Source organism: Chenopodium album, chromosome 8, assembly GCF_948465745.1.
Source record: "Chenopodium album chromosome 8, dcCheAlbu1.1, whole genome shotgun sequence".
Taxonomy (NCBI): Eukaryota; Viridiplantae; Streptophyta; class Magnoliopsida; order Caryophyllales; family Amaranthaceae; genus Chenopodium; species Chenopodium album.
Window position 1 is genome coordinate 32908644 of NC_137841.1, and position 144179 is coordinate 33052822.

A 144179-nucleotide genomic window follows, 5' to 3' on the forward strand; every position below is an offset into this window, starting at 1 on the left:
TGGTATTTTTGCTTGATATTTAGTGAATTCTTGAGTTATTTTTGAGTGTCGGCCGCACTTTTTGCTTCACTTAGGAATTATCACCAAATTTAAAATTTTTACCCCGCCTTAACCCTTAGCCTTACGTTACAACCAATAAAAAGACCCTTAGACTCTAGTGGGTTAGGTCAAAAGAACGGTGGAGGGAGATAGACTTCAAACCTATGGAAAGAGTATGCATAGTTGAGACGTCGGGATTACCTTCTCAAAGTTTTTCATTTCTTTATCTTTTTCCGGTTCCTTCGTGGAATCTTGAGAAGCTAGCTTAAGGGTTGATTTGAAGCTAGTGGAGAGAACGTGGCCCGTTTGGTTGGGGCTAGGGTGGATTGAGTCCTAAGTAGTTCTCTATGCTTAGCATGTGTTATGTTTCAATCAACCACTGACATCTTGGAACGTGCATACATTTGTCCATTTAGAAAGGTTTGCATTCATTAGTACTTGTCCTTATCTCTTGTCCATATATGAGCTTGTGTTTTGTTTTTTTCTCTTTATGTTTCTTTTCCTTTTCCTTTTGTTGCCTTGCCTTGGTTTTTCTCAAGAGTTGTGGTGTAAGCTCTTAGGAAACCCTCACGAGACCTCACTCGTCCTCATAGGCGACTTTGGGGTTTTAAGGGCTTGTTGTAGCTAAAAACAACCGTGATTCCTACGACAGTGAGTTAGTGTACATTCTTTCTCCTTGTTTCTATTTTGTTTCTTTTGCTTTCCATAATTTCCTCTTGTTCTCTTTTGCCTTAGCTTTGCTCGAGGACGAGCAAAGGTTTAGCTTGGGGGAATTTGATGAGTGACATTTATGTCACTCCTAGGATAATGTTTATGCCTTGTTTTAGCTTGTCTTAGGGTGTTTTGTAGTTGTTTTGTTCAAATAATGCGTGCATACATGTCTCGATGTATTTTTAATGAAATCGCGTATATTGTTGAATGCTTGCCTTCATTGCGTGTTTGCACCGTTCCCTATACCTTATTGCTTCCCTTAGTGTTTGTGCTTAGGTATTTGAAGTCTTGGATTGCAAAGAAGAAGCCAAGGAAGCATGAGAGAAGAATCGAAGAAAGCAAGGTGCAAGGGCGCAAATAATGTGCGGGCGCGCATCCCTGTGAGAACCCGCGCAAAATTGGCGAAATTGCAGAATCGAGGCAGAAAGTTTTGCGCGGCCTGTGCGCGACATGTGCGCGGGCGCACACCCACACCACGCGGGCGCGCACACCCAAGCACAAGCCGCACAACCCACAAATGCGCGGGCGCGCAGCTACTTTGCGCGGGCGCGCGGGCTGCTGCGAGGGAGCGCAGGCCGCTGCGAGGGCGCACAGACCGCTGCGAGGGCGCACGCGCGGGCGCACAGCTACCATGCGCGGGCGCACAGATCCTTGCGCGGGCGCACAGCGGGTCCTGTTCAGCGTTTTTGCGCGATTCTTTATATATTGCGAGTCTTGTTTTGTAGAAAGGGGGAACTTCATTCTTTTAGATCTTTTTCCCTAGTTTTAGGAGAGCTTCTCTCTCTAGGTTTAGCTTAGGATTAGAGTAGTTTAGAGAGAGAAAGTGAGGGTTTCACCATTGTTGAGCTTGGATTTTGAAGAAGAAGATTGATCATCTTGTTTGTAGACTTTCATCTTCAATCAATGAGAATCTCTAACTCTCTCTCCTCTATTTTTATTGTTTTATTTTGATTATTATTTTTGTTGTTGGTATTGCTTGTTGATCATGTTGATTCTTGATTATTTGTTGATTAATCTTGTTATTATCATGATTAGTGAGTAATTTCCCCATTAAGGGGATGGTTGTGGTGTAGTTGGATCTTGAGAATGTTCAAGGGTTTGGAATTGATTTATTGTGATTAAAGTCTTTATATGCTTGATGTTCTTCAATCTACTTGCAAAATGCATGTTGTTAGTTGATTGGGAGTGAATCTTTGCTAACATGAAACGGAAGTTGACTTAGCTAAGTTCATTTATATCGATTGTTATTTGATAGTACCTCCTAGTATATGGTTCTAATGTGGAAACATAGAGGCTATGTTAGGAGAAGCCGATTAGCCCCGGAAGGCGGTTAGATTGGACCTTACTTCGATATTCGAGCATGTTTAGTTCATAATTAATTCAACTCCTATGCCTTTGTTTATGTTCAAGTGAATGCTACTCCTAGACCATTTCCCTTAATGTTTTATTTCTTGTTTTAGCATATTTAGACTTTAGTTATTTTTCTCCTATTCCGGACTAGCTTAATTGTCGATAACATTTGGTGGTGTTTATCCGTTCTCTGTGGTTCGACCCCTATGCTTGCCTTATACTCGTATTAGGTTTGTTTAGGTTGTATAAATTGTATTTGATCTAGGGATAGTTGTTTGACGACGCGATTATTCCCTCATCACCTGTCCTCCAAAGAGGGCAGGTTGCATGTAAGGTAAAACCGGCGCCTGGTACAATGGTTGTGCCATGTACTGGGCCGACTGGATCATATGAGGACCAGACTGAACCCGTGGGATGCTTGCTGGAGTCTCATGTATAGACTGGGAACACCTCACAGAGGTATTTCGAAAGCTATCATGATAAGTCGACGTTGAAGCCGACTCTGATAGCTAGGTCCTCTTCAGCTCAATGTATTGCCGAGCGTCAGAGAATGTTTTCTTGCTATCATCCGGTTGTATGTGTCGGATGGCTTTTCTTGTGCCCGTTTCTGGGAAACGGAGCCGAGTAAGGTCAAATTGGGGCCGGGCCTTCTCCGTAGGGGCAGGATGAGGACTCGGCTGACGGTCCCTGACCGACTTCTGTTTGCCTGCTTAGGCTGGCTTCTTGACCGACTGCTCCTTTCTAGGAGTATGCGACTTCTTTGAGGCGAGTTGTTTGATTTCACCCCTGAGGCTGCTTAGGAGTGTCATTAGTTCATCTCGAGTGACGGGAGTTGATCCTGCTTCCTGGGAAGGATCAACCGACCGCCCCGAGGGCTTCTTTGGCTGACCAGCAGTTTTGGTTGGCCCTGCCTGGTCATGGTGACGCTCCCGCCTCTCCTAACTGTGGATGCGTTTAGAGATGAGGGATCCATTTGGATCCACATAGGTTTCGTCGTCACCTGAGTCATGGTCCGTTTGGACCACTATGTCTTCTGGAGGCCGATTGGCCTCTAGGTTCGGTACAGGTACTTGTGAAGCCATTTCAGAGGTACTCTCCCCACAGACGGCGCCAAATGTTTCGGGGGATTTTGTCCCTTGGGAGAGTTACAACACTGAGACTGGATTAAGCAAAAAACGTCTGTACCTGCAAAGCAAACGGACCGCCGGATGGTCGATGGTCCGCCTCCGAAGATTAAGTTAGTAAGCGTTCGGTAATAAAACGTGCGGAAATAAAGTTTATCTGCTCGAATTCCAAGCTCAGGTAAAGTGTTGTCTGTTCTTGAAAATGACAACTCTGTAGTAAGTGACGTATTGTCTCGTATTGCGTGTATTCTCTCTCTTGTCATAAATGTAAGAATGTCCCTATTTATAGGGTCCTTTTGGAAAGTGTGCCCTCCCTAGGATCTGGTGACCTAGGAATTAGGTCACGCCGCAAAACGCCGCCTCAGGATTTGGGCCGTTGAAGGCCGCCATTACAGAGGCAATGCTTGAGTGACGCGTGTCACTGAGCCCAAAAGGCCTTTGGGCATCTTTTGGGTGACACGTGTCGTCGTCTGAATGGTCCATGCTGGATCATCAGTCTGTTTAGGACAGAGGAATGTCCGCCCTCCACGTGTCATCATCTCATAGGTCCAAATGGCACCTTTACTGAGGACACGTGGTGTTTTCTGATTTGGCCACCTGGCCGGGTAAAAATACCCAAATCAGTTTGGTTCCGTTTCAATTTCCTAGACTTACAAAAGAGAATTGTGAGAATTGGGCAATTAGAGCGTTGCTAGGATCACAAGATCCTTGGGAGATAGTTGAGAAAGGTTATGTAAAGCCAGAAGATGAAACTTCTTTGCCCACTCAGAGGGATACCTTGCAAAAGGCTAGGAAGAAGGGCTTTAGTTAGGCGGCGAATCTTCATTGAACCTTTGTTCTTCCACTCCGTACCAGGTAGTTGCAAGACTAAGGGATGATAGAGATTGTGTGTCGTATTATAGAAGAGTTGTGTGTAGCTATCTTTGTCTTCCTTCACTAACTTTAATTGGGATAATGCCTGTAAGCTTCTTCTTTGATAGCTAGATATGACTCCTGTAGTTTCTCTACTGAAATCCTTGAGTCAGGTTGTTCATGTGGGGTTAATTACCCTTTTGAGTTAGAGCTGCCAGGCAGAAGCTCTTTATACCAAATTCTGCCTGCTCATAGTAGCATAAAGTATCTCGTCCTCTATTGTAGAGGTAGGAGCATTCTATATGTAGGATAGGGAATCAATTTCCAGCTAATTTAGCTAACTTCCCTGCGATGCATGACTCCGGTAGTCATATTCATGCTGGTGATTTACTCATTGGTATTAAAAAGCATCTTCTATCCGATGATTATCAATTTTCGGGTGTTTGTATCTCCCATAATTTTTTTTATTTTAGAATTAAAGATCCTGATGCTCTTTCAACTAATATGTCGGAGTGTGAAATATGTGTTGATAAAAAAGACGTGTTGATTATTTATTCATTGGTTCAAATGATAATTATTCAAATTCAGAGACAATATCAATTACATAGTTGTAGATATGAGTTGTATTGTATGAGTGATATAGAATCAATAAATAGTTTCCATCATTATATTTCGGAATGGTGGGAGTTGGAAGGTCTCCTTCTTATTGATTGCTCTAATTCTTATGAATCTATACAAATCTGTGGAGTATTAGATAAAATGAAAAGAATCTTTAATAATAACGATAATCTCTATCGACTTTTTGCGTCATTAATTAAGATTCCTATCCGTTGTGAAGGGGGTAGAAGTAGCTCCAATATTGATAGTATTTCGAAACTTCCGTACCTGAGCTATATACTATTTGATATTTATATGGATAATATCGATCGGTTTATAAAAGATTGCTATCTTGTTTTTAAATATGCGCGCTTTCGAAGTTATATGGCTATAGGTTTCAATTCAATAGATGAAAAAAAAACATTTATGTACGAAAAGGAATCAATATTTTAAAAGTACTTGTTACCAAAACCATTTACGACGCTTCTTTTAAGGGATTCGTTTCCTGTTCCTTTTATGAAAGAATGGTATACATACGTTAAAAGTAACGGAGGGTGTGAAATAAGGCATCGATTGAATGATCCAATGATTCACATTCAGAAGTCGTCATATAAACCAATTCGAACTAAAAAAAGAGTCCCTTATTCGTTGGAGTCTAAAGATAAAAAAGAATAAGGGCTAGCAGTATGGCAGAGAGTTGGAATTCATTCAAATGATAAGATCTCAAACAATAAGGAACGAGGAAGATCAATGCCTTTGAATTGTTCAAGGGAATATCTGTCGTTTAACAGTATCGGGTATTCTGATATGTGATAGCTGTTTAACATTGGTTTAAACGCTCTCTAGGAGAGCAATATCCTTTAATTGTTCGGAGAGAAAGACGGTTTTTAGCAGGTTTAAGGTAGTTCGATACTCGATCGTTTCTTACCTTAGGGTTAAACCTTCTTATTTTCATTGAACCGGATAAAGGAGATCCTTGATCGACTCTAGCAAACCCCAATTAACGATATGCTTGACTGGAGTAAGGGATCCCTTGAAAGGGGCACGTACGTGTTTAGTATAAAGAAAGTAAGGAACAACTATCTTCTTAGTGTATGCTAGTGTCGTTAAATACAGATTTTAACAAACTAATGAAACAAAACCAGCTATCTCCCGTTACTATTCCTAAATCCGACCTCGATCAAACTCCTATTACCGAAGCTAACGATTGGAACGAGCATAAGGATAAGGTTTACCAGTATGGCAGAGTTTCGTAGCCAAGTTAAAGATGTGCCAAAAAGTACTACTTCTGAGAATGTAAATTTTTTGTAAGCAGTGAGTAAATTAATGAGAATTCAGACATTGTTTGCAGATTTGTTTTGTTGTTTTTTTATTATCCGCCTGGGTAATACTCAGACGGATTCTTCATTTAACTGACTAAGTTTAAACTTGTAGAGGTTACAATTGCTTGACCGCCTGGGTAATACTCAGACGGATCCTTTGTTTATTTAACTAAGTTTGATACTTGGTATAATTTAATAATTGCCTGTTCGCCTGGGTAATACCCAGGAAGACTTCTGTTTAACTAACTAAGTTTGATACTTAGTGTAATTCAATAATTGCTTAAACTATGCAAAAAAACGCTTAGTGGCTATACAACCGGTCCCAAACAAGACCAAAGGCTAAAATGGCCGGATGGTTGCTTATTTTATAAAACCGCTTGTCCCAACATGGACAAAGGCGTCCGGCGACACCCCTCCGGGTGCAATCGTCGCAGAGAACAGACTATTCATTGGTTCTACATACCTATGCAGATGGCAAAAATTGAACGATCGAATTGGTCAACTCATAGCCGCATGACCATAATGATCTATGAAGAACGATCAAGTTACCAAATGCCGGATGTCCTGGGGCATCAGTCGGCCACCGGCTGAAGTTCTCACTTGGTTATTTATTCCAAAGTTGCACTTTCTATCCCAATTGGGGTAAAAGAGTTGTGCAATGGCTATGTAATCTCTACCAAGACGTACAAACACCGTCTGGATAGTGACTGGAACGCCTGTTGGTGTACGGCTGTGCACTTGGTTTGGGGCAATCACTACTGTGATTGATTGACTTACAAACGTATCATGCTCTTTGCAGCATCAGACGTTCCCAAGTCAATCAACCAACTCCATTTTAAACCAACCACACATCCGTCTAGGGGCAAAGACAGTCGGCTTTTGATAAGTTTGGCAAAAAATCGCCGCATGCTTTTAATAAGTTAGGCAAAACTCAGGCATATACGCACAAATGCAAAAATTGAAATCCAAACACAAATGCAAAATGATCAAAACCGACCCAGTCAGTGCATTCATTGAAAGTCCACCCAACCAAACGGTTGTAGTAGATCAAATGTTAACCGGACCTCGTCCGGGAGAGGAGAGAAATTGTTGATTAACCCGGCTCCTCAGCCGGTAAATACAAGGTTACTCTGCACGCAGGCTGGAAAAGTAAGTTTTTGGCGTACTGCCGCAGATTAAAGAAAAAAAAAAAAAAAAGAGTTGCCATACTGCCGCTGAAATCACTTCTAGCCCACAAGCGGCTCCTCCTGGTCCTCCTTCTCTTCCTCATCATCTGAGGGAATCTCATGCGCTTCACCAGGACCGGGTAGCTCAGGCGCGGGAAGCTCAGTGTTGGCGTTTGCCCAGGCGTTGAAGGACTCAGGCTCTGGCTCACCTTTCTCTCTCAAGTACACCACGTCCTCGGCGTACATGTGAGCCAGTGCCCAGACGCCATAATCCTTGTCTGGGTACATGGCAGCCCAGGCGATCTTCATTCTAGCATCGTTGTTAGCATCGCTTTCAGCAACCAGGCGGTTTTTCTCTACCTCTAGAGTTGCTGCAAAGTTTATCTGAGCCTGGGCAGCCTCCTTCTCCAGCTTCTCAACCTTGGCTTTCAAGTTGGTGTTCTCTTCAGAAACACCTTAGAGCGTGCCAAGGTCCGCCTGGGCCTTCTTAAGTGCCTCGTCAGCCTTCTTGAGGCCCTCTTCCGCCTTTTTCTGAGCCTCCTCCGCCTTCTTCTGAGTCGTCTCTGCGTCGCTCACCCGCTGGTTGGCCGTCTTCATATCCGCCTCCAGCTACTGGATTTTCGACGCCTGTGTCATGGTGATTGCTTTAGTTTCAAGTTCATTTACGATAGTGGAGTCTAAAGCAACATTATCAGCGTCTGTTGCGGACTTCTTGGCCCTTTTTACCTCTTCCCGTTAGCGGGTATAAGGACGCTTGAGCCCGTCTACCCGCAGCAGAGCCTGCAAAAGCAAATCAAGTTAGTATTGCAGGCGGAGTAAAGCACTTAGAAAAATTTGTTAAGTATCTTACCTTAGCCAGAAGGGACAGGATTCGTTCCAGATTGAACGTCTCTATCCCAGGGATAGCGTTCTTGTCCTTCCTGCTCACCGCCTCCAACATGGCCTTAGCATGCTTCTGGACGTCTAGCCAGCGGGGAGATTGATCTGCACCATAATCAACAGGTTATGAGTGCGAAATTAAGGTAGCACTTATCTGTTGCCAACCATCTGAGGATGACGTCTGTTTGGAGTGGGATTTCACTCGCAAAGGCCACCCCAGCTCAGGCGGGGATTCAAATGGGTTCTTACCTTCAGAACTAGCCAAGCAGGAGCCGCTTGCAGGCGTGCTAAACCCCCCGGTTGCTGATATGGGGTTGACGAGGTCGAGGCCTAGACTGCCGCCTATCCTCTCATTTCGCCCCCCTATCCGCATCTGATTATTCCCGGCTGAGGCGCCAGGAGTTATGGCAGAGCTGGATTTTTTTGTCTTGTTGGGGGTGGAGGCGGATTCCTCCCTTGCCCGTTTGAGATCTTTCTCAAACGTCTTCCCTACCTCTCCTCCTTGTGAAAATAACCAAGTTAAAGTTAGCATCCGGAGAAAGTAAACTTTGAGGCCAACCTAAGAAAGAGTCAAGCGTTTTTTACCTTGGCCTTGACTGCGACCGCCAGTTTTTCCGCAAGCTCCTTGCGGATGGTTGTAGAGGACCGCTTGGGTGTCTTCTCAGTTTGCAACATGCGTAAAGCTTCTTCTGCAAAAAGAAAAAAGTTGATCAATATATCATCAAGCAATTCTGATACAAAAGTACTACAGGTGGATGTGAACTTAGGCGCATACATTTGGTAAACATGTTTCCTAGTCCGCAGGTGGCTAAGAAACACTCGTCCCTGAACCAGGCGCTCTTAGGGATCTAGTTCTTGGGGACTTTTATTGTCTCCCCGGTTGACAAGGTTGCGTTTGTGAGGCCGAAAAAGTATGCCTCAATTATTTTGTCGAAGTCCTCATCTGGGATCCGGGGAAGACAGCACTTCCGGCCCATCAGTTCGGGCTTCTTATTATATTGGCGGAACTCATAGTTCTCCCGCCTGCTGGGAGCCGTCAACAGGTAGAACCTGTGCTTCCAGCCGTCAAATTTAGAGACCTTGTCTAAGGTCATCATGTATTGGGGATACGGGGTTAAAGTGTACCACGCCCTCCAGCCGCCTAGGCTTCGGCTAAGACAATGCATCTTAGCAAAAGCCTCCCAGCCGGGATGGAGCCCTTGGAGTTCGCAGGCGGCAACATACCCCAAGATGTTTGCCCAAGAATTGGGGGTAAGTTGCCAGACTCCGAGGCCGTAGCCTCTCAAGATTGCCTTCACCGCCTGGTGAAGGGGAAAGCGAAGACCGGCCTTGAACGTCGCCTCATAACAGCCGAAGTAGCTGTTGGCGTTTTGTTGATCATCTTCCCAGGCGATGGTACCTTCCTCAGACGGCACCCTGATTTTGTACCCGTCTCCTAAAGGGTGCATTTGTTTAAATCTCTCTAAGTTGTCCTCCATGTGACCCCTGTCCTTGGCTGAGACATGGATTTTCAAGGTGTTTAGGGTAATTTTACCCTGCCACGTGGTCCAATCAGAGGATGACACGTGTCAGCCTCAGGATGGCCCAAAGTGGACCAATCCCCGCTTGACACGTGTCACTCCAGAAATTAAGGAAAAAAGGCGGCCTTCAGGCCCAAATCCCGAGAAAGCCGCAAAGCAGCGCGGCCCACCAATGATTAGGGTTCAGTGACCTAATTAGGGGCACAATTCCCAAGGACCCTATAAATAGGGAGATGTCCCTCTTTTTGAGGGCACGTTTTACCTTTTATTACACTTGCATTCTCTCACATCAGAGAAACATCTGAGCTTGGAATCCGAGCAGATACCTACCTAGATTTCCGTTCTCTTTATTCCGTTTCAAGTTACTAACTTGACCGTCGGAGGCGGAGCTCCAACCACCCGGAGTCTCCGTTATTTTGCAGGTACAGCTCAGCCGGATCAGACTTCGTGACGTAACTCTCCCGAGGGACAAAAACACCCAAAACATTTGGCGCCGTCTGTGGGGAGAGTACCTCGAAGATGGTTCTAGAGTTTGTACCACCTCCTAACCGTCTGGGCGAAGACCTAGAAGTCTTTACAGACCAGGAGGATGAGGATCCTCAGCTCGAAACCTTTACAGCCGAGGATGGCTCGCTTAGAATCAAGAGCATCCGGCCTAGAGATATACAGAGCAAGGCCAAATTTTTCAACCATGGGATACCGGAGTTCAGCATTTTTAAGAATATGGCTAATGAAGTAAACCGGGAGCTGCACGCCGTCTCGCTCGGCAAGGAGAACGGCACTGAGGGTATGATCTGAGACGGCTAAGTACATGTACAACGTCTCCCTAGGTAAAGGACTGACCAACCTAGGTAGAGAATGTAAATGCTCTTTCAACCTCGGGAATGCCGCCTCATCATCCTCCCCCCATTCAAATCTGGTCTTCTTCCTGATTGCTTGGAAGAAGTAGAGGCACTTGTCGCGTGACCGACTGAGGAACCTCCCCAAGGCAGCCAGACAGCCGGTGAGCCTCTACACTTCCTTGACAGAACGGGGTGACTTCATGTCTATCACCGCCTGTATCTTTTTGGGGTTAGCCTCTATCCCCCTTTGATCAATCAGGAATCCGAGAAACTTCCCAGACTCAACACCAAAGACGCATTTCTTAGGATTTAACATAACCCTATGCCGCCTGAGGGTGGTGAATGTTTCTCGGAGATCAGCAAGGTGATCCGTCTGTAGCTTGGATTTGACTATCATGTCATCAATGTACGCCTCCACATTCCTCCCAATCTGATTAATGAAGACCGTATTAATCATCCGTTGGAAAGTGGCAGGCGCATTTTTCAAGCCAAACGGCATCACATTATAACAGAATAACCCCTGATCAGTGACAAAGGCCGTCTTCTCTTGATCATTCTTCCACAGGGGTATCTTATGGAAGCCGGAGTAGGCATCCATAAAGCTCATCAAGGCGTGACCGGCTGAAGAGTCGACCAGACTGTCGATCTTTGGTAGCGGGTAACTGTCCTTTGGACACGCCTTGTTGAGGTCTGTGTAATCAACACACATGCGCCAGGTCCCATTCGGTTTCTTAACAAGGACCACATTGGCTACCCAGTCGGGAAAATTACAGGGCCGGAGGAACCTGGCGTCTAGCAGCTTTTTGACTTCGGCAGCTGCCGCCTGACTTCTTTCCTCGCCGTAGTTTCTTTTCTTTTGCCGGATGGGCTTCTTTTTGGGGTCCACGGCGAGTTTGTGGACAGCGAGATCCGGGCTGACGCCTGGCATCTCTTCCACTTCAAAGGCAAAAACGTCTTTGAATTCCTTCAGCAGAAGGTGCAAGCTTGCACCCAAAGTAGCATGAGCAACCGTCCCAACCTTCATAGTACGTTCTGGGCGGCTTTCATCCAGAACGAGATCAATACTTTCACCATCCGGTTGAAGGCGGAGCTCATCTGACCGTTCACCTGTCAGTGATTGCTATTTTTTCTCTTTCTTCACCTCCACCACCAGAGGTGCCTTTCTTTTCTTTCCAGCTACTGGTGGGACAGGCGCAGGGTCGGCATCCTTGACATTGTCAAGGTCTATTGGTTCCTGGCTGTCTGGGGCCACAGTGTTTCTGACGACTGAGAGATAACACTCTCGGGCCGTCTTCTGATCCCCATTCAGGGAACCCACAGTGCCGTCATCCATCTCATACTTGATGAGCATGAGAGATGGGATGATTACTGCCTTGGCTACGTTGAGGGTCGGCCGACAAGGGATAATGTTGTAGGCAGTCAACTCCTTAACGACCAAGAATCTGACGACAATATGTCGTCCTTGGCCCTTCTCTCCCAGCCGGATGGGTAAGTCAATTCTTCCGGCTGGGTAGACCATCCCACCCCCGAAACCAACCAAGGGGTGGGTGACCGGATGCATGCTGCTGACGTTATATTTCAGCTTTTACAAGCACCGGAGGCTGATGATGTCTGATGAGCTGCCGGTGTCAATAAGTATTCTTCCAACCAGTTGGTTGGCAACCTTACATTCAATGATAACCTGGTCATCATGCGGACGGCGGACGCTGCCCCTATCCTTCTCAGTAATCAAGACGTCTGGGAAGGATGTGCTTGCAGACGCCTGCTCGTCATCATCCTTGTCCATCTTTCGAAGATGGCTCTTGGTGCCCCGGATGGTAGGGCCACCAAAGGAGAACCCGTCTGCTATTGTGTAGACCAGCTCCTTATCGGTATCCGAGCTACTAGCAGGCTGGGGGGTAGTCTTGGAGGACTGACCCTTGTTTTTCTTTTTTGCCCCGGATGGGGACTTAGAAATGTAGGACTTCAACAGCCCTTTGTCAGCCGGACGGTCCAACGCCCGCTGAAGACTGAAGCAGTCGTTGGTGTTATGGCCGACCTCCTCATGGAATGACAGAATTTATTTTTGTTCCGTGACTGGACAGAACTCTTCATAGGATTCGGCTTCTCAATGGACAGCCGGTCCTTTACCTCCATGAGGATGGAGTTGCAGTCTTTATTAAACTCGTACTTGGGGACGTACGGTTTAAACTCTTTCTTTTTCTTCTGGGACGGCTGGTCAGAGTCAGTAACCGCCCAGACTTCTTTTCTTTTCTTGCTCTCTTCTTTGTTTTTGGCCGGTTGAGCAGACCGGTTGTCTTTCTATTTGTCGGACTTCTTGGAGTCCGACTGCTTACCAGGCGAGCAGAGGTCGGTAGCTTGGATATAGCTTTCCGCCTCCCTCAGGGCCGCATGTAAGGTGAAAGCCCCTTTTCTGACTAGGTCGAACTTAAAGGTCGACCCGTCTCTCAGACCTTTGAAAAAGTCTGTAAAAGCTACCTCGTCAGACAGTCCTTGAATCTGAATTCTTATCAGATTGAACCGCCTCATATAGGAGCGCAACCCTTCTCTCTCCCCCTGCTTAATGGTGCTCAAGTCCAGGCTTGTTTTCTTAGCAGGGATGTTCATTGAGAAGTTGGAAGAAAATAGGGAGGCATGCTTCGTGAAACTATCAGTGGACCCGGCTAGCAAATTGCCAAACCATTGTTGGGCAATACCCTTCAACGTAGCCGGGAAACATCGACACCAAGTGGCATCAACCAACCCCTGTAAGCATCTCTAGGCCGGATGCTCTTGATTCCGAGCGAGCCATCCTCGGCTGTAAAGGTTTCGAGCTGAGGATCCTCATCCTCCTGGTCTGTAAAGACTTCTAGGTCTTCGCCCAGACGGTTAGGAGGTGGTACAAACTCTTGAACCATCTTCGAGGTACTCTCCCCACAGACGGCGCCAAATGTTTTGGGTGTTTTTGTCCCTCCGGGTGGTTGGAGCTCCGCCTCCGACGGTCAAGTTAGTAACTTGAAACGGAATAAAGAGAACGGAAATCTAGGTGGGTATCTGCTCGGATTCCAAGCTCAGATGTTTCTCTGATGTGAGAGAATGCAAGTGTAATAAAAGGTAAAACGTGCCCTCAAAAAGAGGGACATCTCCCTATTTATAGGGTCCTTGGGAATTGTGCCCCTTATTAGGTCACTGAACCCTAATCATTGGTGGGCCGCGCCGCTTTGCGGCTTTCTCGGGATTTGGGCCTGAAGGCCGCCTTTTTTCCTTAATTTCTGGAGTGACACGTGTCAAGCGGGGATTGGTCCACTTTGGGCCATCCTGAGGCTGACAGGTGTCATCCTCTGATTGGACCACGTGGCGAGGTAAAATTACCCTAAACACAGCCGGTCTCTACCTAGACAAGAGGCCAATTGCCGGATGGCTGTTTGTTTTATAAAATCGCCTATCCCAACATGGACAAAGGCGTCCGGCAACACCCCTCCGGGTGCGATCGTCGCAGAGGGCTTCCTACCTGTTTGCTCTACGTCCTTATGCAGACGGCAAAGATTGATCGACTAAATTGGTCAACTCATAGCCGTCTGGCCAGAAAAAGTGAAAAAAGGTTAAGTTTTCGAAATACCGGATGTCCTCAGACATCAGCCGGTGACTGACCGAAGTTCCTAACCTTTTCATTCCGAAGTTGCACCAACCCCCCCCCCCCCCCACCGGGGCGACCGGATACCCCATCAAGACTTCTTTTACGAACGAGGCCTTTCTCTTCGCTTGTGGGCTTAGCCCTATGTTCAAGCGGGGTAGACTTATAACACACTCGGCAATTTATCGTCTGTATTAATACCTTATTTGTTTTTTTTTCATCTTTTGACCAACTGTTGCTTTTGTTTTTGCAGACGAAAAGAAGAACATGGTGCCTCCAGAGATGACGCTTGTTAAATCAGCTGCTCTTCTGGAGAAGAAGGCTGCCTTGGACGCCAAGGAAGCGAAGAAGGGAGGGGTAAGCCGCCTGCCAAACTCAAACTTTAGGTTGTACCCCCTTCATTCAACTTATAAATTTCCGATTGTAATTCCGTTTGTATCTTCTATTTGTGTGCTTGTAGGGCGGAAGCAAGTCAATCCCCCGCTTAATTTCTAAGCTATTTAAGTGGCCGGGGGATGAGCTGACCAAAACTCCATCTAAGACGGGAAGAAAGAACCCTTCTACCTCTTCTTCAGCCAACCTAGATCGTCCTACAACCAGGGGCAAGAACCTTGTTGTGTTGAAGGCTCTAAGCGAAATTTCGGGGTGATCTTCTGGGAAACAGCTGAATGCTTCAACGGCATCAAAGGGTGGTAAGCCAGTCACTATTGCAGACGACTTTGTAGTGGCTAAAGGGGAAACTCCTCAGCCGCGTATCAAAGGTAAGCCACGAGTCGAAATCCCTTGACCGGTTGACTATATGCGAGTCAAGACTCGGGTCAATCCGCCTGAAGGTTCTATGAGCAGCCCGCATGAGTCGGGTGCCGCCTGTGCTGCTTTCTCACTAAGTACTTCTTTTGGTGCAGATACTCCCTCAGCTCCGCCTGACATGCAGGTGTTTGCTAAGATGATGGTGAGGACTCTTACCCGGACAGAGAAACACTATATGCTGGATATGCAGGTCGTGGATTTCGGCCGGATCCAGGACTAGCTGGTTGAGGTAATCTTCTACTTATGTCTTCACTTTTTAAGATTTTTAGCTAACTTTGCTTACCGTTTATCCCCACCTTTTCAGCTGATGCTGAGGGTAGACAGGCTTAGGGTCCCCTTCAGATGGAAGGGAGAAGAGGTAAATGGTGCTAAATAGAGGGTCGTTCAAGCTCTCAACTCTACTAAAATTAAATCATCTGAGGTAAGGTTAAAACAGGAAGAGCTGATAAGGAATTTGACGGCTGCCGCAAATGAACGGGTGGTTAAGCTTGAAGGGGAGCTGAAGACTGCTCAGTCAAACCTCAAGGCCTTAGAGGGAGCTGATATAGAAAACACCCAGCTTAGGGTAGACGTCAGCCTCCTGGGGGTCGAACTCGTCCAACTAAGGAATAAACACAAGGATAAGATTGCCCAAGAGCAGAAGCGGCTGGTTGCTGAGGATGAGCGGGACACAAAGGCCCGGCTGCGCATTGCTTAGGGTATGCTCCATCCCAAGGTTGAGTTTGATGTGCTGAAACTTCGATACGATTACGCCACTAAGGTGTATCATGCACAGCAACTCAACGAGCAAGCCCCGCCTCCCTTCAAGGCATGGATCATAAGCAAAGCTACGAGGTTTCTGATGGCGAGGAGGAGCCGGCTGTAGACTAGGATAATCAAGTTCAGACTGATGAAGTTTAAGATGATCAAGTCCAGGATGGCCGGGTTCCCGACGCTCATACTAAAGCAAGCCTCCCAATCGGTCAGAACTAGCCGGAATAGACCTAGCAGCTACAGTGATTCAGCTTTCTCCCCCTTTTTTTATTTCAGCGGAAGTATGCCAACCTTTGTTTCTTTCCAGCCTGTGTGCTGAGTATTTTTGTAATTTTACCGACTAAGGGTCGGATAACAATCATACTTTCAATTTTCCCGGATGTCTATCTGGTTAACGATATTTTCCATTTTTAACCAGTTTTAAATGAAATTTGCCTACTTAGTCGGCTTGATGAATGTGTAATTTTATTACATTTTTGCATTTAAGTTTTGCAATTTCTATTTTTCAATTTTCCCTAACTTTTTAAAGCATGCGGAATTTCAAATGGTATACCGGCTACTCTTGCCCCTAGCGGCTGTGTGATTGGTTTCATTACTTCTTTGATTGATTGACTTTAAAATGTTTGACACTTTAAAGATTATGGAATGTTCCTAAGTCAATCAATCACAGTAGTGATTGCCCCAAACCAAGTACACAACCGTCAACAACAACCGTTGCACCCAACCGGGTATTTGCATATAATTTCTTTGTGAGCCAGACGGGTAACTGCCGCCTGGCAGTCAATGAAACAAGGGACATATTGTCTGCCTGTCTGATAGATCCCAGACAACTTAAAGGTCGTCTAGGATACCTTCAATCCATTGCACCTGGTTCGTTTGCCCCATTGGGGTGACTGGTACAATTTCGTTAAATAGTCTAATAGAGAACTTCAGTAATTTACCGACTGATGTCACTTGACATCCGGTTTTAGGCTTAATCATTCATCTGGACAATTTGGGTCAGACAACTATGAGTTAGCCAATTTGGTCATTCAATCTTTGTCGTTTGCATATGCTGATAGAGAAAACGATAGAAAGCCCTATGCAACGATAACACCTAGAGGGGCGTACCGGACGCCATACTCAAATAGGAGCAGACGAATTTATAAAAATAATTTTGCATCCGGCCATTGGCCTTGCTTTGAATATCATTTTAGCCACTAAGTCTTTTAACTTTGCTTAGTTTTATTCATTATTGGGGTCGGTTGTGCATTGTACATATGAAGTTCCACCAATTTAAATATCAAGTTAGCCGCTAAGTTTTTAACCCAACTTATTTATTTGATAGACCGTTTATGTAGTCAACAGGCGGTAGTATATTATTACAAATGTATATATATGCAAAGCAATTAACTTAAATTGGAAACAAAAAGCAATTTTTTCATTCATAAGCTTTTTATTTATAAAAATTTACTAGTCTCAGAAGTAGTAATTTTTCAAGGTGTCTACGTTCCAAGATCAAGGCATCCGCCTGCCGTCTCGAGTTTCCAGCCAGTAGGTGACATATCTCACTTCTTCATTGATCCAGTTTCGGGGTTTTTTGTGTCCCTTGGGAAAGTTACAACTAAAAGACTTGGTTCACCAAGGTCTCCTGTACCTACAAAACAAACAGAGCTCTGAATGGTCGGGGGTCCACCTCTAAAGATTACGTTAGTTCGGAATCGAAGTGACAACGTGCGAAAAGTAAGATATCTGCTCAGATTCCAAGCTCAGGTGTTATCTGTTTTAAAGAACAAATGCCTTAATGATTAAGATGTAAAGTTCGAGGTGTCCAAAGACTGTCCCAATAATTGGGGGAATCTCCCTATTTATAGGATCCTAGGAAAACGTCCCCTACCCTAGGGTTTGATGACTTAGGGATTAGGGCAGCATCGCTTTGCGGCGCCCTTTGATTTTGGGCCTTGAAGGCCGCCATTTCCAAGGGGGAATATCTGAGTGACACTTGTCACGCATTTGGAGAGTCCATTTGGATGCCTCCTAGAGGGAGATGTGGTCGCTCTCTCATTGGTCCGTTTGGGGGTATTAAATACCCTAAATCATTTGCCCCTAATAGGAGTGACGTGGCATGCCATGTGACGCCTGTGATAAATGTCAGCTTTTGATTGGCCGAGAAGTAACTTTTTACTGTTCACTTGAATTTAGGGTTTTACCCCAAGTCTTTTACCCCTTCTATAAATAGGAGGGTTGACTTCCCTTGGTTTCAAAGACTTTCAAAGACTTTGACATCTACATTCTCCGACACTCGGCCAGCTCGTCCGCCTTTTCAGACCAAGCGCCTCTAGTACCTTCATCTAAGGTAACCACCTGATCTTTTCATTAATTAATTTTTTGCATTTTTCTTTTTCCAAAATGGTTTCCCAAACGCACCTGGCACGGCCTAGATTAGCGATGAGCCGGTCACCGGTGACGGCTCAGCAAAGAGTGTCGAAGAGTGGCAAGCCACTCAATACTACTGACGGCTTAGCAGACGGCAGCGATGCCACAAGAGTGGAGGAAGGTAATACATCCGGCCATGCTCTTTATTGATAAAATTGCAACTATCTTTTCAAAGTTCTCACTTAGTTTATTTTACTTATCTTGACAGATGCTTCAACAAAGCCGATTGTCCTTTAGATGGCCAAGCAGATGCTCCGGACGCTTGATCCTGAGGACAAGGCGTTTGTCATAGGAGTCAGAACTCTTGACCTTGACGCCATACTGGCGCTTCTCTACGAGGTAAGACTTGTGTCTTTCGACTTGATTGAGGATTAAGTCGAATGTTTTCTGATGTATTCTTTTTGTTTTGGCCGACTACAGGCTAAGCTGCGCGTGAGTGGTCTTAAAATGCCACTCAACGATAAGACCAAAGAGGTAAAGGCAGCACACACTCGGGCCGCCTCTTCCTTGGACAAACTTGAGTTAGAGATTTCCCAAAATGAAGTTCTAACACTTGATATGTTGTCTTCCCAAGCATCGGCAAATCTGCAAGTCCAGCAGAACTTGGACGCAGCGAGGAGGCGGGTCAAAGAGCTCAAAGATGAGGTCAAGGGCCTCAAGGAGAAGCTGAAGCCCCACTAGGAGGCGTAGAAGAAGGCTGAGGACCTCGAGGGGACGGTCAAAATACTCATAGAGCGGCTGCAGAACCAAGAGGATGAAGGAGCCTCGTCATAGAAACCACTCCTCTCCTCTGATTCCTCTTGTTTCCCATTCGGAACAACCTCATCCGCGGGCACTTCCCTAGTGCGCCGGCTTCTAGGCTTAATAGCCGTTTGTTTAACTCTGGCCAATATGTCCGTCACAGACACAGAGAGGGAGGAATTCGGGGATGAGCACAGTAGTTCCGACAGTCTAGAAAAGGCACCCGCTTTTCTAGATTCAGCCGTACCAGGAGATCGGCTGAATGTCTTAGGCAATGCCGAGTGTGTGCATTGAGAGCTCATTTTTAGTTCTAAAGACTATGTATACAGATGGAAAAAGGAATGTATACAAACTGAAATGAAGGAAAAGCTGAAAGAGGGTACAGGCGATTACCTTACTTTAGCTCTGAAAAAATCTGAAAATTGCTACAGACGGGTGACTGGGTGTTGTCAAAGTGAGCACACGGAAATCTTGAGAATTTGACGGAGAAAGGACCAGAGTATCTCTCTCTAAGAATCTCTCTTTCTCTCTCTAGAAAGTCAAAATAAAGAAAACAGTGAGAGAAGAGAAGGAGGGGTAAACCCTTATTTATAGAGGGGTGAAATGGGGGCATCCCCGTCATACCCAAGATTTAATAGTCGTTTTCACTGTTCATCTCTCACAGATGAACACGTGTCACAAGCGTCATGTGACCCGCCACGTGACCCCTATGAGGGGCAAATGTTTAGGGTAAAAGTACCCTAAACATGTGGACCAATGAGACAGGGCCATGTGTCAAGCCCAGGATGGTCCAAGTGGACCAATAGCCATCTGACACGTGCCCCCTTCATATATCTCATGAAATTGCGGCCTTCAAGGGCCCAATTTCAAAGAGCGCCGTAAAACGGCGCAGCCCACCAAATCTAGGTCAAGTGACCTAGATAGGGGCACACTCTCCAACGACCCTATAAATAGGGAGATATTCCCTAAATTGTGGGACATGTTTCGGGGTATTTTTACCCCCTTTTTATAGACAAATGAGAGGCCAACAAGTGGCCCGATTATAAGCCGACACGTGGCATCCTGCTCAGCTAAATAAAGGCCAATAAGAGCATTACACGTGGCCTAAAGAGAGATATCAGAAAAAGAAGGGCTCAAAGCCCATTAAGGAAACATGCCTAGCATGAAGGAAACACTAATACACGTGTCAACCACGTATAGGGCAGCCAATCTTCCTAGGTTATGAAACCCTAGGAGCATGATCTCCCACTTCCCTATAAATACGCCATCATTTCATTATGGAAGGGGACAACACAAAATTCCCAAAGGCACAATGCCCAAAATATGCTCTCACTTCTCTCTACTTTCTCTCTCTAAAATTCCGTTTTCCGGTCACTAACTTGATAGTCGGAGGCGGATCTCCGGCACACCGGAGATCCGTTGTTTTGCAGGTGTTCAGGCCGTACGAGTGTTGCATCCCGGATCTGTCTCCCGCGGGAATCCATACCCCCTTTTCGGGTTATCCAAAAAATGCCCGAAACATTTGGCGCCGTCTGTGGGGAGATACATCTGCAATGGCACTTAGCCATATCCGAACACCAAATCATGAAGTAGAACTCTTCGTTACAAATGTAACCCATTGTAAGGGCAAAGTTGTAATTCTTTTAGATTGTCGTCATTCTTAAGAGAATGAGACGAACTCTTGTATGAAGATAAGATGGGGCGGCACTAAAACCCAAAGTCATGATCATTATTATGATTATAAAAAAAAAATCAAATAAAATTTTTGTCAGCTTACATTGTTTGATGTGAACCCGCGAGATAGTCAAATGACTTATCAAATGGATGAGGAAAATCAAGAAACTCGTGGACACGAGCATAATTACTCGTACTGGGTAGCCAAGCAGCCTGTACAAGCCAAATTGAAAAGCTTGCTTACACGAGCATAGCTACTCGTACAGGGAAGTCAAGCAGCCTGTAGGAGCCAAATTGAGAAGCTCGTGGACACGGTCATAACTACTCGTACAGGGCAGCCAAGCAGCATGTACGAGCCAAATTGAAAAGCTTGCTTACACGAGTATAGCTACTCGTACAGGGCACCCAAGCAGCCTGTACGAGCCAATTTGAGAAGCTCATGGACACGAGCATAGCTACTCGTACAGGGCAGCCAAACAGCCTGTACGAGCCAAATTGAGAAGCTCGTGGACACGAGCATAGCTACTCGTACAGGGCAGCCAAGCAGCCTATACGAGCCAAATTGAAAAGCCTGCTGTCACAAGCATAGCTACTCATACAGGTCGAGTAGAATGTCAAGCAGGGGAACCCCTTAGCTATATTACTCGGCCATGAAGACCACACGGTCGATTCATCCATCCGTCCTTATAATGGACGGACGGATAAACATCAGACTTCCTAAAAATCGCCCAAGATATATTTTACCTAAATAGGGCAAGGACACTCCTAAGCGTACAAGCCCTTAGAAATTTGCAAGTTGTAAATATACTTGAAATTTCATGAGTACGTCCGAGAGATAGCGTCAAAGGACGACTCAATAAATATATATATATATATATATATATATATATATATATATATATATATATATATATATATATATATATATATATATATATATATATATATAAGCCGAATGGCCAAGAATATTGAACGAGAAAAGATAGTTGTATTATTGTAATAATACAAAATTAATATATATATAAAAAAAAAAAAAAAGAAAAGAAAAGAAAAGAGAAAAAAAGGAAAGAAAGTAAATGCCGCCCAACTAATTTTGGGAGCTGCATACTTAATAGCACTATATATATATATATATATACACACATTTATGTATAATAGTATATGTTTATACATTTATGTATTATAGACTAATAGTATATTATATTACAATGTGCATGGCAACGCAACCCAGCTGTACATGCTAATCTCGTGAGGGGTATTCATCAAGTACTATATTACTAAAATACTATGGCCTGGCTACCTAGTTACATCAATTTTACTGAAGCTCTTTGGTCGAGAACAATTTCAGCGGCCCCCTAAAGAGCCGAGTGGGCATGAAAGCTTTGAAGCCGTCTCGCACCTAGCCATACGTACTAAGGTTGCCCAACCAGTTAAGTAAGAAATTGCTTAGCATTATTCATGGATGAGCCAGTCATGTTTGCAATAATGACTTAATAAAAATGCCGGAAGAAGTGTAAATGTTGGTGGCTTAGAGAATAGCAACTCGGCACCACCGTTACTAGACCAGCAATAGTGAGCAAATTAGCTCATTGTTCAAGCTCAATTAAGTCCAAGATAAGCGGCTTATGAGTTATGATGATCGTACATGCCAAAATAATGCCGGATGAAAATGCAAAGCTTGATGCTCAGAGCATAGCAATTCGACATAATCAACTCACAAGCTTGAATGTCGATCATGGCTGCTACAAGCTCAGAGTATGGCTGCCCTCATGCCGAGTAAAAAGTCGAACCTCACCGTCATTAGGATTGCAGCTCGGCACATGTGATTTCAAACTCACCTTCAAGCATTTACTTGGCATAATGATGGCCGAGTGATGTATATGGGATTTTCTTATAGGCGGCATTAAGGCCGTGAGAAATCGCGAAGCTTCGTCCTTGCCATGCGGTTGGCCGAGCAGCCATGTGAGCAGCTAGGCTAGCTGAGTTGCCCTTACGTGAAGGCGTGAAGCTCAGCTCCATGTTCCAAATTCTATATGGCCAAGGTAAGTTGGCCGAGCAAAAAGTAAAGCTTGCCCATAAAAGCATAGCTGGTTGGCAGCAGCTAGCATGGCCGATCGAGAAGACACCTTGACTGAGTTGCACCTCTAGGAAGTATCATGAGTATGCTTTTGAACAGCCAACATCTCTGCCGAGCGTAATGGGAAAGCATGTCTTTCCAAGCATACCTAGTCGACCCTTTTAATTTTGTTGGGTGTCCGACCTGCCTTAGAGCAAGGAACCCCCTTTGCTATTTTGTGCGGCCAACAGCTTGTCTAAGTTGCCAAGAGGACGAGCTGCCATATAATGAAGGTTCATTGTCGTGATTATAGGCGGCATTAAATGATATACGAGTAGCAAGCTGGCCGAGCAGCTCCCATGTGAAGCCCCATGTTATTAGTTCTATACGGCCTAGAGAGCTGACCGAATGAAATCCTAAAGCACGCTTTCACGAGCATAGATGGTCGGCCACATCGGCGTCCGACCTACCTTTGAGTGAAGAACCACCTATGCACTTCTAGGCGGCAAGGTGGTAGAGCTAGGCATCTGGCCGAATGAAGCATTGAGAGCAATCATGATTTGATCTACTTCTTTTTAGCATGAGCATGATTAATATGCTTGTCTGATATTATGATAATAATATTATTAAATATATAATATTATTATTATTTTTAAAGATATACGATTATCAGTTTATATAAACTTTGGACGGCATTAACAGAAGGCTGAGTTGCTCTTACGCAAAGCATCATGTTCTCTTTCCACACGGTCATTAACCTGGCCGAGCAAAAATAAATAGCTCGCTAACACGAGCATAGGTGCTCGGCCAAGAGCGGCATGGTCGAGCTTGTTGTAGCATGGCCGAGTTGCACATTAGCGAAGCACCACCTTTCCCCTTTTGTGCGGCTAACATTTTTGCCGAGTAAAATGCGAGAGCTTGTCATCACAAACATAGCTGGTCGGCCGCAGCTGGGTGTCCGAGTAGCCCATCGACTAATCATCATATTTTTACTTTTAGGCGGCCAACAACCCATCCGAGTTAAATGGGTAAGCTCACCCTCAACAGCATAGCAACTCGGCAAGAATGCATGAAAGCAACTATGTCCGAGCTCCCTAAGAGTGTAGACTCTCCTTCCTAATTTCATACGGCCTCTAGAGGGCCAAGCTTGGTGGCCGAGTTGCACATGAGCAAAGGCCCACCTCTATATTTGTAGGCGGCCGAGTGGCCGTATGAAATTGCAAAGCTCCTCCTTAGGAGTCTAGCTGGGCGGCAAGCAGCAGAGTAAAATTATCATGATTATAACCTTATCATGATAATATGGGTCAACTGAAAATTGAATACTTTTTAATCAAAGGATTATTAATATTAATATTAAAGGAAAGGTGAATGGCACATGAAGCCAGCCATCATCACATGAACGCATGTGTCAAATCGCCATGCAAGCTGCCCAAGCATAATAATGCCAAATATATAAGTGGGCATGCAATTCCAAAAAGCTACCATGATGATAATTTATCATAATTAATTAATAGTCATTTTTACATGTCTGATGTGAAGAGGCAGAATAAAGAAAAATGCTAAATTTTGCTACAAGTTTGGCGGCGGCAAACAAATGAGTTGGGTGGCCGAGTTGTCCCCTCATGTAAACCCCCCTTGTTCTTAAATATATACGGTCAGGTAGGATGGACAAGTTGCCTGGCCGAGTAAAATCAAGAGCCCGCTTTTGCGAGCATAGGTGGTCGGCCACAACGGCGAAGCAGCCTGGCCGAGCTGCCCCTTACTGAAGCATCATGTTATCATTTTTGTGCGTCCACCCATGGCCGAGTCAAAAAGCAAAGAAAGCCCTCTAAAAGACAGCAGCTCGGCATGGCTACGATGCAAAAATGCCGAGTATAATGTGAGGAAGGCGGCCATCATTGCTCTTCTAACATCAAGGTTCTACCACAAGTCAGGCTATGCGGCAATTGATGGATTATTATAAATGCCGAGCAAGTGCAAGAAATCATTCGGACATTTTAAATCATACTACAAAGATAAAGATATCTTTATGATGGTTTTATGATTTTGATGATAAATAGAATATATAATAATTTCAAATCAAAAGAATTATTATTATATATAAAGCATTCACCTAGCAATGAGATGCACGCATGTATATATAAATATCAAAGATGTGTACGCAGCAAGGGTGTCATTTACACGTGTATCCTCTACACTCGGCCAAGTGGAGAAAAAGGGAGCAAACCTCCAGATATAATGTCAATCTTGAGGTGCGGGGCTATAAATAAATTGAGAAGCTTATTTGTGTTCAAGCATTGATATGACATGATTTTCAAGTATAACAAATACCTTTAGGCGGCAAGGAAAGCTGGCCGAGCTGCTATACAGCAATGGTCCATGCTCCTACTTTCAGGCGGCCAACAATCTGACCGAGCGTATCGGCCAAGTGAAATGAAGAGCTCACCCTTGGAAGCATAGATGGCCGGCCAACACTAGGTGTCCGACCACCCTTCGAGCAAAGAGTCACCTAATGACTTTTAGGAAGACAAGAGCCTAGTCAAGCCACTAATGAGGCCGAGTAAAATAAGGAAAAATCGCCTGTGGATCAATAGGATTTTTTAGCCGCCCAGGTTCATTTAAGGCCCAAAAAAAAAAAAAAAAAAAAAAAAACCGTTCGAGCTTCCTGGCCGAGTGAATAGTTGGTCGGGCATAGATAGGTGTCTGAGCTGCTATTGAGCAAGGGACCTGCTAACCAATTTCAGGCGAACAAGTTCTAAGTCGGCCATAGATAGGTGTCCGAGTTTCTATTGAGCAAGGGACCTCCTAACCAATTCCAGGCGGACAGGTACTAAGTCGGCCATGGCTAGGTGTCCGAGCTGCTATGTAGCAAAGGACATCCTAACCGCTTTGAGGCGGCGTATATGGAAGGAATTGGCTAATGAGCCAAATGAAGTTAGATGGTGGCTAAGCTACTATTGAGCAAAGGACCACCATCTCATTCTTAGGCGGACGTTATCTTGCCAAGATAGGTGGCTGAGCTACTACTTAGCGAAAGACCACCTTCTCATTTTTGTGCGGCTAACAGCCTGGCCGAGCTAGGTGGCCGAGCTGCTATTAAGCAAAGGAACCTCCTTCTCATTTCTAGGCGGCCTTTGCAAAAGAAGTTAATTGGCACATACAATTCGACACCAAAGTAGAACAACTAGCTACTGGTTACCTCGCCAAATATGGATATGATGCCGAGCTGGCCATAAAAATGAAGCTAGCTTTGAGAAAATAGGCGGCAAGAATAATGTTGACAAGTGGGCAAGAGCTAAGACCGACCAACATCTTGTCTAAGCAAACGTTGCGTGTCATCCCTTAATGATGGGCATGCAAGACAACTCTAAGCCAAGACCATTTCTAGCTTCCCTTTAGTAAGATGGTCGAGCTTCCCTTTAGTGAAGCCTACCTATCTCCCATTCAAAAAGCAATATCGCTAAGTGACGTGCACATTGCTAGTGGACGACCCTCTTCAATAGACTAAGCGGCCGACAACTAACCAAGTTGTAGGCAGCCGATTGTTGGAGAATGAGCAGGGGCTAGGCGGCACGCATGCCGAGCTTCCAAATGTGGAGTCCTGAGACTTATACAAAGGGCATCGAAAGAGTCACCCAAACTTAGTAAGCTCCAGCCGAATGGCATCGGTGACGAGTATCTAGCAACATAGATCAAGGGCAAGGCATTTAGGTCCTAGCCAAATCATGGAGCCTGCCGTATGACGTCATGCAACATCTGAAGTGGGGCCTCTAGAGATTCGTCCAACAACAAAGTGAAACCGAGCACCAAGATCAGGCCTGTCCGAAAATAATCAAACGGACATGAGGCTAACCAACATAAAGTCCTAATGGATAGGGGCTAGTACGCAAATGATAGAAAAATAACTGATCAAGCTGGCCGATGCATGAGCCGAAAGGCCTAGCTTGAGAAAATAATCTTCCTTTTGGAAGATAAATTGGAAGAGTATAAGTGTTGACCAGCTAATGAGAAAACAACCTTTGTTTAGAAGGATACGACACTTGTGAAGAGCCAAGTGCACGAGGACCATTATGCCCCGACTTATTACTAGAGACCGCAAGTGGCAACAAATTTCTAAAGCCTAATGCAATCAGGCCGAGTAGGCCCTCCATAAATTCAAGATGCCTACTTAGTGTCCGACCATCTATGCAAGCACTCATTTCTTACAAGATAGCTTCAAGGTCGGGTATCGTTACAATATAATCAAGTTGAACGACCTAATTAATGTACCAAATACTAAGTCGTCGTTTTTTTTTTCAAGTTTTTGAAAGACAAGCCACCCCATTGGGGCAATAAGGAAATACTAAGGTTCAAATGTTCCTTATTGAGTAGCCACTTCATGAATTAAGGACAAAGGTCTCTTATTATAAGGCCTCGGCCAATAAACGTATTAATACCTTCGGATAAGCCTCCCTTAATAAGGCAATGTACATATCTTTATATGATCCAAGTGTACATTGAATGGCTCCTTCATCCAAACAAGTACAGAAACTCTAGAAGAGGTTGAGATGTTCATACATCACCCCCCAACTATGAGTAAGACTTACCATACAAAAGAGCAAAATGGCACATATGCCGAGCTCCTATGCAAGGAGAAAGCCAAAATGGAAGATACATACGGTAACATTGCCAAGTATAAATTCCAATACGATGGTAAAACACCGAGTATAATCCCGAAGATTTAATCAGAAAAACACATTGTATAGCTTAAACCTCCAAAGTACAAAGATTCTAGGCGGCAGAAATGTCGAATAGAAATCTCAAAGGTACTCCAAAATGCAAGAATTTTAAGCCCATGCGCCAAAAAGAATTTTGAAAACAAGGGCAAGAAGTGACAGATGGTCAACTTTCGCCCAACTGAGTCCGAGCCCAATTGAGTCATAAGTGACAAGGGCATAGGACGAAACTTCTTGTTAATAAGAACTTGAAGTTATTGAGAGGGCCAAAAAGATAATGTCAATTTACCTCTCAAAGGTTATTCCAAACAACTAAAGAGTCGTTGGCCGCCTAGAAAAGATAAAGGAAGATCCATCCCACGTGGCATAAAGACGAGACTAAGAATCTTGGCAAATGCTATATCTAATTCGGCACAGGCACGAGGCAAAGCCCCTCGGCAAGTGTTAAATGTTTCTCGGCATTATCCTAGTTTAAGTTAATTGAAACCTTCAAGACTAAATGCCGAATGAATGCAAAAAAAAAAGCATCTAAGCCTAATTGGCCATTAAAGAAAAAATTTCTAAATGACAATATCTTTTAACAAGCCTAGGTCCAAAATAATCCTTAGAAGGGTAGACCAAATAGGGCAAACCTCATTAATAAGAGGAATTGAAAAATCTTAATAGCTAATCAAACCCACAAAGAAAGGTACTGTAAGTAACCCATCAGTCGCAAGACAATCAAAGTAGGGCTTAAAAAGCATAATGATCGACATCTGTCTAGTTCAAGGGCAATCATTATTATGATTGATTAACTTAGAAAATATCATACCGGCCAAGGTATAAAAATTTTCCAAGTTAATCAAACCTTTTTAATTGAACTAGACAAGATGTCGAATTCAAAGAAGTTATAAATTCATTTTCGAGAGGTATAATCCCTCTTGAAAAGAGAAATCACCCCTCTCGAGGGGCTTATGTTTCGGGGTATTTTTACCCCCTTTTGATAGACAAATGAGAGGCCAACAAGTGGCCCGATTATAAGCCGACACGTGGCATCCTGCTCAGCTAAATAAAGGCCAATAAGAGCATGACACGTGGCCTAAAGAAAGATATCAGAAAATGAAGGGCTCAAAGCCCATTAAGGAAACATGCCTAGCATGAAGGAAACCCTAATACACGTGTCAACCACGTATAGGGCAGCCAATCTTCCTAGGTTATGAAACCCTAGGAGCATGATCTCCCACTTCCCTGTAAATACCCAATCATTTCATGATGGAAGGGGACAACACACAATTCCCAAAGGCACAATGCCCAAAATATGCTCTCACTTCTCTCTACTTTCTCTCTCTAAAATTCCGTTTTCCGGTCACTAACTTGATCGTCGGAGGCGGATCTCCGGCACACCGGAGATCCGTTGTTTTGCAGGTGTTCAGGCCGTACGAGTGTTGCATCCCGGATCTGTCTCCCGCGGGAATCCATACCCCCCTTTCGGGTTATCAAAAAAATGCCCGAAACAGGACACATTCAATCATTTATTACACCTACATTCTCTCACATCAGAGAAACACCTGATCTCGGAATCCGAGAAGATCTCATTTAATTTTCCGTCCTTTTATCGCTTTTCAAGTTACTAACTTGATCTACGGAAGCGGAGCTCCAACCACCCGGAGTCTCCGTTGCTTTTGCAGGTACAACTCAGCCAGACCAATCTTTGTGACGTAACTCTCCCGAGGGATAAAAATACCCAAAACAACTTTTCAAGTTACTAACTTGATCTTCTATAAAATCCGGCATGTCCTAGAAAAGATCTCACTCACTTTACATTCACTGGAGGTGGAAGCTTTTCAATTTCCTCAATTTTCGCTTTATCCACCTCTATCCCCTTGTGAGAAATCTGATGGCCTAGAACTATGCCTTCCTCCGCCATAAAATGACATTTCTCCCAATTTAAAACCAAGTTTTCACCTTCTTACACTTTGCAAGACATTTCTCAAGGTTTTCAAAGCATGCCTCAAATGAAACACCTCCTACGGAGAAGTCATCCATAAACACTGCACCTCCATCTCCTCTTCCAACATATCTCCAAATATACTCATCATGCATCTTTGAAATGTTGCAGGAGCATTGTAAAGGCGAACAACATTCTCCTATAGGCAAATGTACCATATGGACAAGTGAAGGTTGTTTTCTCTTGGTCATCCGGGTGGATAGAGATTTGGTAAAATCCCGAATAACCATCAAGAAAAAAATAGAACTTGTGCCTTGTTAGCCTCTCAAGCATTTGATCAATAAAAGGAAGGGGGAAATGATCTTTATTTGTAAATGTGTTTAGACGTCTGTAGTCTATACACATCCTCCATCCCATGACCGTCCTCGTTGGAATGAGCTCACCTTTCTCATTCTCAACGACGGTCATACCTCCCTTCTTTGGGACAACATGAACAGGAGAGACCCACCTAGAACTAGAGACGGGGAATATGATTCCCGCATCAAAAAGTTTGGTGATCTCCTTCTTCACTACCTCTCCCATTTGGGGATGTAGCTTTCATTGCCTTTCAATAGAAGGTAAAGCACTCTCCTCAAGAGTTATGTGATGTGTACATAAAGCGGGGCTTATACCTTTGAGATCGTCAATGGTATAACCCAAAGCACCTTGATGCTTTCTCAAAACATCACACAAGTTTTGAGCTTGGAACTCACTCAAAGAAGAGCTAACAATCACTCGAAAAGTGGAGTTGGGTCCCAAGAATTCATACCTAAGGTGTGATGGGAGGGGTTTGAGCTCAACTATTGGAATACCTTTACCTTCCTTCAATGTTGCCACTTGCAACGCTTCTTGGCTAAAAATGCTTATACAAATTTGCTCTTCTACATCCTCAATGCCTCTGTTGAGCACATCTTCATACCAAGCCATTTCCTTGCTAGGAACACCTATCTTTTCCTTGTTCAACAAAATATTCTCAAGAGAATTGTTAGAAGTAAGCAAGTGCTCATGCATGGAAGACACAACATGATCAAGAGAGTCAATCATCATGCGTTTTTCTGAAGAAGAACATGGATACTTCATGCTTTCATTCAAGTCATATTCAATTATCTCATCTCTTACCTTAAGTGAAATTTTTAAACTCTTAACATCAATCATGACACCCGAGGTAGCAAGAAAAGGTCTACCAAAAATAATAGGAATGGTAGCATCTTCATCCATTTCAAGAACTACAAAATCCACCGAAATCACAAACTTCCCTACTCTCAAAGGAACATCCTCCACCTTACCCTTAGGAATCTTAATTGACCTATCGGCCAATTGCAAGGTAATGTTGGAAGGAAAAAGTTCCCCTAGCTCAAGTCTTTGATAGACTAAATATGGCATTAGGCTAACATTAGCTCCTAAGTAACATAAGGCATTATCAATTGGTATCTTGTTAATGGCACAAGGGATAGAGAAGTTTCTAGGATCTTTGAGCTTAGGTGGCATCTTCTTCATTATAATTGCACTAAAATTCTCGGTCAAGTTCACCGTCTCTACAACATCACAAGTCCTCCTACCTCTCAAAATGTCTTTGAGGAATTTTGCATAGTTGGGCATTTGTGTGACAACTTCGGTAAATGGAAGAGAAAGGTGAAGTTGCTTGAGCATGTTAATAAATCTTCCAAATTGTTCATCTAAGTTGTGTCTCAATGAATTTTTGTCGATAAGGAAGCTTGAGTTTCACAATTACTTTCTCTACTCTCACCTCACTAGGTGTCTCAATCACAACCTCACTTAAAGATGCACCATCTCTCTCATCCTCTACCAAAACCTCCTTGGGGACTTCCTTAGTCCCACTCTTCCTAGGCAAACTCTCCTCAAGAACCTTACCACTCCTTGTAACAATAGTATTGTCGGGTCTCTTGGGATCTAGGCCTTGGGAAGGTAAAGAGGAAGGAATAGCATGGTCTTTAAAAGCATTGGCAAGTTGAGAAATTTGGTTTTCAATTCAAGCATCTTAGTATGAGTCATCATTTCATTTAATTTTTTGTCACTTACATCCATGTAAGTGTTCAACAACTTTGTTTGATTTTCAATGATTTCTTCCAAATTAGTCCTAGAAGAGGAAGAATAGGATTGTGAATAGAAATTATCACCTTGAGTCTTTGGAACAAATCTGGGTGGGGTGGGGGGGGGGGCTCTCTGAGCATTGTTTAGAAAATTTCCCCTACCTTGATTGTTCCAATTACCCCTATTTTGATTTTGACCATAACTTTGATTATGGTTACCACTACCTTGATTATGATTCCCATAACTTTGGTTTTGATTACCATAATTTTGGTTTTAATTTTGCCCACTATAACCTTGGATTTTGTTATATTTACCTCAGGAATTTTGGTTCCCATAGTTCCTATTACCACCACCTCGGTTATAGTTGTCAAAATTGCCATGATTGTTGTAATTCCTATTCCATTGGCCTATTCGATTCTCAAACCTAGAATAATTATTGTTTGACGCATAGTTCACATGTTCATTCACATTTCCATCTTAATCATCACAAATATCCATGCATGAATGAGGGCAATTAGAAGCATCATGATCATTTGATCCACAAACATCACAAAACAAGCATCCACTAGGCATGGTACTAGAAGAGGGAGAAGGTTGAGGATTAGAAGACATACCTCTTCCCTTAGATTGGGAGGGAAGACACGAGACTTGTGAGGTAGCACTTTCCAACTTCGCCTTGATAGCGGACATTTCCTTCCCCAAGTTTGTCATTTGTGAGGAGAGATTGTTGATTGCATTTTGATGATCAACCGAGTACACCGAAGATTTAAGCTTGCTAGTCGACTCTCTCTCTCCATCTTGCCAATCTCTATAGTATCTCACTAAGTCTTCAATTATGTCCACCACTTCCTTTTCCGTTTAATTCATGATGGGACCTCCGGCTCCTCCATCTAAACATGATTTCCCTTGAGGACTAAGGCCATAGAATATTTGAATAATTTGGTAAGTAGGAATTCCATGGTGAGGACATTCTCTTTGATACTCTTTGTATCTCTCTCATAGGGGCTCTCACTTGGCTTTTATTTGAAACCTTAAATCAAAGCTCTAGCCTCCGCCGTTTTCTTTTGTTGATAGAAACGGGATAGAAATTCCTTAGTAACTTCGTCCCATGTCCTTGGAGATTTCGGCTTGACCTCCTTGTCTAGCCATTCCAAGGCACGCTCTATGAGGGAAAAGGGAAAGAGCTTGAGGCGGATGAATTCTTGGGAAATTCCGCTCACCTTGATAGTATTGCAATATTTGTCAAATTCCTTGAGATGGTTAAGTGGGCTTTCATGCTTGGCCCCACTAAATTGTTGTCTTTCTATCAAAGTGATCATTGCCAGCCTTATTTCAAAATCATTCACATGTGTTGTAGGTGGAGCAATCCCACTCTCAAATCTATATGCACTGGGAATCCCCAATTCTTTCAACGCCACCCTTGGATTTTCTCCCATTCTTGCTTGTTCTTCTTATTGTGGTTCTTCACTTGAGGTGCTAGAACTCAAAGATCCTCTAGCAACCCTTAATCTTGCAATAGTCCTCTCAATCTTCGGATCAAATGGCACTAGTTAATGACCACGTGCTCTATGCATACAATTACAAAAGAAATGATTAGTAGCACGGCTTCATGTGTAGCCTAAAAGAGAAAAATCTTTTTTTTTTCAATTAAGAATGAAATAGACTCAATAACTATAACAAAGCACCAATATCACTCCTTGGCAACGGTGCCATTTTGACAAGAGGAAAATGTAGGTCGTTTTCTACCATTTCCTAGAGCCAAACTAAATTTGTAAACACTTGACCAACCTAATACGAGTATATGTTAAGTAAAGGGTCGAACCCAAAGGAATGAGTAGGTGCAAGCTATAGCCTATATCAAGCTCGTTCGAAGAATGTGGATGGTTATGGTTGGTTACTAAGGTATCAAGAAACTAGATAAATCAAGAAATTCAATATGCTAAACACTAGGGATATAGGTTCTACATGCAAGCTCAATGATTATGCTAATTGATAGATCGCTCAATCAATTCAAACATTACAAAGGACAAACAATAGTTGCAATTAAAGGAATCCAAAAGCTATCTCCTATAAGCCAAGCTAGGGTTCACTATGAATGGTTAACAAGGAAAATCACAATCAAATTCAATGAATTAAAGCAATTCTCAAATCAAGGGTTCATGTCATTGAAATTTGCAATGCAATCTAGATTAGTCTTATAGGTTGATCACCCCTAGTCTAATTAATCACATGCACAACTATGTCAACCAATTTAATTGCAACAATTCAATATATTTAGGATCATCAACTAGCAAAAATCATTAATCAAGCATGCTTCCCCTTCTCCTTAGCAATTAATCTACTCAATAATCATGGTGAAATTGAGAAACAAAACAAATTCTATCACAATCATATTCATTTCAAGCTTAATCAAAAAGAAAATCAATCAACCAACAAATTCTAGAGCAAAGAATGTAATTCAAATCAAAATTCAAGAAACTAAAAGAAATTGCAATAAAAGTAAATCAAACAATAGAATTCTAACAAATTTTCATTGATTTGAAGAAGTAATTCTAAGATCCAATTGAAATTTAAGACCAAATTAAAGTACAAATCAAGTAAATCTTAAGCTTCTCCCTCTACTTTCTTTATCTACTATTTCTGCAAAATTAATCCTCAAGCACAAAAATAAGTCGTCCCAAAAAAAGAAAGTCAAAAGCTATAAATAGGAAAAACGAGCGAAGGGGGCTGGAAGGGGTTGTGTGTGCGCACCACCCAAGCCGTGCGCTTGCACAGTTGGGTCTGCGCGCACACACCCCCTATGCTGCGCGCGCGCACCCTTGCTTGGTGCTCGTGGCCTAGGCTCTTTCGCTTGCTCAATCAAATTCTGCACTCCCAAGCATCCCTATCTTTGGTGCACTCGAGGCGATGCTTATGAGAAGGGCATCTCCTTTATCTTCCAAGCACTTGAACGCCTCAAGCTAAAGCATTGAGTCCAAGTATCTCGAGCTTGCGGAGCTAGCTTGAATTGCATACTTGAAATCCCGGACATAGCTCTTTCAACCCACTTGAATGCGCTCGAGATTTCTCCTTGGTGATCAAACCTCGGGAAATTCAACACACCTACAAAACAAGTCAAGGAAACGAAAGAAATAGTCGAGAAATGAACAAAGTGACAAGAAAACAAAAAAAAAGCATACATTTCCCTAGACTAAGAGTGTCATTAATGAGACTCATTAATGACACTCATCTATACCATGAGAAATGGGGTTTCTCTAGTTCTCGCTTTGTAGTTGTTCGGATCGCTCATAGGACATGAATTAATTCTTCTTCCCATAAAACTTCGGCTCTTTCAATTTTCTTTTTAATGCCGTCTGAGATGAGTTTGTTTAACGCTTCAACTTGGTCGTTTGCTTGGGGTCGGCCGACTGATGCAAAATAATTTGAGATCCATTAATCTCCCAACCAACTTTTAATCTGAGGCGTCTCAAACTGAGGGCCGTTATTAAACACCATAGACATAGGTAACCCAAACCGGGTGATAATGTTCTTCCATATGAAAGAATTGACATCCTTTGTCTTGATGTTTTTTACCGCCTCCGCCTCCACCCACTTTGTGAAGTAATCCACAGCCACTAAGATATAGCGCTTTCCACCTGGAGCAGGCGTGTAAGGATCTAGAATGTCCATGCCCTATTTAGCAAACGGGACTGGGTTGTTGATTGCTGTCAGGTCAGTAGCCAAACGATGGATTAGCTTGCCAAACTTTTGACACTTATCACATTTTTTAACCATCTCCATGGCGTCTGACTCCATAGTAGGCAAAAGTAATGTCGCCTGGCTCTAACGGCTAAGGATCTGCCGCCTACATGAGAGGCGCAGTATCCAGCATGCAAATCTTCGAGAACTTCCCTCCCTTTCTCAAGGGCAACACACTTCACTAGAGGCTTCAAGAAACCAGCTTTGAAGATATCTCCGTTTCTCATATCAAAGTTTGCAGCTCGCTTCTTCATGACGGCTAGGGGTGGGCAAAAATGGACCTTGACTGGAAAGCGGACCAGGATCAAACTGTAATTGGACCGGAATAACCCGGACTTGGGAATTCCGGTCCGGTCCTTGGCCTTAAGACATAACAGATTCCGGGTTTTTGATTCGGTACGGGTTAAACCCCTATTTTTCCGGTCTAGATCGGAAACCCTGTCTAGCAACATTTTTCCCGAAAATATTTGTAATATCACTGATGTGTCAACCCTAAATTCCTTGTTGCACTACGCCACTATCCTTAATCCCTCAATTACTGTAATACTCTCAAATTCTAATCTCCCTCCTACACTTTCAACCTCCCTCACACAATCACACACCTCACTAACTAGCAGCAGGCCAATGTTGGCCACCCCACTAGTCGCCATCCACCGAACGAGTAACAAGCAAAATTACTAGTTCGCGCGACTAAAGCAGTCCTCAATGGCCCTCTCTCGACACTCTCTGCCTTCAATCAGACCACGAATCTCCTGTAATTCCATTCGATGCTAGCCAAAAATCGATCCTCTTCTATCAGTTTTTCCCCCAAAGATACACCCAATTCTACTATAATATCAAATGTGATACTAAAATTATACAGTTGACACCACATACTGATTGTTCTCAAATACAACCTGAATCTTGCACCTCAATTTTGCCTAAATTTACCCCACCATCCACCAATAACTTGATCATACTCCCTCCGCCCCAAATTACTCGCAACGTTTTGACTTTTTAGACTATTTACACATCTCACTTTGACCATCTTTTGTAGCTATTATATGAAAGACAATGTAATCATGTAATATGTTATTGGGTCTATTTTAATGTATAGTTTCTTAACATAAACTTTTTATTGCTTATATAAGTATAGACTAAAATATATTAACAGTCAAACATGTGCATCGACAAGCATGTCCAGTCAAAATGTTGTAAGTAACCTGGGACAGAGGGAGTAATAAATTATTGAATTTTGATTTTAATGTTTAATTTACATTAGTTTTGAAAGTAATCTATGACTGCTCTTAATTTTCGAATAGTTCCAATTATTTTTTTCAAACACAAAAAAAAAACAAGTCCAATATTTCGGTCCAACTGGTTAAAAATCGGACCAGACCGTAAAAAGCAAGTCCATCCCGGAACCCGGACCGATTGATTACGATTCGGTCTCCGATCCTGATAATTTCAAGATTCCGGTTCAGGTGTATTATGGTCTCGGTCCGGTTTTGGACCGGTGCACAGCCCTAATGACGGCTGCCTCCTGTGGTGAATCAGGATGCGTACTGTCTGTCACATATGCCCGGATGCCATCTATCTAGGTGGAGCTTTGGTCAAGAACTCCAATCGGCTCCTCATGTGTACTTCTTTTTTAAAGAACTTCCCAAAAGACTAACCGAAGCATATCACAGCAGGAGGATGCCAGTTTGGACAGCGCATCCGCCTGATTGTTCTCAGATCTGGGCACCTGATGTATGTGGAATTCTTCAAGTTTTCCAGTCTCTTCTATTACCACCTGAAGTTATTTGATCATAGCCGGAAGGGTGGCTTCATACTCACCTTGGTACCGGCTAACGGCCAATTGCGAATTACAGTAGGTGTCAATTTTGGTTGCCCCTGCCGCCTTGCACATGCGGATGCCGACTAGTAGAGCTTCATATTCCGCCTCATTGTTTGAGGCTTGGAACTTGAACCTTAAAGCATACTCAAAATTTTCCCCCACACTTATAAATAATTCCTGCACCACAACCGTTCATAGTGGAGCTCCCATCCACGTACACTTTTCAAACCTGATCAAGATTATCCGGTGGAACCGGTCTTGTCATTTCGACAATGAAGTGGGCAAATGCTTGACCCTTCACTACCTTTCTTGGTTCATAAGTGATCTCAAGACTTTGAATTTCGATAGCCCATTTAAGCATCCTACTGGATGACTCTAAAGATGACATAGGCCGCTTGAGGGGTTGATCTATGTATATCACAACCGAATGCGCCAAGAAGTATGGTTTTAGCTTCTTGACTGCCATGTAAAGGGCGAGGCCAAAATTTTCAACCATGGGGTCCCGGAGTTCAACATTTCTAAGTACATGGCTAAAGAAATAGACCAGGAGCTGAATGCTGTCTCTTTCAGCAAGGAGAACAACACTGAGGGCATGGGCTGAGATGACTAAGTACACGTATAACGTCTATGTGGGAAGAGGTTTAACTAGCCTTGACAAAGAGTGCAAGTGTTCTTTTAATTATTAGAAGGCCACCTCAGCATCATCCCCCCCATTCAAATCTAGTCTTCTTCCTAATTGCTTGGAAGAAGTAAAGGCATTTGTCACATGACCGACTGAGGAATCTTCCCAATGCTGCCAGGAAACCAGTTAGTTTCTAAACTTCCTTGACAGTGTGGGGCGACTTCATGTTAGTTACCGCCTATATGTTCTTGGGGTTAGCCTTTATCCCCCTTTGATCAATCAGGAATCCGAGAAACTTCCCAGACTCAACACCGAAAACACATTTTTGGGATTTAACATGACCTTATGTCACCTGAGTATGATGAAGGTTTCTCGGAGATCAGCAAGGTGATCCGTCTGTAGCTTGGATTTGACTATCATGTCATCAGTGTACGCCTCTAGATTCCTCCCAATCTGATTATTGAAGATTGTATTAATCATTCGTTTGAAAGTAGCCGGCGCATTCTTCAAGCCAAACGACATCACCTTGTAGAAGTATAACCCCTGATCAGTGACGAAGGCTGTCTTCTCTTTATCTTTTTTCCACAGGGGTATCTAATGGAAGTCGGAGTATGCATCCATGAAACTCATCAAGGCGTGCCCGGCTGTACAGTCGACAAGACTATCGATCTTTGGGAGTGGATAACTATCCTTTGGACATGCCTTGTTGAGATGTGTGTAATCAACACACATACGCCAGGTTTCATTCGGCTTCTTTACAAGCACAACATTCGCCACCCAATCAGGGAAGTTAAATGGTCGAATGAACCCAGCGTCTAACAGCTTTTTAACTTCGGTAGCTGCTGTCTAACTTCTTTCCTTGCCGTGATTTCTCCTCTTTTACTGGATGGGCTTCTTTGTTGGGTCCACGGCGAGTTTGTGGACAGCGAGATCCGGGCTGATGCCTAGCATCTATTCCAATTCTAAGGCAAAGATTTCTTTGAATTCTTTCAGCAAGAAGTGCAAGTCTTCACCAAGCCTTTCAAAGGCAGCCGTCCCCACCTTAATAGTTCGCTCTGGACGGCTGTTGTCTAGAGGAATATCAACATGCTCACCAGCCGGTTGGGGACTGAGATCATCTGATCGTTCCCCGGTCAGTGATTGCTATTTATTCTCTTTCTTCACCTCCACCAGCTGTTCAGTTTTTCTTTTCTTTGCGGATGGAAGGGGCGAATTAGGGTCTTTGACATCGTAAAGGTCTATTGGCTCCTTCGGCTGATCGGCTGCAGCATCAGTCGGTTTGACGTATGAGAGGTAACACTCCCTTGCCGTCTTCTAATCCCCGTTGAGGGAGCCAACAGAGCTATCATCCTTTTCATACTTGAGAAGCATGAGAGATGAGATGATGACAGCCTTGCACTCGTTCAGAGTGGGTCAGCCAAGAATAATGTTGTAGGGGGTCAGCTCTTCAACCACCAGGAATCGGACGACCATGTGTCGCCCTTTTCCCTTCTCCCCCGGCCAGGTGGGTATATCAATTTTTCCGACTGGGTGCACGACTCCTCCGCCAAAGCCAACTAATAGATGGGAGACGTCGCGTAGATCGTCTAGCTTGTAATTAAGCCTGGATAGACACTTATAGCTTATGAGATCAGAGAAGCTACCCGTGTCTATTAGGATCTGGCTAACCAGCTGGTTGGCGACCTTGCATTCAATGACGGCTGGGTCATCATGCGATCGGCAAACTTTGCCCTAATCCTTCTTAGTGATGAGGACGTTTGGGAATGTTCCACTGGAGGACGCTTGTCCTTCATCAAATGAAATAATCATCCTCGAAAGATGATCCTTGGTGCCCTAAATGGTCGGGACACCGCATGCAAATCCGCCTGCTATAGTGTAGACCGGATCCTTGTCGGTATCCGAGCTACTAGTAGGCTGGACAGTTTTTGACGAATGCCCCGGATTCGTCTTATTAGAAGTCGCTTTAGACTTCAAGACATAGGACTTCAGCAAGCCCTTGTCAGCCAAACGATCTAACATCCGCTTGAGACTATAGCAGTCTTTGGTGTCATAGCCTACTTTATAATGGAAGTGGTAGAATTTATTCTTGTTCCGCGACTGAACGGAACTCTTCATAGGATTCGGCTTCTCAATGGTTAGTCGATCCTTCACCTTTGTAAATATGGTGTAACAGTCTTTATTGAATTCATACCTTGAGACATACGATTTGAATTCTTTCTTTTACTTCTTGGACGGCAGGTGAGGTTCCTCAACCGCCCATTCTTCTTCCCTTTTTGTTCTCTTCAGCTTTTTGAGCCGACTGAGCAGACCGACTCTCTTTTTGCTTGTTGGACTTCTTAGAGTCCGACTGATGGCTAGACGAGGAGAGGTCGGTGGCTTGGATAAAGCTCTCCGCCTCTATCATCGCCATTTGAAGCGTGAAAACCCTTTTTGGGCAAGGTCGAACTTAAAGGTCGACCCGTCCTTCAGACCCTTGAAGAATTCTGTATAGGAAACCTCGTTAAATAGCCCGTGGATTAAAATTCTCACCAGGTTGAACCGCCTGACATAGGAGCAAAGTTCTTCTTTATCTCCCTACCGGATGGTGCTCAAGTCAAGACTTGTTTTCTTGGCAGGGATGTCCAGTGAGAAGTTTGAGGCAAACAGGAAGGCAAGCTTCCTAAAATTTACCGAACCATTATTGGGCGATGCCCTTCAATGTAGTTGGAAAGCATTGATACCACATAGCATCCTCCAACCCTGCATGTGCATGAGGTTGTAGTAGGCCATGAGGTGGTCCTCCGGGTTGGTGGTACCATCATAAGCACCCACCAACACATTGTATGCCGTGGAATTTTGGTCACCAAGTTTGAGCAGACGGAGCTGACAGTTCAAAGGTTGGACATTGTATGCCGCCTGACCCCCAAAGAGGGCCGACTACATGAAGTGGGGAGAATACGGACCATAGACCATGGGGGGTACGTACGGTGCATTCCCGTTCATTGGAGGGCCATCATGGACGGTATTACCACCTGTATGGCTCTTATTTTCGGTGTTTTGTCCCTCGGGAGAGTTTCAACTCTAGGATTGATCCAACTACGCCTGTACCTGTAAAACAACAGAGACTCCAGGTGTTTGGAGCTCCGCCTCCAACGATCATGTTAGTACTTGAATGTTAGTAGGAGAAGGTGCAGAAAATGAAATGAGATCTTCTCGGATTCCGAGATCAAGTGTTTCTTTGTGTTGAGAGAATGTAGGGTAGGTGTAATAAATAATTGAATGTGTCCCAAATTTTGGGAAATATCTCCCTATTTATAGGGTCATTGGAGGACGTGCCTTTTCTAGGTCATTTGACCTAGACTTGGTGGGCTGTGCCGTTTTACGGCGTTCTTGGGAATTAGGCCACAAATGCAGGAAGCATCTAAGGTTGACACGTGTCAGCTGGCAATTGGACCAAATGGATTTACCTAGGCTTGACATGTGGCCCTCTCTAATTGGTCCACGTGGACAAGGTATTACCTAAAACATTTGCCCCTCACAGGTGGCACGTGGCTGGCCACATGGCGCCTGTGACATGCGGCATTCAGTAAATGGTGAATAATAACTCTATTCACGTTCTAGGGTTTTACAAGGATGCCCTTGCTTTTACCCTTCTATAAATAGAAGGTTTTACCTTCTCTCTCTCTCCCCATTTCACACATGTGTATTTGACATTTTAGAGAGACAAAGAGAGCATTTTAGAGAGAGAGACTCTACATTCATCTGCTTAATTTTGCGTTTTTCTAGCTGCATTTCGAGGAACACATCCGGTCACCGCGTATAGCAGTTTTCAGATTTCCAAAGATAAGTTAAAGGTAACCGCCTATACACTCTTCAAGATTTTTTTATACTTTTTCGCATGTGTAGTTAGGCTTCAAAAATAAAACGGACTCTCCATCGACCTACACGGCACCGCCTAGGTCATTCAGCAGGTCTCCTGGTACGGCTGAATCTAGAACTGGGGTTGCCTTTTATGGACACTCTGACACACTTTTCTCATCCCCAACACCTCCGTCTCTATGTCTATGTAGGGTACCATGGCTAGAGTCAAACAAACGGCTATCAAGCTAAGCAAGCAGCACGCTAGAAGAGTGCTCATTGATGATGTTATTCCTGATGTGGAATATGAGGATTCGGAAGAGGAGAAAGAGCAGGCGGGCTCTTCTCCGGGGGGCACCTCTTCAACCCCCCCCCCCAGTGACACTATATTTGATGGGGCAGACGGCGAGTACAATGCATCGTCCTTAAGGTCTGATGAACAGGGGTCAGGCGGTGAGGAAGCCGCCAAGAGATCCGGCTTAGTTTCATCTGTCTCTAACCAAGAAGATATTGCGGCTGAGTACCAGCAGCCGGCTAAAGGGCAAGTTCAGCCAAATCCCTTAACAAATAAAATGCTTCCCAGGGACTTAGCTGTTATGCAAAGCAGCTTTAGGGCTTTTGCAGATGCACACCCGGTAGGATAGAGGTGGAGAATGAAGGTTCCCCCGCCTAAGACAATAATTGTCTAAGAGGACGACATTCTAGGTCCTTACACTCACTTGGCAAACGCATACTGCCGCTGAGGGGTCACTTCTGGCCTGCAGACGGAGCTTCCTGGTTCTCCTCCTTCTCCTCACCATCTGAGGGAATTTGGTGCACTTCACCCGATCCAGGAAGCTCAGGCGCGGTCGGCTCATTGTTGTTGAGCCAGGCTTCGAAGGAGGCAGGCTCTGGCTCGCCTTGCTCTCTCAAGTACACCACGTACTCGGCATAGCTGTGTGCCATTGTCCAGATGCTATAATCAGCGTCTGGATACAAGGCAGCCCAAGCAATCTTCATACGGGCGTCGTTGTCAGCATCACTCTCAGCAACAAGGCGGTTTTGCTCCGCCTCCAGGGTTGCTGCAAAGTTTTTCTAAGCTTGAGCAGCGTCCTTCTCCAGCCTCTCTACCTTGGATTTCAGTTTGCCATGTTCCGCCTGGGCCTTCTTGAGCGCCTCATCACCCTGTTTGGCGCTCTCGTCTGCTTTCTTCTAGGCCTCCTCCGCCCCCTTCTTGGCCGTCTCAGCATCCGCTACCCGCTGGTCGGCCGACTTCAGATCTAGCTCCAGCTGCTGGATTTTAGACGCCTGTGTCATAATTATTGCTTTGGTTTAAGTTATTTTATTTTTACATACTTATAATCTCATATTCTATGTTAGCTTTGTTATTTAATTTTTTTTTTTTTATATGAAAGATGGTTCAAGCTTTGATTTGCTCTCAAGATTGGCTTAAACCAAAGGGAATGATGGAAGTTGATGTTGAAGAAAAAGTAAAAGATTTAGAGGAGATTGAGAAAGGTATTTCTTACACTATTACTTGCATTTTTAATTTTTTTGAAATTTTAAATATTTATTTTTTCATTTGATTAGAGGTGGAAGTTGATGATGGAGATCATGAGGTCATTTTTGTGGACTATTTTGCATGATTTAAGATTTGGAGGTAATGTTTCCAACTTTTATTTTCATTTAAAGTATCTTTACAGTTTTAATCTCTAACGTTGATGTTTTTTTTTTTTTTTTTTTTTGCTAGAGCGGTGATGGAGAATTGATAGACAAATGGAGAGGAGAAATTATCAAAGATTGAAGAACTTAGCTCTTTTTCATTAAACTTGTATTAATTTGGTGTTGTATTTAACTTGGGACTTGTTTTGGTTTGTATTCGGACAAATCGGATGTATTGAGTGTCTATGATGTTTGGCTTTTTTTTTTTAATTATTTTTTTTTATTTTGTGATTTATATATTTTTGGGGAAAAAGTACACAGGTTAAAAAAACAGGTTTAAAAAAATAACAGGGAAGATTAGCAGTCTGTAATTCTGCATGCTGTTAAAATGCAGGGAAAAAAAAAAGAAGAAGGTCAAGTCGGTCCCAACCGGTCCAAAACCGGAATGGACCGTATTAAACAAGTCCAGACCGGGACCGGACCGGCAGATTACGGTCCGGTTTTCGGTCCTTAAAAATTGCTTATTCCGGGTTCCGGTCCATTCCGGTCCGGTTTTGGACCGGTGCACAGCCCTAGTTACCACTACCTTGATTATGATTCCCATAACTTTGGTTTTGATTACCATAATTTTGGTTTTGATTTTGGCCACTATAACCTTGGATTTTGTTATATTTACCTCAGGAATTTTGGTTCCCATAGTTCTTATTACCACCACCTTGGTTATAGTTGTCAAAATTGCCATGATTGTTGTAATTCCTATTCCATTGGCCTATTTGATTCTCAAACCTAGAATAATTATTGTTTGACACATAGTTCACATGTTCATTCATATTTCCATCTCAATCATCACAAATATCCATGCATGAATGAGGGCAATTAGAAGCATCATGATCATATGATCCACAAACATCACAAAACAAGCATCCACTAGGCTTGGTACTAGAAGAGGGAGAAGGTTGAGCATTAAAAGACATACCTCTTCCATTAGATTGGGAGGGAAGACACGAGACTTGGGAGGTAGCACTTTCCAACTTCGCCTTGATAGCGGACATTTCCTTCCCCAAGTTTGTCATTTGTGAGGAAAGATTGTTGATTGCATTTTGATGATCAACCGAGTACACCGAAGATTTACGCTTGTTAGTCGACTCTCACTCTCCATCTTGCCAATCTCTATAGTATCTCACTAAGTCTTCAATTATGTCCACCACTTCCTTTTCCGTTTAATTCATGATGGGACCTCTGGCTCCTCCATCTAAACACGATTTCCCTTGAGGACTAAGGCCATAGAATATTTGAATAATTTGGTAAGTAGGAATTCATTGTGAGGACATTATCTTTGATACTCTTTGTATCTCTCTCATAGGGGCTCTCACTTGGCTTTTATTTGAAACCTTAAATCAAAGCTCTAGCCTTCGCCGTTTTCTTTTGTGGATAGAAACGGGATAGAAATTCCTTAGTAACTTCGTTCCATGTCTTTAGAGAATTTGGCTTGACCTCCTTGTCTAGCCATTCCAAGGCACGCTCTATGAGGGAAAAGGGAAAGAGCTTGAGGCGGATGAATTCTTGGGAAATTCCGCTCACCTTGATAGTATTGCAATATTTTTCAAATTCCTTGAGATGGTTTAGTGGGCTTTCGTGCTTGGCCCCACTAAATTGTCGCCTTTCTATAAAAGTGATCATTGCCAGACTTATTTCCAAATCATTCACCTATGTTTTAGGTGGAGCAATCCCACTCTCAAATCTATATGCACTGGGAATCCCCAATTATTTCAACGCCACCCTTGGATTTTCTCCCATTCTTGCTTGTTCTTCTTGTTGTGGTTCTTCACTTGAGGTGCTAGAACTCAAAGATTGTCTAGCAACCCTTAATCTTGCAATAGTCCTCTCAATCTCCGGATCACATGGCACTAGTTAATGACCACGTGCTCCATGCATACAATCTCAAAAGAAATGATTAGTAGCACGGCTACATGTGTAGCCTAAAAGAGAAAAATTTTTTTTGTTTTTTTTTCAATTAAGAATGAAATAGACTCAACAACTATAACAAAGCACCAATATCACTCCCCGGAAAAGGCGCCATTTTGACAAGAGGAAAATGTAGGTCGTTTTCTACCCTTTCCTATAGCCAAACTAAATTTGTAAACACTAAACCAACCTAATACGAGTATATGGTAAGTCAAGGGTCGAACCCAAAGGAATGAGTAGGTGCAAGCAATAGCCTATATCAAGCTAGTTCGAAGAATGTGGATGGTTATGGTTGGTAACTAAGGTATCAAGAAACTAGATGAATCAAGAAATTCAATATGATAAACACTAGGGATATAGGTTCTACATGCAAGCTCAATGATTATGCTAATTGATAGATTGCTCAATCAATTCAAACATTACAAAGGACAAACAATAGTTGCAATTAAAGGAATCCAAAATCTATCTCCTATAAGACAAGCTAGGGTTCACTATGAATGGCTAACAAGGAAAATCACAATCAAATTCACTGAATTAAAGCAATTCTCAAATCAAGGGTTCATGTCATTGAAATTTGTAATGCAATCTAGATTAGTCTTATAGGTTGATCACCCCTAGTCTAATTAATCACATGCACAACTATGTCAACCAATTTAATTGCAACAATTCAATAAATTTAGGATCATCAACTAGCAAAAATAATTAATCAAGCATGCTTCCCCATCTCCTTAGCAACTAATCTACTCAATAATCATGGTGAAATTGAGAAACAAAACAAATTCTATCATAATCATATTCATTTCAAGCTTAATAAAAAAGAAAATCAATCAATCAACAAATTCTAGAGCAAAGAATGTAATTCAAATCAAAATTCAAGAAACTAAAAGAAATTGCAATAAAAGTAAATCAAACAAAAGAATTCTAACAAATTTTCACTGATTTAAAGAAGTAATTCTAAGATCCAATTGAAATTTAAGACCAAATTCAAGTACAAATCAAGTAAATCTTAAGCTTCTCCCTCTACTTTCTTTCTCTACTATTTCTGGAAAATTAATCCTCAAGTACAAAAATAAGTCGTCCCAAATAAATAAAGTTAAAAGCTATAAATAGGAAAAACGAGCGAAGGGGGCTAGAAGGGGTTGTGTGTGCGCACCACCCAAGCCGTGCGCACGCACAGTTGGGTCCGCGCGCACACACCCCCTATGCTGCGCGCGCACACACCCCCTATGCTGCGCGCGCACACCCTAGCTTGTTGATTTCTCCTTGGTGATCAAACCTCGGGAAACTCAACACACCTACAAAACAAGTCAAGAATTGCATCCTCCAGTTCTCGCTTTGTAGTTGTTCGGATCGCCCATAGGACATGAATTAATTCTTCTTCCCATAAAACTTCGACTCTTTCAATTTTCTTTTTAATGCCGTCTGAGATGAGTTTGTTGAACGCTTCAACTTGGTCGTTTGCTTGGGGTCGGCCGACTGATGCAAAATAATTTGAGATCCCTTAATCTTCCAACCAACTTTTAATCTGAGGCATCTCAAACTAAGGGCCGTTATTAAACACCGTAGACATAGGTACCCCAAACCGGGTGATAATGCTCTTCCATATAAAAGAAATGACATCCTTTGTCTTGATGTTTTTTACCGCCTCCGCCACCACCCACTTGGTGAAGTAATCCATAGCCACTAAGATATATTGCTTTCCACCTGGAGCAGGCGTGTAAGGACCTAGAAGTAATGCCGCCTGGCTCTAACGGCTAAGGATCTGCCGCCTGCATGAGAAGCGCCTTATCCAACATGCAAATCTTCGAGAACTTCCCTCCCTTTCTCAAGGGCAACACACTTCACTAGAGGCTTCAAGAAACCAGCTTTGAAGTTATCTCCGTTTCTCATATCAAAGTTTGCAGCTCTCTTCTTCATGACGGCTAGGGGTGTGCAAAAATGGACCTTGATCGGAAAGCGGACCGGGATCGAACTGTAATAAAATCGGAATGACCCGAACCTGGGAATTCCGGTCAGGTCCCTAGCCTTAAGGCATAACAGATTCGGGGTTTTTGATTTGGTACGGGTTAAACCCCTAATTTTCTGGTCTAGATCGGAAACCCTGTTTAGCAACATTTTTCCCGAATATATGTGTAATATCACTAATGTGTCAACCCTAAATTCCTTGTTGCACTACGCCACTATCCTTAATCCCTCAATTACTATAATACGCTCAAATTCTAATCTCCCTCCTACACTTTTAACCTCCCTCACACAGTCACACACCTCACTAACTAGCAGCAGGCCAATGTTGGCCACCCCACTAGTCGCCATCCACCGAACAAGTAGCAAGCAAAATTACTAGTTCGCGCAACTACAACTGTCCTCAATGGCCCTCTCTCGACACTCTCTTCCTTCAATCAGACCACGAATCTCCTGTAATTCCAATCGATGCTAGCCAAAAATTGATCCTCTTCTATCAGTTTTTCCCCCAAAGATACACCCAATTCTACTATAATATCAAATGTGATACTAAAATTATACAGTTGACACCACATACTGATTGTTCTCAAATACAACCCGAATCTTGCGCCTCAACTTTGCCTAACTTTACCCCACCATCCACCAATAACTTGATCATAGTCCCTCCGCCCCAAATTACTCGCAACGTTTTGACTTTTTAGACTATTCACACATCTCACTTTGACCATCTTTTGTAGCTATTATATGAAGGACAATGTAATCATGTAATATGTTATTGGGTCTATTTTAATGTATAGTTTCTTAACATAAACTTTTATTGCTTATATAAGTATATAATAAAAGATATTAACAGTCAAACATGTGTATCGACAAGCGTGTCCAGTCAAAATGTTGCAAGTAAACTGGGACAGAGGGAGTAATAAATGATTGAATTTTGCATTGATTTTAATGTTTAATTTACATTAGGTTTGAATGTAATCTATGACTGCTCTTAATTTTTGAATAGTTCCAATAGATTTTTTTCAAAAAAAAAAAAAGTCCAATATATCGGTCAAACTGGTTAAAAACGGGACCAGACCGGAACCCGGACCGATTGATTACGGTTCGGTCTCCGATCCTGATAATTTCAAGATTCCGTTTTAGGTCCATTCTGGTCTCGGTCCGGTTTCGGACCGGTGCACAGCCCTAATGACGGCTGTCTCCTGTGGTGAATCAGGAAGCGTACTGTCTGTCACATATGCCCGGATGCCATCTATCTAGGTAGAGCTTTGGTCAAGAATTCTAATGGGCTCCTCATGTGGACTTTTTTCAAGAACTTCCCAAAAGACTAACCGAGGCATATCACAGCAGGAGGATGCCAGTTTGGACAACGCATCCGCCTGATTGTTCTCAGATCTAGGCACCTGATTTATGTGGAATTCTTCAAGTGTTCCAGTCTCTTCTTTTACCGCCTGAAGTTATTTGATCATAGCGGTAAGGGTGGCTTCATACTCACCTTGGTACTGGCTAACGGCCAATTGCAAATCACAGTAGGCGTCAATTTTGGTTGCCCCTTCCGCCTTGCACATGCGGATGCCGGATAATAGAGCTTCATATTCCGCCTCATTGTTTGAGGCTTAGAACTTGAACCGTAGTGCATACTCAAAATTTTCCCCCACACTCATAAATAATTCCTGCACCACAGCCGTTCATAGTGGAGCTCCCATCCACGTACACTTTCCAAACCTGATCAAGATTATCCGGTGGAACCGGTCTTGTCATTTCGACAATGAAGTGGGCAAATGCTTGACCCTTCACTACCTTTCTTGGTTCATAAGTGATCTTAAGACTTTGAATTTCAATAGCCCATTTAAGCATCTTACTGGATGACTCCAAAGATGACATAGGCCGCTTGAGGGGTTGATCTATGTATATCACAACCGAATGCGCCAAGAAGTATGGTTTCAACTTCGTGACTGCCATGTAAAGGGCGAGGCCAAAATTTTCAACCATGGGGTCCTGGAGTTCAACATTTCTAAGTACATGGCTAATGAAATAGACTAGGAGCTGAATGCCGTCTCTTTCAACAAGGAGAACAGCACTGAGGGCATGGGCTGAGACGGTTAAGTACATGTATAACGTCTATGTGGGCAGAGGGCTAACTAGCCTTGACAAAGAGTGCAAGTGTTCTTTTAATTTTTAGAAGGTCACCTAAGCATCATTCCCCCCATTCAAATCTAGTCTTCTTTCTAATTTCTTGGAAGAAGTAAAGGCATTTGTCACATGACCGGCTGAGGAATGTTCTCAATGCCGCCAGGCAACCAGTTAGTTTCTAAACTACCTTGACAGTGTGGGGTGACTTCCATGTCCGTTACCGCCTATATGTTCTCGGGTTTAGCCTTTATCCCCCTTTGATCAATCAGGAATCCGAGAAACTTCCCAGACTCAACACCAAAAACACATATTTGGGATTTAACATGACCTTATGCCGCCTGAGTATGATGAAGGTTTCTCAGAGATCAACAAGGTGATCTGTAGCTTGGATTTTACTATCATGTCATCAATGTACGCCTCTAGATTCCTCCCAATCTGATTATTGAAGATTGAATTAATCATTCGTTGGAAAGTAGCCGACGCATTCTTCAAGCCAAATGACATCACCTTGTAGCAGTATAACCCCTGATCAGTGACGAAGGCCGTCTTCTCTTTATCTTTTTTCCACAAGGGTATCTGATGGAAGTTGGAGTATGCATCCATGAAACTCATCAAGGCATGCCCGGCTGTAGAGTTGACAAGACTATCGATCTTTGGGAGTGTTTAACTGTCCTTTGGACATGCCTTGTTGAGATCTGTATAATCAACACACATACGCCAGGTTTCATTCGGCTTCTTTACAAGCACAACATTCGCCACCCAATCAGGGAAGTTAAATGGCCGAATGAACCCAGCGTCTAGCAGCTTTTTAACTTCGGTTTCTGCCGTCTGACTTCTTTCCTTGCCATGATTTCTCTTCTTTTACTGGATGGGCTTCTTTTTTGGGTCCACAGCGAGTTTGTGGACAGCGAGATCCGGGCTGATGTCTAGCATCTATTCCACTTCAAAGGCAAAGATTTCTTTGAATTCAAGTCTTCACCAAGCCTTTCAAAGGCAGCCGTCCCCACCTTAATAGTTCGCTCCGGACGGCTGTTGTCTAGAGGATTATCAACATGCTCTCCAGCCAGCTGGTGACTGAGATCATCTGATCGTTCTCCGGTTAGTGATTGTTATTTATTCTCTTTCTTCACCTCCACCAACTGTTCAGTTTTTCTTTTCTTTGCAGCTGGAGGGGGCGAATTAGGGTCTTTGACATAGTAAAGGTCTATTGGCTCCTTCGGCTGACCGGCTGCAGCATCAGTCTGTTTGACATATGAGAGGTAACAATCCCTTGCCGTCTTCTAATCCCCGTTGAGGGAGCCAACAAAGCTATCATCCTTTTCATATTTGAGAAGCATGAGAGATGGGATGATGACGACCTTGCACTCGTTCAGAGTGGGTCGGCCAAGAATAATGTTGTAGGTGGTCAGCTCTTCAACCACCAGGAATCGGATGACCGTGTGTCGCCCTTTTCCATTCTCCCCCGGCCAGGTGGGTATATCAATTTGTTCGACAGGGTGCACGACTCCTCCACCAAAGCCAACTAATCGATGGGAGACGTCGCGCAGATTGTCCAGCTTATAATTAAGCCTGGATAGACACTTGTAGCTGATGAGATCAGAGGAGCTACCCGTGTCTATTAGGATCTGGCTAACCAGCTGTTTGGCGACCTTGCATTTAGTGACGGCTGGGTCATCATGCGATCGACAAACTTTTCCCTAATCCTTCTTAGTGATGAGGGCGTTTGGGAATGTTCCACTGGAGGACTCCTGTCCATCATCAATTGAATGAATCATCCTCTAAAGATGATCCTTGGTGCCCCAAATGGACAGGCCACCGCATGCAAATCCGCCTGCTATAGTGTAGACCGGATCCTTGTCGGTATCCGAGCTACTAGTAGGCTGGACAGTTTTTGACGAATGCCCCGAATTCGTCTTATTAGAAGTCGCTTTGGACTTCAAGACATAGGACTTCAGCAAGCCCTTGTCAGCCAAACGATCTAACGTCCACTTGAGACTATAGCAGTCTTTGGTGTCATAGCCAACTTCCTGATGGAAGTGGTAGAATTTATTCTTGTTCTGCGACTGAATAGAACTCTTCATAGGATTCGGTTTCTCAATGGTTAGTCGGTCCTTCACCTTTGTAAATATGGTGTAACAGTCTTTATTAAATTCATACCTTGGGACATACGACTTGAATATTTTCTTTTTCTTCTTGGACGGCAGGTCAGGTTCCTCAACCGCCCAAACTTCTTTTCTCTTTTTGTTCTCTTCAGCTTTCTGAGCCGGATAAGCAGACCGACTCTCTTTTTGCTTGTTGGACTTCTTGGAGTCCGACTAATGGCTAGACGAGCAGAGGTCGGTGGCTTGAATAAAGCTCTCCGCCTCTATCAACGTCTCTTGAAGCGTGAAAAGCCTTTTTGGGCAAGGTCGAACTTAAAGGTCCACCCGTCCTTCAGACCCTTGAAGAAGTTTGTATAGGCTACTTAGTTAGACAGCCCCTGGATTAAAATTCTTCCCAGGTGGAACCGCCTGACATAAGAGCGAAGTTCTTCTTTATCTCCCTGCCGGATGGTGCTCAAGTCAAGACTTGTTTTCTTAGCAAGGATGTTCATTGAGAAGTTTGAGGCAAACAGGAAGGCGATCTTCCTAAAGCTGTCAATGCATCTGGCAGGCAAGTTACCGAACCATTATTGGGAGATGCCCTTCAATGTAGTTGGGAAGCACTGACACCACATAGCATCCTCCAACCCTGCATGTGCATGAGGTTGGAGTAGGCCATGAGGTGGTCCTCCGAGTTGGTGGTACCATCATAAGCACCTACCAACACATTGTATGCCGCGGAAGTTTGGTCACCAAGTTTGAGCAGACGGAGCTGACAGTTCAAAGGTTGGACATTGTAAGTCGCCTGACCCCAAAAGAGGGCCGACTGCATGAAGAGGGGAGAATACGGACCATAGACCATGGGGGGTACGTACGGTGCATTCCCGTTCATTTGAGGGCCATCATGGACGGTATTACCACCTGTATGTATCTTATTTTTGGTGTTTTTATCCCTTGGGAGAGTTTCAACTCGAGGATTGATCCGACTACGCCTGTACCTGCAAAACAATAGAGACTTTAGGTGTTTGGAGCTCCGCCTCCGACGATCAGGTTAGTACGTTTTTTTTTTTTTGTACAGGTTAGTACTTGAATGTGAGTAAGAGAAGGTGCAGAAAATGAAATGAGATCTTCTCGGATTCCGAGATCAGGAGTTTCTTTGTGTTGAGAGAATGTAGGGTAGGTGTAATAAATAATTGAATGTGTCCAAAATTTTGGGGAATATCTCCCTATTTATAGGGTCATTGGAGGACGTGCCTTTTCTAGGTCATTTAACCTAGACTTGGTGGGCTCTGCCGTTTCACGGCGTTCTTGGGAATTAGGCCTTAAAGGCCACAATTCAAGAAGCATCTGAGGTTGACACGTGTCAGCTGGCAATTGGCCCAAATGGATCTACCTAGGCTTGACATGTGGCCCTCTCTAATTGGTCCACGTGGACAATGTAATTTTACCTAAAGCATTTGCCCCTCACAGGTGGCACGTGGCTGGCCACGTGGTGCCTGTGACATGCGGCATTCAATAAACGCTGAATAGTAACTCTATTCACCTTCTAGGGTTTTACAAGGATGCCCCTGCTTTTACCCTTCTATAAATAGAAGGTTTTACCTTCTCTCTCTCCCCATTTCACACCTGTGTATTTGACTTTTTAGAGTGAGAAAGAGAGCATTTTAGAGAGAGAAACTCTTCATCCGTCTACTTAATTTTGCGTTTTTCATCCGTCACCGCGTATAGCAGTTTTCAGATTTCCAGAGATAAGTTAAAGGTAACCGCCTTTACACCTTTCAAGCTTTTTAATACTTTTTTGCATGTGTAGTTAGGCTTCAAAAATAAAACGGACTCTCCATCGACCTACACGGCACCGTCTAGGTCATTCAGCAGGTCTCCTGGTACGACTGAATCTAGAACTGGGGGTGCCTTTTATGGACACTCTAACACACTTTTCTCATCCCCAACACCTCCGTCTCTATGTCTATGCAGGGTACCATGGCCAGAGTCAAACAAACGGCTATCAAGCCGAGCAAGCAGCACGCTAGAAGAGTGCCCATTGATGAAATTATTCCTGATGTGGAATATGAGGATTCGGATGAGGAGCAAGAGCAGGCGGGCTCTTATCTGGGTGGCACCTCTTCAACCCCCCAGTGACACAATATTTGATGGGGCAGACGGCGAGGACAATGCATCGTCCTTAAGGTCTGATGTAGGGGTCAGGCGGCGAGAAAGCCGCCAAGAGATCCGGCTTAGTTTCATCTGTCTCTAACCAAGAAGATATTGCGGCTGAGTACCAGCAGCCGGCTAATGGGCAAGTTCAGCCAAATCCTTTAACAAATAAAATGCTTCCTAGGGACTTAGCTGTTATGCAAAGCAACTTTAGGGCTTTTGCAGATGCACACCTAGTAGGATAGAGGTGGAGAATAGAGGTTCCCCCGCTTGAGGCAATAATTGTAGGGTAGACGACATAGAGAACGCCAACAACTGTTTCAGCTATTATGAGGTTGTGACTAAAGTCGGCCTCCGCTTCCCCCTTCACAAAGGGATTAAAAGGATTTTAAAGGGGTATGACGTGGGTGTCTAGCAACTTACCCCAAACTCATGGATTAATATACTAGGCTATATTACCGCCTGTGAGTATCAAGACCTCGAGCCTAGTTTTGTTACGTTTGCTCATATGCATTATATGAGCCGGGCCCCAAGCGGGTATGGTGCGTGGTACACTCTAACCACACACCCGGAATACTTGATGACCTTAGAAAAGTCGTCCAAATGGTCTGGCTGGAAGGACAGATTTTTATTTAATATGCTCTCCAACTCTAGGGCACAACCGGTTTCTCCGCCGTTACAATCAGGACCCGGAGCTGCTCGAGAAGAAGTGTGCCCTGCCCCGGATGTCTTCTAAGGCTTACAAGCAAATCATGGAGCCGGGATTTTTTAGGAAAACAACTATGCTCTTAGAGGGTGGGACTCAAATAATTGTTCCTAGGAACAGGATACCCCATCCGAATTTCTTTAAGAACAAGGCCTTCCACTTCGCCTGTGGGCTTAGCCCTACGTTCAAGCGGGGTAGACTTATAACACACTCGGCAATTTGTTGTCTGTATTAATACCTTATTTGTTTTTTGTTCATCTTTTGACCAACTGTTGCTTTTGTTTTTATAGACGAAAAGAAGAACATGGTGCCTCCAGAGATGACGCTTGCTAAATCAGCTGCTCTTCTAAGGAAAGAGCAGCTTCTGGAGAAGAAGGCGGCCTTGGACGCCAAGGAAGCCAAGAAGGGAGAGGTAAGCCGCCTGCCAAACTCAAACTTTAAGTTGTACCCCCTTTGATCAACTTACGAATTTCCGGTTGTAATTCCATCTGTATCTTCTATTTGTGTGCTTGTAGGGCGGAAACAAGTCGATCCCTCGCTTAATTTCTAAGCTATTTAAGTGACCGGGGGATGAGCTGACTAAAACTCCGTCTAAGATAGGAAGAAAGAACCCATCTACCTCCTCTTCAGCCAAGCTAGATCGTCCTACAACCGGGGGCAAGACCGTCTGGGAAACCTTCAATCCATTGCACCTGGGATACCTTCAATCCATTGCACCTGGTTCGTCTGCCCCATTGAGGTGACTTGTACAATTTCGTTGAATAGTCTAACAGAGAACTTCAATAATTTACCAGCTGATGTCACTTGACATCCGGTTTTAAGCTTAATCATTCTTTTGGACTATTTTGGTTAGACAACTATGAGTTAACCAATTTGGTCGTTCAATCTTTTTCGTTTGCATATGCTGATAGAGCAAACGATAGATAGCCCTCTACAACGATAACAACCGGACGGGCGTGTCGGACGCCATACTCAAATAGGAGCAGACGAATTTATAAAAATAATTTTGCATCCGGCCATTGGCCTCGGTTTGAACATCATTTTAGCCACTAAGTCTTTTAACTTTGCTTAGTTTTATTCATAGGGGTCGTCTGTGCATTGCATAGATGAAGTTCCCCTAATTTAAATATCATGTTAGTCGCTAAGTTTTTAACCCAAATTATTTATTTGATAGACCGTCTGTGTAGTCAACAGGCGGTAGTATATTGTTGCGCATGAATATATATGCAAAGAAATTAAGTTAAATTGGAACAAAAAGAAATTTTTTCATTGATAAGCTTTTTATTTATAAAAATTTACTAATCTCAGAAGTAGTAATTTTTCAAGGTGTCTACGTTCCAAGATCTAGGCAACCGCCTGCCGTCTCGAGTTTCCAGCCGGTAGGTGCCATTTCTCACTTCTTCATAGATCCTATTTCGGGGTTTTTTGTGTCCCTTGGGAGAGTTACAACTCAAAGACTGGGTTCGCCAAGGTCGCCTGTACCCGCAAAACAAACAGAGCTCTGAATGGTTAGAGGTCCACCTCCAAAGATTACGTTAGTTCGGAATCAAAGTGACAACGTGCGAAAAGTAAGGTATATGCTCAGATTCCGAGCTCAGGTGTTATCTGTTTTAGAGAACAAATGCCTTAATGATTAAGATGTAAAGTTCGAGGTGTCCAAAGACTGTCCCAATAATTAAGGGAATCTCCCTATTTATAAGGTCCTAGGAAAACGTGCCCCACCCTAGGGTTTGATGACCTGGGGATTAGGGCAGTGCCCTTTGAGTTTGGGCCTTGAAGGCCGCTATTTCCAAGGGTGAATATCTTAGTGACACTTGTCACGCATCTGGAGAGTCCATTTGGATGCCTCCCAAAAGGAGATGTGTCGCTCTCTCATTGGTCCACTTGGGGGTATTAAATACCCCTAATCATTTACCCCTTATAGGAGTGACGTGGCATGCCACGTGACACCTATGACAGGTGTCAGCTTTTGATTGGCCGAGAAGTAACTTTTTACTGTTCACCTGAATCTAGGGTTTTACCCCTTCTATAAATAGGAGGGTTGACCTCCCTTGTTTTCACACTTACGTTAATCTTTGGGAGAATCATGAATATCTGACTTTCAAAGACTTTGACTTCTACAGCCTCCGACACTCGGCCAACTCGTCTGCCTGTTCTAGCAGACTTTTCAGACCAAGCTCCTCTAGTACCTTCTTCTAAGGTAACCACCTGATCTTTTCTTTACTTAATTTTTTTGCATTTTTCTTTTTCCAAAATGGTTTCCTAAACGCACTCGGCACGGCCTAGATCAGCGATCAGCCGTTAACCAGTGACGGCTCAGCAAAGAGTGTCGAAGAGTGGCAAGCCACTCACTACTGCTGACGGCTCAGCAGACGGCAGCGATGCCGCAGGGGTGGAGGAAGGTAATACATCCGGCCATGCTCTTTTTTGATAAAAATGCAACTGTCTTTTTAAAGTTCTCACTTAGTTTATTTTACTTATTTTGACAGATGCTTCAGCGAAGGCGACTGTCCTTTAGATGGCCAAGCAGATGCTCCAGACGCTTGATCCTGAGGACAAGGGGTTTTTCATAGGAGTCGGAACTCTTAACCTTGACGCCATACTGGCGCTTCTGTACGAGGTAAGACTTGTGTCTTTTAACTTGATTGATGATTAAGTCGAATGTTTTCTGATGTATTCTTTTTGTTTTGGTCGACTACAGGCCAAACTGCGCGTGAGTGGTCTTAAAATGCCACTCAACGATAACACCAAAGAGGTAAAGGCATCGGGCCGCCTCTTCCTTGGACAAAGTTAAGTTTGAGATTGCCCAAAATGAAGTTCTGTCACTTGATATGTTGTCTTCCTAGGCGTCGGCAAATCTTCAAGTCCAGCGGAACCTGGACATAGCGAGGAGGCGGGTCAAGGAGCTCCAAGATGAGGTCAAGGGCCTCAAGGAGAAGCTGAAGCTCCTCTAGGAGGCGTAGAAGAAGGCTGAGGACCTCGAGGGGACGGTCAAATACTCATAGGGCGGCTATAGAACCAAGAAACCAGCTCAAGACCAAGTATAGGTCTCTAATAGAGGAGGAAAAAACAGACCCTGGTCAAACAAATGATGGATGATAATGAAGCCATCATGCTTGCGGCCTGGGCAGTACTGTAGCTGTTAGCCGATTATCAAACTTGGAAGGTTAAGTTTGATAAGGAAAATGATGTGTTTAATGCCCAACTCTCGAGGGAAGCTGAGGAGGTGGCTGCTAGGGAGGCCAAGGAGGGGTCCGACTCCTCTAATGACTCGTCCTCCGGGAACGATGAGGATCAGGCGGAGGATGAAGGGAAAAAGAAGTAGTCGCCGGGGGACAAGGCGGATGCTAATGAAGAGGCCTTCCCTCGATCTTAAAGCTTTTAAGTATCTTTTTTCTACGGCTAGATGGCCAAATATTTTAATTTTTCGGCTTGTGTGCCGAGTCTCTGTGTATCTTTACCGACCAAGGGGTCAGGTAATTTTACAATTTCTGGCTTTGCCAGCTAATATTTCCAGTCGTCAATTTTTTTACGGCTGTCTGTTAATTAATGAAGCATCCGGTAATTTGACTGGTTTTACTCATATTGGTGCTTATGCTTCAAATTTGTTTAAAAGTTTTCAAACTTTTATGCATAGATTTTTTGCTAAGTATTTTTAACCTGTATACTATGCGAATGTTCTTGCCCCTGGCCGTATGTCGGTTGGTTTCAAAAAACGGATTAATTGACTTAGAAATTATGGATACTTTAAAGAGTATGTATGGTTTCTAAGTTAATCAATCACTATGGTGATTGTTCCAAACCAAGCGACAGACGGCCATATTGAACAGGCGCTTTTTAGTAACTCCATGCATCTGGCCAAAGGCCTCATGATATATAGTTAAGCCGCTAAGTTTTTTGACTTAGCTTATTTTTTAAAAATTTAATCGTTCGCCTGCCTTGCCCAAGTCAAGGATATGCGACTGTATAGCCTCTAAAATGAAACAATAGCCACCTTCCGCCTGTACTAGAATAGTTTGAAAATTTCAATTCCTTTTAGATTTCAAGTCAGATTATCAAACGACTACGAGCGTTGCCTTAACGCATTCGGTAGGGCTGCTTGTTTTAGTTCATAGGGCAATGTGCCACCCAAATGGGAGATGCTTCTCTTCGACAAATTCGTCCGAATGGACGTCGCCGGTTGTTTGACTCATGTTATAGCAGACATTGGTACTCATGTTTGAGTAGACGGTAGTTTAAATAATGTATATCCGGCCCTTAGCCCCTTTTAAAGAATAAATAACCACTAAGTTATTGACTTAGCTTAAAAATTGAATAAAGTTTTGGGCGACTGTTGTTTTGGATAAAATTACCTTATCCACGTGGACCAATCAAAGAGGGCCACGTGTCCAGCCTAGGCAGGTCCATTTGGGCCAATTGCCAACTAACACGAGTCAACCTCAAATGCTTCCTGAATTGCGACATTCAAGGTCCAATTCCATAGAACGACGCAAAAACGGCGCAGCCTAACAAATTTAGGTCAAATGACTTAGAAAGGGGCATGTCCTACAATGATCAGTCTCTGTTGTTTTGTAGGTACAGGCACAGTCAGATCAGTCCTCGAGCTGTAACTCTCCTAAGGGACAAAAACACACTAAACATTTGGCGCCGTTTGTGGGGAGAGTACCTCAAGGATGGTTCAAGAGTCTGTACCACCTCCTGACCAGACGGTTAATCAGTCGGAGGTCTTTACTAATCATGAGGATCCGTCCCAAAGGTGGCTCTCTGATCACTAAGCACATCCGTCCTAGAGACACTCTAGAGCAGGGTGCAAGCCAGGCGGGTACAAGCAGGCCCCCTGACCAGCCGGAACAGGAAAAACACACGGAAAGCGGATCTGCCCTAGTCACCCGGGATGCACTCATGAAATTCATGACTAGTTTCAAGGGTGAAATCAAGGATCTGATCACCAAAAGCAGGCTGGCCCAAGAAAGGGTCAGTCGGCAAGAAAGACTCCTCTAGAGAGGAGAAAGCCAGTCAAGGACAGGCAGCCCACTCCGCATCCAAAGGACAAGGCAGTCGGGACCCTTGACTGGTCAAAGATTCTTCTGTCCTAGAATAATACAAGAAACCCCCACTGGGGTGAACAGCTAGTGGGAAATCAACAATCAACTCCTGACGCACGTGAAATCATCACCCGTAGAAGAAGTCAGCAGCTGTCTAAGTCAGCCTCTACCTCGAGCTTTCTAGACAGCTTCAAGAATACATCAGTAGGTAATACTCATTCCTTGCATGAGAGCCATACAGGCGGTAATACCGTCCACTTTGGCCCTAAGATGATTGGGAATGCATCGCATGTACCCCCTATGGTCTACGGTCATTATTCTCCTCACTTCATGCAGCCAGACCTCTTTGGGGGTCAGGCGGCATAATGTCCAACCTTTGGACTGGTAGCACCGAATGCTCAAACTTGGTGAACAAACTTTTGCGTTCACCAAGGAGATAACTGAGGCCGCACAGCCGGTCAAGGTTAAGAATATGTTAATAGGTGCTTATGATGGTACCACCAACTCGGAGGACCACCTCATGGCCTACTCCAACCTCATGCACGTACAGGGGTTAGAAGATGCTATGTGGCGCCGGTGCTTCCCGGCTAAATTAAAAGGCATTGCCCAACAATGGTTGGGCAACTTGCTAGCCGGATGCATCGAAAGCTTCAGGAAGCTTGCCTTCCTGTTTTCCTCCAACTTCTCGATGAACATCCCTGCCAAAAAGACAAGCACCATCCGGCAGGGAGATAGAGAAGGGCTTCGCTCCGATGTTAGACGGTTCAACCTAGTGAGGATTCAAATCTGGGGGCTTTCTGACAAGTTAACTTATACAGACTTCTTTAAGGGTCTAAAGGACGGGTCGACTTTTAAGTTTGACCTTATTTGAAATAGAGTCTTCACCCTTCAAGAGGCGCTAATAGAGGTGGAGAGCTTTATTTAGCCTACCAACCTCTGCTCGTCCAGCCATCACTCCGACAAGTAAAAAGAGAGTCAGTCTGCTCAGCCGGCTTAGAAAGCTGAAGAGAGCAAAAAGAGAAAAGAAGTTTGAGCAATTGAGGAACCTGATAAGCCGTCTAAGAAAAAGAAGAAAGAATTCAAACCGTATCCTATGAAGAGTAAAGGACCGGCTGACAATTGAGAAGCCGAATCCTATGAAGAGTTCTATTCAGTCGCAAAACAAATATAAATTTTTCCACATGCATTAGGAGGTTGCCCATGACACCAATGACTGTTATAGTCTCAAGCGGACGTTAGACATACACTTGTCCATCAACAACTGCTATAGTCTCAAGCTGAAGTTTTGCGTCTTGAACTCTAAAGCTACTTCTAAGATGAATCGAGGGTGTTTCGGGGTTTTTGGTATGTACCCGAGTGGAGGGCGTGTACGTCCCGCGGCAGACAGATCCGCAATGCAACACTAGCACTACCCAATCACCTTCAAAACACTGGACCCCGGGGGGTCCGGAGGTCCGCCTACAACGATCAAGTCAATGATCGAAATAATGTATTTTAGAGAGAGAAAAAAGAGAGAAGGGAGAGTAATTGTGGGGGGAATTGCCCTTGGAGAGAGTTGGATCCCTTGAAACTAATGTAATGATCAGTATTTATAGAGCATTAGGATATGTGCCTCTTAGGTTATTTAACCTAAGTAGATTAGCTTCCCACCGTTATACGATTTCTAGGGTTATGGGCTTAAAGCCCATTTTCACCCTTCTATCATTGAGTGACACGTGTCATGCTCTAATTGGCTCATTGAGCGCTGAGCTTGCGGACACGTGTTGAGGTGGCATTGGTCCACATATAGGGGGTATTTTTACCTCCAAATAAAGGGCAGTCGTCAAAAGTTGTCCAGCCTAATAGTAGTTCGGATACCAACAAGGATCCGATTTACACAACAGCAGGCGGATTCGCAAGCGGTGGCCCGACCATCCGGGGCACCAAGGATCATCTCAAGAGGATTATCTACTTAGTTGATGATGGACAAGCGTCCTTAATTGGAACATTCCCAGACGTCCTCATAACTGAGAAGGATCGGGGCAAAGTTCGCTGACCGTATGACGACCTAGTCGTCATTGAATGCAAGGTCGCCAACCAGTTGGTTGGCCGGATCCTCATAGACACGGGTAGCGGAACGGTCTGCGCGACGTCTCTCACCAATTTGTTGGCTTTGGGGGAGGGGTCGTGCAGCCAGTCGGACAAATTGACATACCTGTCTGGCTGGGGGAGAAGGGGCAAGGGTGACACATGGTTGTCCGGTTCCTAGTGGTTTAAGAGCTGACAACCTATGACATTATTCTTGGCCGACCCACTCTGAAAGAGTGCAAGGCCGTCATCATTCCAGCTCTCATGCTTCTCAAGTATGAAAGGGATGATGACATTGTTAGCTCCCTAAACGGGGATCAAAAGACAGCAAGAGAGTGCTGTCTCTAAGACGTCAAGCCGACTGCTGCTGCAGCCTGTTAACTGAAGGAGCCAATAGACCTTGATGATGTCAACGACCCTAATTCACCCCTCCAGCAGCCACAAAGGAAAGAAAAACTGAAAAGCTGGTGGAGGTGTAGAAGGAGAAGAAATAGCAATCACGGACCGGGGAGCGGTCAGATGATTTCCGTCCCCAGCCGGCTGGGAGCACATTAATATTCCTCTGGACGACAGCCATCGATAGCGAACTGTTAAAGTGAGGATGACAGCCGTTGAAAGGCTTGGTGAAGACATGCACCTTTTGCTTGAAGAATTCAAAGACATCTTTGCCTTTGAAGTGGAGGAGATGTTGCCCGGATCTAGCAGTCCACAAACTCACCATGGATTCAAAAAAGAAGCCCATCCGGCAAAAGAAGTGAAATCATGGTAAAGAAAGAAGTTAGGCGGCAGCTGCCGAGGTCAAAAAGCTGTTAGACGCCGGGTTCATTCGGCTTTGTAACTTCCCTGATTGGGTTGTGAATGTGGTGCTTGTAAAGAAATCGAATGGTTCTTAGCGCATGTGTGTAGACTACACTGACTTGAACAAGGCATGTCCAAAGGACAATTACCCGCTTCCAAAGATCGACATCCTTTTTGATACTACTATCGGACATGCCTTGATTAGCTTTATAGGTGCCTACTCGTGCTTCCATCAGATTCCCTTGTGGAAAAAAGATCAAGAGAAAACGGAATTCGTCACTGATCAGGGGCTATTCTGTTATACGGTAATGTCGTTTTGGTTGAAGACTGCACCAGCTACTTTTCAACGGATGATTAATAATGTCTTCATTAATCAGGTTGGGAGGAATGTAGAGGCATACCTTGATGACATGATAGTCAAATCCAAGCTATAGACGGATCACGTTGCTGATCTCTGAGAAACCTTCACCACACTCATACGGCATATGGTCATGTTAAATCCCAAAAGTGTGTTTTTGATGTTGAGTCTAGGAAGTTTTTCGGATTCCCAATTGATCAAAGGGAGATAGAGGCTAACCCCGAGAAGATATAGGCAGTGATTAACGTAAAGTCACCCTGCACTGTTAAGGAAGCCCGGAGGCTTACCGGTTGTCTAATTGCGCTTGGGAGATTCCTTAGCCGGTCAGGTGACAAATGCCTTTACTTCTTCCAAGCAATCAAGAAGAAGACAAGATTTGAATGGGGAGATGATGCTAAGATGGCCTTTTAGAAATTGAAAGAGCATTTACACTCCTTTCCAAGGCTTGTTAGCCCTTTGCCAAAGGATACGCTTTATATGTATCTAGTCGTCTCAGATCATGCCCTCAGTGTTGTTCTCCTTGATGAGAGAGACGACAATCAGCTCCTGGTCTATTTTATTGGCCATGTGCTTAAGAATGCCGAACTCCGGTACCCCATGATTGAAAAATTGGGCCTTGCTCTTTACATGGTTATTAAAAAGTTGAAACCATACATCTTGGCACATCCGGTGGTGATCTACACAGATCAGCCCCTCAAGCGGCCAATTACAACTGTGGACTCATCCGGCAGAATGCTCAAGTAGGCTATTGAAATGCAAAGTCTTTAAATCACCTATGAATCGAGAAAGGCAGTGAAGGGTCAGGCGTTTGCCGACTTCATTGTCAAAATTACAAGGCCAGTTGCTTCGGATAACCTTGATCAGGTTTGGAAGGTGCATGTAGACGGAAGCTCTACTATGAACGGCTATGGTACAAGCATAATCTGTGAATCCCCGGAAGGGGACAAATATGAGTATGAACTACGGTTCAAGTTCTAGGCCTAAAACAATGAGGCGGAATATGAAGCCCTACTAGCCGGTATCCGCATGTGTAAGGCGACAGGGGCAACAAAAATTGACTCCTGCTCTAATTCTTAGTTGGTCGTTAGCCAATACCATGGTGAGTATGAAGCCACCCATCCGGCTATGATGATGTATTTGCAGGCGGTCAAAGCTGAGGCAGGGACACATGAACAATTTCATTTAAATCAAGTGCCCCGGTCAGAAAACAACAAGGCGGATGCTCTGTCAAAATTGGCATCCTCCGCCTCTAGTGATACGCCTCGGTCAGTCTTTTGAGAAGTAATGGAAAAGCGAAGTATATTTGATAACAATCCCATTGGAATTCTAGACCGAAGTTCTACTTGGATGGGTGGCATCCGGGCGTATCTTAATAACAGCACGCTCCCTGATTCACCCCAGGAGGCAACCGTACTGAAAAAGCGTGCAACGAATTTCGAGATGAGAGAAGGAGAACTCTTCAAGAAAGGGTTACTGAAGCCCTTACTGAAGTGTGTTACCCTGGAAAAAGGGAGAGAAAGTTCTCAAAGACCTTCATGTGGGATACCGTGCCTCTCATTCAAGAGGCAGATCCTTAGCCGTCAGAGCTAGGCGGCATTACTTCTGGCCCACTTTAGAGTCAGATGCCATGGAATTTATTAAAAAATGTTACCAGTGTTAAAGATTTGGCAAGCTTATTGATTGCTCGACTACTGACTTGGCGGCAATCCACAGGCCAGTCCCGTTTGCTAAATGGGGATGAACATTATAGGTCCGTATACGCCCGCACTAGGCGAAAAACGCTATATTCTGGTGGTTGTGGACTATTTCACCAAGTGGGTGGAAGTAGAGGCTGTTAAAGGCATCAAGAAAAAAGATGTCATCTCCATCACTTAGAAGAACATTATCACCCGGTTCAGGGTACCTATGTCTATGGTATTTGATAATGGACCTCAATTTGAGACGCCTCAGCTCAAAAATTTGCTGGAAGATCAAGGGATCTCACACTGTTTTGTATCAGTCGGCCGACCCCAAGAAAACGGCCAAGTTGATGCCTTCAACAAACTCATCTCAAACGGTATTAAAAAGAAAATTGAGAGAGACAATGGTTTAATGGCTGAAGAGCTAATTCATGTCCTATGGGCCATCCGGAGAACTGAAAAAGGGGCAACCTACAACAAGTCATGATATACGATGAAGAAGTAAACGACACCTACAACAAGTCATGCTATACGATGAAGAGACAAATTGGGAGGCCATGCGGCTAGCATTGGACTCACTCCAAGAGCGCAGGGGCAATTTTGCCTTGTGTCATGAGATTTATCGTCTGATAATGAATCGTGCCTACAACAAGAGAGTGCACAAACGACCCTTGAAAGTTGGGGACATTGTGTTACGAAAAATGGAGGCAACCGGTAGGGCTAATGAGCACGGAAAGCTAACTCCAAATTGGGAAGGCCCCTACCGGATTTATAAAGAAGTAAACGACACCTAACAGCTGGATAAGTACTACATCTGAGACCTGTAAAATTTTGTAAATAAAAAGTCCATCAATGAAAAAGTTGCTTTTTATTTTCAATATTGCTCTAATTGCTTTGTATATATACATGCGCAATTAAAAGTTACCGTCTGTCAAAAACACAGACGGACCATCAAATGAATAAACAAAGATAAAACTTAGTGGTTAACCTGATATTTAAGTTGGGCCTTCGTCTGTGCAATGCATAGGCGGACCTTAAAAGAAGTGAAAATAAACTAAGTCAAAGGACTTTATGGCTAAAATAATTATTAAACCTGTTTAGGGTAAAAATACCCTAGACATGTGGATCAATAAAAGAAGGCCACGTGTCAAGCTCAGGATGGCCCAAGTGGCCCAATAGCCATCTGACACGTGTCCCCTTCAGATTACTTCTGAAATTATGGCCTTGAAGGGCCCAAATCCCAAGAAGCGCTGTAATTCGGCGCAGCCCACTAAAATCTAGATCAAGTGACCTAGATAGGGGAACACCTTCTAATGACCCTATAAATAGGGATATATTTCTCCATTTTTGGGGACACAATCAATCATTTATTACACCTACTTTCTCTCTCATCAGAGAAACACCTGAGCTTGGAATCCAAACAGATACCCACCTAAATTTCCGCACTCTTTATTCTCTTTCAAGTTACTAACTTGATCTTCGGAGGCGGAGCTCCAACAACCGGAGTCTCCGTTATTTTCCAGGTGCAGCTTGAGCTGGACCAATCTTTGTGACGTAACTCTCCCAAGGGACAAAAATACCCAAAACATTTGGCGTCGTATGTGGGGAGAGTACCTCAAGGATGGTTCAAGAGTTTGTACCACCTCCTTAGCGTCCGATAGACCAGTCAAAAGTCTTTACTTACCAAGAGGATGATGATCCTCAAGTCGAAACCTATATAGCCAATGATGGCTCTCAGATAACAAAGTGCATCCGCCCCAAGGACACTCTGGAGCGGGGTGCAAGCAAGGCGGGTACAAGTCAACAACCTGGTCAGCTTGAAGGGGAAACCATACGTCCGGTGGATCGGCTCTAGTCCTTCGAGACAAACTCATGAAGTTCATGAATAGTTTCAAGGGTGAAATCAAGGATCTGATCACCAAGATTAAGGGTCACTCGGCAAGGAAGACTCCTCACGAGAAGAGGAAGCAAGTCAGAGATCGGCAGCCAACTCCGCATCCAAAGGAGAAGGCAGTCGGGACCAATAACTGGTCCAAGATTCTTCTGCCTAAGAGGAATACCAACAATACCCGCCAGAGTGAACAACCGGTGGGAAACAAAAAAACAATTCTTGATGCTCGGGAGATCATCACCCGCAAGAGGAATCAACGGTTGTCTGAGTCAGCTTCCACTTCAAGCTTTCCAGACCGCTTTAAGAATACATCTACAGGAAATATACCATCCCTACATGAGAGCCATACAGGCTGTAATACCGTCCATTCTGGCCCTCAAATGATTAGGAATGCACCGTACATACCGCCTATGGTCTACGGCCCGTATTCTCCTCATTTCATGCAGCCGGCCTTCTTCGGAGGTCAGGCGACATACAGCAACGTCCAGTTACTAGACTGCCAGCTTCGTCTGCTCCGCCTGGGTGAACAACCTTCTGCGTTCACCTTTGAAATAATCGAGGCGGCACAGCCGGCCAAGGTTAAAAATGTGTTGGTAGGTACCTATGATGGCAACTCCAACCCGGAAGATCACCTATGCTTACACCAACCTCATGTACTTACAGGGGTTGGATGATGCCACTTGGTGTCGATGTTTTCCAGCTACATTGAAGGGCATTCCCTAACAATGGTTTGCCAACCTTCCAGCTAGTTCCATCGATAGTTTCAAGAAGCTTGCCTTCTTGTTTGCTTCCTACTTCTCAATGAACATCCCTACGAAGAAAACAAGTCTTGACTTGAGCACCATTAAGTAGGAACCAATAGACCTTAACAATGTTAAGGATGCTAGCCCAGCCCTACCAGCAGCCGAAAAGAAAAGAAAGGCTCATCAGATGGTGGAGGTGAAGAAAGAGAAAAAATAGCAATCACTGACCGGGGAACGGTTAGAGGAGCTCCGTCCCCAACCGGCTGGTGAACATATTGATATATTTCTGGATAACAACAATGCAGAGCGTACTGTTATGGTTAGGACGGCTACTTATGCTAAGTTGGGTGCAGATCTGCACCTATTGCTAAAGGAATTTAAAGACATTTTTGCCTTTGAAGTGAAAGAGATGTCAGGCGTCAGCCCAGATCTCGCTATCCACAAACTCGCCGTGGATCCAAAAAAGAAGCTCATCCGGCAAAAGAAAGGAAATCACGACGAGAAAGAAGTCAGGTGGCAGTTGCCAAAGTACAAAAGCTGCTTGATGCTGGGTTCATTCGGTATGTAATTTCCCGACTGGGTGGCGAATTTTGTGCTTGTAAAGAAGCCGAATGGTACCTGGCGTATGTGTGTTGATTACACAGACCAGAACAAAGCATTTCCAAAGGACAGCTATCCGCTCCAAAAGATCGACAGTCTGGACGATTCTACAGCCGGGCATGCCTTGATGAGTGTTATGGATGCCTACTTCGGCTTCCATCAAATACCCCCGTGGAAAAAAGATTAAGAGAAGACGGCCTTCGTCACTGATCAGGGGTTATTCTGTTATACTGTGACGCCATTTGGCTTGAAGAATGCGCCGACTACATTCCATAGTATGATTAATACAGTTTTCATTAATCAAATTTGGAGGAATGTGGATGCGTACATTAATGACATGATAGTCAAATCCAAGCAACAGACGGATCACCTTGCTGATCTCCGAGAAACCTTCACCACCTTCAGGCGACATAAGGTTATGTTAAATCCCAAGAAATGCGTCTTTGGTGTTGAGTCTGGGAAGTTTCTCGGATTCCTAATTGATTAAAGGGGGGATAGAGGTTAACCTTGAGAAGATACAGGCGGTGATTGACATGAATTCATTCCAATTTGTTAAGGAAGTACATAGACTAACCGGTTGCCTGACGACAATGGGGAGGTTCCTCAGCCGGTCAGGTTACAAATGCCTTTATTTCTTCCAAGCAATCAGGAAGCTAGAAGACTAGATTTGAATGGGGGGATGATGCTGAGGCAGCCTTTCAAAAGCTGAAAGAACACTTGCACTCTTTGCCAAGGCTTGTTATCCCTCTGCCCAAAGGATATTATAAATGTACCTAGCCGTCTCAGACCATGCCCTCAGTGCTGTTCTCCTTGCTGAGAGAGACGACATCTAGCTCCCAGTCTATTTCATTAGCCATGTGCTAAAAATTGCTGAACTTCGGTACCCCATGGTTGAAAATTTTGGCCTTGCTTTATTATATATGGCATTCAAGAAGCTAAAGCCTTTTTTCTGGCACATCCGGTTGTAATTTACACCGATCAGCCCCTCAAGCAGCCAATGTCTACCCTGGAGTCATCCGGTAGAATGTTGAAATGGGATATTGAAATGCAAAGTCTTGGAATCACTTTTGAACCCAAAAAGGCAGTGAAGGGTCAAGCGTTTGCCGACTTCATTGTTGAAATGACACGACCAGTTCCTCTGGATAACATTAATCAAGTTTTTGGAAAGTGTATGTAAACAGCTCGACAAAGAACGGCTGTGGTGCAGGAATTAAATATGAGTCCCCTGAGGGGGACAGATTTGAATATGCACTGCGGTTTAAGTTTTAGGCCTCGAATAACGAGGCGGAATACGAAGCCCTACTAGCCGGAATTCGCATGTGTAAGGCGGCACGGGCAGCAAAAATTGACACCTACTCTGATTCACAGTTGGTCGTAAGCCTATTTGAGGGAAAATATGAGGCAACTCACCCGGCTATGATCAAATATCTTCAGGTAGTCAAAGAGGAGGCTGGGGCACTTGAAGAATTTCGTCTGAGTTAAGTGCCCAAGTCAGATAACAACCAGGCGGATGCATTGTCCAAACTGGCATCTTCCGCCTGCTATGACACGCCTCGATCAGTCTTTTGGGAAGTTCTAGAAAAGAGAAGCATATATGAAGAATCCATTGGAATCCAAGACCGAAGCTCTGCATAGATTGATGGCATCTAGGCATATTTAACAAACAACACGCTTCTTGATTCACCACAGGAGGCAGCAGTCATGAAGAAACGAGCAGCAAACTTCGAGATGAGAAATGAAGAGCTCTTCAAGGCGGGTTTTCTTAAACCTTTATTGAAGTGTGTTACCCTAGAAAAGGGGAAAGATGTTCTCGAAGAATTTCCTGCGGGATACTGCGCCTCCCATATAGGCGGCAGGTGCCTATCCGTTAGAGCCAAGCGACATTATTTTTGGCCTACTCTTGAAGCAGATGCTAAAGAGTTGATGAAGAAATGCGACAAATGACAGAGGTTTGGCAAGCTTATTCATCGCCTGACTACTAATCTGACGGCAATCCACATCCCAGTCCCGTTTGCTAAGTGGGGCACGGACATCTTGGGTCCTTATACGCCTACACCAGGCGGAAAGCGTTATATTCTGGTGGCTGTGGATTACTTCAGCAAGTGGGTGGAGGGGAAGCCGGTCAAGAACATCAAGACAAAGGATGTCATCTCTTTCATTTGGAAGAACGTCATCACTCGGTTTCGGGTAGCTATGTCTATAGTTTTTGATAATGGCCCTCAGTTTGAAATGCCTCACCTTAAAACTTGGTTGGGAGATCAAGGGATCTCACATTGTTTTGCATCAGTCAGCCGACCCCAAGCAAACGACCAAGTTGAAGCCTTCAACAAACTCATCTTAGATGGCATCAAAAAGAAAATTGAAAGGGCTGGTATCTTATGGGCAGAAGAATTGATTCATGTCCTATAGGTCATTCGGACAACCGCCAAAGGGGCAACCGGTGAAACCCCATTTCTCATGGTATACGGTGCTGAAGATGTCTCGCCCATCGAACATTATGAGATGAATCTTAGAGTCATGCTTATGATGAAGAGGCAAATTGGGAGGCCATACGGCTGGCGTTGGACTCCCTCCCGGAACGCAGAGGTATTGGTGCCCTGCGTCATGAGATATACCGTCTGAAAATGATGAGATCCTACAACAAGAAAGTACACAAGTGCCCTTTGAAAGTTGGTGAATTTGTGCAACGAAAAAATGGAGGCAACCGGTAGGGCAAAGGAGCTTGGAATGCTAACCCCCAATTGGGAAGGTCTCTACCGGATCTATGAAGAAGTTAGGGATGACACCTATCGCCTGGAAACCCCGGACGGCAGACGCCTGCCTCGAACTTGGAATGTAGATAACATAAAAAGTACTACTTTTGAGAATTGTAAATTTTTTGTAAATAAAAAGTCTATTAATGAGAAATCAGGCTTTGTTTTCAATTGTGTTGATATCTTTATAACTACTATTCCGCCTAGGCAACGCTCAGACGGATTATTTGCTAAGACAACTAAGTTCAAAACTTAGTGGCAAACTCAACGTCCTAATAACATGCGGTCAATGGACAAATTTATAAACTAGGAATAAAAACGCCTAGTAGCTATACAACCAGTCTCGAACAAGACCAAAGGCCAATGGCCTGATGGTTGCTTATATTACAAAACCGCCTGTCCCAATATGGACAACGGCGTCCAACGACACCCCTCTGGGTGCAATCGTCGCAGAGAGCAGACTCTTTGTCAACTCTACGAATCTATGTAGACGACAACGATTAAACGACCAAATTGGTCAACTCATAGCCGTTTGACCAGAATAGTATATAGAACAATTAAGTTTTCGAAGTACTGGATGCTTTAAGGCATCAGTCGGTTCTTGACCGAAGTTCTTACTTAGATTATTTATTCTAAAATTGCACAGATTCTCCCAATTGGGGCAAAAGAGTTTTGTGTAATGGCTATGCAACAACCCCAGACGGAATATTACTGCTTGGGTAAGAGGCTTAAAGCACCCTTTTTAAAGGCCAGCTGTGCACTTGGTTTGGGGCAATCACCATTGTGATTGATTGGCCTAAAAAAATCTCATACTTCTCTAAGTATCAAATGTTTTTAAACCCATCAATCAATTTGAAATGAAACCAACCACACAGCCGTCTAGGGGCAAGAACAGCTGGATTACAATCTACCGCATGCTTAAGTTAGCCAAAATATTAAAGAATTGCAGTGTATAAGCAAATTCAATTATAAAAAAATGACTGAGTCAGATTACTTCATTCATTAAATCGAAAATGGCACAAAGGCCAGAATAATTGTTAAACGGAAACACATCAGGTGAAGAAACAAAAGAAAAAATTGTTAACCCAACTCCTTAGTTGGTAAAAGTACAGCATACTTGGCTAACAAACCGGAAAGAAAAATAAATGGCATACTGCCGCAGAATTTAGGGAGGTTAGTTTAAGGCTGAGGTGGAGGCTGCTGACCCAGCTGGCTTTGACCGGTTAGGAGGGCTTCTGATTGATTATCAACCACCTTTGCCTAGCTGCCTTCATTTTGCTCGTCCTCCACCGACTTCCCTTCATTGTCTAAGACTTCATATTGCAGCTCAGCAGCCCAGTCTTTGAAGAGAGGCGGAGCTGCCTCTCCCAAAACTTGGGCATCATACACTGCAGTGGCGTAATCATACCTAAGCTTGTAGACTTCAAAGTCCACATCCGGATAGAGGAGCCCCCATGTTGTAGCCAAGCCTAACAACTTGGTTATGGACATTTCTTTGGTTCAAGATGTAGCATCATGTATTGGTGCTATGCATTCTATCCATGGGCAGCAAGATATTCAATCCCTTGAATTTCTTGTTGTTCTTATTAACTAGTTTGTTCTAGTACTTTTTATGCTTTGAATAAATTGTAAACTTTAGTCATTTTAAGTTTGCAAAGTTCTTTTTAGCTGATTTTAGTTCGAAAAATATTTTCACATTCACACAAAAGTACAAGTGCAAAGATACATCAAAATGGCAGCCATTTAAGCTTGGAATCCGAAATTCTTTTACAAGGAATTTCAAAGCTTTGACTTGGAGTTACAATCAGTTTCAAAGAGGAATTACAAGCCTTAACTTCAGCCTTCAAGTGGCCGTTTATTTCAGTCAAGCATTGGAGCATCTAAAGGGCGTCCAAGTGCATCTTTGTCCACATTCATTCAAGCTTATTTCAAGGCTTGAATCAAGGAAGAGTTATACCTCTTTGCTGTTTGAATTTGGGCGTGGATATTGGAGGAAATACATCTCCTAATTACTTCTTTGTTGGGCGTGAATCAAGGGAGAGTTATGCTCTCATTTCTGATTTTATTTTCAGTCATAATTTGGAGGTTACAAACTACCATTTTCTCTTTGATGTATCTAGTTAAATAAGGCTTCTTTTATTAATGTATCTAGACAACAAAAAGCTGATTTGTACTTAGCTTAGGCGTGTAACAAGTGAGCTGAACAACCACTTAAGTTAGCTTGTACTTAAGGATGCTTGTTTACTATAAATAGCAAGCAAATGTGAATGAAAAAATCAGATTATTCAAACAAAAAAAACTTGTCTTACATTCGTTTCTTGGATTAGAAACAAAACCTGAAATTCTTGGATTTGGAATTTCGTTTCCTTTGCTTAGTTAGCTAGTTTAGGCTACTAGTTGGCTTATGATCTTAGGAATCCAAACAGTTTCTTAGTGGTGTGACTTTATCTAAGAAGCCTTTGGTTCTTTAGCCTTAATTATCCCTTGGTTTATCCCTTGTGTATTTCGAGTGTTACTCCAAATATACAACATTTGGCGCTAGAAGGAGGGGGATCTAGCAAAACAAATTCCCAAACACATACCCCAAACACATACCCTAACACATACCCCAAACACAAACCATGTCCGACATCCCACCCCGTAATTGGCAAGAATATGTCAATAAGGTTGCACAAGAGAGAGAAGATATGGAGAAACGAATGCAATATTTGCAAGATCAGTTAAAAGATCTTTCTACTAAGTTGCGCCATCAAAAAGAGGGTTCACCCAATCATAGTGATGAAGAATTGAGTGAATCTAATTTCAATCACAATGATAGACCTTTTCATGAAAGAGAAAGGTCACGGCCTAATAATGACATTAAGGCTGACATCCCGGAGTATGATGGCAAACTCGATGCTGATGAGTTTGTAGAAAGGCTTGGAACGGTGGAGAGAGTGTTTGATTACAAGCAAACACCGGAAGAAAAAAAGGTGAAGATTGTGGCCTTAAAGTTAAGAAAATATGCCTTAACTTGGTGGGCTAGTGTGTGTGCCAAAAAGGAGAGGCAAGACAAAGAGAAAGTGAGATCGTGGACCAAGATGAAAAAGATGCTGAAACAAAAGTTTTTCCCACATACTATATGCAAGAAAACTTTTCCAAGTTCCACAACCTCAAACAAGGTACAAAATCAGTAGAAGAATATGCTAGGGAATTTGAAGGATTTGTCATGAAATGTGAAGTAGAGGAAGATGAACCTCAAACATTGGTGCGCTTTTTGGGAGGACTTGACCCAAAAATAGCCAATGTGGCCGAGCTACACTCTTACACCACCCTTGAAGAGCTCATTATCTTAGCACATAAGATTGAGCAGCAACAAAAAGCAAGAGGGAAAAGTGAATCATCACGTTTTGCACCTCAAACCTCATTTCCCCAAAAAAAGCAAACATCCAATTTCCCACCTTTCAAACCCACATCCAATCAGCCTACTTCTAAACCACCTTCACAAAACACCCAAAACTCCAACCCAAAACCAGCCCCAAGAAGATGTTTTAGGTGTCAAGGCCTTGGATATTTTGCTAGTGATTGTCCAAATAAAAAGATAGTCACATTGATTGAACATGAAGAGGAGGACGAATTGGAAATTGAAGTGGACAACAACCTTGAGGAGAATGATGAGTATGCGTTTCTTGGACCGGATGAAGGAGAATGCTTGGTGGTTCGACGTACACTAAGCAATATGATTGGCAAAGAAGGGAGCTTGCAACGTGAGACAATCTTTCACACTCGTTGCACCATTGGTGGTAAGGTATGTACCTTGATTATTAATGGAGGTAGTTGTACCAATGTAGCTTCACAAGTAATGATAGACAAGCTGAAAATAAAATTCGTCCCTCACCCTAAACCTTATGTGATTCAATGGCTAAATCATGGTAAAGGGATTCAAGTAACACAACAAGTCTTGTTATCATTTAGCATTGGTAAAACATATGAGGAAGAATTATGGTGTGATGTTATACCTATGGATGCATGTCATATTTTACTTGGTAGACCTTGGCTATTTGATAGGCGTGTGATGCATGATGGGTATAAAAACACATATTCCTTCACTAAGGATGGACAGAAAATACTCCTTACCCCTCTAAACCTCAAAAACGGCCACCCCACTTCCCTTACCACTCTCATAAAATCAGAATTGCATGAGTATAAAGCTCACAAACAATTCATATTAAGCCAACTTGATACCCCTTCCCAACTGTCACAAAAAGAACAACACCCACTCCTCACCCCTCTTCTAAAAACTTTTTCCCATGTTTTCCCCGAAAACATTCCCCATGGCCTACCCCCAAAATGTGATATACAACACAAAATTGATCTTGTTCCCGGATCAATGCTCCCAAACAAACCAGCCTATAGAACCACTCCAAAAGAAACTGAAGAGATTAGGAGGCAAGTGGAAGAATTACTGTCCAAGGGTCTTATTCGTAAGTCTCTTAGTCCATGTGCTTGTCCTACTTTGATTGTGCCTAAGAAGAATGGAGAATGGAGAATGTGTGTTGATAGTAGGTCAATCAATAAAATCACTATCAAGTACCGGTTTCCTATTCCAAGGTTGAATGATTTACTTGATGATTTTCATGGTTCTAAAGTGTTCTCTAAAATTGATTTGAGAAGTGGCTATCATCAAATTCGAATTTTCAAAGGAGATGAATGGAAGACCGCTTTCAAGACAAAGGAGGGCCTCTATGAGTGGCTTGTGATGCCATTTGGTTTGTCTAATGCACCATCTACATTTATGCGCCTTATGAATCAGGTTATGCAACCTTTCATGGGTAACTTTGTTGTAGTTTATTTTGATGATATTTTGGTGTATAGTAGGGAGGAAGAAGAGCATTCTATGCACTTACAACAGGTTTTTGAAGCCCTTGAACGTGAGAAGTTATATGGTAACTTAGAGAAGTGTCATTTCTTCACTTCCCAAGTTATTTTTCTTGGCTTTAAAGTCTCATCACAAGGCATTGAAGTTGATGAAAAGAAAGTTTCTGCAATTCGTGAGTGGCCCACGCCACAAACCATTCAACAAGTTCGAAGCTTTCATGGACTTGCTTCTTTCTATAGTAGATTTGTGCGCAATTTTAGTACCCTCATGGCACCTATCACCGAGCTAACTAAAAATCAGAAGTTAGTTTGGAATGACAAGGCTCATAAGGCCTTTGATGAGGTAAAACATCAACTTACTAGTGCACCTATTCTTGCTTTGCCTAACTTTGATGAAGTTCTTGAAGTTGAATGTGATGCTAGTTGAGTTGGTATTGGTGCTGTTTTGTCACAAGTTGGGCGTCCCCTTGCCTACTTTAGTGAAAAACTCAATGAAGCACAACGGAAGTATAGCACCTATTTTGGGTGTTTTTGTCCCTCGGGAGAGTTACAACACGAAGTCTAATCTGGCCGAGCTGTACCTGCAAAATAACGGAGACTCCGGGTGGTTGGAGCTCCGCCTCCGAAGGTCAAGTTAGTAACTTGAAAAGGAATAAAGAAGACGGAAATTTAGGTGGGTATCTGCTCGGATTCCAAGCTCAGGTGTTTCTCTGATGTGAGAGAATGCAAGTGTAATAAATGGTAAAAACGTGCCTTTAAAATGAGGGACATCTCCCTATTTATAGGGTCTTTGGGAATTGTGCCCCTGATTAGGTCACTGAACCCTAATCATTGGTGGGCCGCGCTGTTTTGCGGCTTTCTCGGGATTTGGGCCTGAAGGCCGCCTTTTCCCCTTAATTTCTGGAGTGACATGTGTCAAGCAAGGATTGGTCCACTTTGGGCCATCCGGAGGCTGACACGTGTCATCCTCTGATTGGACCACGTGGCGGGGTAAAATTACCCTAAACATTTGCCCCTCACAGATGTGACGTGGCACGCCACGCCACGTGGCATCTGTGACACATGTCACGTTCCGGTTGGCGGTAATTTTACCATTAAAGAGTACCCGTTCACCTTCCGAGTAAATTACGAAAATGCCCCCGTATTTACCCTCTATATATAGCCGTTTTACCCTCATAATTTTGTACGTTTACAAAAACATTCTAGAGAGAAAACTTTGAGAGAGCATAAGTCATCCGTCTGAGTTAGGCGCAAGCAAGAGAGCTCGTTTTCCACCGACCCAGCCGGATCCGCCTAGTTTCAGATTTCACTTCAAAAGGTACCATCTCTGCCTCTCTCAGCTCTTTTTCTTTTTTCACCGCTTGTATATATTTCCTGCAACAAATGGATGCATCACCAACACACACGGCACAGCCTAGGTTAGAGTCCAGCCGGTCACCAGGGACGGCTGAGTCTAGGACTGGGAGTGCCGTCTCGGGGTGTTGGGACCACCCTTTGCCTTGGATTCCGACCAGTTATGTGTCTGTGCAGGACACCATGGCTCGGACAATGCAGACGGCAACTGATCCAAATTACAAGAGCGAAGTCTCAGGCGGCCAAACGCCTAAGGGAGAAACGTCTGGTCAGGGAGACCAGACGGCTCTGGAGAGATCCCCTCCGCACGCCCCTCCGCACGCCCCTTCAACTCCTGCTGATTCCTTCTTGGAGGAATGCAACCAAGGCGGCGACAAGGCCGTCTCTGCCCCCCTTGAGTCAAAATGAGGAGGAGACGGAGAGCGACAGCTCCGCCTCTACCTCTGAGAGCAGTGACGATTTACCCCCGCTTTCGGATAGCGAGGAGGAAGAAAGTAAAAAGTGGAACGAGAAGGATGATCCCTTCAATATCCACGTCTCTTCCAAGGACCGGATCCAAATGGAGGAAAACTTAAAGAATTTTACTAAAATGCACCCGCTAGGAGACGGGTATAGGATCTGGATGCCGCCTGAGAATGGCACCGTCGCCTGGGAGGACGATTAAGAGAACGCCAACAGCTATCTTGGCTGTTATGAGGCGTCTTTCAAGGCTGGTCTCCGCTTTCCCCTTCACCAGGCGGTGAAGGCAATTTTGAGAGGCTACGGCCTCGGAGTCTGGCAACTTACCCCACACTCTTGGACAAACATTCTGGGGTATGTTGCCGCCTGCGAGTTCCAGGGGCTTAACCCCGGCTGGGAGGCTTTTTCTAGTATGCATTATCTTAGTAGAAGCCCAGGCGGCTGGAGGGCGTGGTACACTCTAACCACGCAGCCCCAATATATGATGACCTTGGACAAGGTCTCGAAATTCGACGGCTGGAAGCACAGGTTCTACCTGATGTCAGCTCCAACCAGACGGGAGAATTATGAATTCCGTCTGTACAATAAGAAGCCCAACTTGTTGGGCCGGAAGTGCGCTCTTCCCCGGATCCCAAAGGAAGACTTTGACAAGATCATTGAGGCAGACTTTTTTGGCCTCACAGACGCGACCTTGTCAACCGGGGAAACAATAAAAGTCCCCAAGAACTGGATCCCCAAGAGCGCATGGTTCAAGGACGAGTGTTTCCTAGCCACTTGCGGGCTAGGGCACATGTTTACCAAACGTATGCGCCTGAGTTTATATCAGTCTGTAGTATTTTTCTATCGAAATTGATTTATGATATTGACCAATTTCCTTCTTTTTGCAGAAGAAACATTAAACATGTTGCAGACGGAGAAAACCCCCAAGCAATCCTTTGCAGTCATCCGCAAGGCGCTTGCGGAAATGGCTGCGGCTGAGGTCAAAGCTAAGGTAAGAAACGCCTGACCCTTTCATAAGTTGATCTTTTAAAATTATTTTTCCCGGATGCTAACCTTAACTTTGGTTATTTTTGCAGGGAGGAGAGGTTGAAAAGTCGTTTGAGAAACAACTCAAACGGGCTAGGGAGGAGACCCCCGCCGTTCCTGCTTGGCTGGCTCTGAAGGTAAGAACCCTTTTGAATCCCCGCTTGAGCTGGGGTGGCCTTTGCGGGTGAAATCCTACTCTCAACAGACGTCATCTTCAGAAGGTCGGCAACAAATAGGTGATGCCTTAGTTTCGCACTCATCACGTATTGATTGTGGTGCAGATCAATCTCCCCGCTGGCCAGACGTCCAGAAGCATGCCAAGGCCATGCTGGAAGCCGTTTGGAAGAGGGATAAAGAAAGTATCCTTGGGATAGAGACGTTCAATCTTGAACGCATTCTATCCCTTCTGGCTGAGGTAGGAAACTTGTCAATTCAATTTATTTTTCCAAGTGTTTTATCCCGCCTACAATACTTATACCGCCTGCTTTTTTGCAGGCCATGCTGCGGGTGGACGGGCTTAAACGTCCTTATTCCCGAAAACGGGAAGAGCTAAAAAGGGCCAAGAAGTCCGCCATAGACGCTGACAATATTGCTTTACACTCCACTATCGTAAATGAACTTGAAACTAATGCAATCATAATGACACAGGCGTCTAGAATCCAGCAGCTGGAGGCGGATCTGGAGACGGCCAAACAGCGGGCGGGTGATGCTGAGACGACCCAGAAGAAGGCGGAGGAGGCCCAGAAAAAGGCAGATGAGAGCTCCAAGAAGGCTAATGAGGAGCTCAAAAGGCTCAGGCAGACCTTGGCACACTCAGGGTGTTTCTGAAGAGAACACCAACCTGAAGACCAAGGTTGAGAAGCTGGAGAAGAAGGCTGCTCAGGCTCAGATAAACTTTGCACCAACCCTGGAGGTGGAGCAAAACCGTCTAGTTGCTGAGAGTGACGCTGAAAATGATGCCCGAATGAAGATCGCCTAGGCTGCCATGTACCTAGACGCGGATTACAGCATCTGGGCACTGGCCCACAGGTATGCCGATGACGTGGTGTACCTGAGAGAGAAGGGTGATCCAGAGCCTAAGTCCTTCGACGCCTGGGTTAATTCCAATAATGTGCCCCTCGTGCCTCACCTACCTGGTCCGGGTGAAGCGCAAGAGATTCCCTCAGACGGTGAGGAAGAGGACCAGGAGGAGCCGCCTGCAGGCCAGAAGTGACTATTCAGCGGCAGTATGCCAATCTCTGTTTTTAGTCTTTTTCTTTTATTCAGCGGCAGTATGCCAAAACTTGTTTTTCCGGCCTGCGTGCCGAGTATATTTGTATTTACCGGCTAAGGAGCCGGGTTAATTAACAATTTCTCTTTCTCCCGGACGGGGTCCGGTTAACATTTGATCCATCACAACCGTTTGGTTGGGTGGACTTTAATGAAATGCACCGACTGAGTCGGTTTTGATCATTTTGAATTTGTATTTCAATTTTTGCGAATATTTTACTTTTTCATTTTTGCCTAACTTATCAAAAGCATGCGGCGATTTGTTGCCTAACTTATCAAAAGCCTGGCTGTCCTTGCCCCTGGACGGCTGTGTGATTGGTTTTAAGTGGAGTTGGTTGATTGACTTGGTAACGTCTGATGCTGCAAAGAGCATGATGCGTTTGTAAGTCAATCAATCACAGTAGTGATTGCCCCAAACCAAGTGCACAGCCGTACACCAACAGGCGTCCCAATCATTACCCAGACGGCGTTTGTCCGTCTTGGTAGAGATTTCGTAGCCATTGAACAACTCTTTTGCCTCAATTGGGGTGGGAAGTGCAATTTTTAGAATAAATAACCTAAGTGAGAATTTCAGCCGGTGACCGACTGATGCCTCTGGGCATCCGGTATCGGGAAACTTTATCGTTCTTCATAGGTGATTTCGGTCAAAAGACTATGAGTTGACCAATTTGATAGTTCAATTTTTGCTGTCTGCATGGGTACGTAGAACCGACAAATAGTCTGTTCTCTGTGACGATTGCATCCGGAGGGGTGTCGCCGGACGCCTTTGTCCATGTTGGGACAGGCGATTTTATAAAATGAGCAACCATCCGGCCATTTTAGCCTTTGGTCTTGTTTAGGACCGGTTGTATAGCCGCCAAGTGTTTTTGTGCTTAGCTTTTAATCAGTTAATTTACACTAAGTGTCGAACTTAGTCAGTTAAACCAAAAGGCCTGTCTGGGTATTACCCAGACGGACGGGCATTTATTAAATCATACCAAGTTTTAAACTTAAGTAAATAAACAAAGGATCCATCTGAGTATTACCCAGGCGGTCAAGCAAATGTAACCTTTACTAAGTATCAAACTTAGTTAGGTAAGTGAAGAATCCGTCTGAGTATTACCCAGGCGGATAATCAAAAAGCAACAAAACAATTTTGCAAACAAAGTCTGAATCTTTATTAATTGACTGACTGTTTACAAAAAACTTACATTCTCATAAGTAGTACTTTTTCAAATTGTCTACATTCCAAGTTCTGGGCAGGCGCCTACCGTCTGGAGTTTCCAGGCGGTAGGTGCAACTCATTTGCCCTACCGGTTGCCTCCATTTTTCGTAACACTAAGTCGTCAACTTTCAAAGGACGCTTGTGTACTTTTTTGTTGTAGGCTCTAGTCATTCTCAGACGGTAAATCTCATGACGCAAGGCGGCATTGCCCCTGCGTTCTGGGAGTGAATCCAATGCCAGGCGCATTGCTTCCCAATTTGCCTCTTCATCATATAGCATGACTCTAAGAGTCGGCTCGTAATGTTCGATGGGCAAGACAGCTTCAGCACCGTAAACCATGAGAAATGGGGTTTCACCGGTTGCCCCTTTTGCTGTTGTCCGGATGGCCCATAGGACATGGATTAACTCTTTTGCCCATAAGCCACCGACTCTTTCTATTTTCTTCTTAATGCCGTCTGAGATGAGTTTGTTGAAGGCTTCAACTTGGCCGTTTGCTTGGGGCCGGCCAACAGATACAAAATAGCTTGAGATCCCCTGATCTCCCAACCAAGTTTTTAGCTGAGGCGTCTCAAACTGAGGACCATTATCAAACACCATAGACATAGGTACCCCATACCGGGTGATAATGTTCTTCCAAATGAAAGAAATTACGTCTAAGGTCTTGATGTTTAACTGCCTCAGCCTCCACCCACTTGGTGAAATAATCCACAACTACCAAGATGTAGCGCTTTCCGCCTGGAGCAGGCGTGTAAGGACCTAAAATGTCCATGCCCCATTTTGCAAACGGGATTGGGTTGTGGATGGCCGTCAGATCAGAAGCCGGACGGTGAATAAGTTTGCCAAAATTTTGGCACTTATCACATTTCTTCACCAACTCCTTGGCGTCTGCCTCAAGAGTGGGCAAAAAGTAATGTCGTCTGGCTCTGACGGCTAGGGACCTGCCGCCTATGTGGGAGGCGCAGAATCCCGAGTGCAAGTCTTCGAGAACCTCCTTCCCCTTTTCAGGGGTGACACACTTCAACAAGGGCTTAAGAAACCCCGCCTTGAAGAGTTCTCCATTTTTCAACTCGAAGCTTGCAGCTCGCTTCTTCAGGACGGCTGCTTCCTATGCCGAATCAGGAAGTGTGCCGTCTGAAAGATAAGCCCGGATGCCATCCATCCAGGTAGAGCTTCGGTCCAGAACTCCAATGGGATCTTCAAAGATGCTTCTCTTTTAAAGAACTTCCCAAAAGACAGACCGAGGCGTATCATGGCAGGCGGAAGACGCCAGTTTTGACAATGCATCCGCCTGGTTGTTTTCGGACCTAGGCACTTGATTCAGTCGGAATTCCTCTAGTGCCCCGACCTCTTCTTTGACTGCCTGAAGATATTTGATCATAGCCGGATGGGTAGCCTCATAGCTTCCCTCATACTGGCTAACAACCAATTGGGAATCAGAGTAGGCTTCAATTTTCATGGCCCCTGCCGCCTTACACATACGAATATCGGCTAGCAAGGCTTCATATTTTGCCTCATTGTTAGAGGCCTGAAACTTGAAGCGTAGTGCATACTCAAATCTGTCACCTTCAGGAGACTCATAGATTACGCCTGCACCACAGCCGTTCTTTGTAGAGCTCCCGTCTACGTACACTTTCCAAACCTGATCAAGATTATCTGGAGCCACTGAACGGGTCATTTCAACAATGAAGTCGGCAAACGCCTGACCCTTCACTTCCTTTCTTGGTTCGTAAGTGATTTCAAGACTTTGCATTTCAATAGCCCATTTCAACATTCTCCCGGATGAGTCCAAGGTAGACATTGGCCGCTTGAGTGGCTGGTCAGTGTAAATCACCACCGGATGTGCCAAAAAGTAGAGCTTCAGTTTTTTGAAAGCCATATACAAAGCAAGGCCAAAATTTTCAACCATGGGGTACCGGAGTTCAGCATTTTTAAGAACATGGCTAATGAAGTAAATCGGGAGCTGCACGCCGTCTCGCTCAGCAAGGAGAACGACATTGAGGGCATGATCTGAGACGGCTAAATACATGTACAACGTCTCCCTAGGTAAAGGACTGACCAACCTAGGTAGAGAATGTAAATGCTCTTTCAACCTCTGGAATGCCGCCTCAGCATCGTCCCCCCATTCAAATCTGGTCTTCTTCCTGATTGCTTGGAAAAAGTAGAGGCACTTGTCGCCTGACCGGCTGAGGAATTTCCCCAAGGCGGCCAGATAACCGGTGAGTCTCTAAACTTCCTTGACAGAGCGGGGTGACTTCATGTCAATCACTGCCTGTATCTTTTCGGGGTTAGCCTCTATCCCCCTTTGATCAATCATTTATCCGAGAAACTTCCCAGACTCAACACCAAAGACGCATTTCTTTGGATTTAACATAACCTTATGCAGCCTGAGGGTGGTGAATGTTTCTTGGAGATCAGCAAGGTGATCTGTCTGTAGCTTGGATTTGACTATCATGTCATCAATGTACGACTCCACGTTCCTCCCAATCTGATTAATATAGACCGTATTAATCATCCGTTGGAAAGTGGCAGGCGCATTTTTCAAGCAAAACGGCATCACAGTATAACAGAATAACCCCTGATCAGTGACGAAGGTCGTCTTCTCTTGATCTTTCTTCCACAGGGGTATCTGATGGAAGCCGGAGTAGGCATCGATAAAGCTCATCAAGGCGTGACCGGCTGTAGAGTCGACCAGACTGTCGATCATTGGAAGCGGGTAACTGTCCTTTGGACACGCCTTGTTGAGGTCAGTGTAATCAACACACATGCGCCAGGTCCCATTCGGTTTCTTAACAAGGACCACATTGGCCACCCAGTCGGGAAAATTACAAGGCCTAATGAACCTGGTATCTAGCAGCTTTTTGACTTCGGCAGCTGCCGCCTGACTCCTTTCCTCACCGTGGTTTCTTTTCTTTTGCCGGATGGGCTTCTTTTTGAGGTCCATGGCGAGTTTGTGGACAGCGAGATTCGGGCTGACGCCTGACATCTCTTCCACTTCAAAGGCAAAAATGTCTTTGAATTCCTTCAGCAGAAGGTGCAAGCTTGCACCCAAAGTAGCATGAGCAACCGTCCCAACCTTTACAGTACGTTCTTGACGGCTGTCATCCAGAACGAGATCAATGCTTTCACCAGCCGGTTGAGGACGGAGCTCATCTGACCGTTCACCGGTCACTGATTGCTATTTTTTCTGCTTCTTCACCTCCACCAGCATAGGTGCCTTTCATTTCTTCCCGGCTGCTGGTGGGACAGGTGCTAGGTCGGCATCCTTGACATTGTCAAGGTCTATTGGTTCCTGGCCGTCTGGGGCCACAGTGTCTCTGACGGCTGAGAGATAACACTCTCGGGCCGTCTTCTGATCCCCATTCAAAGAACCAACAGTGCTGTCATCCCTCTCATACTTGATGAGCATGAAAGACGGGATGATTACTGCCTTGGCTACTTTGAGTGTCGGCCGGCCAAGGATAATGTTGTAGGCAGTCAACTCCTCAACGACCAAGAATCTGACGACAATATGTCGTCTTTGGCCCTTCTCTCCCAGCCGGATGGGAAAGTCAATTATTCCGGCTGGGTAAACCATCCCACCCCCAAAACCAACCAAGACGTCTGGGAAGGAGGTACTTGCAAACGCCTGCTCATCATCATCCTTGTCCATCTTTCGAAGATGGCTCTTGGTGCCCCGGATGGTAGGGCCACCACAGGAGAACCCGCCTACTATTGTGTAGACCGGCTCGTTGTCGGTATCCGAGCTACTAGTAGGCTGGGGGGTAGTCTTGGAGGACTGACCCTTGTTTTTCTTTTTTGCCCCGGCTGGGGACTTAGAATTGTAGGACTTCAACTGCCCTATATCAGCCAGACGGTCCAACGCCCGCTGAAGACTTAAGCAGTCGTTGGTATCATGGCCGACCTCCTCATGGAACTGACAGAATTTATTTTTGTTCCGTGACTGGACAGAACTCTTCATAGGATTCGGCTTCTCAATGGACAGTCGGTCCTTTACTTCCATGAGGATGGAGTTGCAGTCTTCATTAAACTCGTACTTGGGGACGTACGGTTTGAACTCTCTCTTTTTCTTCTGGGACGGTTGGTCGGAATCATTAACCGCCCAGATTTCTTTTCTTTTCTTGCTCTCTTCTTTATTTTTGGCCGGCTGAGCAGACCGACTGTCTTTCTGCTTGTCGGACTTCTTAGAGTCCGACTGGCTACCGGGCGAGCAGAGGTCGGTAGCTTGAATGTAGCTTTCCGCCTCCCTCAGGGCCGCATGTAAGGTGAAAGCCCCCTTTCTGACTAGGTCGAAATTAAAAGTCGACCCGTATCTCAGACCTTTGAAAAAGTCTGTAAAAGCTACCTCGTCAGACAGTCCTTGAATATGAATTATTATCAGATTGAACCGCCTGACATATGAGCGCAGCCCTTCTCTCCCCCCCTGCCTAACAGTGCTCAAATCAAGGCTTGTTTTCTTAGCAGGGATGTTCATTGAGAAGTTGGAAGCAAACAGGAAGGCGAGCTTCCTAAAGCTATCGATGGACCCGGCTGGCAAATTCCCAAACCATTGTTGGGCAATGCCCTTCAATGTAGCCGGGAAGCACCGACATCAAGTGGAATCATCCAACCCCTGCAGATACATGAGGTTGGTGTAAGCCATGAGGTGGTCTTCCGGATTGGTGGTACCATCATAGGTACCAACCAACACATTCTTAACCTTGGCCGGCTGGGCCGCCTCGGTTATCTCCCGGGTGAACGCAGAAGACTGTTCACCCAGGCGCAGCAAACGGAGCTGCCAGTCCAATGGCTGGACATTTTGATATGCCGCCTGACCTCCAAAGAGAGCCGGCTGCATGAAGTGAGGGGGATACTGCCCGTAAGCCTGAGTAGGCACATACGGTACAGTTCCAATCATCTGAGGGCCAGAATGGACGGTATTACCGCCTGTCTGGCTCCCATGCAGAGAGAGAAAGTTCCCTGCAGTAGAGTTGTTGATGCTGTCTGGAAAGTTTGACGTTGAGGCCGACTCAGACAGCTGTTGATTCCTCTTCCGGTTGATTATTTCCCGGGCATCAGGAATTGATTTTTTACTTCCCACCGGCTGCTGAGTCTGGCGGGTGTTGTTGTTCCTCTTGGGAAGGAGAATCTTTGACCAATCAATGGTCCCGGCTGCCTTCTCCTTTTGATGAGGAGTGGGCGGACGGTCTCTGACTGACTTCCCCTTCTCCTGAGGAGTCTTCTTGGCCGACTGACCTTTACTTGGGCCAGCTCGGCTTTGGGTGATCAGCTCTTTAATTTCACCCTTGAAACTGGTCATGAATCTCATGAGTTCATCTCGGGTGACGGGTGCTGATCCAGCGGCCGTTTGGGTTTCCCCTTCCGGCTGCCCAGAGGGTCGGCTTGGACCCGCCTGGGAGGCGCCCCGCTCCAAAGTGTCTCTGGGCCGGATGTGCTTGATTCTGAGGGAGCCGTCTTCGGCTGTAAAGGTTTCGACCTGAGGATCTTCATCCTCATGGTCTGTAAAGACTTCTGGGTCTTTGCCCAGACGGTTAGGGGGTACAGACTCTTGAACCATCTTCGAGGTACTCTCCCCACAGACGGCGCCAAATGTTTTGGGTGTTTTTGTCCCTCGGGAGAGTTACAACACGAAGTTTGATCCGGCCGTGCTGTACCTGCAAAATAACGGAGACTCCGGGTGGTTGGAGCTCCGCCTCCGAAGGTCAAGTTAGTAACTTGAAAAGGAATAAAGAGGACGGAAATTTAGGTGGGTATCTGCTCGGATTCGAAGCTCAAGTGTTTCTCTGATGTGAGAGAATGCAAGTGTAATAAATGGTAAAAACGTGCCCTCAAAATGAGGGACATCTCCCTATTTATAGGGTCTTTGGGAATTGTGCCCCTAATTAGGTCACTGAACCCTTATCATTGGTGGGCCGCGCTGTTTTGCGGCTTTCTCGGGATTTGGGTCTGAAGGCCACCTTTTTCCCTTAATTTCTGGAGTGACACGTGTCAAACAGGGATTGGTCCACTTTGGGCCATCTTGAGGCTGACACGTGTCATCCTCTGATTGGACCACGTGGTGGGGTAAAATTACCCTAAACAGCACCTATGATAAGGAGTTCTTTGCTCTTGTTCGTGCTTTGGACCATTGGAGACATTACCTCATTTCCAAGGAGTTCATCCTTCATTCAGATCATGAAGCTCTCAAATATCTTTAAAGCCAACGAAAACTCCAACCACGCCATGCCAAATGGGTGGAGTATTTGCAAGATTTTCATTTTGTTATTAAGCATAGGAGAGGCGCCATGAACAAAGGAGCTGATGCGCTTTCAAGGAGATACACACTCTTGAATTCTTTCAAAGCAAGGGTGATTAGTGTTGAAGATGTGAAAGCAAGTTACAAAAATGATCATGACTTTGGTGATTTATTTTTAAAATGTTCTAATCATGCTTACAAAGATTATTACATTTTAGATGGCTATTTGTTCAAAGGAAACAGGTTGTGTATTCCAAGATCAAGCCTAAGAGAATCTCTTATCAAAGAGTTTCATGAAGGAGGAATGGCGGGACACTTTGGCATAGAGAAGACTACTCTTCTTGTCTAAGAATACTTTCATTGGCCTAGATTGGTCCGTGATGTGGAGTTCATTGTGAAGAGATGTGTGATATGTCAAAAGGCCAAGAGTCATAGTCTACCACAAGGCTATCTTTTGCCCTTACCTATTCCACAAGCACCATGGGAGGATATTAGTCTTGATTTTGTTGTGGGACTTCCTATCACCCAACGAAAGAAAGATTCTATAATGGTTGTTGTGGATCGATTTTCTAAAATGGCTCATTTCATTGCTTGTCATTCAACTTATAATGCTACTCATGTTGCCAACTTGTTTTTCAATGAGATTGTTCATTTGCATGGTGTACCTAAATCCATGGTGAGTGATCGTGATCTAAAACTTCTAAGTCATTTTTGGCTTACATTATGGAGGAAAATGGGCACGAAATTTAACTTTAGCACTTCGAGTCATCCTCAAACAGATGGTCAAACCGAAGTGACTAATAGAACTTTGGGATCCTTTCTGCGGTCTTTGGCTACTAAACATCCCAAGCAATGGGAAGAGATGCTTCCTCATGCGGAGTTCGCTTACAATCGTGTGCCTAGCAAGACAACTGGTTTGAGCCCTTTTGAAGTTATGTATGGATTCAATCCGTTCACTCCTATTGATCTCACTCCCATTCCCTCACCAAACAAGTTCAGCAATGATGCCGAGGTGCGTGCAAAAAAATCAAGTCTATGCATGAGCAAGTTCGTTCCAAAATTGAACAAGCTAATGCAAAGACAAAGGCATACTATGACAAGAAAAGAAAGGAGGTCTGTTTTTAGCCTGGTGACTTAGTTTGGATTCGTCTTCGAAAGGAAAGATTTCCTTCCAAAAGGCGGTCCAAGGTTAGTCCTCGTAGTGATGGTCCATTTGCTATTGTTGAAAAGGTGAATGATAATGCTTACAAAGTTGAGTTGCCCGGAGATTATGGTGTTTCTAGCACCTTTAACGTGGCTGATTTATCACCTTACTATGATGAGTTTGAAGAGTTGCCGAGTTTGAGGGAAAACTCTTTTCAAGAAGGGGGGAATGTTATAGCCAAGCCTAACAACTTGGTTATGGACATTTCTTTGGTTCAAGATGTAGCATCATGTATTGGTGCTATGCATTCTATCCATGGGCAGCAAGATATTCAATCCCTTGAATTTCTTGTTGTTCTTATTAACTAGTTTATTCTAGTACTTTTTATGCTTTGAATCAATTGTAAACTTTAGTCATTTTAAGTTTGCAAAGTTCTTTTTAGCTGATTTTAGTTCGAAAAATATTGTCACATTCACACAAAAGTACAGTGCAAAGATACATCAAAATGGCAGCCATTTAAGCTTGGAATCCAAAATTCTTTTACAAGGAATTTCAAAGCTTTGACTTGGAGTTACAATCAGTTTCAAAGAGGAATTACAAGCCTTAACTTCAGCCTTCAAGTGGTCGTTTATTTCAGTCAAGCATTGGAGCATCTAAAGGGCGTCCAAGTGCATCTTTGTCCACATTCATTCAAGCTTATTTCAAGGCTTGAATCAAGGAAGAGTTATACCTCTTTGCTGTTTGAATTTGGGCGTGGATATTGGAGGAAATACATCTCCTAATTACTGCTTTGTTGGGCGTGAATCAAGGGAGAGTTATGCTCTCATTTCTGATTTTATTTTCAGTCATAATTTGGAGGTTACAAACTACCATTTTTCTTTTATGTATCTAGTTGAATAAGGCTTCTTTTATTAATGTATCTAGACAACAAAAAAGCTGATTTGTACTTAGCTTAGGCGTGTAACAAGTGAGCCGAACAGCCACTTAAGTTAGCTTGTACTTAAGGATGCTTGTTTACGATAAATAGCAAGCAAATGTGAATGAAAAAATCAGATTATTCAAACATAAAAAACTTGTCTTACATTCGTTTCTTGGATTAGAAACAAAACCTGAAATTCTTGGATTTGGAATTTCGTTTCCTTTGCTTAGTTAGCTAGTTGCTTCCGCAGGTTGACAATCTCCACCCCCAACCGGGCAACATCTTCCCGGAGCTTCGTGTTCTCCTTATCAGCATCCTCTTTATTCCTTGAGCTCAGCTTTAGCATCTGCCAGTTTTTTATCAAGGTCATTAGCCCGGCTATTGGCTTCATCGTTAGCAGCCGTCAGACTCCGGATCAGCTCCTCCTGTTTCAACTCTACTGCTTTAATCTTTAATTCACACATATAATTAGCATAATCTACAGAGTTGATGTTTTCAGTGGCCCTCCGTTTTGCGTCATTTACCTCTTCTTGTTTCCGCCTGAAGGGGCCCTGGAGCCCATCCACCCTTAGCATAACCTGAGAAAGGGCAGCTGGAATATGAAACACTTGGTAAAATAAAAGAAAAATATCAGGATTAAGTTACAGAATAGTTTACCTCAGCCATTTGGCCCAATATCCGGTCAAAGTCCACTACCTGCAGATCAGGTATGGAGTTCTTCTCAGACCGGGTGGGGGTCCTCACCATACGTTTAGCAAAACCAGGAAGATCCGGATCGTTGGATGTTAGATCTACACCAAAAGAAATACTTGGTGAGAGAGATGCAGCGTAGTTGGCATTCATTCGTTGTCACCTGCTGACTGAACCCCCCGAAGGGTCAACCTTAGGCTTGACTCGCATAAAGTCAAGCGACCAAGGAAGTTCAATCTTGTTCTTACCTTGGGTTTGAGGATGGGGCTTAGAGGCATCCTCCTCCCCATTCGTTGCCGCACTGGCTGCAAGATTAGGTGGCTGGCCACCCTTTGATGTCGTAGAGGCGCTTTCTTTCCTGAATGTTCTGAGCTTTCACTTAGAATCTTCATGGCAGAAGGAGATTTGCCACCAATCGTGAGACGATCCGGATTGGCAGTAGAAGTTGACTGGGAGGGGGGCTTTTTTGTGTCCTTTGCAGCCGGAGTTTTGTCCAGCTCCTCCCCTTACCTTTTGAAAAGCTTGGAAATTGAGCGTGGAACGTGTTTAGTGGCATCCTGCAAATAAAGAATCAAATGTTACCCCGCCTCCTGGAAGAAATTCAAAGAAAACTAGAACAGGTTAGGCGGTCTTACCCCGCCTTTCTTGGTCTCCTTGGCCTTGACGAGTTCTCTCTTGGAGAGCACGCTTTCTTTGCGCAGTTGCGCAGCAAACTTAGCCGGGGTTTTTTTCCGGATCAACCATCTTCAAGGCGTCAGCTACGAAGAGAAAATAAAAAGTTAGTGAAAAAATAATAAAATGTTGAAGTAAAAAAAAAACAAAAAAAAACAACAGAAAAGCCGGATGCAAAGTGGATCTACCCTTTGGAAACATGGTGCTTTACCCGGAGGCGGACAAGAATCTTTCATCCTTAAAGAAGTCCGGATGGGGGATCCAGTTATTAGCCACAATAATATGAGTCCCATCCCCCAAGGGCTCAGTGCTGGTTTCGAAGAAACTCGGATCAATTATTTGCTCTCGGGCCCTAGAAGAGAGTGTCGGATGGGGACATTTCCTGCTCAGGAGAACCGGTTCCTTACTGTACCGGCGCAGTGTCCGGTTGTGTCTTAGAGTGGGGGAGGAGACCAAATAAAACATCTCCTTCCACCGGGACCATTTGGACACCTTGTCCAAAGTCATTAGATACTAGGGCAAAGTGGTAAGAGTATACCAAGCCCCATGACCGCATGGGGCCTTGCTCAAATAGTGCATATGAGCAAAGGCGGAAAAGCTGGGGGCAATATTCTAGAGCTCGCATGCGGCAATGTAACTTAGAATATTCACCTATGAATTTGGGGTGAGCTGCTAGACACCCAGATCATACCCCTTCAGGATTTTCCTAATCCTAGTATGGAGGGGGAACTGGAGGCTGGCTTCTATAATCGCCTCATAGCAGACAAAGTAGTTGTCTACATTTTTGCTGTTATCCTCCCAGGCCATAACCCTGAAGCCACTCTTCAACAAGACTATGTCACCCGGAAGATTTCTAATCTTCTTTGGATCAGGGTTGGCTGAAGCTTTCGCCGGCTGCTGATAGTCAGCCGCAAAATTATCTTGATCGGAGCCAGATGCCTCGGCTCCCGATCTTTCGACAGCCTCATTGCCGCCTGTCTCTTCCTCGGATTCATCAGAGGAGGTGGCCTCTTCACCGACTACCTCTCTTACGCTTAAGCTCCCGGAGGAAGAGGGAGCCTCATCGTCAGAACCACTTCTCTCCTCCGAATCCTCTTGTTCCCCATCCAGAACAACCTCGTCGGCAGGCACTTTCATAGCGCGTCGGTTTTTAGACTTTCTAGCTGTCTGTTTTACTCTAGCCATAGTGTCCTTCACAGACACAAAGAGGGAGGAATTTGTGAATGAGCACAACAGTTTCGAAAGTCCAGAAAAAGGCACCCCCTGTTCTAGATTCAGCCGTTCCGGGTGACCGGCTGAATGTCCTAGGCAGTGCCGAGTGTCTGGATTGAGAGCTCATTTTATTTTTAAAAGACTATTTATACAGACGAAAAAAATAATTTATACAACTTGAAAAGAAGGAAAAGCTAAAAAATGGTACAGGAAGTTACCTTACTTTAACTCTGGAAACTCTAAAAACTGCTACAGACGGTTGACCGGGTGTTGCAAAGTTAGCACACGGAAATCTTGAGAATGCAAAATTATTTTTATAAATTCGTCAACTCCTATTTGAGTATGGCGTCCGGCGACGCCCCAACGTGTGTTATCGTCGTAGAGGGAAATCTATCATTTGCTCTACTAGCATATGCAGACGACAAAGATTGAACGACCAAATTGGTCAACTCATAGTTGTCTGAAAAAAATAGTCTAAAAGAATGATTTAGCTTAAAACCGGATGTCAAGTGACATCAGCCGGTAAATTACTGAAGTTCTCTGTTAGACTATTCAACAAAATTGTACTAACTACCCCAATGGGGCGGGCGATCAAGGTGCAATGGATTGAAAGTATCCCAGATGGCCTTTAAGCAGTCTGGGATCCATCAGACAGGCAAAAAATATGTCCCGTATTCCATTGACTGCAAGGTGGCAATAACCCGTCTAGATAACAAAGAAATTATATGCGAATACCCTGTTGGGTAAAACGTCTATTGTTAACGGTTGTGTACTTGGTTTGGGGCAATCACTACTTTGATTTGATTCACTTAGGAACATTCCATACTCTTGAAAGTATCAAACCTCCCAAAGTCAATCAATCAAAGAAGTACTGAAACCAATCACACAGCCGCCAGGGGCAAGAGTAGCCGGTATACCATCTGGATTACCGCATGCTTTAAAAAGTTAGGCAAAAATTCAAAAATAAAAATTGCAAAACTTAAATGCAAAAATGAAATTACACATTTATTAAGTCGACTCAGTCGACAAAATTCATTTAAAGCCAGTTAAAACTAGAAAATATCATTAACCGGATATACTTTCGGGAAAATAGAAAGTATGATTGTTACCCGACACCCTTGTCAGTAAAACTATAGAAATACTCGGCACACAAGCCAGAAAAGAGATAAAGGTTGGCATGAGGAAGCTGAGTCATTATTGCTGGCAGCTTCCTACAGTCTAAGCACCCGAAGCCTGGCCATCCTAGACTTGATCTTCTGTAACTTTGTTAGTCTTAACCTAATTGTCCAGGCCTACAGCCGGCTCCTCCTCCTCGTCATCAGAAACCTCGTAGCCTTGCTCTAGATCCCAGTCCTTGAACGAAGGCGGGGCCTGCTTGTTGAGCTGCTATGCATCGTACACCTCAGTGGCGTAGTCGTATCAAAGCTTCAGCATGTAAAACTTAACTTTGGGTTGGAGCAGATCCCATGCAATATGCAGCCGGGCCTCTGTGTCCCGCTCGTTCTCAATAACCAGTCGTTTCTACTCTTGGGCAATCTCGCCTCTACGTTGGTTCTTAAGGTTGACGAGTTCAACCTCCAGGCGGCTAACGTTTGCCCTGAGCTAGGAGTTCTCTGCATCAGCTTCCTCCTGCCTTGAGGTTTAACTGAGCAGTCTTCAGTTCCTCTTAGAGCTTGGCCACCCGTTCATTTGCGGCGTCATTAGCAGCTGTCGGCTCCTCCTGTTTTAACTCTACTGCTTTAATTTCAACATCACATTGTATTTTACAGTATTCAGCATAGTTGAGAGCTTGAACCGCCCTCTGTTTAACATCACTTACCTCTTCTCCCTTCCGTTTGAAGGAGACCCTAAGCCCGTCTACCCTCAGCATCGTCTAAAAAGGTGGGGATAGGCGGTAAGTAGAGTAAGCTAAAAACTTTTACAAGTGAAGTCAAAAGTAAGGGATTACCTCAGCTAGCAGGCCTTAGATTTTGTTAAAATCCAAGACCTGGACATCCGGCACATAAAGTTTCTTTGACCGGTTGAGAGTCCTCACCATCCTCTTAGAAAACACCTGCATGTCAGGCAGAGCTGAGGGAGTATCTGCATTAAAAGAAGTACTTGGTGAGAAAGCAGCATAGGCTGTACCCGACTCATGCCGGTTGCTCCTCGTATCTTCAGGCGGATTGACCCGAGTCTTGACTTTCATATATTCAAACGGCCAAGGGAGTTCGATACTTGTCTTACCTTGGACATAGAGATGAAGAGTTTCCCCTTCTGCTGCTACAGAGCCATTTGCAGTAGTGAGTGGCTTGCCACTTTTTGATGTCGTTGAGTCATCCGGCTGTTTCCCAGCAAATCGCCCCGAGCTTTCGCTCAAAGCCTTCATCACAACCAGGGTTTTTCCCGCAGTTATAAGACGGTATGGGTTGGCTGAAGAGGAGGTAGGAGGATTTTTTCTTCCCGACAAGGTCTTGGTCAGCTCATCCCCTGGACGCTTATTATTACCTATCTGTTTAAACAGCTTGGTGATTGAGCGGGGAAAAGACTTTTTTCCGCCCTGCAAACAATAAAATAAAAATACAGACAGAATTACAATAAGAAATTCATGAATTGAATAGAATATATACAGCTGGGTAATTCATAAGTTGAACAAAGGGGGTACAGCTGGCGGCTTACCCCTCCCTTCTTGGTTTCCTTGGCCTCCAAGGCCGCCTTTCTCTCCAGAACCTACTCCTTCCTCAATTGAGTAACCGACTTAGTAGGCGTCATTTCTGGGGGCACCATGTTCTTCCCCTCTTCTGCAAAAATGATGAGTGACATTTATGTCACTCCTAGGATAGTGTTTATGCCTTGTTTTAGCTTGTCTTAGGGTGTTTTGTAGTTGTTTTGTTCAAATAATGCGTGCATACATGTCTCGATGTGATTTTAATGAAATCGCGTATATTGTTGTATGCTTGCCTTCATTGTGTGTTTGCACCGTTCCCTATACCTTATTGCTTCCCTTGGTGTTTGTGCTTAGGTATTTGAAGTCTTGGATTGCAAAGAAGAAGCCAAGGAAGCGTGAGAGAAGAATCGAAGAAAGCAAGGTGCAAGGGCGCAAATAATGTGCGGGCGCGCAGCCCTGTGAGAACCCGCGCAAAATTAGCGAAATTGCAGAATCGAGGCAGAAAGTTTTGCGCGGCCTGTGCGCGACATGTGCGCGGGCGCACACCCACACCGTGCGGGCGCGCACACCTAAGCACTAGCCGCGCAACCCACAAATGCGCGGGCGCGCAGCTACTTTGCGCGGGCGCGCAGGCTGCTGCGAGGGAGCGCAGGCCGCTGCGAGGGCGCACAGACCGCTGCGAGGGCGCACGCGCGGGCGCACAGCTACCATGCGCGGGCGCACAGATCCTTGCGCGGGCGCACAGCGGGTCCTGTTCAGCGTTTTTGCGCGATTCTTTATATATTGCGGGGCTTGTTTTGTAAAAGGAGAACTTCATTCTTTTAGATCTTTTTCCCTAGTTTTAGGAGAGCTTCTCTCTCTAGGTTTAGATTAGATTAGATTAGTTTAGAGAGAGAAAGTAAGGGTTTTTCCATTGATGAATTTGGATATTGAAGAAGGAGCTTGATTGAATCTTTGCAAATCTTCATCTTTAATTAATGAGCAATCTCTTACTCTCTTTCTCTATTTTTGTATTTAGTTTTATTTGCTTATTTTGATTTTCCTTCATTGCTTGTTGGTCATGTTAATTCTTGATTATTTGTTGATTAATCTTGTTATTATCATGATTAGTGAGTAATTTCCCCCATTGAGGGGATGGTTGTGGTGTAGTTGGATCTTGAGCATGTTCTAGGTTTAGAGTTGATTTATTTGTGATTAAAGTCTTTATATGCTTGATATTCTTTAATCTACTTGCAAAATGCATGTTGTTAGTTGATTAAAGGTGAAGCTTTGCTAACAAGGAACGGAAGTTGACTTAGTTAAGGTTCATTAGTATCGATTGTTATTTAATAGTACCTCCTAGTATATGGTTCTAATGTGGAAACATAGAGGCTATGTTAGGAGAAGCCAATTGACCCCGGAAGGCGGCTAGATTGGACCTTTTATTTCGATATTTGAGCATGTTTAGTTCATAATTAATTCAACTTCTATGCTTTTGTTTATGTTCAAGTGAATGCTACACCTAAACCATTTCCCTTAATGTTTTATCTCTAGTTTTAGTTTGTTTAGACCTTAGGTTTACCTTCCCTTATTCCGGACTAGCTTAATTGTTGATAGCATTTGGTAGTGTTTAATCGTTCTCTGTGGTTCGACCCCTATGCTTGCCTTATACTCGTATTAGGTTTGTTTAGGTGTATAAATTGTATTTGATCGAGAGATAGTCGTTTGACGACGCGATTATTCCCTTGTCAAATTGGCGCCGTTGCCGGGGAATGGCTTCCATTACCGTTGTGTTATCTTATTGAGACTAGTCCATTGTATATATTTTTCCTTTGATTTATTTTTGTTCTCTTTGTTTTGTTTTTGTTGATGAAAAATGGCACGTTTTTCTTTTCCTCAATATGATGGTGAGCCTTTTTATGTCTATTTCCATAGACTTGTAGAGTTTTTGAACTATAATGGTTGTAATCCTTGTGAAGCTTGTGAGATTTGTTATTGTGGCATGAATGAACAAACGAGATATGAAGTTGAAAGTAGGTTTAATGGTGAATTTCAAGCATTAACGGTTCATAATGCTTGGAGCTTTTTTGTACGGTTCGCTAAGGATGTACGCAATAGGGCATGTAATGTTGCTAATTTTGATTCTCAATGTGATAATAGTTTTATTGGTGGCATGATACCCCATGATTTGTCTTGTGATCCTATATGTGAACCTAGTACAAGTGATTTCAACTCTTTTTCTCCTATTGTTGATGATGAATCTCATTTGCTTGATTATGCCCCCTTTCCCCAATATGATGATGCTCATGTTTATAATGTGAATGATCCTCCCTCCTCATCTTGTTGTTCTTACATGGCTCCAAATGATTTCCCTTATGCTCCTAATGAATCCTTTTATGAGGGTAATTCTATGGAAAATTTGAAGGAAGAGAAGATAATGAAGATAATGGAGATGATGGAGAGGTATAACGAGATGAGGGAAGTTGAGAATAAGGAGAGGGAAGTTGAGAATAGGGAGGTGGAAGATAGAATGAAGATGCTTGAGAGCCAAATTTTCCAATTAGCCAACTCTCAAGAAAATGCCCTTCCTTCTTCTTCTCTTCCCCATATGAGTGAGGATCCCATTAGAGAGCATTCGAGTGATGGTGAAGGAGTAGAGAATGAAGAGAGTGTTGATTTTGAAAATCCTAATTCTCTTTCCCATCTTGATAAGTCTCAAGTGTATGTTTGTGACCCTTCAATCTACGAGTATATAGACTCTTTTGAGGTAATGTCCCACATATTTTTCGAGAGTCATATGAGGACTTATAGATTATTGGATGATTTCATCGAGAACGCTTCTTGGGACTTAGATGAGTTTGAGATGAATCTACCTCCATTCATGCATGATTTTGGGACCTTGGGTTTTGAGATAGTTGAAGGAAAAGTTGTCTATTGTGGTGAAAAGGAGGATAAGGTTGATTCCCTTGGAGTTTTTGAGCTTGAGGGAGGTGTAGATCGTGAGTGCCCTTCGTTTGAGGACTCTATGATTGATTTTCATGCCCTCATTGGCGATGTGAGGCCTTGTGGTGAGGGAGTAGCTACCCCTTTTCCCGTTTCTCATACCCCTTTTTCTCTAAGGTTTGACCACATCCTTTCTTACCCTATTTCTCTCCCTTCCTATCTCAAAGAGCCTATTGGGGAGCCGCCCTCTATGGATGATTTTCATGTCCCTCCTTCCATCATTGTTGAGGATAAGAGAAATTTTGCCAACAAAAAATTTTGTGATGAGGATTTGCCTTTTTCCTTTTCTTTCCATTCTTCTTTTCCTTCTTCTACTTCTTACTTTCTTGAGTTTCCTTTCGATCCTTCTTCTTCTTTCTTTTGGCATCTCCCTCTTCACTTACGTGCAATAATTTTGTTGCACGTCCTTATTCCGTCATTTGCCTATTTACACCCCCATGAAATGTGTAGTAGTGCATTTGACAAGCTCTTGCGTGCGTTGAATTATTATTTCCTAGAGCGGTCTCGCTTAGACGTTAAACAAGCCTTTGCGGGAAGTAACCCGTGTTTTATTGCTTTCATTTTCTTTTGTTTTTAGATTAGATTTTCTCTCATGGACGTGTTTGTATTCCTTGCTAGGTACACAACTTGATATACTCTTGCGCATTGGTGATGATCAAGAATCAAGGAAATGTGCCTCAACTTACCTATCACGTGGAATTCAAGCCTTATTTGTAGAGATTGTGGCTCATATGAGGTTATTTCGGGTTTTTTGTGTGATTTTGCATTTATCCCATATCCGGTAATATCCTTCTTTTCCCTCTCTCTCTCTTACTTATTGTGACTTGAAGATCATGTGTTGGTAATGTTGGATTAATTTTTCCTTGTTTTCCCCTCCTTGGTTTCATCGTTTATGATTTGAGAGCTTGGTTTCATTCAAGCTTGGGGGAGGGTATTCTATCATGTTTGGTGGGATGTTGATTCATACATGTCATGCACTTGAGTATATGCATTTCCATGTTTTTCATGCTTTTGGAAAATCCAAAAATATTTTTGTTACTTCAAGGCAAGTTTAGCAAAATGTGCTTTGTTTGTACTTATTTTGGACATTATATCTTTTGGATTTGTTTACTCTTGAATGCCTTTCTTCCTAAGTGGTTAATGTGTGCACGGTTTGAGAGTGTCATTGGTTGACTCTAGGATATTACATGCTAAGGTAGCCGGGTTAAGAACTTTTAGGGCGCCATGAAGCCCTAGTTCGCGGGTATGTGGTAAGATGGTGTTGCTCTCTATAGTGGATTTGGCACCCTTGGTTGGTATTTGCTTAGTTATAATCCCGTGTGAGGTAACATTGTTCTAGCCTTCATCACTTTGTTGTGTGGCGCATTTGGATCCTTAGCTATGCATGTCTTGATCCTTGTTTTGACTTATAGTTCCCAAGATCGTGACCGAAGCACTCTAGGGGAGGAAAAGGGCATTTCTTTCTCATTTTTCTTTATCTTCTTTTTATTTTGTTACAAATTTGATTTTCTATTTTGCATAAACCTACTTGCTAACCAATTTGAGCCTTATGTTTCCCGCTCTTGTTTAAACGACATTACAAACCTAATGGCCTATGTTTACCAACCTTTTAGTTAGTGAAGCATTGGCATGTGAGGTTTGAGTTTTGAGTTGTTGATCATAGACAAGATGCATTTTGAGATTTGGTTAGAGTTGAGCTTGTAAAGTAATATGGAAATCAAATGAAGTTTCAAGAAAAAGCCGTCCAAAGTTAAAAAGGCAAGGACATTGAATAAAGTTAAAAAAAAAAAAGAAAAAAAAAGTGAAAAAAAAACAAAAACAACAAAAATATTTTAGTTGGTTTCATTCTCTTCCTTAGTTTAAGCATTGAGGACAATGCTTTGTTCAAGCTTGGGGGGAATTTTGTGTGTTTGTGTTGAATAAGCTTTGGGGAATGGCATTAGTGGTATTTTTGCTTGATATTTAGTGAATTCTTGAGTTATTTTTGAGTGTCGGCCGCACTTTTTGCTTCACTTAGGAAATATCACCAAATTTTTTAAATTTTTACCTCGCCTTAACCCTTAGCCTTACGTTACAACCAATAAAAAGACCCTTAGACTCTAGTGGGTTAGGTCAAAAGAACGGTGGAGGGAGATAGACCTCAAACCTATGGAAAGAGTATGCATAGTTGAGACGTCGGGATTACCTTCTCAAAGTTTTTCATTTCTTTATCTTTTTCCGGTTCCTTCGTGGAATCTTGAGAAGCTAGCTTAAGGGTTGATTTGAAGCTAGTAGAGAGAACGTGGCCCGATTGGTTGGGGCTAGGGTGGATTGAGTCCTAAGTAGTTCTCTATGCTTAGCATATGTTATGTTTCAATCAACCATTGACATCTTGGAACGTGCATACATTTGTCCATTTAGAAAGGTTTGCATTCATTAGTACTTGTCCTTATCTCTTGTCCGTATATGAGCTTGTGTTTTGCTTTTTCTTTTCGTGTTTCTTTTTCTTTACCTTTGGTTTTTGTTGCCTTGCCTTGGTTTTTGTCAAGAGTTGTGGGTTAAGCTCTTGGGAAACCCTCACGAGACCTCACTCGTCCTCATAGGCGACTTTGGGGTTTTAAGGGCTTGTTGTAGCTAAAAACAACCGTGATTCCTACGACAGTGAGTTAGTGTACATTCTTTCTCCTTGTTTCTATTTTGTTTCTTTTGCTTTCAATAATTTCCTCTTGTTCTCTTTTGCTCTAGCTTTGCTCGAGGACGAGCAAAGGTTTAGCTTGGGGGAATTTGATGAGTGACATTTATGTCACTCCTAGGATAGTGTTTATGCCTTGTTTTAGCTTGTCTTAGGGTGTTTTGTAGTTGTTTTGTTCAAATAATGCGTGCATACATGTCTCGATGTGATTTTAATGAAATCGCGTATATTGTTGTATGCTTGCCTTCATTGTGTGTTTGCACCGTTCCCTATACCTTATTGCTTCCCTTGGTGTTTGTGCTTAGGTATTTGAAGTCTTGGATTGCAAAGAAGAAGCCAAGGAAGCGTGAGAGAAGAATCGAAGAAAGCAAGGTGCAAGGGCGCAAATAATGTGCGGGCGCGCAGCCCTGTGAGAACCCGCGCAAAATTAGCGAAATTGCAGAATCGAGGCAGAAAGTTTTGCGCGGCCTGTGCGCGACATGTGCGCGGGCGCACACCCACACCGTGCGGGCGCGCACACCTAAGCACTAGCCGCGCAACCCACAAATGCGCGGGCGCGCAGCTACTTTGCGCGGGCGCGCAGGCTGCTGCGAGGGAGCGCAGGCCGCTGCGAGGGCGCACAGACCGCTGCGAGGGCGCACGCGCGGGCGCACAGCTACCATGCGCGGGCGCACAGATCCTTGCGCGGGCGCACAGCGGGTCCTGTTCAGCGTTTTTGCGCGATTCTTTATATATTGCGGGGCTTGTTTTGTAAAAGGAGAACTTCATTCTTTTAGATCTTTTTCCCTAGTTTTAGGAGAGCTTCTCTCTCTAGGTTTAGATTAGATTAGATTAGTTTAGAGAGAGAAAGTAAGGGTTTTTCCATTGATGAATTTGGATATTGAAGAAGGAGCTTGATTGAATCTTTGCAAATCTTCATCTTTAATTAATGAGCAATCTCTTACTCTCTTTCTCTATTTTTGTATTTAGTTTTATTTGCTTATTTTGATTTTCCTTCATTGCTTGTTGGTCATGTTAATTCTTGATTATTTGTTGATTAATCTTGTTATTATCATGATTAGTGAGTAATTTCCCCCATTGAGGGGATGGTTGTGGTGTAGTTGGATCTTGAGCATGTTCTAGGTTTAGAGTTGATTTATTTGTGATTAAAGTCTTTATATGCTTGATATTCTTTAATCTACTTGCAAAATGCATGTTGTTAGTTGATTAAAGGTGAAGCTTTGCTAACAAGGAACGGAAGTTGACTTAGTTAAGGTTCATTAGTATCGATTGTTATTTAATAGTACCTCCTAGTATATGGTTCTAATGTGGAAACATAGAGGCTATGTTAGGAGAAGCCAATTGACCCCGGAAGGCGGCTAGATTGGACCTTTTATTTCGATATTTGAGCATGTTTAGTTCATAATTAATTCAACTTCTATGCTTTTGTTTATGTTCAAGTGAATGCTACACCTAAACCATTTCCCTTAATGTTTTATCTCTAGTTTTAGTTTGTTTAGACCTTAGGTTTACCTTCCCTTATTCCGGACTAGCTTAATTGTTGATAGCATTTGGTAGTGTTTAATCGTTCTCTGTGGTTCGACCCCTATGCTTGCCTTATACTCGTATTAGGTTTGTTTAGGTGTATAAATTGTATTTGATCGAGAGATAGTCGTTTGACGACGCGATTATTCCCTTGTCAAAAAACAAAGGAAATAGTTGGTCAAAAGATGAACAAAAAACATAGATATCAATACAGGCGGCAAATTGTCGGGTGTGTTATAAGTCTACCCCGCTTAAAAATAGAGCTAAGCTCACAGGCGGAAAGGAAGGCCTCATTCCTAAAGAAGTCTCGATGGGGTATCCATTTCTTAGGAACGATTATTTGACTCCCGTCCTCTATGAACATGGTGGTAGTCTTAAAGAAGCCCGGCTCCATAATTTGCTCATAAGCCCTAGAAGACATCCGACGTAGGGCACACTTCTTCTTGAGCAGCTCTGGGTCCTGATTGTACCGGCGAAGGAACCGGTTGTGCCCTAAAGTTGGAGAGCAGACCAAGTAGATCTATCCTTCCACCCAGACCATTTGGACGGCTTGTCCAAGGTTATCAAATACTCCGGGTGTGTGGTTAGAGTGTACCACGCACCATGTCCGCTTGGGGCTTGGCTCATATAGTGCATATGAGCAAATGCAGCAAAACTGGGCTCAATGTCTTGAAACTCACAGGCAGCAATGAAACCTAGTATATTGAGCCATGATTTTGGGGTGAGCTTCCAGACGCCCACGTCATACCCCTTCAAAATTCTTTTTATTGCGTTGTGAAGGGGGAAGCGGAGGCCGGCTTTAATCACAGCCTCATGGCAGCCGAAACAATTGTCGGCATTTTCAATGTTCTCCTCCCAGGCAATCGTTGCCTTAGGCGGGGAAACCTCTATTCTCTACCCCTCTCCTACCGGGTGCCCATTTGCAAAGGCTCTAAAGTTCTTTGCATAACAGCTAAGTCCATAAGCAGCATTTTGGTTTTTAAATGATTTGGCTTCTTTGACCCTTTTTTCGGCTGCTGATACTAAGCCGCAATGTCCTCTTGGTCAGAGGCAGAAGCCTCTGAGCCGAATCTCTCAGCGGCTTCCTCGCCGCTTGACTCCCCTACATCAAACCCCAAGTCTGAGGCATCGTCCTCGCCGTCTGCCTCATCGAATATGGTTTCACTAGGGACTGAAGGGGTACCACCTGGAGAAGAGCCCGCCTGCTCTTGCACTTCTTCCTACTCTTGCTCCTCCAAATCCTCACATTCCTCATCAAGAATAACTTCATTAGCGGGCACTCTTCTAGCGCGCCGCTTGCTCGGCTTAATAGCCATTTGGTTAACTTTGGCCATGGTGTCCTGCATAGACATAGAGACGGAGGTGTTCGGGGATGAGAAAAGCAGGTCTTAATTTCTAAAAAAAGCACCCTCGGTTCTAGATTCAGCCGTACCAGGAGACCGGCTGAATGACCTAGGTGGTGCCTTGTGAGTCGATGTAAAGTCTATTTTATTTTTGAAGCCTAACTACACAAGCGGAAAATTATAAAAAAACTTCAAAGGAGTACATGCGGTTACATTTAACTTATCTCTAGAACTCTGAAAATTGCAAAAAGCGGTGACCGGGTGTGTTCCTTGAAGAGTAGTCGGAAAACGTAAAATCACAGACAAACGGATGTAGAGTTTCTCTTTCTCTCTGTAAAAAGTCAAATTTTAGGTGTGAAATGGGGAGAGAGGGAGGGTTAAACCTTCTATTTATAGAAGGGCAAAAGCAGGGGCATCCCTGTGAAACCCTAAAAGGTGAATAGTTTTACTATTCAACATTTACTGAATGCCGCGTGTCACAGGCGCCACGTGGCCAGCCACGTGTCATATGTGAGGGGCATATGTTTTTGGTAAAATTACCCTGTCAACGTGGACCAATCTGAGAGGGCCATGTGTCAAGCCTAGGCAAGTCCATTTAGGCCAATTGCCAGTTGACACGTGTTAACCTCATATGCTTCCTGAATTGCAGCCTTCAAGGCCTAATTCCCAAGACCACCGTAAAAACGGCGCAGCCCACCAAATCTAGGTCAAATACCTAGAAGGGGGCACGTCCTCCAATGACCCTATAAATAGGGAGATATTCTTCAAATTTGGGGAGACATTACATTCTAGAGAAACACTTGATCTCGGAATCCGGGAAGATCTCACTTTATTTTCTGCACTTTCTCCTACTCATATTCAAGTACTAACTTGACCGTCGGAGGCGGAGCTCCAAACACCAAGAGTCTCCGTTGTTTTGCAGGTACAGGCGCAGTCAGATCATTCCTCGAGCTGTAACCCTCCTGAGGGACAAAAATACCCAAAACAACTGTTTTGGTGCAGTCTGGCCCCTTAGTAAAAATTTGGGTGTTTGCTGTTAGAGCAGACGATCCCTTTATAAAATAAATTAATCAAAGTATAAAGCTTACAAGACCGTCGGTACATTGTGCAGGCGGTATAGGATCTTGACATTGTCCGCCAGCACAGTTTGCAGGCGTTGTTCAAGCATCTTTAGCAGTTAATAATTGGGTCGTCTACACATTGTACAGTTGGACCTGTAAAATGTACTTAAGATCCGTCGGCACATTTGTGCAGGCGGCATCCCGCAAAATTGTGAGCATGATCCTTCTGCACGTTGTGCAATCGCTACTCAAAATAAAGTAAATAAAGACAAGTCTGGAAATGAAGGACGATTTTCATTAACAAGTCAAAAAATTAACAAAATTTCAGAAGTAGTACTTCTATAAGTTATCTACATTCCAAGTTCTAGGTATCTTCCTACCGTTTGATGTTTCCAGGCAGTAGGTGTCGCCTCTTACTTCTTCATAGATTCGGTAGGGGCCTTCCCAATTTGGGGTTAGCTTCCCTTGCTCATTCGCCCTACCGACTGCCTTCGTTTTCTGTAGCACAAAGTCCCTAACTTTTAAAGGGCTCTTGTGTACGCTTTTGTCACTAGTAGAAAAAACGCATTAGGCAGCGGTTCAAACCCGGTCTAAGGCACCGGTCGGTCAGGAACCAATAGACCTTGACAACGTCAAGGATGCCGACCCAACTCCTTCCCCATCAGCAACCGGAAAGAAAAGAAAGGCTCCTCTGCTGGTGGAGGTGAAAAAAGAGAAAAAATAGCAATCACTGACCGGTGAACGGTTAGATGAGCTCCGTCCCCAACCGGCTGGCGAAAGCATTGATCTCGTTCTGGACGACAGCCGTCCAGAACGCACTATTAAGGTTGGGACGGTTGCTCATGCTACCTTGGGTGCAAGCTTGCACCTTCTGCTGAAAGAATTCAAAGACATCTTTGCCTTTGAAGTGAAAGAGATGCCAGGCGTCAGCCCGGATCTTGCTGTCCACAAACTCGCCGTGGACCCCAAAAAGAAGCCCATCCGGCAAAAGAAAAGAAACCACGGCGAGAAAAGAAGTCAGGCGGCAACTGCTGAAGTAAAAAAACTGTTAGACGCCAGGTTCATTCGGCCTTGTAATTTCCCCGACTAGGTGGCCAATGTGGTCCTTGTGAAGAAACCGATTGGGACCTGGCGCATGTGTGTTGATTACACAGACCTCAACAAGGCGTGTCCAAAGGACAGTTATCCGCTTCCAAAGATCGACAGTCTGGTCGATTCTACAGCAGGTCACGCCTTGATGAGCTTTATGGATGCCTACTCCGGCTTCCATCAGATACCCCTGTGGAAGAAAGATCAAAAGAAGACGGCCTTCGTCACTGATCAGGGGCTATTCTGTTATACTGTTATGCCGTTTGGCTTGAAAAATGCGTCTGCCACTTTCCAACGGATGATTAATACGGTCTTCATTAATCTGATTGGGAGGAATGTGGAGGCATACATTGATGACATGATAGTCAAATCCAAGCTACAGACGGATCACCTTGCTGATCTCCGAGAAACATTCACCACCCTCAGGCGGCATAAGGTTATGTTAAATCCTAAGAAATGCGTCTTTGGTGTTGAGTCTGGGAAGTTTCTCGGATTCCTGATTGATCAAAGGGGGATAGAGGCTAACCCCGAAAAGATACAGGCGGTGATTGACATGAAGTTACCCCGCTCTGTTAAGGAAGTTCAGAGACTTACCGGTTGTCTGGCCGCCCTGGGGAGGTTCCTCAGCCGGTCAGGTGACAAATGCCTCTACTTCTTCCAAGCAATCAGGAAGAAGACCAGATTTGAATGGGGGGATGATGCTGAGGCGGCGTTCTAGAGGCTGAAAGAGCATTTACATTCTCTGCCTAGGTTAGTCAGTCCTTTGCCTAGGGAGACGTTGTACATGTATTTAGCCGTCTCAGACCATGCCCTCAGTGCCGTTCTCCTTGCTGAGCGAGACGGCGTGCAGCTCCCGGTTTACTTCATTAGCCATGTTCTTAAAAATGCTGAACTTCGGTACCCCATGGTTGAAAAATTTGGCCTCGCTTTGTATATGGCGTTCAAAAAATTGAAGCCTTACTTTTTGGCACATCCGGTGGTGATTTACACGGACCAGCCACTCAAGCGGCCAATGTCTACCTTGGACTCATCCGGGAGAATGTTGAAATGGGTTATTGAAATGCAGAGCCTTGAAATCACTTACGAACCAAGAAAGGCAGTGAAAGGTCAGGCGTTTGCCGACTTCATTGTGGAAATGACTCGTCCGGTGGCTCCGGATAATCTTGATCAGGTTTGGAAAGTGTACGTAGACGGGAGCTCTACAAAGAACGGCTGTGGTGCAGGCGTAATTTATGAGTCTCCTGAAGGAGACAGATTTGAATATGCACTATGCTTCAAGTTTCAGGCCTCTAACAATGAGGCGGAATATGAAGCCCTGCTAGCCGGCATACGCATGTGTAAGGCGGCAAGGGCCATGAAAATTGACGCCTACTCTGATTCTCAATTGGTTGTTAGCTAGTATGAGGGAAGTTATGAGGCTACCCATCCGGCTATGATTAAATATCTTCAGGAAGTCAAAGAAGAGACCAAGGCACTTGAGGAATTCCGGCTGAATCAGGTGCCTAGGTTGGAAAACAACCAGGCGGATGCATTGTCAAAGCTGGCATCTTCCGCCTGCCATGGTACGCCTCGGTCGGTCTTCTGGGAAGTTCTTGAAAAGAGAAGCATCTATGAGGATCCCGTTGGAATTCTGGACCGAAGCTCTACCTAGATGGATGGCATCCGGGCCTATCTCTCAGATGGCACACTTCCTGATTCGCCACAGGAAGCAGCCGTCCTGAAAAAGCGAGCTGCAAGATTCGAGTTGAAAAATGGAGAACTCTTCAAGGCGGGGTTTCTGAAGCCTTTGTTGAAGTGTGTCACCCCAAAAAAGGGGAAAGATGTTCTCGAAGACTTGCACTCGGGATTCTGCGCCTCTCACATAGGCGGCAGGTCCCTAGCCGTCAGAGCCAGACGACATTACTTTTGGCCCACTCTTGAGGCGGACGCCAAGGATTTGGTGAAGAAATGTGACAAGTGCCAAAATTTTGGCAAATTCATTCACCGTCCGGCTACTGATCTGACGGCCATCCACAGCCCAATCCCGTTTGCAAAATGGGGCATGGACATTCTAGGTCCTTACACGCCTGCTCCAGGCGGAAAGCGCTATATCTTAGTGGCTGTGGATTACTTCACCAAGTGGGTTGAGGCTGAGGCGGTTAAAAACATCAAGACCTCAGACGTGATTTCCTTCATCTGGAAGAACATTATCACCCGGTACGGGGTACCCATGTCTATGGTTTTTGATAATGGTCCTCAGTTTGAGATGCCTTAGCTAAAAACTTGGTTGGGAGATCAGGGGATCTCAAGCTATTTCGCATCTGTTGGCCGGCCCCAAGCAAACGGCCAAGTTGAAGCTTTCAACAAACTCATCTCAGACGGCATTAAAAAGAAAATAGAAAGAGCCGGTGGCTTATGGGCAGAAGAATTAATCCATGTCCTTTGGGCCATCCGGACAACAGCGAAAGGAGCAACCGGTGAAACCCGATTTCTCATGGTTTACGGTGCTGAAGCCGTCTTGCTCATCGAACATTACGAGCCGACTCTCAAAGTCATGCTGTATGATGAAGAGGCAAACTGGGAAGCAATGCGCCTGGCATTGGATTCACTCCTAGAACGCAGGGGCAATGCCGCCTTGCGTCATGAGATTTACCGTCTAAGAATGACGAGAGCCTACAACAAAAAAGTACACAAGCGTCCCTTGATAGTTGACGACTTAGTGTTACGAAAAATGGAGGCAACCGGTAGGGCCAATGAGCTGGGAAAGCTAACCCCAAATTGGGAAGGCCCCTACCGGATCTATGAAGAAGTAAGGTACGGCACCTACCGCCTGGAAACTCCAGACGGCAGGCGCCAGCCTAGAACTTGGAATGTAGACAATCTAAAAAAGTACTACTTCTGAGAATGTAAATTTTTTGTAAACAGTGAGTCAGTTAATGAACATTCAGACTTTGTTTGCAAAATTATCGTTTGATTATCCATCCGGGTAATATCCAGGCGGATTCCTCATTTACCTAACTAAGTTCGATACTTAGTGAAGGTTTCATTTGTTAGTCCGCCTGGGTAATACTCGGATCTCTTGTTTATTTAAGTTTGATACTTTGTTTATTCAACTGCTTGACTATCCGCCTGGGTAATACTCAGACGGATTCTCCATTTATCTAACTAAGTTTGATACTTAGTATGATCAAATATTTGTCTGTCCGTCTGGATATTACCCAGACAGACTCGTATGCTTAAAAAACTAAGTTCGATACTTAGTGTAAATTCAACACTGATTAAGAAACTAAGCACAAAAACATTTAGTGGCTACACAACCGGTCTCAAACAGGACCAGAGGCTAAAATGGCCGGATGGTTGCTATTTTTATAAAATCGCCTGTCCCAACATGGACAAAGGCGTCCGGCGACACCCCTCCGGGTGCAATCGTCGCAGAGAACAGATTATCTGTCGGTTCTACGTATCCATGCAGACGACAAAAATTGAACGACCAAATTGGTCAACTCATAGCCGTCTAACTAAAATAACCTACGAAGAACGAATAAGTTCCTAAATACCGGATGTCCATAGGCATCAGTCGGTAACCGGCTGAAGTTCTCACTTAGGTTATTTATTTTAAAATTGCACCTCACCCCAATTGGGGCAAGAGTTCAATGGCTATAAAATCTCTACCAAGACGGGCATAAGCCGTCTGTGTAGTGACTGAAACGCCTGTTGGTGTACGGCTGTGCACTTGGTTTGGGGCAATCACTACTGTGATTGATTGACTTGCAAACATATCATGCTCTTTGCAGCATCAGACGTTTTCAAGTCAATCAACCAGCTCCAATTGAAACCAATCACACAGCCGTCCAGGGGCAAGGATAGCCGGACTACTGATTAGTTAGGCAAGAAATCGCCGCATGCTTTTGATAAGTTAGGCAAAAATTAAAATTTGCAAAAAACAAAAATTCAAATGCTAAATGATCAAAACCGACTTAGTCGGTGCAATTCATAAAAGTCCATCCAACCAAACGGTTGTAATGGATCAAATGTTAACCGGACCCCGTTCGGGAGAAAGAAATTGTTAATTAACCCGGCTCCATAGCCGGTAAAAACACAAATACTCGGCACGCAGGCCGGAAAAAGCAAGTTTTGGCATACAGCCGCTGAATAAAAATTAAAAAAGCAAAGACTGGCATACTGCCGCTGAGGGGTCACTTCTGGCCTGCAGACGGAGCCTCCTGGTTCTCCCCCTTCCCCTCATCATCTGAGGGAATTTGATGCGCTTCGTCGGGACTAGGTAGCTCAGGCGCGGTTGGCTCATTGTTGCTGAGCCAGGCTTCAAAGGAGGCAGGCTCTGGCTCACCTTGCTCTCTCAAGTACACCACGTACTCGGCATAGCTGTGTGCCATTGCCCAGATGCTATAATCAGCGTCTGGGTACAAGGCAGCCCAAGCAATTTTCAAACAGGCGTCGTTGTCAGCATCACTCTTAGCAACAAGGCGGTTTTGCTCCGCCTCCAGGGTTGCTGCAAAGTTTTTCTGAGCTTGAGCAGCATCCTTCTCCAGCCTCTCAACCTTGGATTTCAGTTTGCCAAGGTCCGCCTGGGTCTTCTTGAGCGCCTCTACAGCCTGTTTGGCGCTCTCGTCTGCTTTCTTCTGAGCCTCCTCCGCTCCCTTCTTGGACGTCTCAGCATCCGTTACCCGCTTGTCGGCTGCCTTCAGATCTAGCTCCAGCTGCTGGATTTTAGACGCCTGTGTCATAATTATTGCTTTAGTTTCAAGTTCATTTACGATAGTTGAGTGTAAAGCAATATTATCGGCGTCTATGGCGGACTTCTTGGCCCTTTTTACCTTTTCCCGTTTGCGGGAATAAGGACGTTTGAGCCCGTCCACCCGCAGCATGGCCTGCAAAAAGCAGGCGGTATAAGAATTACAGGCGGGATAATTACTTGGAAAAAAAAACATTGAATTGACAAGTTTCTTACCTCAGCCAGAAGGGATAGAATGCGTTCAAGATTGAACGTCTCTATCCCAGGGATATTGTCCTTATCCCTCTTCCGAACGGCATCCAGCATGGCCTTGGCGTGCTTCTGGACGTCTGGCCAGCGGGGAGATTGATCTGCACCACAATCAATACGTGATGAGTGCGAAACTAAGGCAGCACCTATCTGTTGCCGACCGTCTGAGGATGACGTCTGTTGGGAGTGGGATTTCACCCGTAAAGGCCACCCCAGCTCAAGCGGGGATTCAAAAGGGTTCTTACCTTCAGAGCCGGCCAAGCGGGAACCGCTTGCAGGCGTGGTGAACCCCGCAGCTGCTGATAAGGGGTTGACAAGATCAAGGCACACGCTGCCGCCTACCTTCTCGAGTCGCCCCGATATCTGCATCGTCTTAAACCCGGCTGAGGCACCAGGAGTTGACGAAGAGGCAGACTTTTTTATTTTATTAAGAACGGCTAGGGCCTCCTCTCTACCCCGTTTGAGATTCTTCTCAAACGATTTCCCAACTTCTCCCCCCTGTGAAAATAAACAAGTAAAGGTTAGTATCCGGGCAAGGCATTTTATAAAATAAACTTAAGACAGGGAGTTTTCTCCGCAAGATCTTTGCGGATGGTCGCAGAAGACAGGCATTTTACCTTGGAATTTTATAAAATAAACTTAAGACAAGCATTTTACCTTGGCCCTGAGCTCGGCCGCAGCTTTCTCCGCAAGATCTTTGCGGATGGTCGCAGAAGACCGCTTGGGAGTTTTCTCCGACTGCAACATGTTTAGCGCTTCTTCTGCAAAAAGAGAAATTGATCAGAATCATAAATCAATTCGATAGAAAAATACTACAGACGGTGTGAACCCAGGCGCATACGTTTATTAAACATGTGCCCTAGCCCGCAGGCGGCTAGGAAACATTCATCCCTGAACCAGGCGCTCTTGGGAATCCAATTCTTGGGGACTTTTATTGTTTCCCCGGTTGACAGAGTTGCGTCTGTGAGGCCGAAAAAGTCTGCCTCGATTATTTTGTCAAAGTCTTCCTCTGGGATCTGGGGAAGAGCGCACTTCCTGCCCAACAAGTCGGGCTTCTTATTGTACAGACGAAATTCATAATTTTCCCGTCTGGTCGGGGCTGACATTAGGTAGAACCTGTGCTTCCAGCCATCGAACTTGGAGACCTTGTCCAAGGTCATCATGTATTGCGGCTGTGTGGTAAGAGTATACCACGCCCTCAAGCCGCCTGGGCTTCTACTGAGGTAATGCATGCTAGCAAAGGCCTCCCAGCCGGGGTTAAGCCCTTGGAACTCGCAGGCGACAACATACCCCAGAATGTTGGTCCAGGAGTTGGGGGTAAGTTGCCAGACCCCAAGGCCGTAGCCTCTCAAAATTGCCTTCATCGCCTGGTGAAGGGGGAAGCGAAGGCCGGCTTTGAACGCCGCCTCATAACAGCCAAAATAGCTGTTTGCGTTCTCTTGATCATCCCCCCAAGCGACGGTGCCCAACTCAGGCGGCACCCGGATCTTATACCCGTCTCCAAGCGGGTGCATTTTCTTAAAGTTCTCTAAGTTCTCCCCCATCTGGATTCGGTCCTTGGAGGAGACGTGGATGCTGAAGGGATTGTCCTTCTCACTCCACTTTTTCCTTTCTTCCTCCTCGCTATTCGGAAGAGGGGGCAAGTCATCGCTGCTCTCGGAGGTAGAGGCGGAGCTGTCGCTCTCCGTCTCCCCCTCACTTTGGTCCATGGGGGCAGAGGGGGCCTCGTTGCCGCCTTGGTCACACTCTTCAAAAAAAGAGTCTGCAGGGGTTGAAGGGGCGCACGGAGGGGATCTCTCCAGAGCCGTCTGGTTTCCCTGACCAGACGTTTCTCCCTTAGGCGTTTGGCCGCCTGAGCCTTCGCTCTTGTAATTCGGGTCCGTGGCCGTCTGCATTATCCGAGCCATGGTGTCCTGCACAGACACATAACTGGTCGGAATCCATGGCAAAGGGTGGTCCCAACACCCCGAGCCGGCACTCCCAGTCCTAGACTCAGCCGACCCAGGTGACCGGCTGGACTCTAACCAAGGCTGTGCCATGTGTGTTGGTGATGCATCCATTTATTGCAACAAAATATGTACAAGCGGTGCAAAAAGAAAAGAGCTGAGAGAGACAGAGACGGTATCTTTTGATTTGGTATTTGAACGTAGACGGGACCGGCTGTATTGCTGAAGAACAAACATTCTTGCTCGCGTCTGCCTCAAACAAGTGACTTCTGCTCTCTCAGAGTTTTTCTCTCTAGGAAATTTTTGTAAACGAACAAAATTATGAGGGTAAAACGGCTATATATAGAGGGTAAATTTGGGGGCATTTCCGTAATTTAACCGGAAGGTGAACGGTTACTCTGTAACGGTAAAATTACTGCCAGCCGGAGCGTGACATGTGTCACAGATGCCACGTGGCGTGCCACGTCACATCTGTGAGGGGCAAATGTTTAGGGTAATTTTACCCTGCCACGTGGCCCAATCAGAAGGTGACACGTGTCATCCCCAGATTGGTCTAAAATGGACCAATCCCTGCTCGACACGTGTCATTCCCGAAATCAAGGGAAAAGGCGGCCTTCAGGCCCAAATCCCTAGAATCCCGCCAAACGGCGCAGCCCACCAATGATTAAGGTTCAGTAACCTAATCAGGGGCATAATTCCCAAAGACCTTATAAATAGGGAGATGTCCCTCATTTTGAGGGCACGTTTTGATCAATTATTACACATTTTACTCTTTGATAGAGACATCCTGAGCTTGGAATCCGAGCAGATCCCTACCTAAATTTCCGCACCTTTTTTCTCCCTTTAATTTTCTAACTTGTGCGTCGGAGGCGGAGCACCACCCAACTGGGGTCTCCGTTTGTTTTGCAGGTACAGCTCACCCCGGATCAGTCTTCGTGTTGTAACTCTCCCGAGGGACAAAAACACCCAAAACAAAACCAAACAAACATGAAGTTAAACAAAGAAATAAGGTGAGATAGAGTTAAGAATGCTCATTGATAATAGAGAAGATCTTGAACACAATTGTCACACTTGCATCTTCAATCTCTCAATCACCATTAAATTCCTCACTTTCTCTCTGTAAAACTACTCCTAATCTAGCCTAATCTAGAGAGAGAAGCTCTCAACCTAAGAGAGAGAAAACTATTCTCAAACTAAAGAATTACATGAATGAATAATAAAGGAAACCAAAAACTATATAAACAAAAGGAGAAAAGAAGCTTAAAATCGTAAAAGACCCAGAACGGACACCCCGATAGCCGCGCCCGCGGAGGAAAACGGACACCCCGATAGCCGCGCCCACGGGGCCATGGCCCGCGCCCTCGGAGAGCCCTCGGGACAACCGCGGGTGCTTACAGCCCAAATACGGCAGTTTTGGAGCTGCAGCAACCCTGCGCCCGCGGGTACTGTAGCCCGCGTCCGCGGCAGTTTTCCAGGGCCAACTTCAGAAGGCTGTAACTTCCGATATAAGAATCGTATAAAAGCGTGTGACCTATCATTGGAAAGCTCTTCAAGTGTAGTTTCCAACCCAACTTGAATCACCCTAATTCGATCTGTAGAACTTGTGATATGACTAAAACAATTCACAAAGGTCCTATTTGATACTTTGCAATCCTTCGTTTTCCTTTGTTTCAAACTCAAATTCGATTCCGAAAAGTGCATATTGATCCTAGTGGGTTCTATTTTCAATTCCCATGCATATATCCCGCAACGTACCTACAAAACAAGACAAAGAAACGGAGAAGCAAGAGAAATAGCCGAGAAATGAATAAAATGATAAGAAAGCCATTAAAAGCATGCATTTCTCTAAACTAACACAAAAACACGCGAATCGAGTATTATTCTCTAAAAACACGACATAAACGACTAGAAAGGAGCATAGAAATATAAAGAAAACATAGCCTAAAGGTGCCATAAATGGCACGGATCATTAATCATTCGTTGGAAAGTAGCAGACGCATTCTTCAAACCAAACGACATCACCGTATAACAGAACAACCCCTGATCAGTGACGAATGCCGTCTTTTCTTGATCTTTTTTCCACAGGGGGATCTGATGGAAACCTGAATAGGCGTCCATAAAACTCATCAAGGCATGTCCGGCTCTTGACTCGACCAGACTGTAGATCTTAGGCAATGGATAACTATCCTTTGGACATGCCTTGTTGAGGTCTGTGTAGTTAACACACATCCGCCAAGTTCCGTTCGGCTTTTTTACCAACACAACGTTAGCTGCCCACTCAGGGAAATTGCACGGCCGAATGAACTTGGCATCTAGCAGCTTTTTTACTTCGGCGGCTGCCGCCTGACTTCTTTCTTCGCCGTTGTTTCTTTTCTTTTTCCGGATGGGCTTCTTTTAAGGATCCACGACAAGTTTGTGGACAGCAAGATCCGGGCTGATGCCTGGCATCTCCTCCACTTCAAGGGCAAAGATGTCTTTGAATTCTCTCAACAGCTGATGAAGGCTTTCACCCAGCTTTGCAAATGCAACCGTCCCCACCTTAACTGTCCGCTCTGGACGGCTATCGTCCATAGGGATATCGATATGTTCACCAGCAGGCTGGGGATGGAGATCATCCGACCGTTCCCTTGTCAGTGATTGCTATTGTTTTTCTTTTTTGACCACCACCAGCTGATCAGTATTTCTTTTCTTTCTGGCTGGTGGGGCCGACTGTTCTTCCTCGACATCGTCGAGGTCGATCGTTTGCTTGCCCCGACCGGATGCTACAGCCGCGGGCTTGACGTCCGAGAGTTAACACTCTCGAGCCGTCTTTTGGTCCCCATTAAGGGAACCGACTGTTCCATCATCCTTCTCATACTTGAGTAGCATGAGTGCAGGGATGATGACGACCTTACACTCATTAAGAGTGGGACGACCAAAGATGAGGTTGTAAGCTGTGAGCTATTCAACCACTAGGAAACGGATGGTCATGTGCCGACTGTCTCCCTTGCTTCCCAGGCGGACATGTAAGTCAATGCGTCCGACTGGGTGCACAAGTCCTCCCCCAAACCCAACAAGGGTGTGGGAGACCTCCATCATGCTATCCGGTTTGTACTTGAGATTGGATAAGCATTTGAGGCTGATGAGGTTAGAGGAGCTTCCTGTGTCAATCAGAATTCGACCAACCTCCTGGTTGGCGACCTTGCATTCAATGACAACAGGAGCATCATGCGGCCGACGGACTTTGCCTCTGTCCTGCTTGGTGATGACAACTTTAGGGAAGGCGGATGTGCCTGCCGCATCCCCTTCCTCAACAGAGTTGACCATCTTCCTTAGATGGTCCTTGGTGCCCCGAATGGTCGGGCCACCACCGGCGAAGCCGCCTGCTATGGTGAATACCGGTTCTTCATCAGTTTCGGCACTCACAGCATGCTGGGGAGTCTTTTTCTTGGACTGCCCTTGATTTGCCTTTGAAGTCACTTTGGACTTCACATAGGACTTCAGCTGTCCTTTGTCGGCCAGACGGTCGAGCTCCCGCTTGAGACTGAAGCAGTCGTTCGTGTCATGGCCAACATCCTCATGGAAATGGCAATGCTTGTTCTTGTTCCGATTTTCAGCGGAACCTTTCATAGGAGTCGGCTTCTCAAGAGTCAGCCGATCCTTAATTTCCAAGAGGATGGAGCAACAGTCCTTGTGGAATTCGTACCTTGGGACGTACGGTTTCCACTCTTTTTTCTTCTTCTGAGCCGGTTGATCAGAGTTATCAATGGCCCAGACTTGTTTTTTCTTTTTGCTCTCTTCTAGCTTAGGAGCCGGCTGAGCAGGCCGACTCTCTTTCTGCCGGTCGGACTTCTTATGGTCCGATTGCTTATTGGAGGAGCAGAGTTCGGTCGCCTGTATATAGGCTTCCGCCTCTCGCAAGGCTCCTTGCAGAGTAAAGATTTGTTTGCGGACGAGTTCGTACTTAAAAGTAGACCCGTCCTTCAGACCCTTAAAGAAGTCTTTGAAAGCGACCTCATCAGACAGCCCATGAATCTGGATTCGGACCAGATTGAACCGCCTGACATAGGAACGCAAGCCTTCTCTATCTCCCTGCTGTACATTGCCCAAGTCTAGACTTGTCTTTTTGGCAGGGATGTTCATAGAGAAGTTTGAAGCAAACAAGAACGCAAGCGTCTTGAAGCTATTTATGCAACCAGCCGACAGATTTCCAAACCACTGCTAGGTTATGCCCTTTAGGGTTGCTGGAAAGCAACGACACCATGCGGCATCATCTAACCCCTGTAGATACATGAGGTGAGTGTATGCTAGCAGGTGGTCTTCTGGGTTTGAGGTCCCGTCATAGGCTCCAACCAAAACATTTTTAACTTTAGCCGGCTGTACGGCTTCAATTATTTCCCTGGATAAAGGAGAGGGTTGATCCCCAAGGTGTTGCAGCCTAAGCTGCCAGTCCATCGGTTGATAGTCGTATGCCGCCTGTCCTCCAAAGAACGCAGGCTGCATGTAAGGTAAAACCGGCGCCTGGTACAATGGTTGTGCCATGTACTAGGCCGACTGGATCATATGAGGACCTGAGTGAACCCGTGGGCTGCTTGCTGGAGTCTCATGTACAGACTAGGAACACCTCACAGAGGTATTCCGAAAGCTATCATGATAAGTCGACGTTGAAGCCGACTCTGATAGCTGGGTCCTCTTCCGCTCAATGTATTGCCGAGCATCAGAGAATATTTTCTTGCTACCATCCGGTTGTATGTGCCGGATGGCTTTTCTTGTGCCCGTTTCAAGGAAATAGAGCCGGGTAAGGTCAAATTGGGGTCGGGCCTTCTCCGTTGGGGCAAGATGAGGAGTCGACTGACGGTCCCTGACCGACTTCTGTTTGCCAGCTTGGGCTGGCTTCTTGGCCGACTGATCCTTTCTAGGAGTAGGAGTCTCATTAGTTCATCTCGAGTGATGCCGCACACATAGGAGTCGATCCTGCCGCCTGGGAAGGATCACCCGACCGCCCCGAGGGCTTCTTTGGCTGACCAACAGTTTTTCTTGGCCCTGCCTGGTCAGGGTGACGCTCCCGCTTTTCCTTACTGCGGATGCGTCTAGAGATGAGGGATCCATTTGGATCCACATAGGTTTCGACGTCAGCGTCGTCACCTGAGTCATGGTCCGTTTGGACCACTATGTCTTCTGGAGGCCGATTGACCTCTGGATTCGGTACAGGTACTTGTGAAGCAATTTCAGAGGTACTCTCCCCCACAGTGGGCGCCAAATATTTCAGGGGTTTTTGTCCCTTGGGAGAGTTACAACACTGAGACTGGATTCAACAAAGGATGCCTGTACCTGCAAAGCAAACGGATCGCCGGATGGTCGGTGGTCCGCCTCCGAAGATTAAGTTAGTAAGCGTTCGGTAATAAAACGTGCGGAAGTAAAGTTATCTGCTCGGATTCCAAGCTAAGGTAAAGTGTTGTCTGCTCTTTGAAAATGACAACTCTGTAGTAAGTGACGTATTGTCCCGTATTGCGTGTATATCTGTCCTCTCATAAATGTAAGAATAAGGTCCTTTTGGAAAGTGTGCCCTCCCTAGGATCTGGTGACCTAGGAATTAGGTCACGCCGCAAAACGGCGCCTCAAGGTTTAGGCCCTTGAAGGCCGCCATTCCAGAGGCAATGTCTGAGTGACACGTGTCACTGAGCCCAAAAGGCCTTTGGGCATCTTTTTGGGTGACACGCGTCGCCGTCTGAATGGTCCATGCTGGATCATTAGTCTATTTAGGGCAGAAGAATTTCCGCCCTCCACGTGTCATCATCTCATAGGTCCAAATGGCACCTTTATTGAGGACACGTGGCGTTTTCTGATTGGGCCACCTGGCGGGTAAAAATACCCAAATCAGTGACCATCTCAAAGTTATGAATTGAAATTTTCATAAATAAATCCACAAAGAACATAGTGTGTCTTCACGGAGACCTCGATGTCATTTGAAAATGACTCGAACAATGATGGTTCACATCCGTTCCTATAAAGTTCTTAAAAATTTGCTTAAATGACTAATATTACACTAAACAAAATGTCGAAGCTAAGAAAGGACACCATATTCAGTTATGGATAGAATTAATTTCTAAACGTCTTTTCAAGTATATGTCTAAAACTCTTAGCCACAGTGGGAGTTCACTGGCTCAGTTAGAGCTAAGTGACTTCGTGGGAGCTCACCGGCTTAGCAAGAGGTATGTGGTCTAGTGAGAGCTTAATGGCTCATTAAATTCTATGATAGCTTAAGTGGGAGCTAACTCTTTGTTCAACAACAAACTTTCAACCAAAGACAATATACATGTCTCCTTGTAAGCAACAAGTGAGACCACGGGCATTACCTCAACAACCTAATTGAGAACATAATGTTTATTGCTCCGAGTGGTGTCTTTCTGGAAAGTAACACATTTCTAAAAAGAAAAGTGAGAGGAAAATGAACTCGATGACAATCGAGCTTAGCAACAAACTAGAACTGAGAATCTCGGAAGACTTTAAAAGGGCTTCATATGAGTACTTAATCAAGAATACTCAAAAGGACTTTACAAGTGCCATAAAAGAGAATTCATTTCTCAAAAACTTTTGAAAAGTTGGAGCAAGTTGAAGATAATCAAAGGCCTTTGGAAGCGCCTTGAAACTCAGTGTTTGATGTAATAACCCCGTATAGGTATAGAATTCACCAGAGGCTTAGATTGAATCCTATAAATTTCTATTAAATTATAAATTAACCTAAGACTTACAATCTTACTATTTAATGCCTTGTACGATAACTACGACAAATCCAAATTCCAAATAATGATTAGAGGCCATAAGATCCGAAATAGACTCCATGTTTAAAAATCATGTTTAAATGAAGGGTGAAAGACCCATCGATTGCAAATAAGTTTTCAAAGAGAAAACTAACAAATGTGGAAATTGACGAGAGGAAAAGTAGGTTGTTATCTAATCCTCCCTCAATCAAACTAAATTTATAAACAATTAACAAACCTAAATACGAGTATAGAGGCAAGTCAAGGGTCAAACCCAAAGGAACGGTAATGTTCAAATGCTTTCGATTTGGGTGCCTAAGCTATGTCGAAGCCAAAGATAAAGAAAGAATACTAACAACTAAAAAAATAAGTAACCAAGGAAATAAAACACTAGGAACGGGGATTAACAAGTAATCATGTCAATTGCAACTACTTGGGAAGAGCATGCCAATCAAAGGCTGTGAAGACTACTGATAAGAGCAATCAATTGGAATCAAAGAGCTATCTCCTAATTGTAAAGCTAGGGTTCACCATGAATAACAAACTAAGAGAATCACAATCCAAACCAATCAATAATTGCAATTCCTAAATCAATTGGTCGTGTCATTAGCAATTACAATGCAATCTAGCATAATTCTCAAGGCCTAATCGAATTACACTCATGCAAACCTTCATTAATCACTTTAATCTCAACAATCAATCAACATACTTCCCAAATTAATCACAATAAATCAATCATACAAGTTTCACCCAATTCCTAGCCAAACAACTACTCAAGAATCATCATCTATCAACAAACAACTAAAGAAATCAAGAATCAACAAAATATCAAGAACAATTACACTATGACGAATTAAACCAAACAAATATGAAATTGAACAAAGCAATAAAGATGAGTGAGAAATGCTCATTTATTAATTAAGAAGATCTTCAATACAATTGTAACCATTAGATCTTCAATCTCTTAAACCACCATTGAAATACCTCACTTTCTTTCTCTAAAACTACTCCTAAACTATCCTTAAAAACTAGAGAGAGAAGCTCTTAACCTAACCAAAGATATGAGAGAGAAAGTCTCCAAAACTAATCTAAAAATCGTCCTCTAAAATAGAAATTACAAGGCTAATTTATAATAAAATAATCGAGTGGAAACAAGGCCTATCGTGCGCACGCACCACCTCTCTATGCGCACGCACAGCAGGCCACAGAAGATCTGTGCGCATGCACCACCCATGCTACGAACGCACACACTTGGGTCTGCGCGCATGCACCACTATGTTGCGCGCGCACCCCTGCTTGGTGCTCATGGCCTTGCTTCCTTCGCTTGCTTGATCAATCTCTGCGCTCCCGAGCATCCCTATCATTGGTGCACTCGAGGCAAAGCTCATGAGAAGGGCAGCTCTTTTATCTTCCAAGCACTTGAACATTTCGAGCCAAAGCGTTGCTTCTAAAGTCCTTGTCCTTGCGGAGCTAGCTTGAATTGCATGTTTGGATTCCCGAACTTAGCTCCATCAATCTCCTTGAATGCGCTCGAGCTTCCTCCTTGATAATTAAATCCCGGGAAACTCGACACACTTACAAAACAAGTCAAAAAACGGAGAAGCGAGAGAAATAGCCGATAAATGAATAAAATAATTAGAAAACCATTAAAATTACGCATTTCTCTAAACTAACACACAAACATTCAAATCAAGCATTATTCCCTAAAAACACGACATAAAAGACTAAAAGCGGTCATAAAAATAAGAAGAAAACCTAGCCTAAGAGTGCCATAAATGGCACGCATCAAATTCCCCCAAGCTAAACTTTTGCTTCTCCTCGAGGAAAACAAAATCCAACCCAAGGGAAAAATGATGAAATTTTTCAAGCAAAGAAATAAACAAGAAAAAGAGAGGATGGGAATGTACACTAACTCACTTTCGTAGGAATCACGGTCAATCTTAGCAACTAAAGACAAGCCATTTAAACCTTTTGATCGCCCTAGAGGACGAGTGATGCTCTCGTAAAGGTTTCCTAAGAGATTAACCTATAACTCTCATAATAATACAAACAAGGCAAAGAATGAGAAGGAAATCAAAAGAAAAGAAAAGCAAACACATGTTCATGAAAGGACATTTCCAAATGTACAAGCACAAATGAATGCAAATCTTTCAAACAAGTAGGAGAGTGCACGTTCCAAGATACCCGAGGTTGATTGAAACATAAATATGCTAAGCATAGGAACTAGTTTTTGCAATCCACTTTCATCCCAAACGGTCTTACCGCGTTCTTCCTAGTAGTCTCATATCTTCCCCTAGTGAGCATCTCAAAAGTTCCACGAAGGAACTTGAAAAACAGATAATTTTTGGGCTACTCGACGTGTTGACAATGCATCCCCTTTCCTTAGGCTTTAACTCATATTGCCCTACCTCGATTAGTGACTCAACCTCTTTGTCAAAAGGGCTTTCCCAAAGGTTGTAATGTAAGGGAAAAAGGTTGAGGGTAGGCTTAAAATTTAGAATTTGGTGGTATTCCTATTTAGTGAAGCAAAGGGTGATCAATCCTCAACACCATAATCAAGTATCACTAAACAAAATGAGACCAACACCCCCAAGCTTATTCAAAGCTGTACTCACAAACGTATACACAAAAAGCGTGAGAACGCTTCACCCAAGCTTAAATGGAGCATTGTCCTCAATGCTCTAAATAGGGAGAAGGATACTCACATCAAAATATTTTTGCATTTTTCATTTTTCACTTTTTTTTTCTTCTCTTTTTTTTGTCTTTATTAGTGCTTTGTCCTCGCCTCTTTTAACTTTAGACGGCTTTTTCATTAATTCATTTTCCATTATTCACACAAATATACAAAACACAAGCTTGCTTACAAATATGAACAAATATCCAAACTCATATACCACATACTCCAATAAAATGATCATTCGCTTCACAAACCAAAAATGGAACAAAGGCTCAAAATTCTAAAGATGCAGCTTGAAAAGAAGGGAAAAGGCTTAAATGGTTAGCAAGTAGGAAAATGTAAACCCAAGAACCAAATATAAGAAAACTATCCTAGAAAAGAAAAATTACCACCCCGAAAAGATGCCTTTGTCCTCCCTAGATGGTTCGGTCTCGAATTTGAGAATTATGAGTCCAGATACTAGATTGGGTCCGCAATAGTCAAGGATCCATGCCGGTCATGCAAATATATGTTGAAGGCTTGAAAAATAATGAACCTCACATGGATGTAGCAAAAACTCACTATTGGTATCAAATCGACTATAGGAAGCAACTACCAACATGCCACAAATAATTAGAATTCGGTTTCATGGTCCCACTAGTTCTAACCAACTATCTTAGCATGCTTTATCCTATAATCAACTTAGCATACTCTCAGACCGTGCATACCATTACCAGATAGGAAGAAAAGCATTCAATTATACAAGCCCAAATGTTATTATGTCCAAAGCAAGAACAAAACAATACACAATGCAAATTTTCCTTGATAAAACAAAAAATCTTTTTTTTTAGAGTTTTTCAAAATAAAGGAACATGGAAAAGCATATACAAAGGTACATAGCATATATGAATCAATATCCCACCAAACATCTAGGTCCCGAGAAAGGCTTGCTAAAGGTCCAAGCTTTACCGCTCTAGAAAATAATAACTCAATACACACAAGAGCTTGTGAAATGCACTACTACACATTTCATATGATAAAACGGTAGGCAAATGACGGGATAAGAACGTGCAACAAGATTGTTGCACGCAAGTAAGAAGGGAGATGCCAAAAGAAAGAAGAAGAGGGATCAAAAGGAAAAGAAGAAAATAAGAAGAAGAAGGAGGAATAAAAGAATGGAAAGAAAAAGAAAAAGGCAAATCCTCCTCACTAAAATATTTTAGGGTGGCAACATCACCCTTTTCCTCAACAATAGACGAATGAGGGACATTAAGATCATCATAGACAAGGGGGTCCCTAATAGGCTCATCAATAAAGGAAGGGAGGGATATAGGAGTGTAGGGGATGCTGTTGAAATTGCTTGAAAAAGGGACATGAGAGGAGGGAATATGGGCTATTGTTTCGGGGTTTTTTGTGTCCCTCGGGAGAGTTACAACTCAAGACTGGATTCAGCAAGGTCACACGTACCTGCAAAACAATCGGAGCATCGAATGGTCGGTGGTCCACCTCCAAAGATTAAGGTAGTACGAAATCGGGATAAAACGTGGGGAAATTAAGTTATCTGCTCGGATTTCAAGCTCAGGTGTTGTTTGTTCATTAAGATCGATAGCTCGTAGTGATTGGAAATTTAACGTGTCCCCATAAATGAGGGGAATGTCCCTATTTATAGGGACCTTGGAAAGTGTGCCCTACCATAGGGTTTGATGACCTAGGGATTAGGGCAGCGCCGTTTTGCGGTGCCCTTGAAGTTTGGGCCTTGAAGGCCGCCATTTCAAGGGAGGGATATCTGAGTGACACGTGTCATGATCTGGATGGTCCATTTGGACGCCTACCAGAGCGACACGTGTCACTCTTTTATTGGTCCACTTGGGGGTAAATACCCTAAACCATTTTCCCTTCACAGGTGTCACGTGTCATTGCATGTGGCGCCTGTGACAGGTGTCGGCCTCTGATTGGCCGAGAAATCACTTTTACTATTCACCTGAATCTAGGGTTTTTACCCTACATCATTTACCCCCTCTATAAATAGAAGGGTTGACCTCCCTTGGATTTACACTTGCGTGAATCTTTGGGGAGAATCTTTGAATCTCTGACTTTTGAACTCTTGACTAGTTCCTCCTAGTATATGGTTCTAATGTGGAAACATAGAGGCTATGTTAGGAGAAGCCAATTGACCCCGGAAGGCGGCTAGATTGGACCCTTTACTTCGATATTCATATATGTTTAGTTTACCATTGATATGCTACTTTGTTATTGTATGGTCAAGCGTCAACTTCACCTACCCATTTCCCTTGGTGCCTTAATGTTTTATTTCTTGTTTTAGCATCTTTAGACTTTAGTTTATTTATCTCCTATTCCGGACTAGCTTAATTGTCGATAACATTTGGTGGTGTTTACCGTTCTCTGTGGTTTGACACCTATGCTTGCCTTATACTCGTATTAGGTTTGTTTAGGTTGTATAAATTGTATTTGATCTAGGAATAGACAATTGACGACGCGTTTATTCCCTTGTCAGCATGGTATACAGGTTATAATACTTAGCCAAAAAAAAAAAAAAAACATGCAATGAAAAAATTTAAAGGACAACAATATGAATAACTTCAGCCAAACGGCCGAATGTTTTTAGATTAAAAAGACCAATCACCACCAGACGACTGGGTGAGATTGTTTGCTGGCAACGCCAGAGAAATTGTCAAATTACCCGACCCCTCGGTCGGTAAAAATACATGGATACTTGGCACGCAGGGCGGAAAATGAAATGTATGGCCATTCGACCGCAGAAATATCTACTAAAAAGCTTTAAGGGGCAGAGGGATTATCAGCATTGGCAGCCGCATCATCAGTTGCCGGCTGCTCTTCATTTTCTTCATCCTCCTCTTCCCCGTCTTCGTCCCTAGAGGAGCCTGAAGAGGAGTCGGCCTCTTCACCTTCAGCGTCATCCTCGTTTACTTGATCAAACTTAGATTTCCAGATGCCAAAATCAGCACCCGGCTGCACCGCCTCCCATGCCGTCCGCATGATGGTTTCATAGTCTTCCATCATTTGTTCGACAAGGGCCTGCTTCTCCTCCTCAGCCCGGGACTGAAACTTGGCCTTCAGCTGCTTCTGCTGGTTCGCTAGGCGCCCCTCCAGGCTGCCAACCCGCTCCTTGGCCCTCTCGGCCTCTTTCTTGGCCTTTTGAAGAGGCTCAAGCTTTTCCTTAAGGCCTTTAACTTCGGCCTTAAGGTCATTGATTTTGGAGCGGGCCTAATCCAAGTCCTTCTTCACCTGCAGGTTGGCGTCCGCTTGGGAATACATCATATCAAGGGTTAGAACCTCATTCTGAGAAATTTCAAATTGAGCTCGGTCTAAGGCGGACTCGGCTCGAGCTTTAGCGGTTGTTACCTCTTTAGACTTTTCCTGGATTGGCCGTCTTAGCCCCTGGACGCGCAGCATGGCCTGGAAATGAGAAAAAGTCGGATGGTCAAAACCAGTCGGATATGTGCTAAATATTAAGGAAAATTTAGCTAATTTTTTTCCCTCACAGAGGTTCCCCAAGATGGCATCCAAGTTTTGGGTGCCGACTCCTCTCACGGACGCCTTGTCCTCTAGATCAAGCGCCCGCAGCATCTCCTTGGCCATTTGGACGACGGTCGGCCTTTGCACAGGAGCTGCAAAATTTTAAGTTAGTCAAGAAAGAACTAAGAAACAATCTTAATATTGAAATTCAATGAAGATGCGGCTTATACCGTCCGACTTAGCCTTCTCCTCCTTCCCTTGACGCCTCTTCTCTCTTGTTGAGCCGACAGTAGTGCTAGGTTGCTTAAAGCCACCCTTCGATGCCTGAGTGGCATCCGGTTTGCTGACCTCCCTGTCAACTTCGAGAGTAGAGCCGTCCCCTCTCTTGGGCTTGTGAGCAATGTGATTCCGGCCAAGTGCAAAAGCGGCTGACGGAGGAGAATAAGCGTGATAATCTGGCCCGGCTGAAGATCACTTGGAGCCTCCTCTACCCAGATATAGACTTTGAGGTCTATAAGCTAAGGTATGATTACGCCACTAAGGTGAATGATGCCCAACTACTAGGTGAGGCTCCTCCGCCTCGTTTCAAAGATTGGGCTGCTGAGCAGGGATATGAAGTCTCTGACAACGAGGAACCGGCGGCGGATGATCAGGATGAAGGCCAAACCAGCCACAATCAGCCGGAGCAGCAGCATCCACCTCAGCCTTAGGCGGGCCTCCTACTTTCTACGGCAGTATGCCATTCTGTTTCTTTACCGGCTTGTATGCCGTGTTTTGTTGTATCTTTACCAACCAAGGGTTGGGTTAACAATTTATTTTTGGTTTCTTCACCGGATATGATTCCGGTTAACACTTATTCTGGCCTTTGTGCCATTTATTAATATTTATGAAGTATTCCGACTCAGTCGGTGATTATACATGTTGGAATTTTTCAATTTGAATTTTGCGTATTGGTCTACTCATAGCCGTCTGACCAGAATTTTTCAAATTAAAATTTTATCACACTAAAGAAATCAGAGACAATAATATATGCACGACTAATAAAAATAACTATTAATTACATTACAAAGTTACATAAACTATTATTGCATATTATTGTATAAAAAAATAATATCTTTGTTTGAATGTGGAATATACTTATCAAATAGGTAATGAAATATTATTGCATTGTTTGTATTAAAAACTTCTCTAAGAAGCTTTGGCCAAAAAAAAAAAAAAAAAAAAAAGTTATAGATATCGCCTTTAGTATAAAGTTATAGTTATGTGTGTGTGTGTGTACCAACTCTTATTATATAATCTATTAATAATGAAATCATATTAATACAGTATAATTAGCGAATAAGCAAGCTAAAATCTAAAGGCAGATAAGCATTAAAAATAGCATACAAAGATAGCAAACCCAATCACTTACTATACTAGCATCTCAAATAATGAAATGTATCTCATATTTTTTTAGTAAAGCAAAGCTTTTACGGAGTAAGATATAAACTTAACACAATATATATGCATACGTTCAAAATATAACAAAAATTTCTAAACTCTTTTTCTACATTTTTTTAACCACTTTGTGATCTATATGTCCAACAAGAAATAGAATAAAATTCATTTCTTAATCTTTGTCATACTTATCAGATTTGTTGTTTGCATCATTATCTAATGCATAATCATCTGCACCCTGCAACATATAAATACAACAAAAAAATCAATTCAATAAACAAACCAGATGACAAGCAAAACATTAGCACATTTCAATAAATTAAAGAAGCTTTAGATATTGTATTTGATTAAGGTTAAACAAACCAGGGTTTCAATGGGTTTAATTAAAGAAGCTTTAGATTGTTTAAAGACCTTAGGTTCTTCTCATCTTGAAAGCTTTAGACGTACGGTATGCAAAAGGAACAAGCCAATTATAAGAACAAGCAAATTATGCAAAGGAACAATCCAACTATGCAAGACAATTATAAGAAACTAAACCAAAGTTCAATAACTTTACCAATAATAGATAAAAGAACTTTGGGAGGTTGCTTTATTTTGGAATTCCTACCCTATTCTTAATTAGGTATATATATGATAGTAGTAGCAAGTTATTGTAATCCCCGTATTTTTAAAATATTTTATAAATGAAATTTTATTTTATTTATAATATTTATTTGTTATTTTTCGGAATTTAGTTTCAAAAGTTTCAAATTATTAATCTGGGTCGAAAATTATTTGAACAAATTATTTTATGCACCTTTATTCGACAATTTATGTCCAATCAAACAAGCCTAACCCATTTGTTTACTTAATTGACCCATTATTTTTATGAGGCCCAATCTTCCTTTTTACCCTACAATAATTCTCTCCTATAAATACCCCATGAATCTCCAAAAATTTCCCACACAAAAAGGTTAGTCTTATTTTCATCCTCCTTTGTTTCATAATTTTGCTTAATGTTAATTTAATTGTTTTGGGTTTTGATTTTAGTATAAATATTATATTTTTAGTATCAAATTATATTTTAATGGTATAAAGATTATAAATTTCAGATTATATTTATGTTATAAATTTTCATATTTTATGAATTAGAAACCTAGGGTTTCAATTTATTGAAAATCATGATTTTAGGGTTTTTATGAACAATTGATTTAGGGCTTTTTATAGTAATGATGTTTTGAAATTTTGGTGATTATAACTACTGATTAGTTTAACTTAATTCCAGATTATTTTGAACACGTAGATTTGTGTTTTAATTTTTAGATTTTCGTTCGTTAATATTTTGCCTAACTTAAAAAAAGCATGCGACACCTTGCAATCCGGGTGCTCTTGCCCCTGGGTGGCTGTGTGGTTGGTTTTGTTTTAAATTGATTGATTGGCTTGAAAACACTTGGTACTAGGAGAAGTATGAAGTGTTTTTAGGCCAATCAATCACAATGGTGATTGCCCCAAACCAAGTGCACAGCCAGCCATTAGAGCGGGTGCTTTGAGCTTCTTACCCAGGCGGTTATATTCCGTTTGGGGTTATTACATAGCCATTACACAAAATATTTTGCCCTAATTGGGAGAGAAAGTGCAACTTTAGAATAAATAACCTAAGTGAGAACTTCAGCCAGATATCGACTGATGCCTCGGGGCATCCGGTATTCGATAACTTAATCGTTCTTCATAGATTATTCTGGTCAGACGGCTATGAGTTGACCAATTCGGTCGTTCAATTTTCGCCGTCTACGTAGGTACGTAGAACCGACGAATAATTTGTTCTCTGCGAAGATTGCACCCGGAGGGGTGTCGCCGGACGCCTTTTTCCATGTTGGGACAGACGATTTTATAACATAAGCAACCATCCGGCCATTTAGGCCTTTTGGTCTTGTTTGAGACCGGTTGTATAGCCACTAAGCGTTTTTGTGCCCAGTTTTTACTCGGACCATCGGCCGAGCATTATTACAAAAGTGAATTTACGCTTAGTGTCGAACTTAGTTAGTTAAAGAAATAGTTAAATAAAGAATCCGTCTGAGTATTACCCAGGCGGATAATCAAAATTATCAAAACAATTTTGCAAACAAAGTCTGACGGCTAGGGACCTGCCGCCTATATGAGAGGCACAGTACTCAGCATGCAATTCTTCGAGAACTTCTTTTCCCTTTTCTGGGGTAACACACTTCAATAGAGGTTTAAGGAAACCCGCCTTGAAGAGCTCTCCGTTTCTCAACTCGAAGTTTGCTGCTCGCTTCTTCATGACGGCTGCTTCCTATGGTGAATCAAGGAGTAAACCGTCTGCTAAATATGCCTGGATGCCATCCATCCAGGTAGAGCTTTAGTCTAGAATTCCAATGGGCTTTTCATATATGCTTCTCTTTTCAAGAACTTCCCAAAAGACTGACCGAGGCATATCACAGCAGGCGGATGAAGCCAATTTGAACAACGCATCCGCCTGATTATTATCCGACCTAGGCACTTGATTCAAACGGAATTCCTCAAGTGCCCCAGCCTCTTCTTTGACTGCCTGAAGGTATTTGATCATAGCCGGATGAGTTGACTCATATTTTCCCTCATACTAGCTAACGACCAACTGTGAATCAGAATAGGCGTCAATTTTAGTTGCCCCTGCTGCCTTACACATGCGGATTTCGACTAGCAGGGCTTCATACTCCGCCTCGATATTTGAGGCCTGAAACTTAAATCGCAGTGCATAATCAAATATGTCCCCCTCAAGGGATTCATATATAATTCCTGCACCGCAGCCATTCTTCGTTGAGCTTCCGTCTACCTACACTTTCCAAACCTGGTCAATGTTATCCGGTTGCACCGGCCGTGTCACTTCAACAATGAAGTCGGCAAACGCCTGACCTTTCACTGCCTCTCTAGGTTCAAAAGTGATTTCAAGACTTTGCATTTCAATAGCCCATTTCAACATTCTACCGGATGACTCCAAGGTAGACATTGGCCGCTTGAGGGGCTGGTCGGTGTAAATTACCACCGGATGAGCCAGAAAATACGGTTTTAATTTCTTAAAAGCCATATAAAGGGCAAGGCCAAATTTTTCTACCATGGGGTACCGGAGCTCAACATTTTTTAGAACATGGCTAATGAAATAGACTGAGAGCTGAACGCCGTCTCTCTCAGCAAGGAGAACAGCACTGAGGGCATGATCTGAAATGGCTAGGTACATGTATAACACCTCTTTAGGAAGTGGACTAACAAGCCTTGGCAAAGAGTGCAAGTGTTCTTTCAGCCGTTGAAAAGCCGCCTCAGCATCATCCCCCCACTCAAATCTGGTCTTCTTCCTGATTGCTTGGAAGAAGTAAAGGCATTTGTCACCTGACCGGCTGAGGAACCTCCCCAATTCCGCCAGGCAACCGGTTAGTCTTTGCGCTTCCTTGACAGTGCGGGGCGACTTCATGTCAATTATCGCCTATATCTTCTCGGGGTTAGCCTCTATCTCACTTTGATCAATCAGGAATCCGAGAAACTTCCCAGACTCAACACCAAAGACGCATTTCTTAGGATTTAACAAAACCTTATGCCGCCTGAGTGTGGTGAAGGTTTCTCGGAGATCAGCAAGGTGATCCGCCTGCTGCTTGGATTTGACTATCATGTCATCAATGTACGCCTCTACATTCCTCCCAATTTGATTAATAAAGACCTTATTAATCATCCGTTGGAATGTAGCCGGCGCATTTTTCAAGCCAAACGACATCACAGTGTAACAGAATAACCCCTGATCAGTGACGAAGGCCGTCTTTTCTTGATCTTTCTTCCACAAGGGTATCTGATGGAAGCCGGAGTAGGCATCCATAAAACTCATCAAGGCATGCCCGACTGTCGAATCGACCAGACTGTCGATCTTAGGAAGCGGATAACTGTCTTTGGGACATGCCTTGTTTAGGTCTGTGTAATCAACACACATACGCCAAGTACCATTCGGCTTCTTTACAAGCACAACATTCGCCACCCAATCGGGGAAATTACATGGCCGAATGAACCCAGCGTCCAACAACTTTTTAACTTCGGCAGCTACCACCTGACTTCTTTCCTCGCCGTGATTTCTTTTCTTTTGCCGGATGGGCTTCTTCTAAGGGTCCACGGCGAGTTTGTGGGCAGCAAGATCTGGGCTGACGCCTGGCATCTCTTCCACTTCAAAGGCAAAAATGTCTTTGAATTCTTTCAGCATAAGGTGCAAGTCTGCACCCAACTTAGCATAAGCAACCGTCCCAACATTCACAGTACGCTCCGGACGGCTGTCGTGATTGCTATAAAAGTTTGAAAGGTAGGTTTTTGAAGTGATGAAATGGAAAGGAAGAACTGCTTTATGGAGGAAATGCTTGAATGAAGCTTGTGGTGTGTCCTTCGGTCCGTTCAAGTGGTGAGCGAAGTGCTTCCTCGCGAAAGAAGCCTTTCAGAGATAGGGTTCTTCTCTTTACAGAAGCACGAGTGGAACGCTTTCATGGCTTTATGGCTGTCTTCCTCTTTTTCTTTCACTGTGACTACTGGCATCTTTGAGCAACTTGGACCTGTCTTCCATTTCCACCTATCTCTCTGGCCAAGTCAACATGCTCTCCAGCCGGTTGGGGACGGAGCTCATCTGACCGTTCACCGGTTAGTGATTGCTATTTTTTCTCTTTCTTCACCTCCACCAGCAGAGGTGCCTTTCTTTTCTTCCCGGATGCTGGTAGGGCTTGTACTGGGTCGGCATCCTTGACATTGTCAAGGTCTATTGGTTCCTGGCCGACTGGGGCCACATTATCTTTGACGGCTGAGAGATAGCACTCCCAGGCCGTCTTCTAATCCCCATTCAAGGAACCAACAGAGCCGTCATCCCTCTCATACTTGATGAGCATGAGGGAAGGGATGATTACAGCCTTGGCTTCGTTGAGGGTTGGCCGGCCCAAAATAATTTTGTAGGCGGTCAGCTCCTCAACGACCAAGAACTAGACGACCAGGTGTCGCCCTTTTCCTTTCTCACCCAGCCGGATTGGTAAATCAACCCTTCCGACTGGGTAAACCATCCACCCCCAAAACAAACCAAGGGGTGGGTAACTAGATGCATGCTGCTGTCATTGTATTTCAGCTTTTGCAGGCACCGGAGGCTGATGATGTCTGATGAGCTGCCGGTGTCAATAAGGATCCGTCCAACCAGCTAGTTGGCAACCTTACATTCAATGACGACCGGGTCATCATGCAGACGCTGCCCCTGTCCTTCTCAGTGATCAGGACGTCTGGGAAGTAGGAGCTTGCAGACGCCTGCTCATCATCATCTTTGTCCATCTTTCGCAGATGGCTCTTGGTGCCCCGGATGGTAGGGCCACCGCATGAGAACCCACCTGCTATTGTGTAGATCGGCTCCTTGTCAGTGTCCGAACTACTAGCAGGCTGGGTGGTCTTAGACGACTGCCCCGGATTCTTCTTATTAGTCCCTTTGGACTTAGAAGTGTAGGACTTTAACATACCCTTGTCAGCCAGACGGTCCAACGCCCGTTAAAGGCTGAAGCAGTCGTTGGTGTCATGGCCAACTTCCTCATGATATTGGCAGAATTTATTTTTGTTCCTTGATTGAATGGAACTTTTCATTGGATTCGGCTTCTCTAGGGAAAGCCGATCCTTCATTTCCATGAGGATGGAGTTGCAGTCCTTGTTAAACTCGTACTTAGGGACGTACGGTTTAAATTCTTTCTTCTTCTTCTAGGACGGTTGATCAGAGTAACTAACCGCCCAGACTTCATTTCTTTTCTTCATCTCTTCTTTCTTTTTGGCCGGCTGAGCAGGCCGGCTATCTTTCTGTTTGTCAGACTTCTTGGAGTCCGACTGATTACCAGGCGTACACAGGTCGGTTGCTTGAATATAGCTTTCCGCCTCCCTTAGGGCCGCCTGTAAAGTGAAAGCCCCTTTTCTGACTAGGTTGAACTTAAAAGTCGACCCGTCTCTCAAACCCTTGAAAAAGTCTGTAAAAGCTACGTCATCAGACAGACCTTGAATCTAAATTCTAATCAGATTGAACCGCCTGACATAGGAGCGCATCCTTTCTCTCTCCCCCTGCTTAATGGTGCTCAAGTCTAGGCTTGTTTTCTTAGCAGGGATGTTCATTGAGAAGTTGGAAGCAAACAGGAAGGCAAGCTTCATGAAACTATCAATGAGCCCGGCTGGCAGATTTCCAAACCATTGTTCGCAATGCCCTTCAAAGTAGCCGGGAAGCATCGACACCAAGTGGCATCATCCAACCCTTGTAAGTACATGGGGTTGGTGTAAGCCATGAGGTGATCTTCCGGGTTAGTGGTACCATCATAGGTACCTACCAATACATTCTTAACCTTGGCCGGCTGTGCCGCCTCGGTTATTTCCCGGGTGAACGTTGAAGGTAGTTCACCCAGGCGAAACAGACAGAGCTGCCAGTCCAGTGGCTGGACATTGTGATATGCCGCCTGACCTCCGAAGAAGGCCGGCTGCATGTAGTAAGGTGGGTACTGACCGTAGACCTGAGAAGGTACATATGGTGTAGTCCCGATCATCTGAGGGCCAGAGTGGACGGTATTACCGCCTGTTTGACTCTCATACAAGGAAAGTGCATTCCCTGTATAAGTATTGTTGAAGTTGTCTGGAAAATTCGACGTAGAAGCCGACTCAGACAACTGTTGATTTCTTTTCCGGTTGATGATCTCCCAGGCATCAAGAGTTGATTTTTTACTTCCCACCGGTTGTTGGTCCGGTGGGTGTTGTTGGTATTCCTCTTAGGAAGAAGAATTTTTTACCAATCAATGGTCCCGGCTGCCTTGTCCTTTGGATGAGGAGTTGGCTGCCGATCTCTGACTGACTTACCCTTTTCTAGAGATGTCTTCTTGGCCGACTGACCCCTACTTAGGCCAGCCCGGCTCTTAGTGATCAGGTCTTTGATTTCACCCTTGAAACTTGTCATGAACCTCATGAGTTCGTCTCGGGTGACAGGAGCTGATCCAGCTGCCGTGTGGGTTTCCCCTTCCGGCTACCCAGCGGGTCGATTTGTACCCGCCTAGGTGGCACCCCGCTCAAAAGTGTCTCTGTGCCGGATGCGCTTAGTTATTAGAGAGCCATCATCGGCTGTATAAGCTTCAACTTGAGGATCTTCATCCTTTTGGTCTGTAAAAACTTCCAGGTCATCGCCCAGATGCTTAGGGGGTGGTAAAGACTCTTGAACCATCTTCGAGGTACTCTCCCCACAGACGGCGCCAAATGTTTTGGGTGTTTTTGTCCCTCGGGAGAGTTACGTCACGAAGTCTGGTCCGGCTGAGTAGTACCTGCAAAACAACGGAGACTCCGGGTGGTTGGAGCTCCGCCTCCGAAGGTCAAGTTAGTAACTTGAAAAGGAATAAAGAGTACGGAAATTTAGGTGGGGATCTGCTTGGATTCCAAGCTCAGGTGTTTCTCTGATGAGAGAGAATATAGGTGTAATAAATGATTGAATGTGTCCTCAAAATGGGGAAATATCTCCCTATTTATAGGGTCATTGGAGGACGTGCCCCCATCTAGGTCACTTGAACTAGATTTTAATGGGTTGCGCCGTTTAACGGCGCTTCTTGGGATTTGGGCCCTTGAGGGTCGCCATTTCAGAGATGTAGCTTAGGGGGCCATGTGTCAAGAGGATATTAAGCCATGTGGGCCATCCTGAACTCGACACGTGGCCTCCTCTCATTGGTCCACGTGTCTAGGGTATTTTTTACCCTAAATAGTACGAGGCGACTGCATGTCTATTACTGCCTGTATTTTTTAAGGGCAAGCCTCTATCCCCCTTTGGTTAATCTGGAATCCAGGAAACTTCCCAGACTCAACAACAAAGACACACTTTTTTGGATTAAGCATGAACTTGTGCCGCCTGAGTGTGGCAAATGTTTCTCGGAGGTCAGTAAGGTGATCAACCTACTGTTTTGATTTGACTATTATTTTGGGGTTTTTTGTACGTACCCGAATGGAGGGTGTGTACGTCCCTCGGGAGACAGATCTGCAATGCAACACTCGAGCGGCCCGATCACCTGCAAAACAACGGACCCCGGGGGGGCCGGAGGTCCGCCTCCGACGATCAAGTAGGTGACCGAAATAATGTATTTTAGAGAGAGAAAGTAGAGAGAAGGGAGAGTAAATGTTGGGGGCATTGCCCTTGGAAAGAGAATTGGATCCCTTAAAACTTAGGTAATGATCAGTATTTATAGAGTATTGGGATATGTGCCTCTTAGGTTATTTAACCTGAGTAGATTGGCTTCCCACCGTTTTACGGTCTCTAGGGTTGTGGGCTTAAAGCCCATTTCCACCCTTCTATCATTGAGTGACACGTGTCATGCTCTAATTGGCTCATTGAGCGCTGAGCTTGCGGAAAAGTGTCAAGGTGGCATTGGTCAACATATAGGGGGTATTTTTCCCCCCTAAACATTAGCTCCTCGGAAGGGGTAGTTTCTTTTTCAAGAGGAATTATTCCTTTCGAAATCAAGGCTTTATTTTCCGCTTGTTCAAATGCTCTATGGGCGGCATATGTCTAGTTTAATAAAATAGAGATTTGATTAACTTGGAAAATTTGATACCTTAACTAGTATTATATTTTCTAAGTTAATCAATCATAATAATGATTGCCGCCTGAACTAGACAGATGACGACTTTTATTTCTTTTAGCCCCAGTATGGTGGTCATATGACCTTTGGGTGACTTATAATATTTTTTAGACGTTTGACATCCCATAAGGCAGGAGACGAATGGCCGCCTGATAGGGTAGGAGGCAAATGGCCGCCTGGGGGCAGGAGGCAAATGGCCGCCTGACTCTTCACAGGCCAGGAGGCAAATGGCCGCCTAACTCTTCATAGGGCATGAGGCAAATGGCCGCCTGGGGTGTTTGTAATCTAATTATACTTTCAATGTCTTTCTACCCCATTGGGAGGACATGTATTATTTCGGAATGTAATCTAGGTTAGAACTTTGGTCGATCACCGGCTGATGTCTTTTGGACATCTGGTTCCCGAAGACTTGGTCGTTCTTTAGATTACCCAGGTCAGGCGGCTATGAGTTGACCAATAAGGTCGTTCAATTTTTGCCGCCTGCATGCGAACGTAAAATAGAGTGCTTTCTGCGACGATTGCACCCGGAGGGGTGTCGCCGGATGCCATATTTCACATTGGAGCAGATGAATTTACCAAAATGTATAACCATCCGGCCATTGGCCTCATGTCTTTTTCAAGACGGTTGTATAGCCATTGCACAACTCTTTTTTCCCCAATGGGAGAGTCTGTACAATTTCGGAATGAAAAGCCTAAGTAAGAACTTCGGTCGGTCACCGACTGATGTCTTAGGACATCCGGTGTTCCGAAAACTTAGTCTTTTTTTAGACTGTTCTGGTCAGACGGCTATAAGTTGACCAATTTGGTCGTTCAATCTTTGCCGTCTGCATAGGTACGTAGAGCAAGCAAGTATGCTGCTCTTTGCGACGATCGCACCCGGAGGGGTGTCGCCGGACGCCATTGTCCATGTTGGGACAGGCGATTTTATGAAAAAAGCAACCATCCGGCCATTGGCCTCTTGTCTAGGTTGAGACCGGCTTTATAGCCACTAAGCGGTTTTGTACCTAGTTTAGTTATCTGGCCATTGGCCGCATGTCACTCGGATGTTAAATTTGCTACTAAGTTTCAAACTTAGTTTATTATCCGGCCATTGGCCTCACGTCACTTGGACGTTAGTTTAGCTACTAAGTTTCAAACTTAGTTTATTATCCGGCCATTGGCCTCACGTCACTTGGACGTTGAATTTGCTACTAAGTTTCAAACTTAGTTTATTAACCGGCCATTGGCCTCACGTCACTTGGACGTTAGATTAGCTACTAAGTTTCAAACTTAATTTATTATCCGGCCATTGGCCTCACGTCACTTGGACATTTGTTTAGCTACTAAGTTTCAAACTTAGTTTATTATAGGAGTTCGGACGGTCCGTCAGATTATATTGAAATTCAACCAATGAATCAATAATAACAATTATTATAGTAACAATAATAATGAAGACTATCATGACTATCTTAATGCATTAATATCATGAGAGGGAATCAAATCAAATTATATTGTTACTGTAGGCGTCGTTCAAAATGCGCCTACGTTAAAAGCATGTATGAATATGCTTGGCACTCATAGGAAGTGGGAATTGACATACGATTAGGGACAAGGAAAGTAGGGAGCCGCCAACAAGTTTTTAAGGAACTTGTAAACCGTTCACGGATCATAAAAGGCAACCACGAATAAAGGGACAACGAAGACAACAACGATTGACCCGTGAAGGTTACACCCCATTCATAATCCATGAGATTACTAACTCCATATGGTTTGGAACCACGAAAGGAGGATCGGGGATGATAGTACGAAGTGAGTCATGGAGTCAAATTCGCTCGTATTGGCCTCTACTCGATTCTTATAGTGAAAAGTGATTCCTGCGATCTCAAAGGCATACAAACAAAGATTCAATTTGCTCCAATATATTATTAGGCTAAATTGGTTGAATATTATTGCAACATATTATTCTAAAATATTGGTGATCACTTGACTTAATAACAAGATTAAAAAGGAACCTAAACCGGTTGTCCAAATTATCTTATTAGGCGTGATTTTCAATTACATATTCCCTTTAAACATGCAATATAGTGATCATAAAAATAATAATAGAATAAACATTAATATTGGAAGCAATTCAACAATAATAGCGTTAGTCAAATTAAATATAAAATAACCCTAATCATGATACTAGCAATATTAAAATAAAATAGGAGTAATTAAATTAATTAATTACTCACATTCTGCGCGTTCCTTTAAATTGCTACATCATGAATAAACTGTTAGTAACTTCAATAAAAATATAAAGTAAATGGAAATTAAATTAAATAAATATAGATTTGATTTGGTCCAAACCCTTAGTTAATTATACCTATCACGCCTTGGTTAAAGTATAGAACTTCAGGTATTGTATGGACTCCTTGGAGTGCTTAAAGGAAGAAATAGTGAAAGAATGGGGAGGCTAGTGTTTAGGCTAAAGAGGGAGAAGAGAATTATTTTATGATCAATCTTGTTGATGTTTAAAAAAAGGGGAGATATGACCTCTATTTATAGAGAAAAAAGAAGGTCGAAGAATCAAGAAAAGATAAGAATTCGAATCGGATAAAACTCTTGCGATAGACAGCAGTTTTTGAGGTTTTTGTTTTTATCATATATTTTGATCCAGAAATTAGAATAAGATGAATAAGATATCGTTGGAAAGATCTTGAAGTCTACTTTCTAACACAATTAGAATCAGATTAAAATGTTTTGTATAATAAAATATATGGCCGAAATAGTGAGACGATATCAGTTTTGGATAGAGTTTGACATTTTATTCATATTTTTTCCGTTATAACTCGAAATTGATATTATAATATATCATTGGAAAGATAATTTGAAGGGCTATCTAACCATATAAAATTTGGATGAAAATTATGAGGCACGAAAATAATATCTGTCTATCTTTGAATGTCTTTCAATTCGGATATAAATAGGATTTTCAAAAAGAAAAGTTTTATTCAATTTCAAACTCTTTAATCTTATCTTTTCAAAACGGATAATTAAGATCTCTTAGAAACTTATAATATCTTCCAATTAATCCTAGTTGGTTTAGGAATGGTATTAAATAATTTGGACCCTCCACATGATCATTGGGTCGTAGGTAAGGTGGGCTTAGGTTCGGTTTGGGCTCAGTTTAATATTTTGGCCATAACTTATTCGTTATAACTCGGATTTGGGCTTATAATATATCGTTGGAAAGATCTTTTCAATCCCCATCCAACTATTCTATTATTGGACCCAGATTATGGACCAAAATAAATTGGATCAAACCTTTTTATAAAAAGGACACGAAATGAATGATTTTAAAGGACACGAAATGAATTATTTTGGGTTTAAAGGCACAAAAAGAGGAAAATAAGTTATGGTTTGGGGAAATGGGCTAGGAATTGGGTTGTTTTATGAAATGGAAATATGGATTTAAGCACTCCAAGATTAAATACTCAACCCGACCAATAATGGCGGTGAAAGGTTGTTCATCATCGGGTTTGGTTTTAGGGAGACATTTTTAGGTGTCTACAGAAGCCCCCACTTTGACTAAGTTTGTAGAAACGTTAGTTTCAAAAACGATAGTCAAAGTAGTCGATAGGGACGGAGAATGATTTAAGACGTTCTACGATCCTAAATCATTATGTATACGCCGATACGTATCTGGCACCAGTGTATCGGTGACAAATGAGTTTGGCAGCTTCCTATGCTTGAAAGAATCCACCGGATGACGTATGTTGAAACGCTTTCCATGCTTCAGGAAAGCCGACAGATGAGTTTGGTAGCTTTCTAAGCCTGAAGAAACCTACCGGATGACACTTTCCATGCTTGAGGAAAGTCGACGTATGAATTTGGTGTCATTCTATGCTTGAAGAATTCCACCGATAATGCCTTCCATGCTTGAGGAAAGCCGACTACTTGGCGGTTTTCTATAGTTGAAGAAAAATCCACCGATAACGCTTTCCATGCTTGAGGAAAGCCGACTTGGCGGTTTTCTATACTTGAAGAAAAATCCACCGATAACGCTTTCCATGCTTGAGGAAAGCCAACTTGGCAGTTTTCTATGCTTGAAGAAATCCACCGAATAATACTTTCCATACTTGAGGAAAGTCGACAGATGATGAGATTGCAAATCTATGTGTATCGAGAACCTTGCGTCATGAAATGATGGTGGTTCGATTGTCCCCAAACGTGGGATGTAGATGGTCCGCTTGTCCCCGGACGTGGGCTGTAGATGGTCCGCTTGTCCCCGGACGTAGGCTGTAAATGGTTCGCTTGTCCCCGAACGTGGGCTATAGATGGTTCGCTTGTCCCCGGACGTGGGCTGTAGATGGTTCGCTTGTCCCCGGATGTGGGCTGTAGATGAGACCTGCAAAAATAAATTTGCCAATGGACTCGTATATATTGTGATTGACTTAACCACTTACTTGACCAAGTTTGACTTGATGTGACATGACATGTGTATGACTTGTGAGTGTTTGTGTGTGTGTATATGTGTGTGTGCAGACACAAGCAAATTGAATGAAGATGCAAAAGAAAAAAATTTCCGTCAATTTTTGTTATGAGACGAGTGGAAGGTACTGACTTTCTCCCGAAAAAGAAAGACGTGAAAAATGAAGTTTTGTTTTCGAACTTCCCTCGATAAAAATTTTGAAAAAGTTTTTGAACTTCCCCAAAAGAAAATAATGAAAAAGGGAGGAAGTTTTGAACTTCCTCCTTAAGCAAGACGAAATGAATCGTATGGATTGAATTGCTTGTCTTGAAAATAATGTATGCATGATGAATGTTCTTAGGCTAGGAGGCTAAGGACAATTACATCATGTGACACGATAGATGAATGAACTTAGGTCATGGAGCTAAGAATCATATATGGTGTAAAGAAGCGATCTTAAACGTCACTTAAGTCTAGAAGCTAAGCACGTATATAGATGAAGTGATTATGAACGTTGCTTAAGTCAAGGAGCTAAGAACGATATGCTTTGTATTATTACAAATAATTGATATAGGAATGTTACTCAGCACATTATGCGATGCATGAAACAATGAACATTGCTCAGGTCAGGAAGCTAAGCAAGTATACAACGTTTCTTCTAATGAATGTTATCTTGAAAGATGACGAAACATGCGCATCGTTGAAGTAAGATTTCATGATAGAAGGTTCCTAGAAGGAAAGGTGATATGGATCTGTATGTGTGAGTGAAGTATGTGAATGTGATACTAAGGCTGGCTGCAAGGGTTATGGTGATGGAAATAGATGTGAGAAGAGTAAAAAATGATGACTCTTCAGGCTGGGTAGGCTAAATGATGTGGGTTCAAGCCCCCAAGTCTAGCTCTAAATGGGTAGGGGTAAGCATTGGATATTCTTTGACTCGATCATGCATGGATATGAATATGAATGTGGATATGAATGTGAATGTGGCCGCACCTCGATGTGAGGTTGCCTACGTATCCATTAGGAATCAGGCCAACGTAGCTCTAACCGAACTTTGCACAAGTGTATGTACACCTCAAAGAGGTCTTTCAAGGGTTGTAATGTGGTTAAGCTGATGGTTTAAGGAAGAAAGGGGTAAAAGGCTCAAGACCCGAGAGAAACCCTAAGACATGTAATTGTGAATTGGACTTTGCAAGTTTTATTTTCAACATTTTTTTGTTTTGAATTTTTTTTTTTTTCATTCTTTTGAATCAATGTAGGCAATCTCATATCATGCGGTCCATCACTCACTTAGAATTCATGTTTCTCAGGCACGATACCAAGCACTCGATGAGAGACGCAATTTGAGACATGTTCATATCAAAGACATTGGAACACTTGCCTTTAGACATTGTTTTATTGTTGTTTTGCTGCTTTTTTTTTTACTTGCTTTTTTTTTCATTCTTTTGAATCAATGTAGGCAATCTCATATCATGCGGTCCATCACTCACTTAGCATTCATGTTTCTCAGGCACGGTACCAAGCACTCAATGAGAGACGCAATTTGAGACATGTTCATATCAAAGACATTGGAACACTTGCCTTTAGACATTGTTTTATTGTTGTTTTGCTGCTTTTTTTTTTACTTTCATTTTGAATGTTACACAAATTTCACATCTTCCAATTCCAGGCCGGGTTGAGTGAATTTGGGTTGAAAAAATGAAGGCCAAACGTTAGACGAGGCTCAAATTGGTTGACGAAGAAATGGATATGTGATTAAATGGTTAATGAGGAATGAATGGGCTGCAAAGGTGCCTCAAGTCATTGGTGTACCTTGTGTTTAGTTCGCCATTTTTTTTTTAATCACATGATCGAATGTAAGAAAGAGATGCTCATTTATGAAGAAGGTAAGAAATGTGACACATAGACACATGGATAAGGAGAACCTATGCTAGACTTTTAGGGGGAAGGGTTTGAAACAAAAGAAGAAGAAAACATGAAATCTTGGTGAGAAGCTTGCATCGTGCTTTGTCTTCATGGCTGTTTATGAGTTACTTCTTGCCGCCTACTGAGGAAAAAAGTTTCTTGTTGTTGATGCTTTGATTTGAAGGAAAGAAGAAAGGAATGACGTTCCCCTTATTCTTCCAACTATTGCCTATTGATTTTAGACTCAAGTACTGTGTAAGGACGAACTCATGTAATGCATTAACTCAATACTCGGATTGGAAAGGAAGAGTGTATGAAACAATTTTGAAAACTTATGGGAAATACTCCACTCATTCCTATTACGACGGAAAGCGATGCATGCATGGTCCTAGTATACGATCATAAACAATATAGTGCATTACTCGAAGACAAAGTGTGTGCAATGACTCAACATGTGTGATTGGGTGAGTTTAATAAAACTCGTGGTATGATTGCATGGCTATACATGAGAACACTGTGAAAAACAAAGGACCCAATGACCAAATAGCACGGAAGACTAAAAGACAAACTAACTTGATTAATTTTGTCCAATTTTAATGTTTATGCTTGTTTACTAGGTGAAAACGGTCCATTGGAAATCGTTAGTCACAAATAAGATCAACCACAATCAAAGACAAAGAACACAAGTTAATGTTAGCACAAAAATCGATCACAAGAAACTAGGAAGAGGACTAGAATTCTAGAAGAGTTAAGACTCATGGGTATAAAAAAATCAAATAAAATTAAAAACCTACAATCCTATGTTATACGAGTTGACATGGATTAAAGGATTTGGTTAAAACTAGCTTGACACGAAAAGATATAAAAAAATTTAAAAAAAAAAACAAAAGAAAGTTGACGCTAAAAAGACACCTAAACTGGACAGGATGTAGTATATCGGTTATAACTTTTGATCAGTTACTTTGATTGGGACTAAACCAATTCTAAATCAAAGATAAAACTCGGGGCTATAGATCCATAGGTTTCACGACACGTAACTCTTTCTAGAACTCTGGATATGACCAAAACAAGTTGACTCTTGTGCAGTATACGGGAATAAAAATCCGGGTGACTCAAAAATTAAAAAAAAAAAAAATCTATGGCTCGACTCTAATAATAAAAAAAAAAGGTTTGATAAGAGAAAAAAATAATAAATAAATAAAAGGTCAAAAAATGCACATATAAGCACATTGTCACGAATGATGCAATGAAGTTCGCAACCTAAAGTCAAGTTCTATGTTCGACTATGGTCAAGCTTAAAAGGGTGTCAAAGGGTACCATGGTTAAGAGTTTGGACGCGTTAGCAAGGCAGCCTCCCTTGAGGGTGTATGCCAACGGGCGGCTCCGCGAGTTCGTGATGAAATCGAACTCGACTCCATGGTTTGGGTGGATTTATAAACTCGGATGAACCCTTATTGCCATGAGCGTTTGGGTTGATAAAGCTTAAATCCCCCGGGCTAGCCACATACGTAGAACACGTACTATTGTGGCAAAATAGGTAACCTAAAAAGATATGCATATGTGACAATGCCAATTAAATCGCAGGAATACAATTCAAGAATCTTTCAAGTCTCATCCACTCATCTCAATTAAATACCGATCACTCAAATCGATAAATAACCAAGAATCCTCCCCAGTGGAGTCGCCAAATTGTAGGCGTCGTTCAAAATGCGCCTACGTTAAAAGCATGTGTGAATATACATGGCACTTATAGGAAGTGGGAATTGACATACGATTAGGGACACAATTAGGGACAAGGAAAGTAGGGAGCCGCCAACAAGTTTTTAAGGAACTTGTAAACCGTTCACGGATCATAAAAGGAAACCACGAATAAAGGGACAACGAAGACAACAACGATTGACCTGTGAATGTTACACCCCATTCATAATCCATGAGATTACTAACTCCATATGGTTCGGAACCACGAAAGGAGGATCGGGGATGATAGTACGAAGTGAGTCATGGAGTCACATTCGCTCGTATTGGCCTCTACTCGATTCTTATAGTGAAAAATGATTCCTGCGATCTCAAAGGCATACAAACAAAGATTCACTTTGCTCCAATATATTATTAGGCTAAATTGGTTGAATATTAATGCAACATATTATTCTAAAATATTGGTGATCACTTGATTTAATAACAAGATTAAAAAGGAACCTAAACCACTTGTCCAAATTATCTTATTAGGCGTGATTTTAAATTACATATTCCCTTTAAACATGCAATATAGTGATCATAAAAATAATAATAGAATAAACATTAATATTGGAAGCAATTCAACAATAATAGCGTTAGTCAAATTAAATATAAAATAACCCTAATCATGATACTAGCAATATTAAAATAAAATAAGAGTAATTAAATTAATTAATTACTCACATTCTACGCGTTCCTTTAAATTGCTACATCATAAATAAACTGTTAGTAACTTCAATAAAAGTATAAAGTAAATGGAAATTAAATTAAATAAATATAGATTTGATTTGGTCCAAACCCTCAGTTAATTATACCTATCACGCCTTGGTTAAAGTATAGAACTTCAGGTATTGTATGGACTCCTTGGAGTGCTTAAAGGAAGAAATAGTGAAAGAATGGGGAGGCTAGTGTTTAGGCTAAAGAGGGAGAAGATAATTATTTTATGATCAAGCTTGTTGATGTTTAAAAAAATGGGAGATATGACCTCTATTTATAGAGAAAAAAGAAGGTCGAAGAATCAAGAAAAGATAAGAATTCGAATCGGATAAAACTCTTGCGATAGACAGCAGTTTTTGAGGGTTTTGTTTTTATCATATATTTTGATCCAGAAATCGGAATAAGATGAATAAGATATTGTTGGAAAGATCTTGAAGTCTACTTTCTAACACAATTAGAATCAGATTAAAATGTTTTGTATAATAAAATATATGGCCGAAATAGTGAGACGATATCAGTTTTGGATAAAGTTTGACATTTTATTCATATTTTATTCACTCCTGCTGAAGTCTGAGAAATGACGATCTTAGAGAGAGGATTTTCGATCACTCCCGCTGAAGTTGAGAAATAACGATTTTGCAGAGAGGATTTTCGATCACTCCCGCTGATTTTTTAATTTTATTTTTTTTTGGACAGGAATCTCATTTCCATGAGTGGAGCACGTGTTGACGATCCGGGCTGTCAATTTGATGTTACTGAAGTGACATGGCAGTATGCCTTGTGTCTAACTTCCCATTTACTTCGTATTAATTTCACTGTCTCCTCTTTTTACTTATTTCTTTTACTCCTCTTACTTTTTCATCTTCCCTCTTCATTAATTTGTCATTTCAAAACTTTCGCTCTTTGCTCTTCCTCTTTCAAATGTTCGAGATCCTCCATTGTTGTGGTAAGTTCTTGCTTTTTCGTCTTTGTTTTGTCTTAATTTTCACTTTATTTGCTTTTTCCTTCTTAATTCTTGCTTCTTCACTGACTTGTTTCTTCTTTGTTCTTCTTAATTGCAGGTTTGAACTTTCGTCTTGCTGGGCTTTTATTTTCGCCATTGTTGTTGTACTCTGTTGCCTCTGCAACTTTATCTTTAAAGGTACTTACTTTTTACCTTTTGTTGTTTGTACTTATCCCATTTTTGCTTCTTTTTTCTTTTTTTTCGCAAGATTATGCCTTTTTATTCTTCTCAATTGTCGCTGTTCCCATTTCTTCTCTTTGTTGTTGTATTTGTGTTCTTGGCTTTTTCTTCTTATTCCTAAACTGATTCTTTGATTTTCTGGTGCCCCATTGCTTCTTCTTTCCTTTGCGGGCCTGTATTTCCTTGTAGATTTCATAA